This window comes from Protomyctophum parallelum, assembly GCF_964188405.1.
Source record: "Protomyctophum parallelum genome assembly, chromosome: 23".
Lineage (NCBI taxonomy): Eukaryota > Metazoa > Chordata > Actinopteri > Myctophiformes > Myctophidae > Protomyctophum > Protomyctophum parallelum.
This window is the reverse complement of record NC_139715.1, coordinates 17,581,222-17,725,400: the sequence shown is the minus strand read 5'-3', so window position 1 is coordinate 17,725,400 and position 144,179 is coordinate 17,581,222. Positions and strand designations below refer to the sequence as shown.

Here is a 144,179-nt window from a genome sequence, read left to right as displayed (position 1 = left end):
TGTTAAACGTCTTTAAAGTTTTCAACTCAAACAGTGCTGTTATGACCACAGCTCATCTTAGAATAGCTTATTTAATTTAAAAAGAAATACCACTTTATACACTCATGGCATGCAGCATGTCAATCAAATCAATTATAGGCTGAGCTCCATACTTGTGAACTGCATTCTGTTTTGAGCTAGTGACTCAAGGATACCTTTTTTTAATTGAATCCAACAAATTCCATTTAATGTATTTATTGCAACAAACACCAAACAATTAAATACAAAAACAAACAACAATTTGGGGTAAGAACAGGACTATGGAAATTGTATACATGTGACCATGGCAGAGTAAGAACAGCTCAGTAAATTCAACTTGATGGTATTCCATCTTGGGAATCCATTAAAAGTGCTAAGGTGACCACACTGTTGATGTGTTCCACAATGGCAAGAGTAGACAAGCCTATAAGTAGAACTCTGTTAGAACCACAATGGCTAGAGTAGACAAGTCTATAAGTAGAACTCTGTTAGAACCACAATATGAAGGTACAGATAAGGCAACATTTCTGCACATTTGGTCATCAACACTGATGTGTAGAGAAGGGAGGCCTGCGAAACATAAATTAGGACCACCAAGTCCAAAAAGAATCAATGGCCTAAACTCAAAAAGTGCTAAAGCAATTACAAGCAGTTTCCTACTTTGCTCAGTCAGTGCAAACAATGAAAGACCAAACAGGAAAGCTAGCATGGCCAGTAGGCTTTATAGGGGAGGGGCTAATCAGTGACTACTTACACCTGGGTAATTGGGGGAAAGGTTAAGTGTATGGTTATCAGAGGCATCTTCCATGCCTTTGTGGCATAAGTATAAAAACAAAGGTATATAAACCAAAAGTGATAGGTTCAAAACTCAAACATGACTCAATATTAAAACTAAAAGAAACAATACCATTGAAGATGTCAAACAACTCCAATTTATGAGTAAAATAATTTTCAACAAAAACGTACTGACTCAAAATGTATGTAATGTTCTCAACTGCATTTCTCATGCTTATGTGGCTGAAGAGTAAAATCCAGAGTTCATTTCTGCGACAGAACATTTTCACTGTCCATCTAAATTCTAAAAGGTGGGTTAAATATAAGTCCCAGATTGTACCTTACAGCCCAGCGTGGCTCAAAAGATAAGTCTGAGGTTTACAACCCAAAGGTTCCTGGTTCAATACTCAAACAAAACTAATAATCAACAAAAAACTCAAACAAAACAAAAAGAAACTCAAACAAAACTAATAATCAACAAAAAACTCAAACAAAACAAAAAGAAACTCAAACAAAACTAATAATCAAAAAACTCAATCAAAAAACTCAAACAAAACTAAAAGATACTCAAACAAAACTAAAAGAAACTCAAACAAAACTAACAATCAACAAAAAACTCAAAAAATATTCAATATAAAAACTGAAACAACAAATCAAACAATTAGAGGTTCAAGCCTCTTGAATAATATTTTCACTGTCCTTCTGAAAGGTGCAGTGTTTGAACCTCCTAAAGTGTGCATTGTTTTTTAACCTCCTAATGGAACTCCTAAAGAACCTCTATATTCTGAAAGGTGGGTTAAGTCAGACATTCTCAACTGCATCACTTATGCCTGTGTGGCTCATGAGTAAAATCCAGTGTTTGTACACCAAAGGTTGCGAGTTCAAACCTGCCACAGGACATTTTCACTGTCCATTCTTTATTCTGACAGGCTGGTTAAATATAAGTTCCCGATTGTACCTTACATGCCACTGTGGCGCAGGTGATAAGCCTGGGGTTTATAAACAGAACATTCTGGGTTCAAATCCCCTGAAGAACATTTTCACTGTCCATCTAAATTCTAAAAGGATGGTTAAATATAAGTTCCCGATTATACCTTACATGCCAGTGTGGCTCAATAGATAAAAACTAGGCTTCATAAACCAAACGTCATAGGTTCAAACCTCAAAGAAAACCAATACTCAACCAAAAGGTCAAACAAAAACAAAAACCAAAAGAAAAAAAATATCAAACAAAACAGCTGAAATAAAGTGTCATAAAAAAACTCAAATATCTCAATAAAAACTAAAAATAAACTGGTTCAATCAAATTAATGTGAAAAGTACAAAAATCACTTTGCTTAATATGTACATTTCTTAAGCTCCGCCCCCAGGAGGCAGGCTCATAAAGAAAATCCCGCCCCAGAGGCGGGTTCCCAAAAAAGATCCTCCCCCTCCCACCGGAGCCAAAAGAGGGCGTGAGGAGGGAGGCGGCCTGCCTCGGCACTTTGGCCTTAAAAAGCCAGAAAATGAAGGTTTGCTCTGAGCAAGATTCAAACCCACCACCTTCAGCTTGGGAGACCTATGCTTTCCTCTTGCGCCACTAGGCATTTCACACTAATAAGAATTTGGAGGTTGTATTTAAGGTTGAAGGCAGAGGTGACAGGTCAAGGGATGAAAATCCTTTTCAGACACCTCTACCCCTTGCCAGAATTATTGAATCTAAAGGTGATGATCAGGGTTCATGACGACTCAACTGAGATTTAGGTTATTGTTTAAAACCATCTGTGGGAACATTTTTACTCTGTTTCCCACATTTACTCTTTCATTGAGCAAACAAGATGTTTAGTTTGCCATAATGTAATTACATTGCATACCAGTTATTGTCATCTCTTACTCTTAGTCTTAGTTTTAGATGACCAAAACTTTTGCACTTTTAATCAACCAGAAATATAATTGTTTTGTTTAATACATTACTTTTGCTGTTCTCACTCCAGACTTTATTTAAACAATTAAGTTGGATATAAAGTTTTCAACTAGTTTCTCAAACAGTGCTGTGACCACAGCACTTCTTTGATAAGCTGAATAAAAAATAAAAAATAAACTACTTTAAAGTGAGAACAAATGCACTATAGCCTGTTTATCAAAACCTAATTTTTTTGTGATTAGTATATATATTTTTTACACTTACACATTTTTGTTAAAGAGCATTTGCTGTTCTCACTTTAGACTGTTAAACGTCTTTAAAGTTTTCAACTCAAACAGTGCTGTTATGACCACAGCTCATCTTAGAATAGCTTATTTAATTTAAAAAGAAATACCACTTTATACACTCATGGCATGCAGCATGTCAATCAAATCAATTATAGGCTGAGCTCCATACTTGTGAACTGCATTCTGTTTTGAGCTAGTGACTCAAGGATACCTTTTTTTAATTGAATCCAACAAATTCCATTTAATGTATTTATTGCAACAAACACCAAACAATTAAATACAAAAACAAACAACAATTTGGGGTAAGAACAGGACTATGGAAATTGTATACATGTGACCATGGCAGAGTAAGAACAGCTCAGTAAATTCAACTTGATGGTATTCCATCTTGGGAATCCATTAAAAGTGCTAAGGTGACCACACTGTTGATGTGTTCCACAATGGCAAGAGTAGACAAGCCTATAAGTAGAACTCTGTTAGAACCACAATGGCTAGAGTAGACAAGTCTATAAGTAGAACTCTGTTAGAACCACAATATGAAGGTACAGATAAGGCAACATTTCTGCACATTTGGTCATCAACACTGATGTGTAGAGAAGGGAGGCCTGCGAAACATAAATTAGGACCACCAAGTCCAAAAAGAATCAATGGCCTAAACTCAAAAAGTGCTAAAGCAATTACAAGCAGTTTCCTACTTTGCTCAGTCAGTGCAAACAATGAAAGACCAAACAGGAAAGCTAGCATGGCCAGTAGGCTTTATAGGGGAGGGGCTAATCAGTGACTACTTACACCTGGGTAATTGGGGGAAAGGTTAAGTGTATGGTTATCAGAGGCATCTTCCATGCCTTTGTGGCATAAGTATAAAAACAAAGGTATATAAACCAAAAGTGATAGGTTCAAAACTCAAACATGACTCAATATTAAAACTAAAAGAAACAATACCATTGAAGATGTCAAACAACTCCAATTTATGAGTAAAATAATTTTCAACAAAAACGTACTGACTCAAAATGTATGTAATGTTCTCAACTGCATTTCTCATGCTTATGTGGCTGAAGAGTAAAATCCAGAGTTCATTTCTGCGACAGAACATTTTCACTGTCCATCTAAATTCTAAAAGGTGGGTTAAATATAAGTCCCAGATTGTACCTTACAGCCCAGCGTGGCTCAAAAGATAAGTCTGAGGTTTACAACCCAAAGGTTCCTGGTTCAATACTCAAACAAAACTAATAATCAACAAAAAACTCAAACAAAACAAAAAGAAACTCAAACAAAACTAATAATCAACAAAAAACTCAAACAAAACAAAAAGAAACTCAAACAAAACTAATAATCAAAAAACTCAATCAAAAAACTCAAACAAAACTAAAAGATACTCAAACAAAACTAAAAGAAACTCAAACAAAACTAACAATCAACAAAAAACTCAAAAAATATTCAATATAAAAACTGAAACAACAAATCAAACAATTAGAGGTTCAAGCCTCTTGAATAATATTTTCACTGTCCTTCTGAAAGGTGCAGTGTTTGAACCTCCTAAAGTGTGCATTGTTTTTTAACCTCCTAATGGAACTCCTAAAGAACCTCTATATTCTGAAAGGTGGGTTAAGTCAGACATTCTCAACTGCATCACTTATGCCTGTGTGGCTCATGAGTAAAATCCAGTGTTTGTACACCAAAGGTTGCGAGTTCAAACCTGCCACAGGACATTTTCACTGTCCATTCTTTATTCTGACAGGCTGGTTAAATATAAGTTCCCGATTGTACCTTACATGCCACTGTGGCGCAGGTGATAAGCCTGGGGTTTATAAACAGAACATTCTGGGTTCAAATCCCCTGAAGAACATTTTCACTGTCCATCTAAATTCTAAAAGGATGGTTAAATATAAGTTCCCGATTATACCTTACATGCCAGTGTGGCTCAATAGATAAAAACTAGGCTTCATAAACCAAACGTCATAGGTTCAAACCTCAAAGAAAACCAATACTCAACCAAAAGGTCAAACAAAAACAAAAACCAAAAGAAAAAAAATATCAAACAAAACAGCTGAAATAAAGTGTCATAAAAAAACTCAAATATCTCAATAAAAACTAAAAATAAACTGGTTCAATCAAATTAATGTGAAAAGTACAAAAATCACTTTGCTTAATATGTACATTTCTTAAGCTCCGCCCCCAGGAGGCAGGCTCATAAAGAAAATCCCGCCCCAGAGGCGGGTTCCCAAAAAAGATCCTCCCCCTCCCACCGGAGCCAAAAGAGGGCGTGAGGAGGGAGGCGGCCTGCCTCGGCACTTTGGCCTTAAAAAGCCAGAAAATGAAGGTTTGCTCTGAGCAAGATTCAAACCCACCACCTTCAGCTTGGGAGACCTATGCTTTCCTCTTGCGCCACTAGGCATTTCACACTAATAAGAATTTGGAGGTTGTATTTAAGGTTGAAGGCAGAGGTGACAGGTCAAGGGATGAAAATCCTTTTCAGACACCTCTACCCCTTGCCAGAATTATTGAATCTAAAGGTGATGATCAGGGTTCATGACGACTCAACTGAGATTTAGGTTATTGTTTAAAACCATCTGTGGGAACATTTTTACTCTGTTTCCCACATTTACTCTTTCATTGAGCAAACAAGATGTTTAGTTTGCCATAATGTAATTACATTGCATACCAGTTATTGTCATCTCTTACTCTTAGTCTTAGTTTTAGATGACCAAAACTTTTGCACTTTTAATCAACCAGAAATATAATTGTTTTGTTTAATACATTACTTTTGCTGTTCTCACTCCAGACTTTATTTAAACAATTAAGTTGGATATAAAGTTTTCAACTAGTTTCTCAAACAGTGCTGTGACCACAGCACTTCTTTGATAAGCTGAATAAAAAATAAAAAATAAACTACTTTAAAGTGAGAACAAATGCACTATAGCCTGTTTATCAAAACCTAATTTTTTTGTGATTAGTATATATATTTTTTACACTTACACATTTTTGTTAAAGAGCATTTGCTGTTCTCACTTTAGACTGTTAAACGTCTTTAAAGTTTTCAACTCAAACAGTGCTGTTATGACCACAGCTCATCTTAGAATAGCTTATTTAATTTAAAAAGAAATACCACTTTATACACTCATGGCATGCAGCATGTCAATCAAATCAATTATAGGCTGAGCTCCATACTTGTGAACTGCATTCTGTTTTGAGCTAGTGACTCAAGGATACCTTTTTTTAATTGAATCCAACAAATTCCATTTAATGTATTTATTGCAACAAACACCAAACAATTAAATACAAAAACAAACAACAATTTGGGGTAAGAACAGGACTATGGAAATTGTATACATGTGACCATGGCAGAGTAAGAACAGCTCAGTAAATTCAACTTGATGGTATTCCATCTTGGGAATCCATTAAAAGTGCTAAGGTGACCACACTGTTGATGTGTTCCACAATGGCAAGAGTAGACAAGCCTATAAGTAGAACTCTGTTAGAACCACAATGGCTAGAGTAGACAAGTCTATAAGTAGAACTCTGTTAGAACCACAATATGAAGGTACAGATAAGGCAACATTTCTGCACATTTGGTCATCAACACTGATGTGTAGAGAAGGGAGGCCTGCGAAACATAAATTAGGACCACCAAGTCCAAAAAGAATCAATGGCCTAAACTCAAAAAGTGCTAAAGCAATTACAAGCAGTTTCCTACTTTGCTCAGTCAGTGCAAACAATGAAAGACCAAACAGGAAAGCTAGCATGGCCAGTAGGCTTTATAGGGGAGGGGCTAATCAGTGACTACTTACACCTGGGTAATTGGGGGAAAGGTTAAGTGTATGGTTATCAGAGGCATCTTCCATGCCTTTGTGGCATAAGTATAAAAACAAAGGTATATAAACCAAAAGTGATAGGTTCAAAACTCAAACATGACTCAATATTAAAACTAAAAGAAACAATACCATTGAAGATGTCAAACAACTCCAATTTATGAGTAAAATAATTTTCAACAAAAACGTACTGACTCAAAATGTATGTAATGTTCTCAACTGCATTTCTCATGCTTATGTGGCTGAAGAGTAAAATCCAGAGTTCATTTCTGCGACAGAACATTTTCACTGTCCATCTAAATTCTAAAAGGTGGGTTAAATATAAGTCCCAGATTGTACCTTACAGCCCAGCGTGGCTCAAAAGATAAGTCTGAGGTTTACAACCCAAAGGTTCCTGGTTCAATACTCAAACAAAACTAATAATCAACAAAAAACTCAAACAAAACAAAAAGAAACTCAAACAAAACTAATAATCAACAAAAAACTCAAACAAAACAAAAAGAAACTCAAACAAAACTAATAATCAAAAAACTCAATCAAAAAACTCAAACAAAACTAAAAGATACTCAAACAAAACTAAAAGAAACTCAAACAAAACTAACAATCAACAAAAAACTCAAAAAATATTCAATATAAAAACTGAAACAACAAATCAAACAATTAGAGGTTCAAGCCTCTTGAATAATATTTTCACTGTCCTTCTGAAAGGTGCAGTGTTTGAACCTCCTAAAGTGTGCATTGTTTTTTAACCTCCTAATGGAACTCCTAAAGAACCTCTATATTCTGAAAGGTGGGTTAAGTCAGACATTCTCAACTGCATCACTTATGCCTGTGTGGCTCATGAGTAAAATCCAGTGTTTGTACACCAAAGGTTGCGAGTTCAAACCTGCCACAGGACATTTTCACTGTCCATTCTTTATTCTGACAGGCTGGTTAAATATAAGTTCCCGATTGTACCTTACATGCCACTGTGGCGCAGGTGATAAGCCTGGGGTTTATAAACAGAACATTCTGGGTTCAAATCCCCTGAAGAACATTTTCACTGTCCATCTAAATTCTAAAAGGATGGTTAAATATAAGTTCCCGATTATACCTTACATGCCAGTGTGGCTCAATAGATAAAAACTAGGCTTCATAAACCAAACGTCATAGGTTCAAACCTCAAAGAAAACCAATACTCAACCAAAAGGTCAAACAAAAACAAAAACCAAAAGAAAAAAAATATCAAACAAAACAGCTGAAATAAAGTGTCATAAAAAAACTCAAATATCTCAATAAAAACTAAAAATAAACTGGTTCAATCAAATTAATGTGAAAAGTACAAAAATCACTTTGCTTAATATGTACATTTCTTAAGCTCCGCCCCCAGGAGGCAGGCTCATAAAGAAAATCCCGCCCCAGAGGCGGGTTCCCAAAAAAGATCCTCCCCCTCCCACCGGAGCCAAAAGAGGGCGTGAGGAGGGAGGCGGCCTGCCTCGGCACTTTGGCCTTAAAAAGCCAGAAAATGAAGGTTTGCTCTGAGCAAGATTCAAACCCACCACCTTCAGCTTGGGAGACCTATGCTTTCCTCTTGCGCCACTAGGCATTTCACACTAATAAGAATTTGGAGGTTGTATTTAAGGTTGAAGGCAGAGGTGACAGGTCAAGGGATGAAAATCCTTTTCAGACACCTCTACCCCTTGCCAGAATTATTGAATCTAAAGGTGATGATCAGGGTTCATGACGACTCAACTGAGATTTAGGTTATTGTTTAAAACCATCTGTGGGAACATTTTTACTCTGTTTCCCACATTTACTCTTTCATTGAGCAAACAAGATGTTTAGTTTGCCATAATGTAATTACATTGCATACCAGTTATTGTCATCTCTTACTCTTAGTCTTAGTTTTAGATGACCAAAACTTTTGCACTTTTAATCAACCAGAAATATAATTGTTTTGTTTAATACATTACTTTTGCTGTTCTCACTCCAGACTTTATTTAAACAATTAAGTTGGATATAAAGTTTTCAACTAGTTTCTCAAACAGTGCTGTGACCACAGCACTTCTTTGATAAGCTGAATAAAAAATAAAAAATAAACTACTTTAAAGTGAGAACAAATGCACTATAGCCTGTTTATCAAAACCTAATTTTTTTGTGATTAGTATATATTTTTTTTACACTTACACATTTTTGTTAAAGAACATTTGCTGTTCTCACTTTAGACTGTTAAACGTCTTTAAAGTTTTCAACTCAAACAGTGCTGTTATGACCACAGCTCATCTTAGAATAGCTTATTTAATTTAAAAAGAAACACCACTTTATACACTCATGGCATGCAGCATGTCAATCAAATCAATTATAGGCTGAGCTCCATACTTGTGAACTGCATTCTGTTTTGAGCTAGTGACTCAAGGATACCTTTTTTTAATTGAATCCAACAAATTCCATTTAATGTATTTATTGCAACAAACACCAAACAATTAAATACAAAAACAAACAACAATTTGGGGTAAGAACAGGACTATGGAAATTGTATACATGTGACCATGGCAGAGTAAGAACAGCTCAGTAAATTCAACTTGATGGTATTCCATCTTGGGAATCCATTAAAAGTGCTAAGGTGACCACACTGTTGATGTGTTCCACAATGGCAAGAGTAGACAAGCCTATAAGTAGAACTCTGTTAGAACCACAATGGCTAGAGTAGACAAGTCTATAAGTAGAACTCTGTTAGAACCACAATATGAAGGTACAGATAAGGCAACATTTCTGCACATTTGGTCATCAACACTGATGTGTAGAGAAGGGAGGCCTGCGAAACATAAATTAGGACCACCAAGTCCAAAAAGAATCAATGGCCTAAACTCAAAAAGTGCTAAAGCAATTACAAGCAGTTTCCTACTTTGCTCAGTCAGTGCAAACAATGAAAGACCAAACAGGAAAGCTAGCATGGCCAGTAGGCTTTATAGGGGAGGGGCTAATCAGTGACTACTTACACCTGGGTAATTGGGGGAAAGGTTAAGTGTATGGTTATCAGAGGCATCTTCCATGCCTTTGTGGCATAAGTATAAAAACAAAGGTATATAAACCAAAAGTGATAGGTTCAAAACTCAAACATGACTCAATATTAAAACTAAAAGAAACAATACCATTGAAGATGTCAAACAACTCCAATTTATGAGTAAAATAATTTTCAACAAAAACGTACTGACTCAAAATGTATGTAATGTTCTCAACTGCATTTCTCATGCTTATGTGGCTGAAGAGTAAAATCCAGAGTTCATTTCTGCGACAGAACATTTTCACTGTCCATCTAAATTCTAAAAGGTGGGTTAAATATAAGTCCCAGATTGTACCTTACAGCCCAGCGTGGCTCAAAAGATAAGTCTGAGGTTTACAACCCAAAGGTTCCTGGTTCAATACTCAAACAAAACTAATAATCAACAAAAAACTCAAACAAAACAAAAAGAAACTCAAACAAAACTAATAATCAACAAAAAACTCAAACAAAACAAAAAGAAACTCAAACAAAACTAATAATCAAAAAACTCAATCAAAAAACTCAAACAAAACTAAAAGATACTCAAACAAAACTAAAAGAAACTCAAACAAAACTAACAATCAACAAAAAACTCAAAAAATATTCAATATAAAAACTGAAACAACAAATCAAACAATTAGAGGTTCAAGCCTCTTGAATAATATTTTCACTGTCCTTCTGAAAGGTGCAGTGTTTGAACCTCCTAAAGTGTGCATTGTTTTTTAACCTCCTAATGGAACTCCTAAAGAACCTCTATATTCTGAAAGGTGGGTTAAGTCAGACATTCTCAACTGCATCACTTATGCCTGTGTGGCTCATGAGTAAAATCCAGTGTTTGTACACCAAAGGTTGCGAGTTCAAACCTGCCACAGGACATTTTCACTGTCCATTCTTTATTCTGACAGGCTGGTTAAATATAAGTTCCCGATTGTACCTTACATGCCACTGTGGCGCAGGTGATAAGCCTGGGGTTTATAAACAGAACATTCTGGGTTCAAATCCCCTGAAGAACATTTTCACTGTCCATCTAAATTCTAAAAGGCTGGTTAAATATAAGTTCCCGATTATACCTTACATGCCAGTGTGGCTCAATAGATAAAAACTAGGCTTCATAAACCAAACGTCATAGGTTCAAACCTCAAAGAAAACCAATACTCAACCAAAAGGTCAAACAAAAACAAAAACCAAAAGAAAAAAAAAATCAAACAAAACAGCTGAAATAAAGTGTCATAAAAAAACTCAAATATCTCAATAAAAACTAAAAATAAACTGGTTCAATCAAATTAATGTGAAAAGTACAAAAATCACTTTGCTTAATATGTACATTTCTTAAGCTCCGCCCCCAGGAGGCAGGCTCATAAAGAAAATCCCGCCCCAGAGGCGGGTTCCCAAAAAAGATCCTCCCCCTCCCACCGGAGCCAAAAGAGGGCGTGAGGAGGGAGGCGGCCTGCCTCGGCACTTTGGCCTTAAAAAGCCAGAAAATGAAGGTTTGCTCTGAGCAAGATTCAAACCCACCACCTTCAGCTTGGGAGACCTATGCTTTCCTCTTGCGCCACTAGGCATTTCACACTAATAAGAATTTGGAGGTTGTATTTAAGGTTGAAGGCAGAGGTGACAGGTCAAGGGATGAAAATCCTTTTCAGACACCTCTACCCCTTGCCAGAATTATTGAATCTAAAGGTGATGATCAGGGTTCATGACGACTCAACTGAGATTTAGGTTATTGTTTAAAACCATCTGTGGGAACATTTTTACTCTGTTTCCCACATTTACTCTTTCATTGAGCAAACAAGATGTTTAGTTTGCCATAATGTAATTACATTGCATACCAGTTATTGTCATCTCTTACTCTTAGTCTTAGTTTTAGATGACCAAAACTTTTGCACTTTTAATCAACCAGAAATATAATTGTTTTGTTTAATACATTACTTTTGCTGTTCTCACTCCAGACTTTATTTAAACAATTAAGTTGGATATAAAGTTTTCAACTAGTTTCTCAAACATTGCTGTGACCACAGCACTTCTTTGATAAGCTGAATAAAAAATAAAAAATAAACTACTTTAAAGTGAGAACAAATGCACTATAGCCTGTTTATCAAAACCTAAATTTTTTGTGATTAGTATATATATTTTTTACACTTACACATTTTTGTTAAAGAACATTTGCTGTTCTCACTTTAGACTGTTAAACGTCTTTAAAGTTTTCAACTCAAACAGTGCTGTTATGACCACAGCTCATCTTAGAATAGCTTATTTAATTTAAAAAGAAATACCACTTTATACACTCATGGCATGCAGCATGTCAATCAAATCAATTATAGGCTGAGCTCCATACTTGTGAACTGCATTCTGTTTTGAGCTAGTGACTCAAGGATACCCTTTTTAAATTGAATCCAACAAATTCCATTTAATGTATTTATTGCAACAAACACCAAACAATTAAATACAAAAACAAACAACAATTTGGGGTAAGAACAGGACTATGGAAATTGTATACATGTGACCATGGCAGAGTAAGAACAGCTCAGTAAATTCAACTTGATGGTATTCCATCTTGGGAATCCATTAAAAGTGCTAAGGTGACCACACTGTTGATGTGTTCCACAATGGCACGAGTAGACAAGCCTATAAGTAGAACTCTGTTAGAACCACAATGGCTAGAGTAGACAAGTCTATAAGTAGAACTCTGTTAGAACCACAATATGAAGGTACAGATAAGGCAACATTTCTGCACATTTGGTCATCAACACTGATGTGTAGAGAAGGGAGGCCTGCGAAACATAAATTAGGACCACCAAGTCCAAAAAGAATCAATGGCCTAAACTCAAAAAGTGCTAAAGCAATTACAAGCAGTTTCCTACTTTGCTCAGTCAGTGCAAACAATGAAAGACCAAACAGGAAAGCTAGCATGGCCAGTAGGCTTTATAGGGGAGGGGCTAATCAGTGACTACTTACACCTGGGTAATTGGGGGAAAGGTTAAGTGTATAGTTATCAGAGGCATCTTCCATGCCTTTGTGGCATAAGTATAAAAACAAAGGTATATAAACCAAAAGTGATAGGTTCAAAACTCAAACATGACTCAATATTAAAACTAAAAGAAACAATACCATTGAAGATGTCAAACAACTCCAATTTATGAGTAAAATAATTTTCAACAAAAACGTACTGACTCAAAATGTATGTAATGTTCTCAACTGCATTTCTCATGCTTATGTGGCTGAAGAGTAAAATCCAGAGTTCATTTCTGCGACAGAACATTTTCACTGTCCATCTAAATTCTAAAAGGTGGGTTAAATATAAGTCCCAGATTGTACCTTACAGCCCAGCGTGGCTCAAAAGATAAGTCTGAGGTTTACAACCCAAAGGTTCCTGGTTCAATACTCAAACAAAACTAATAATCAACAAAAAACTCAAACAAAACAAAAAGAAACTCAAACAAAACTAATAATCAACAAAAAACTCAAACAAAACAAAAAGAAACTCAAACAAAACTAATAATCAAAAAACTCAATCAAAAAACTCAAACAAAACTAAAAGATACTCAAACAAAACTAAAAGAAACTCAAACAAAACTAACAATCAACAAAAAACTCAAAAAATATTCAATATAAAAACTGAAACAACAAATCAAACAATTAGAGGTTCAAGCCTCTTGAATAATATTTTCACTGTCCTTCTGAAAGGTGCAGTGTTTGAACCTCCTAAAGTGTGCATTGTTTTTTAACCTCCTAATGGAACTCCTAAAGAACCTCTATATTCTGAAAGGTGGGTTAAGTCAGACATTCTCAACAGCATCACTTATGCCTGTGTGGCTCATGAGTAAAATCCAGTGTTTGTACACCAAAGGTTGCGAGTTCAAACCTGCCACAGGACATTTTCACTGTCCATTCTTTATTCTGACAGGCTGGTTAAATATAAGTTCCCGATTGTACCTTACATGCCACTGTGGCGCAGGTGATAAGCCTGGGGTTTATAAACAGAACATTCTGGGTTCAAATCCCCTGAAGAACATTTTCACTGTCCATCTAAATTCTAAAAGGCTGGTTAAATATAAGTTCCCGATTATACCTTACATGCCAGTGTGGCTCAATAGATAAAAACTAGGCTTCATAAACCAAACGTCATAGGTTCAAACCTCAAAGAAAACCAATACTCAACCAAAAGGTCAAACAAAAACAAAAACCAAAAGAAAAAAAAAATCAAACAAAACAGCTGAAATAAAGTGTCATAAAAAAACTCAAATATCTCAATAAAAAATAAAAAATAAACTGGTTCAATCAAATTAATGTGAAAAGTACAAAAATCACTTTGCTTAATATGTACATTTCTTAAGCTCCGCCCCCAGGAGGCAGGCTCATAAAGAAAATCCCGCCCCAGAGGCGGGTTCCCAAAAAAGATCCTCCCCCTTCCACCGGAGCCAAAAGAGGGCGTGAGGAGGGAGGCGGCCTGCCTCGGCACTTTGGCCTTAAAAAGCCAGAAAATGAAGGTTTGCTCTGAGCAAGATTCAAACCCACCACCTTCAGCTTGGGAGACCTATGCTTTCCTCTTGCACCACTAGGCATTTCACACTAATAAGAATTTGGAGGTTGTATTTAAGGTTGAAGGCAGAGGTGACAGGTCAAGGGATGAAAATCCTTTTCAGACACCTCTACCCCTTGCCAGAATTATTGAATCTAAAGGTGATGATCAGGGTTCATGACGACTCAACTGAGATTTAGGTTATTGTTTAAAACCATCTGTGGGAACATTTTTACTCTGTTTCCCACATTTACTCTTTCATTGAGCAAACAAGATGTTTAGTTTGCCATAATGTAATTACATTGCATACCAGTTATTGTCATCTCTTACTCTTAGTCTTAGTTTTAGATGACCAAAACTTTTGCACTTTTAATCAACCAGAAATATAATTGTTTTGTTTAATACATTACTTTTGCTGTTCTCACTCCAGACTTTATTTAAACAATTAAGTTGGATATAAAGTTTTCAACTAGTTTCTCAAACAGTGCTGTGACCACAGCACTTCTTTGATAAGCTGAATAAAAAATAAAAAATAAACTACTTTAAAGTGAGAACAAATGCACTATAGCCTGTTTATCAAAACCTAAATTTTTTGTGATTAGTATATATATTTTTTACACTTACACATTTTTGTTAAAGAACATTTGCTGTTCTCACTTTAGACTGTTAAACGTCTTTAAAGTTTTCAACTCAAACAGTGCTGTTATGACCACAGCTCATCTTAGAATAGCTTATTTAATTTAAAAAGAAATACCACTTTATACACTCATGGCATGCAGCATGTCAATCAAATCAATTATAGGCTGAGCTCCATACTTGTGAACTGCATTCTGTTTTGAGCTAGTGACTCAAGGATACCTTTTTTAAATTGAATCCAACAAATTCCATTTAATGTATTTATTGCAACAAACACCAAACAATTAAATACAAAAACAAACAACAATTTGGGGTAAGAACAGGACTATGGAAATTGTATACATGTGACCATGGCAGAGTAAGAACAGCTCAGTAAATTCAACTTGATGGTATTCCATCTTGGGAATCCATTAAAAGTGCTAAGGTGACCACACTGTTGATGTGTTCCACAATGGCAAGAGTAGACAAGCCTATAAGTAGAACTCTGTTAGAACCACAATGGCTAGAGTAGACAAGTCTATAAGTAGAACTCTGTTAGAACCACAATATGAAGGTACAGATAAGGCAACATTTCTGCACATTTGGTCATCAACACTGATGTGTAGAGAAGGGAGGCCTGCGAAACATAAATTAGGACCACCAAGTCCAAAAAGAATCAATGGCCTAAACTCAAAAAGTGCTAAAGCAATTACAAGCAGTTTCCTACTTTGCTCAGTCAGTGCAAACAATGAAAGACCAAACAGGAAAGCTAGCATGGCCAGTAGGCTTTATAGGGGAGGGGCTAATCAGTGACTACTTACACCTGGGTAATTGGGGGAAAGGTTAAGTGTATGGTTATCAGAGGCATCTTCCATGCCTTTGTGGCATAAGTATAAAAACAAAGGTATATAAACCAAAAGTGATAGGTTCAAAACTCAAACATGACTCAATATTAAAACTAAAAGAAACAATACCATTGAAGATGTCAAACAACTCCAATTTATGAGTAAAATAATTTTCAACAAAAACGTACTGACTCAAAATGTATGTAATGTTCTCAACTGCATTTCTCATGCTTATGTGGCTGAAGAGTAAAATCCAGAGTTCATTTCTGCGACAGAACATTTTCACTGTCCATCTAAATTCTAAAAGGTGGGTTAAATATAAGTCCCAGATTGTACCTTACAGCCCAGCGTGGCTCAAAAGATAAGTCTGAGGTTTACAACCCAAAGGTTCCTGGTTCAATACTCAAACAAAACTAATAATCAACAAAAAACTCAAACAAAACAAAAAGAAACTCAAACAAAACTAATAATCAACAAAAAACTCAAACAAAACAAAAAGAAACTCAAACAAAACTAATAATCAAAAAACTCAATCAAAAAACTCAAACAAAACTAAAAGATACTCAAACAAAACTAAAAGAAACTCAAACAAAACTAACAATCAACAAAAAACTCAAAAAATATTCAATATAAAAACTGAAACAACAAATCAAACAATTAGAGGTTCAAGCCTCTTGAATAATATTTTCACTGTCCTTCTGAAAGGTGCAGTGTTTGAACCTCCTAAAGTGTGCATTGTTTTTTAACCTCCTAATGGAACTCCTAAAGAACCTCTATATTCTGAAAGGTGGGTTAAGTCAGACATTCTCAACAGCATCACTTATGCCTGTGTGGCTCATGAGTAAAATCCAGTGTTTGTACACCAAAGGTTGCGAGTTCAAACCTGCCACAGGACATTTTCACTGTCCATTCTTTATTCTGACAGGCTGGTTAAATATAAGTTCCCGATTGTACCTTACATGCCACTGTGGCGCAGGTGATAAGCCTGGGGTTTATAAACAGAACATTCTGGGTTCAAATCCCCTGAAGAACATTTTCACTGTCCATCTAAATTCTAAAAGGCTGGTTAAATATAAGTTCCCGATTATACCTTACATGCCAGTGTGGCTCAATAGATAAAAACTAGGCTTCATAAACCAAACGTCATAGGTTCAAACCTCAAAGAAAACCAATACTCAACCAAAAGGTCAAACAAAAACAAAAACCAAAAGAAAAAAAAAATCAAACAAAACAGCTGAAATAAAGTGTCATAAAAAAACTCAAATATCTCAATAAAAAATAAAAAATAAACTGGTTCAATCAAATTAATGTGAAAAGTACAAAAATCACTTTGCTTAATATGTACATTTCTTAAGCTCCGCCCCCAGGAGGCAGGCTCATAAAGAAAATCCCGCCCCAGAGGCGGGTTCCCAAAAAAGATCCTCCCCCTTCCACCGGAGCCAAAAGAGGGCGTGAGGAGGGAGGCAGCCTGCCTCGGCACTTTGGCCTTAAAAAGCCAGAAAATGAAGGTTTGCTCTGAGCAAGATTCAAACCCACCACCTTCAGCTTGGGAGACCTATGCTTTCCTCTTGCGCCACTAGGCATTTCACACTAATAAGAATTTGGAGGTTGTATTTAAGGTTGAAGGCAGAGGTGACAGGTCAAGGGATGAAAATCCTTTTCAGACACCTCTACCCCTTGCCAGAATTATTGAATCTAAAGGTGATGATCAGGGTTCATGACGACTCAACTGAGATTTAGGTTATTGTTTAAAACCATCTGTGGGAACATTTTTACTCTGTTTCCCACATTTACTCTTTCATTGAGCAAACAAGATGTTTAGTTTGCCATAATGTAATTACATTGCATACCAGTTATTGTCATCTCTTACTCTTAGTCTTAGTTTTAGATGACCAAAACTTTTGCACTTTTAATCAACCAGAAATATAATTGTTTTGTTTAATACATTACTTTTGCTGTTCTCACTCCAGACTTTATTTAAACAATTAAGTTGGATATAAAGTTTTCAACTAGTTTCTCAAACAGTGCTGTGACCACAGCACTTCTTTGATAAGCTGAATAAAAAATAAAAAATAAACTACTTTAAAGTGAGAACAAATGCACTATAGCCTGTTTATCAAAACCTAAATTTTTTGTGATTAGTATATATATTTTTTACACTTACACATTTTTGTTAAAGAACATTTGCTGTTCTCACTTTAGACTGTTAAACGTCTTTAAAGTTTTCAACTCAAACAGTGCTGTTATGACCACAGCTCATCTTAGAATAGCTTATTTAATTTAAAAAGAAATACCACTTTATACACTCATGGCATGCAGCATGTCAATCAAATCAATTATAGGCTGAGCTCCATACTTGTGAACTGCATTCTGTTTTGAGCTAGTGACTCAAGGATACCTTTTTTAAATTGAATCCAACAAATTCCATTTAATGTATTTATTGCAACAAACACCAAACAATTAAATACAAAAACAAACAACAATTTGGGGTAAGAACAGGACTATGGAAATTGTATACATGTGACCATGGCAGAGTAAGAACAGCTCAGTAAATTCAACTTGATGGTATTCCATCTTGGGAATCCATTAAAAGTGCTAAGGTGACCACACTGTTGATGTGTTCCACAATGGCAAGAGTAGACAAGCCTATAAGTAGAACTCTGTTAGAACCACAATGGCTAGAGTAGACAAGTCTATAAGTAGAACTCTGTTAGAACCACAATATGAAGGTACAGATAAGGCAACATTTCTGCACATTTGGTCATCAACACTGATGTGTAGAGAAGGGAGGCCTGCGAAACATAAATTAGGACCACCAAGTCCAAAAAGAATCAATGGCCTAAACTCAAAAAGTGCTAAAGCAATTACAAGCAGTTTCCTACTTTGCTCAGTCAGTGCAAACAATGAAAGACCAAACAGGAAAGCTAGCATGGCCAGTAGGCTTTATAGGGGAGGGGCTAATCAGTGACTACTTACACCTGGGTAATTGGGGGAAAGGTTAAGTGTATGGTTATCAGAGGCATCTTCCATGCCTTTGTGGCATAAGTATAAAAACAAAGGTATATAAACCAAAAGTGATAGGTTCAAAACTCAAACATGACTCAATATTAAAACTAAAAGAAACAATACCATTGAAGATGTCAAACAACTCCAATTTATGAGTAAAATAATTTTCAACAAAAACGTACTGACTCAAAATGTATGTAATGTTCTCAACTGCATTTCTCATGCTTATGTGGCTGAAGAGTAAAATCCAGAGTTCATTTCTGCGACAGAACATTTTCACTGTCCATCTAAATTCTAAAAGGTGGGTTAAATATAAGTCCCAGATTGTACCTTACAGCCCAGCGTGGCTCAAAAGATAAGTCTGAGGTTTACAACCCAAAGGTTCCTGGTTCAATACTCAAACAAAACTAATAATCAACAAAAAACTCAAACAAAACAAAAAGAAACTCAAACAAAACTAATAATCAACAAAAAACTCAAACAAAACAAAAAGAAACTCAAACAAAACTAATAATCAAAAAACTCAATCAAAAAACTCAAACAAAACTAAAAGATACTCAAACAAAACTAACAATCAACAAAAAACTCAAAAAATATTCAATATAAAAACTGAAACAACAAATCAAACAATTAGAGGTTCAAGCCTCTTGAATAATATTTTCACTGTCCTTCTGAAAGGTGCAGTGTTTGAACCTCCTAAAGTGTGCATTGTTTTTTAACCTCCTAATGGAACTCCTAAAGAACCTCTATATTCTGAAAGGTGGGTTAAGTCAGACATTCTCAACAGCATCACTTATGCCTGTGTGGCTCATGAGTAAAATCCAGTGTTTGTACACCAAAGGTTGCGAGTTCAAACCTGCCACAGGACATTTTCACTGTCCATTCTTTATTCTGACAGGCTGGTTAAATATAAGTTCCCGATTGTACCTTACATGCCACTGTGGCGCAGGTGATAAGCCTGGGGTTTATAAACAGAACATTCTGGGTTCAAATCCCCTGAAGAACATTTTCACTGTCCATCTAAATTCTAAAAGGCTGGTTAAATATAAGTTCCCGATTATACCTTACATGCCAGTGTGGCTCAATAGATAAAAACTAGGCTTCATAAACCAAACGTCATAGGTTCAAACCTCAAAGAAAACCAATACTCAACCAAAAGGTCAAACAAAAACAAAAACCAAAAGAAAAAAAAAATCAAACAAAACAGCTGAAATAAAGTGTCATAAAAAAACTCAAATATCTCAATAAAAAATAAAAAATAAACTGGTTCAATCAAATTAATGTGAAAAGTACAAAAATCACTTTGCTTAATATGTACATTTCTTAAGCTCCGCCCCCAGGAGGCAGGCTCATAAAGAAAATCCCGCCCCAGAGGCGGGTTCCCAAAAAAGATCCTCCCCCTTCCACCGGAGCCAAAAGAGGGCGTGAGGAGGGAGGCGGCCTGCCTCGGCACTTTGGCCTTAAAAAGCCAGAAAATGAAGGTTTGCTCTGAGCAAGATTCAAACCCACCACCTTCAGCTTGGGAGACCTATGCTTTCCTCTTGCGCCACTAGGCATTTCACACTAATAAGAATTTGGAGGTTGTATTTAAGGTTGAAGGCAGAGGTGACAGGTCAAGGGATGAAAATCCTTTTCAGACACCTCTACCCCTTGCCAGAATTATTGAATCTAAAGGTGATGATCAGGGTTCATGACGACTCAACTGAGATTTAGGTTATTGTTTAAAACCATCTGTGGGAACATTTTTACTCTGTTTCCCACATTTACTCTTTCATTGAGCAAACAAGATGTTTAGTTTGCCATAATGTAATTACATTGCATACCAGTTATTGTCATCTCTTACTCTTAGTCTTAGTTTTAGATGACCAAAACTTTTGCACTTTTAATCAACCAGAAATATAATTGTTTTGTTTAATACATTACTTTTGCTGTTCTCACTCCAGACTTTATTTAAACAATTAAGTTGGATATAAAGTTTTCAACTAGTTTCTCAAACAGTGCTGTGACCACAGCACTTCTTTGATAAGCTGAATAAAAAATAAAAAATAAACTACTTTAAAGTGAGAACAAATGCACTATAGCCTGTTTATCAAAACCTAAATTTTTTGTGATTAGTATATATATTTTTTACACTTACACATTTTTGTTAAAGAACATTTGCTGTTCTCACTTTAGACTGTTAAACGTCTTTAAAGTTTTCAACTCAAACAGTGCTGTTATGACCACAGCTCATCTTAGAATAGCTTATTTAATTTAAAAAGAAATACCACTTTATACACTCATGGCATGCAGCATGTCAATCAAATCAATTATAGGCTGAGCTCCATACTTGTGAACTGCATTCTGTTTTGAGCTAGTGACTCAAGGATACCTTTTTTAAATTGAATCCAACAAATTCCATTTAATGTATTTATTGCAACAAACACCAAACAATTAAATACAAAAACAAACAACAATTTGGGGTAAGAACAGGACTATGGAAATTGTATACATGTGACCATGGCAGAGTAAGAACAGCTCAGTAAATTCAACTTGATGGTATTCCATCTTGGGAATCCATTAAAAGTGCTAAGGTGACCACACTGTTGATGTGTTCCACAATGGCAAGAGTAGACAAGCCTATAAGTAGAACTCTGTTAGAACCACAATGGCTAGAGTAGACAAGTCTATAAGTAGAACTCTGTTAGAACCACAATATGAAGGTACAGATAAGGCAACATTTCTGCACATTTGGTCATCAACACTGATGTGTAGAGAAGGGAGGCCTGCGAAACATAAATTAGGACCACCAAGTCCAAAAAGAATCAATGGCCTAAACTCAAAAAGTGCTAAAGCAATTACAAGCAGTTTCCTACTTTGCTCAGTCAGTGCAAACAATGAAAGACCAAACAGGAAAGCTAGCATGGCCAGTAGGCTTTATAGGGGAGGGGCTAATCAGTGACTACTTACACCTGGGTAATTGGGGGAAAGGTTAAGTGTATGGTTATCAGAGGCATCTTCCATGCCTTTGTGGCATAAGTATAAAAACAAAGGTATATAAACCAAAAGTGATAGGTTCAAAACTCAAACATGACTCAATATTAAAACTAAAAGAAACAATACCATTGAAGATGTCAAACAACTCCAATTTATGAGTAAAATAATTTTCAACAAAAACGTACTGACTCAAAATGTATGTAATGTTCTCAACTGCATTTCTCATGCTTATGTGGCTGAAGAGTAAAATCCAGAGTTCATTTCTGCGACAGAACATTTTCACTGTCCATCTAAATTCTAAAAGGTGGGTTAAATATAAGTCCCAGATTGTACCTTACAGCCCAGCGTGGCTCAAAAGATAAGTCTGAGGTTTACAACCCAAAGGTTCCTGGTTCAATACTCAAACAAAACTAATAATCAACAAAAAACTCAAACAAAACAAAAAGAAACTCAAACAAAACTAATAATCAACAAAAAACTCAAACAAAACAAAAAGAAACTCAAACAAAACTAATAATCAAAAAACTCAATCAAAAAACTCAAACAAAACTAAAAGATACTCAAACAAAACTAACAATCAACAAAAAACTCAAAAAATATTCAATATAAAAACTGAAACAACAAATCAAACAATTAGAGGTTCAAGCCTCTTGAATAATATTTTCACTGTCCTTCTGAAAGGTGCAGTGTTTGAACCTCCTAAAGTGTGCATTGTTTTTTAACCTCCTAATGGAACTCCTAAAGAACCTCTATATTCTGAAAGGTGGGTTAAGTCAGACATTCTCAACAGCATCACTTATGCCTGTGTGGCTCATGAGTAAAATCCAGTGTTTGTACACCAAAGGTTGCGAGTTCAAACCTGCCACAGGACATTTTCACTGTCCATTCTTTATTCTGACAGGCTGGTTAAATATAAGTTCCCGATTGTACCTTACATGCCACTGTGGCGCAGGTGATAAGCCTGGGGTTTATAAACAGAACATTCTGGGTTCAAATCCCCTGAAGAACATTTTCACTGTCCATCTAAATTCTAAAAGGCTGGTTAAATATAAGTTCCCGATTATACCTTACATGCCAGTGTGGCTCAATAGATAAAAACTAGGCTTCATAAACCAAACGTCATAGGTTCAAACCTCAAAGAAAACCAATACTCAACCAAAAGGTCAAACAAAAACAAAAACCAAAAGAAAAAAAAAAATCAAACAAAACAGCTGAAATAAAGTGTCATAAAAAACCTCAAATATCTCAATAAAAACTAAAAATAAACTGGTTCAATCAAATTAATGTGAAAAGTACAAAAATCACTTTGCTTAATATGTACATTTCTTAAGCTCCGCCCCCAGGAGGCAGGCTCATAAAGAAAATCCCGCCCCAGAGGCGGGTTCCCAAAAAAGATCCTCCCCCTCCCACCGGAGCCAAAAGAGGGCGTGAGGAGGGAGGCGGCCTGCCTCGGCACTTTGGCCTTAAAAAGCCAGAAAATGAAGGATTGCTCTGAGCAAGATTCAAACCCACCACCTTCAGCTTGGGAGACCTATGCTTTCCTCTTGCGCCACTAGGCATTTCACACTAATAAGAATTTGGAGGTTGTATTTAAGGTTGAAGGCAGAGGTGACAGGTCAAGGGATGAAAATCCTTTTCAGACACCTCTACCCCTTGCCAGAATGATTGAATCTAAAGGTGATGATCAGGGTTCATGACGACTCAACTGAGATTTAGGTTATTGTTTAAAACCATCTGTGGGAACATTTTTACTGTTTCCCACATTTACTCTTTCATTGAGCAAACAAGATGTTTAGTTTGCCATAATGTAATTACATTGCATACCAGTTATTGTCATCTCTTACTCTCAGTCTTAGTTTTAGATGACCAAAACTTTTGCACTTTTAATCAACCAGAAATATAATTGTTTTGTTTAATACATTACTTTTGCTGTTCTCACTCCAGACTTTATTTAAACAATTAAGTTGGATATAAAGTTTTCAACTAGTTTCTCAAACAGTGCTGTGACCACAGCACTTCTTTGATAAGCTGAATAAAAAATAAAAAATAAACTACTTTAAAGTGAGAACAAATGCACTATAGCCTGTTTATCAAAACCTAAATTTTTTGTGATTAGTATATATATTTTTTACACTTACACATTTTTGTTAAAGAACATTTGCTGTTCTCACTTTAGACTGTTAAACGTCTTTAAAGTTTTCAACTCAAACAGTGCTGTTATGACCACAGCTCATCTTAGAATAGCTTATTTAATTTAAAAAGAAATACCACTTTATACACTCATGGCATGCAGCATGTCAATCAAATCAATTATAGGCTGAGCTCCATACTTGTGAACTGCATTCTGTTTTGAGCTAGTGACTCAAGGATACCTTTTTTAAATTGAATCCAACAAATTCCATTTAATGTATTTATTGCAACAAACACCAAACAATTAAATACAAAAACAAACAACAATTTGGGGTAAGAACAGGACTATGGAAATTGTATACATGTGACCATGGCAGAGTAAGAACAGCTCAGTAAATTCAACTTGATGGTATTCCATCTTGGGAATCCATTAAAAGTGCTAAGGTGACCACACTGTTGATGTGTTCCACAATGGCAAGAGTAGACAAGCCTATAAGTAGAACTCTGTTAGAACCACAATGGCTAGAGTAGACAAGTCTATAAGTAGAACTCTGTTAGAACCACAATATGAAGGTACAGATAAGGCAACATTTCTGCACATTTGGTCATCAACACTGATGTGTAGAGAAGGGAGGCCTGCGAAACATAAATTAGGACCACCAAGTCCAAAAAGAATCAATGGCCTAAACTCAAAAAGTGCTAAAGCAATTACAAGCAGTTTCCTACTTTGCTCAGTCAGTGCAAACAATGAAAGACCAAACAGGAAAGCTAGCATGGCCAGTAGGCTTTATAGGGGAGGGGCTAATCAGTGACTACTTACACCTGGGTAATTGGGGGAAAGGTTAAGTGTATGGTTATCAGAGGCATCTTCCATGCCTTTGTGGCATAAGTATAAAAACAAAGGTATATAAACCAAAAGTGATAGGTTCAAAACTCAAACATGACTCAATATTAAAACTAAAAGAAACAATACCATTGAAGATGTCAAACAACTCCAATTTATGAGTAAAATAATTTTCAACAAAAACGTACTGACTCAAAATGTATGTAATGTTCTCAACTGCATTTCTCATGCTTATGTGGCTGAAGAGTAAAATCCAGAGTTCATTTCTGCGACAGAACATTTTCACTGTCCATCTAAATTCTAAAAGGTGGGTTAAATATAAGTCCCAGATTGTACCTTACAGCCCAGCGTGGCTCAAAAGATAAGTCTGAGGTTTACAACCCAAAGGTTCCTGGTTCAATACTCAAACAAAACTAATAATCAACAAAAAACTCAAACAAAACAAAAAGAAACTCAAACAAAACTAATAATCAACAAAAAACTCAAACAAAACAAAAAGAAACTCAAACAAAACTAATAATCAAAAAACTCAATCAAAAAACTCAAACAAAACTAAAAGATACTCAAACAAAACTAACAATCAACAAAAAACTCAAAAAATATTCAATATAAAAACTGAAACAACAAATCAAACAATTAGAGGTTCAAGCCTCTTGAATAATATTTTCACTGTCCTTCTGAAAGGTGCAGTGTTTGAACCTCCTAAAGTGTGCATTGTTTTTTAACCTCCTAATGGAACTCCTAAAGAACCTCTATATTCTGAAAGGTGGGTTAAGTCAGACATTCTCAACAGCATCACTTATGCCTGTGTGGCTCATGAGTAAAATCCAGTGTTTGTACACCAAAGGTTGCGAGTTCAAACCTGCCACAGGACATTTTCACTGTCCATTCTTTATTCTGACAGGCTGGTTAAATATAAGTTCCCGATTGTACCTTACATGCCACTGTGGCGCAGGTGATAAGCCTGGGGTTTATAAACAGAACATTCTGGGTTCAAATCCCCTGAAGAACATTTTCACTGTCCATCTAAATTCTAAAAGGCTGGTTAAATATAAGTTCCCGATTATACCTTACATGCCAGTGTGGCTCAATAGATAAAAACTAGGCTTCATAAACCAAACGTCATAGGTTCAAACCTCAAAGAAAACCAATACTCAACCAAAAGGTCAAACAAAAACAAAAACCAAAAGAAAAAAAAAAATCAAACAAAACAGCTGAAATAAAGTGTCATAAAAAACCTCAAATATCTCAATAAAAACTAAAAATAAACTGGTTCAATCAAATTAATGTGAAAAGTACAAAAATCACTTTGCTTAATATGTACATTTCTTAAGCTCCGCCCCCAGGAGGCAGGCTCATAAAGAAAATCCCGCCCCAGAGGCGGGTTCCCAAAAAAGATCCTCCCCCTCCCACCGGAGCCAAAAGAGGGCGTGAGGAGGGAGGCGGCCTGCCTCGGCACTTTGGCCTTAAAAAGCCAGAAAATGAAGGATTGCTCTGAGCAAGATTCAAACCCACCACCTTCAGCTTGGGAGACCTATGCTTTCCTCTTGCGCCACTAGGCATTTCACACTAATAAGAATTTGGAGGTTGTATTTAAGGTTGAAGGCAGAGGTGACAGGTCAAGGGATGAAAATCCTTTTCAGACACCTCTACCCCTTGCCAGAATGATTGAATCTAAAGGTGATGATCAGGGTTCATGACGACTCAACTGAGATTTAGGTTATTGTTTAAAACCATCTGTGGGAACATTTTTACTGTTTCCCACATTTACTCTTTCATTGAGCAAACAAGATGTTTAGTTTGCCATAATGTAATTACATTGCATACCAGTTATTGTCATCTCTTACTCTCAGTCTTAGTTTTAGATGACCAAAACTTTTGCACTTTTAATCAACCAGAAATATAATTGTTTTGTTTAATACATTACTTTTGCTGTTCTCACTCCAGACTTTATTTAAACAATTAAGTTGGATATAAAGTTTTCAACTAGTTTCTCAAACAGTGCTGTGACCACAGCACTTCTTTGATAAGCTGAATAAAAAATAAAAAATAAACTACTTTAAAGTGAGAACAAATGCACTATAGCCTGTTTATCAAAACCTAAAGTGTTTTTTTGTTAAAGAACATTTGCTGTTCTCACTTTAGACTGTTAAACGTCTTTAAAGTTTTCAACTCAAACAGTGCTGTTATGACCACAGCTCATCTTAGAATAGCTTATTTAATTTAAAAAGAAATACCACTTTATACACTCATGGCATGCAGCATGTCAATCAAATCAATTATAGGCTGAGCTCCATACTTGTGAACTGCATTCTGTTTTGAGCTAGTGACTCAAGGATACCTTTTTTAAATTGAATCCAACAAATTCCATTTCATGTATTTATTGCAACAAACACCAAACAATTAAATACAAAAACAAACAACAATTTGGGGTAAGAACAGGACTATGGAAATTGTATACATGTGACCATGGCAGAGTAAGAACAGCTCAGTAAATTCAACTTGATGGTATTCCATCTTGGGAATCCATTAAAAGTGGTAAGGTAACCACACTGTTGATGTGTTCCACAATGGCAAGAGTAGACAAGCCTATAAGTAGAACACTGTTAGAACCACAATGGCGAGAGTAGACAAGCCTATAAGTAGAACTCTGTTAGAACCACAATATGAAGGTACAGATCACAAAGGCAACATTTCTGCACATTTGGTCATCAACACTGATGTGTAGAGAAGGGAGGCCTGCGAAACATACATTAGGACCACCAAGTCCAAAAAGAATCAATGGCCTAAACTCAAAAAGTGCTAAAGCAATTACAAGCAGTTTCCTACTTTGCTCAGTCAGTGCAAACAAAGAAAGACCAAACAGGAAAGCTAGCATGGCCAGTAGGCTTTATAGGGGAGGGGCTAATCAGTGACTACTTACACCTGGGTAATTGGGGGAAAGGTTAAGTGTATGGTTATCAGAGGCATCTTCCATGCCTTTGTGGCATAAGTATAAAAACAAAGGTATATAAACCAAAAGTGATAGGTTCAAAACTCAAACATGACTCAATATTAAAACTAAAAGAAACAATACCATTGAAGATGTCAAACAACTCCAATTTATGAGTAAAATAATTTTCAACAAAAACGTACTGACTCAAAATTTATGTAATGTTCTCAACTGCATTTCTCATGCATATGTAGCTCCAACTCATCCCCTCATCCTCACTCCCCCTCCCCACCCCCTCCTTGCACTCATTCACCCGGCTCCTGTACATGGCCTACGGCCTACATCCCAACATCCTCTCACCCCCTACCCTTCCCTACATCCTCACACCCCCTCCCCCCTTCCCAACCCGACATCCTCCTCCCTTCCCCCCTTCCCAAACGGGACTCATCCTCACGAACAGTCAAGGCCATCCAATGCATCTCACCCCATGCATCATTCCACTCAATGCATCATTCCAATGCATCATTCATTCAATGCATCTCATTCCTATGCATCATTCCTTCCCATGTTCCACCTTTCTAAATAAATGCTAAACCATGTTAAACGATGTTTGATTGAATGCGTGGTCTGTACTAGTGAACATGTATTTATTGCAACAAACACCAAACAATTAAATACAAAAACAAACAACTATTTGGGGTAAGAACAGGACTATGGAAATTGTATACATGTGACCATGGCAGAGTAAGAACAGCTCAGTAAATTAAACTTGATGGTATTCCATCTTGGGAATCCATTAAAAGTGGTAAGGTAACCACACTGTTGATGTGTTCCACAATGGCAAGAGTAGACAAGCCTATAAGTAGAACTCTGTTAGAACCACAATGGCGAGAGTAGACAAGCCTATAAGTAGAACTCTGTTAGAACCACAATATGAAGGTACAGATCACAAAGGCAACATTTCTGCACATTTGGTCATCAACACTGATGTGTAGAGAAGGGATGCCTGCGAAACATACATTAGGACCACCAAGTCCAAAAAAAAATCAATGGCCTAAACTCAAAAAGTGCTAAAGCAATTACAAGCAGTTTCCTACTTTGCTCAGTCAGTGCAAACAAAGAAAGACCAAACAGGTACGCTAGCATGGCCACCACACTTTATAGGGGAGGGGCTAATCAGTGACTACTTACACCTGGGTAATTGGGGGCATGGAGACAGAACTCTGCACCATGCATCTCACATGCCTTTGTGGCATAAACATAAGAAACATCAACATCTTGGTTCATAAACATTCATTTAACACAAGCAACGGCACCATAGACATTTTTTTAGTTTTTTGTTATTTTTGTTCCCAAAACATTTAAACTATCTTTATGTATTTTGTGCATATAGTTGTTCGTTCAAGAACAAGGAGAACTACAACACAGCAGCCAGCATGGTGGCTCAGTGTGATAGGACACTGTCTACATGATCCTAAGGTTGTGGATTCAAGTCTTCCTGGGTCGTTTTACCCTGAACCTAGTTTTGAAGACTTTGCTCCAGAAACCACACTTAATTATTTATTTTTATAAATATGAAATGTCTATGGGAAAATTGCACTGGGATTCATTTCCTGGGGCTCATGAAAGGGGGCAGGACTGCTACGCTCTATATACCTTCACACATTCACACACATTTCTTTAGGGCTTTTAAGGTAAGCCCAACATCTTGCCAAATTTTGGATACTTTACAAGTTTTAAATGTAAAGCCGGCACTACACATTTTCACATGGGGGTCCGCGACCCAATACATATCAATTTGGAGGTCCTTCACATGAAAATGTTTGATAACTACAACAAGTAGATGGACAACCATATTTAATAGGTGACTGGATTGTTGCCTGGTGAGCAGAAGTTCACAAGTTCAAGACTCTGGTGGTGTGTTTGGGTGTAAACTTAAACTAAATATCCTTCTATCTTTTTTTCAGTTTTAATTATATTAATTGCTGATTTAATTTAAAAAAATATTTATTGAGCTCAATTTTCAAATTAACGAAAAATATACTGTATAGGCCTGAAGTGGGGTGTGTGTGTGTGTGTGTGTGTGTGTGTGTGTGTGTGTGTGTGACTGTGTGTGTGTGTGTGTGTGTGTGTGTGTGTGTGTGTGTGTGTGTGTGTGTGTGTGTGTGTGTGTGTGTGTGTGTGTGTGTGTGTGTGTGTGTGTGTGTGTGTGTGTGTTTTGTAACAATAATCTAAATCTACAAAGTAATTTGTTTAATCGAGGGTGCTACAGTATGGGATACATAGAAAGTATAACAATATTTGCCTTTGAGATGTTTTGGAATAGATGTAAAAGTACTGAAATTTGGAGATACTTCAGTAAAGTAAAAGTACCTCCGAATTGTACTTATTTACTGTACCTAAGTAAATGTACTTACTTTACACCACTGGTATTGGCCCACATAACATCACAACACAACACTGTTGAATCGGCCCCTATAGAGCAGAAATCACACCTGCTGTGGCATGCAGCTTTCAGACCCTGCTAAGTTGACTATTGTTGATTGACACTTGACTGCCCAATGAACATGCTTCCATGAGCTTGGTATAAATGTGACATAGGAGCTCAACTGATTAGTGCAACTGTCAACTGGCATAAGAAACCTGGGTTCAACTGGGTGGCTTAGTATGTGCACCAGAATTGAAATGGACATTTATGGACCACAATGGAAACAAACCTCTGGCTTTTGTGTCACTATATATTTTGCTTTAAACAAAAGATCAAACAAAACCTCAGTGGCTTCACTGGAATAAGAGCCTATGAGACAAGGGGTTGCAGGTTCTATTCAGGCTCTGACCATGTGTCGAGATTAATCCATTTGGCTTTTTATTGAAGTACAATAGCTCACTTCATGTGTTGAATGGTTACAGATCCCAGCTGGATAACACAAGGTTCCAGGTTTGAGTCCCTGCCCTGGAAATGTGGCACCATGTGCAAGATACTTTTCCAGGGATATGGCCGTTTTTAGCCCAGTGCAAAACAAATGCTTGCAAAGGATTCTGACTCGTGAAAAAAAACATAGTTTGACCCCTCACATGCTACAAGGCATAATTAAACATAGACTTAAGACTAGTAGCCTACATTTTTGCCTGCATAAGGTTATTCCCTGACTATCTGTCTACTTACCCTGGCCTACAAGATCTCCCTCCACAGCTGATTCAAATGAATGATCAATGGCTCACTTGTACCCTTGTTCCTCTGGGTTTCATTCTCACTGGCTGTATTTTTTTTTATTATAGTCTGTGTCGCCCCCAAGTGGACAAAAGCTGGGCAACCTGCATACAATTATACAGTTTAGAAAGTCATTTAAATAGTTATATTTTAAACTTTAAAATGGCTATACAATGTCACGATTACAGCCCACTAAATGTAATGGGGTTTTTTTTAAGATTAATTTATTATGTTGCTCTTAAAGGTATATTCAGTGATTTCACTCAAAAACCCTTAGGTTTCTAAGGTTTTTTGACACGCAGGGGTTAACTGGGGACAGGGAGGAACTCCTTATATGGCCAGCACACTCTATAGTAGGGAGGATTATCACAACAAAACAAAAAAATAAGTGATATTTGAATTAAGTGAAATCACTGAATATACCTTTAACAGTATCCTAAGGGCCGATTCATACTCCTATTTTACCGCTGTTACAATACAATGTCACGATTACAGCCCACTAAATGTAATGGGGTTTTTTTTAGATTAATTTATTATGTTGCTCTTAACAGTATCCTAACTCCTGTCCTCATGTTTCATTCTTCTGACTGGCTGCGGTTGCTGTAACACGTACTGCATGGAGATTAAATGGTTTTTAATAAGAGACTTCAGCTCTTGATAACAAGCACTGATGATTCATTTGAAGTGGAAGGAGATCTTGTATGGTATGTAGGCTATAGACAGACCTTTAATTTCTGTGAAGTTGTGTTCTCACATCTTATAGTTGACTGCATGAGCAAGTTGATTGTCTACTTTCACAATGGAAGAAGGTTAAATGTAATGCCTCAACTCCAACTACAATACCAAATGCTCGCCAAGGTGGGGGGTCCTTATTAGTTCAAATATGATAATTGTGGGGGGTAGAACACACACACACGCCAGGGAGGAGAGCTTGTAGGCCTACAGTACAGTAGCCTACAGCACAACACAAGTACAGTACAGCACCACTCAGTTCAGACCGGTCAGATTTTGTTGTATATTATTTAGCATACCCAGTAACATAATCCATTGGATCCATCTTCCATGAATTATATTTGCGGTGGTTGTTGAAAACCACCATGCCAACAATCAAAGTAGTCACAAAGAGTGCACAATATTTACGAATTCCCTACCAGCTAGGACACATAAAATAATGTTGAACATTGAACATTGAGTCAAAATCAGCAAAAATCTGATGTGATTACAAATCACAGTTAAAAATATAAATAACGGACAGGTATGATTCTCAAGTTAGTTGAAGTTAATGAAACAAGTTGAAGTTTATTGTCATAACAATGTACAGTACATAATTAGCAGTCATGAAATTCGTGTCCAACTCAACTTGTCATAGTAATACAAAGATGAGTGACATCAAAACAATATTTAATCAATAAATCATGACATTTTGTAGGCCACTGTCCTCGAGGCTCGACCAAGATGTCCAAAACCAAGACTCCCACATGAATGAAGAGAATCAGAGCAGCTTTATATCAAACATCATGGACCTTATATATGACAAGTAAGACGCGCAAACGCGGGAAGCGAACGCAGCTCGTAAATGGCAATAACAACAATTAGAATAAATTACATACTTTAAGGTTTTTTTAAAGTTCTCTTTTTTGTGTTTTTTTAAGATTTTATTTTTAAGTTAAGTTTTTTGAAGTTAAGTGTATTTACTTGTTTATCGATTTTACTGTACAAATGGAACTACAAATAGGGTAGTCTACAAATGGAACCAAATGGACCCTGACCCCATGAGGATTTAACTTTTATGACCTCAGCGTGATCGCGCTCGTTCTTTAAGGCTGTCCCCGAACATTCAGGGTTCGAACCTTCACTCATTAGGGTTGGCACTTAAATCTTAATTAATGGGCTTGAACCATTGTTTTTTTTTAATTATTTTCTTTCCCCTTTTATTTACTTGAAAATATATTTCGGCGAGAATGCGATATGCATAATAAGAGTACTATGTTCATGTTGTGTTTACATGTTACATGTTTAGATGTTATTAATAATCGGGGGGGCACACAACTGGTGCGCCAATGTGCACCAACAGCTGAGACAGTTATGTACTGTAGATAAATCTGACAGGTATTCAAAAGGAACTCAAATGTTAATGTCCTGTAAGTAGACTTAGAAATAAAACTAGTGTTGACTAATCATATGTGGCTCTTATTTTGAAGAGGAAGTTAGTGCACAAGAAGTCTGTTTCAGTTGTAAACAAGCTACTGTACTATGACACTTTCCCAAAGTTACGTGCTCGAAGGTTATTTTTTAAATTAATTAGAAACTAATGGTTTGAAGGTTCGCTCGAAAAGTCCTGCCGAAGTTCGAGTCCTAAAAACAGGGCTAGGGTACTGTACCTCCTCTCTCTCTCACACACACACACTGATGATTCATTCCACCACACCCTGAACCCAACATAGAGCGGTTCAGTGAATTTGCAGGCCTTGAAGGTGTGCAGGAGAGTGGGAATGTCAGAGGACACCGTGAAGAAGGACACAGTGCCAACACAATAGTCAACACACACTTCTACTCTACCGGAGGAAGAGGAGGGACGGTCAGGGAGCTCGGTTTTCTTCTTATTGTGACACACGGTGTAGGCAGTGTTAAAAATGCCGTCGCATTTCAGACTCCAGGACTTCTTGTTGAGTCCAAACTCGCCGTCGACACCCTTTCTGTGGAGGCCTCTGTATGCCACTGCTATCTGAACGCCTCCACTCCACTCGACCACCCAGAAACAGCATTTAGTCACGGTCAGCCTCTGTTTACACATCACCTGTCTCAAGTCTTTAAATCTGTCCGGGTTATCAGTGTACTTCTGATCTGCACTCGTCCATGTCACTTTCCTGTTGTTCTCAGACAGTAAGGTCTTTGTGTGTGCCGTGTTTGGATCCAGTGTGAGTTCACACACATCTGATGAGAGAACAAGACGGTGAACATTAAAAACATCATCTCACACACACACACACACACACACACACACACACACAAGCTATGCCCTTGTCGGAGTCAACCAATCCCCTTTCCTTTGAGTAGTATTTTAAACACCATGCCACCACCAACGCTGCTACTCCTCTAAAAATAATAATAATAATAGAGTTGCACAAGGACAATAAAATCTCACCTCTGTGTGGATCCTTGCCACGATCCTGTTGAACACAGTCGTGTTATTTCATTTCAACAACATGTACAGTATGGTATTGCATTGTATGAACTCTATTGAACAAGTCATTCTGATTGAACAACATCATGTCTTGAAAGAGGGAGGAGATATGACAAAGAAAGCCATGACAGACAGACAGACAGACATCAGTGATTGAAAGAGTTTATAATGCGTTATGTATTCTTTACCAGCTCCTTTTGCACTTGGAAGACGGCATCCCAAATCCCATCCCTGTGCTTCTTATACAGGCCTTCTGCCACATATTTGCAGTCTGGGAACAACACACGCACACAGTTGAGTAACAGTTGAGTGCAGTAACACACAACTTTTTTTTTGTTGACACACCAACTTATTTGGAGCCCAAAGGTCAAATTAGACTTGTGATTTTGAGGGATAAATAATTACCTTAAGAACATAATTACAATTTGTGTAATATAACTTATTGTACATTTACCCCACTACATTTATTTGAAAACTTTAGTTACTACGGTAGTTACTTTGATTATTATTACAAAACATACAATGCGTTGCGTTGTTAATAGCTTACACATTTGAAAACTTTAAATAGGACATTCTGCATAATGAGTACTTTTACTTTTGGTACATTTTGATGCCAATACTTTTGTACTTTTACTCGAGTATATATATAATACTGCAGTATTGATACTTTTAAAGTAAACAAAAAAGTAGTACTTTTTCCACCGCTGCAGTATCTCTACAGGTGGGAGGTATAAAACTACTTTCCACGTGATGGTTGTTGCAGGTCAGTCTCCTCACCTTTAAAACTGGGTCTGTCTTCCTTCTTTTGGCTCCAGCAGCTCTTCATGAGTTGTAGCAGCTCCTCCAGCCCTTCGGCCTGCATTCCATCAGTATCCTCTAGGGGGGGCCTTTCTCCCATGTCGGCATCAAACTTCAAATAGTAGTGCCCAGAATCTGAGAGAGCGGAGGGAAGATAGAGGAATTATTATTATTATACATATGAGATCGGTTACTTAATTGTCAACTAATGTGTTTTTGTTCTTATTGTCGAATTAACATTAAGTAAAAAAATCTAATCTAATCTGTGTGGCCAAGACAATTAGTGATTATAAGCAATAATATAAGCTATAAGCAATAATATGTCAACATTTTAATGACTTTTTTTGGTATTCAGACAGCCAGCAATGGGTAGAACGCTTTGTCTCTGTGACACATCTAGGGGCCGCAATCTGAATTCAAAGATCTTCCTAGAAGCTTTGTCATTGGTCGATTTGCCTGTCTGCTTCCTGATTGATTAGTCATTGCGACCAGGGTTTTTTTCAACCATTGACAAAGCTTCTAGGAACATCTTTGAATGCAGATTGCTGGCTGTCTGAATACAAAAAAATGAGTCATTAAAAATGTTACATATTATTGCCATCTTTAAGGAGCTGTGTCCACCAACACTTTAGTTAAATGTTGGGTCTATAATGCATTCCTAAAACATTAAAACATTCATTATAAATGTTTATAATCATGTATGACAAGTTACAACTCAAAATATTTATAAAGTATTATAAGTGCTTATAACACATGGCCATAACTGTGCTCATAACGCATGGTAAAATGCATTATAAATTGATTAAATAATGCATTACAGACAGACAGTTAATGCATTACAAATAAATGTTACCTGGTAGTTATAATGTGCTGTTCGATTAAGTTTATAATGCCAGGACTTATACATCATATTGGTATAACTTATAAATACTTCCTAAACTGCATGTTATAAGTTCTTATGCATAATTATACACACAAGTATTTTAATGCCTTATCAGTGCATTATAGACCTGACTTTAAATGACAACTCCAGATAAAATAACAGGCTCATTTTCATACATATATTGATCCCAAATGACTTGCCTTGGGGGTTTATTTAGCAGAAATGCCCCTGTCGTCCAGTTTCCTCAGCAGCCCTCATACATGTAGCATAGAGTGGAACACATAAGCATATATTGCTTTTACACTATTTGTGGGGTTCAAAAGTGGTTTTGAAAAAGTGAAAAGTCATTACAAACACATGCAGGTTGTCCCACACGAGCCACCACAGTCTGCTAAACAGATGTTATGTTGTTATTTGTTTTGCCAAGTCTTGGAAAAGACGCGCTGTGATTGTAGTCAGTACAGTCACTTTGATTGGCAGTTGGCACTTGGGACAACCAAGACATGGATGTGTTTGTAATGACAACTAATAACAGATTGATGAAAACATAAATCACTTTTGAACACAAATAGCGTAAAAGCGATATGCTTATGGGCTCCACTCTATGCTATGAGGGCTGCTGGGGAAGCTGAACAACACAGCTAGGACCTCATGCACGGAAGTAGAAAATGTTATTTTGTAGTTTTCTTCTGCGGGGGAAAAAGTATTGGTGGGCACAGAGATTGATGAAGAGAGAACTTACTGTTCTCTGGAAGACAACGAAGGAGTAAGAAATAAAAAAATACAAAAGACAAGAAAGATAATTACTCACTTAAAATGCTCCACACCAGTATCCCGTAACAAAAAAAAAGAGACATTGATCAGCATTTAGCATACAAGACCACTTATCACACATGGGACACACTGGTTGAATCTCGGTCCCACAGAAAATGGCAAAGGGAATGATAAATACCTGTAGACATCAAAGGCTAGGGTGGCCCCCTCTGTCCTCGAGGCCTCTGGAGGTGCGAAGAAGATTGTCTTCGCCCCACGCAATTTAGTCAATGTCAATGAGTCTTCAACCTGGCGAGGCCAAAGTCAGTGATCTGGATGAATAACGAAGAGAAACATTAACAGAGGGAGAGACAGAGAGAGAGGGAGGGGGGGGGGGGGGGGGAGGAATTGACAGAGGGTAAAGGCTAAAGTCTCTGAAATGTTTATGTTGTACGATTACTACGAAACAATCTAAAATACAGGGATTTAAGATCATTAAAGCTGGGCTGTTGCCTGGGTCCAATGCATTTCTGCCTACTTCCGGTCCAGGACTTGTCCCCATTCTCAATAGAAGTCTATGTAGGAGAGCCGCCATTGGACTGGCCCCATGAAGTGAAAGGAGTTTTCGTAACTCTGCTGTCTTACTCTATGGCTCTGTCTGCGACAACAGCCCGGCAAGCTCTATCACATTATCAAGTGGCTGCTTGAACACGCATCTTTTGAAGAGTTTCTATCCGGCTACCATCAGACAGTTGAACCAGGCCTGGACACTGCCTTGTTCAACTGTGCGTCGTGTCTCACTACACCTCTCAGCCATTATAAAATACAAGGTAACCTCACAATTCTTGTGGCTTATTGCTTTAGTCAATTGTGTCTATAAATTCGACCGTTTACACACACACACACACACACACACAGTCACACAGTCTCAGCCCCGCTCCCTTGTACAAAACTCCCAAAGTGCCTGGGGCTCACCATGACATTTAGGCCTGCGTCCAGCAGTACGTTTTGAGGCTTCAGGTCCTTGTGGATGAGAGCAGGTGTGAGACTGTGAAGGAAGTTCATGCCCAGAGCCACTTGGTGAACCAGTCGAAATACCAGGGGCCAGGGTGGCATGCGGTATAGCTTCTCCTGGTAAGGGAGGGTTGGGGTAAAACAGAAACATTTAATTCATAAATCACAGACACAAATGCAAACTGGGCAAAACATGTGCCTCCTGGTGGGCAATGTTAAAAGGCTGGCATTATTGTTCCTCAACATAGTGGAAATGTGTGTGCTAAGTTCCACAGAAATTGAACACTGTTCATGACTTTTGCCTTTTGTTCAAAATGGACCACCTGCCAAATTAGATGTCAATCATAGCCAATCAGTATGGAATATAAAAAATCAAACAGATCTGTGTTGATCACATGACTATAGAGATAGTGTATACTGATTTGCATGATGTATGGATAAAATCTGTACGAGTAATATAAAGAGTGTGATGTGTTTTGAAATCATCCTCATTTTTCCTTGGCCTCTAGGGAGTGTGCATACAAAGTTTTAAACAGATTGGTGCAGTTATAGGTAAAAACACGAATCGGCCTGTTGGGAATATGCATGCAGAAATCGGACATTTGGATATAGTGTTTATGGATAATATAAAGCAATGTTGGGCCTCATGGTGGTGCTATAACAGGTCGTAGAGCACTTGAAGTTCACATATCTCGAGAAGCGTGGGACCGACTTCAAATTCGGCAGCCATCTCTGGCAGTTGTGGACAACCGCCTGTACAAACTAGCGTGCATTCAACTCCCATAGGAGTTGCATTTGACGTTGGTTGGTCTAACAGTTAAAGATTAAAGACATACGTATGTAGGTACGTACACTAGATTATATGCATTTATTGTACGATAATTATAATATTTTTATATAAATAATTGATACGGTGAAAAGTAAAAAAAAGCTGACCTGCAAGGAGGCGAGGGATCCTCTCTCCATAAGCTCCATGACGATACCCACATGTTCGTCTTTGGAATTGGGGACACGGCCGCTATATAACCCCGTTACCCTCATGACATAGGGGTTCTCTGCACGTCGCATCAGTCGGGCCTCATGTTCCAAATCTTCTCTTGAGAACGAGCTGAAGATGACACATGAGACCTCGTGGCCACAGTTTCGCTTATGGGCTAAATAGCCTATCATGCCTTATCATGCAACATTTGTTTCCGTGTCTGAAAGAGTGAAAACCCACCTCTTCAGACTCCATCTTAGCCATACCACTTGCCCTAGCCTCAATTACCTTACAGGCGTATATGCAAAGGCTCAACTTAGATAGCATTTTATGTAGATATAGCACACTATAGGGTATATGCATAGTTTCATTATATAGATATTCTGTTAGGTGCTTAGCTTACATATGATTCATGATGACTAATTTAATGGTTTAATAATAATATAAACTGTATCCTATACATCAGCACTCACTAACTTTTCCACTCACCGGTTTTTGAGACATAATAATTTAATGGCCACATTCCATCCCCACTCATGATGTCTGGCCTTGAAGACTTCACCAAATCCACCTTCACCGATCTTCGTCCAGCTCGTGCTCAAACTCTCTGCACCAATCAGTACTAGATCTGACATATTCTTCACTGAAGAGAAACACAAACACTGAAATAGAATGAGTGAATGAATTAAACTAAATAAGGTTTCATGGGGTGAGTCATTGATATTATGACTCCAATGATCTGCAGGGGTAAATAGGTCATGCTAAAAAACTCAAAATTAAACAGATACAGACCTTCACACAAAACCCATTATTGTGTGAAGAGAACCAATGAGACATCCCAAGAACCAAAGATACTATTTTACTTACATTTCTTTTTTAATACTTTGTGCTTCTACAATTACAACTCAGAGGCGGGAGGGGGGTACTTTTGTACCATCAATATATGTAATTGTTTGTACCCTTACTCAAGTAAAACTTTACAGCCCTTTCACTTGCAACAGTATTGTAACAAGTATTGATGCTTGTGCTTGAGTAGACTACATCTGATGAATTCTTCCACCAAATACATGTATTGTACAATGTACCTCCATCAGTGTTGGCAAATGTATGATAATTATTATCACATTCGTTTGATAGGTTTACCCTCTCTATGATGTATGATCAACAATACAGAAAATGCCCAAATGTGCAATAATTTCACCATTTCGCAAAAAGTTGTAAAAGCTTACAAAAGTATCTGCATCAAAAAGTACTCATATTTATTGCAGAATGTCCCATTTCACAAAATGTGTACAAAATATTTTAGCTCACAACGCGTCGCATTATGAGCTTGTATAGATCTGCTATTTTCAAATGGCCGAAATGTATATAAGGTTGAAGTATAAGTTAATGTATGTTTTCTAATCAAAATTGAAATCCCCAAAGTAACTAGTAACTATAGTTTGAAAATAGTTGTGGTGGAGTAGAAGTAAGCTACTGAAAATTTGACATACTCAAGTATTGTCTATTTCTCGTGTGTGTGTGTGTGTTAGTTTTCGTTTAAGTACCCTAGCCTCCAGTATATAGGCTAAGATCATTTAACATGTCCCACAAATGAAATTACTGAACACCATGACTGATGAATGATTTATTTTGTTGAATTTCCTGCCCATTCAATTCAGTTAATTTAAATTCAATGTCATCGTGTCTACATCTACAGCCCTTACCTGTCACAAGTCCTGATGAATCCAACTTCCTCGTCTGTAGAAATGTAAATCAATGTGTCGTAGTTGCAGTCAGTCACACAGTGTCGGGCAGGCTTGATGCTGAAATGCAGGCTTGATACAAAAATCTCCTTTAATATAGCTCAGCTGGGAGGAGGAACAAACTAACAAAGCTCCTCCCACCAGGCAAATGCCACCCCCGCCTAGGCCCTATAGTCTTAACATTTAACATCGATTTGAGTTATTTTATGCATATTGAAATTATTCACTTGTCCCAGACTCTGAAAAGTATTTAGATCATACATGTTTTATTGTATGCAACCATTCATTTATAAATTATGGATTATGCAATAGATTCTTTCATCACAATTTCCATTTTGACTGTATTAGGTTTGGACTCAGATTTTGAATGTAACCCGTTGCAAATCAATAATAACCAATTAAGTGACAATTAAGCATCCAACACAGCTCCTGGCTAGCTCGCCAATTGTAATACCAACTTGTGCCAAACGGGGGCGAGTGACACTTCTGTGAGTAACTTGTAGCACCTATAAGGCACTATAGCAAAATCTGAACTAGTTGTGTAGGTTCGACTGCTGGAGCTATGGGGAGTGCTTAAATGAGACTCAGACACAAGGAGGTTAAATGTTAAATGATTGCCGGCAGTTATATTGAAAAAACAATTAACAAACAAACAATATGAAAAAAGAAATAAATTGGTACCAACTCTTAATTAGCAATTGCTTGGCCACTTTCAATTCTCACAGTTCACTGTGTCTTTCTAATTTGGGTGCACCCTTCTAACTTTCCAGTTCAATCAAACAATCAAAATAGGACAATACAATTTACAAATATCCACCCTTTCAATGCGTAATGAATTGACCACTCAGTCACTGTTCTCCCAATTATGAACAAGGTAAGGTAAGGTATGTATGCAATATCAGTATACGTGTTATGGTTCAGAGTTCCAAGGATAAACCATCCAGGTATGTATCAGTGTATACATGTGTCAAAGTTCCATATGGTTTCCAAAACTGTAAGTAGCAGAGTTCCAATTCCAGGGGAATGTATGTGCATGCGTGTGCGTGAAGGGAGAATTGGGATAACTGCAGCTGAGAGTGGGGGAGTCTGCAGATTTAGGCCTACTGTACCACACCGTAGAGTGCAGTAGTCTGTCCAGTGGTCACCAGAGTATGGGGGAATACTCGCTGTCGCTCAATCTCTAGATCCTGGTGGGAAGCTCGCCATCTATTGAAATGGTCAACTGGAAAACGATCCAATCCAACAAAAAAAACCTGACCTGTCATCAGACAGGGTCAGAGAAATCTAATCAGTATCAAAGTATCAACTGTCTGTTGATTAGTTTTTAACCATGAAATATGCATTACATGAACTTTTTTAAATGAAAACAAATGAAATACTGTATGCAACACTGAGCATTTTTAACCTTTGTACATACTGTTTCACATTATGTATTTTAAACAACACACATCTTCACATGAACATCAGTACACTTGTAGGAAGTGCATCATGAAATGGATTACATCCATTTTAGTAAACAAAACTTAAACTTCTTCTTAGTAGTATTAATTACACTCTCAAAGTGTTCACTTGCAAAGTGCAAAAATAACAACAATATCCCTTCATTGAAATTAAATGAACTGTCTCGCCGATTCTGTGTGAAACAGGCTGGGCACAAACAATGCAATGGCTGCCCCAGTGAATCCACAATGGTTTCTAGAAATAAACAATACCACTCATCAAAAACCAAAGTAATTTCCAATTATGTGTTACTCTTAAAATAACTCATAAGATGTGGTGAGTTACCTTGCTTCGCTGTGGTTTGTGCTCATAAAACTCTTCTAGTATCACACTTTTTCTCTCTCTGTTCTGTGCTCTTCTCATGTGCTGTGCACTGCTGTTTGGCTGTCTTTCTGTCTCTAACCTCAACAGCTGAACTGACTCAGTTCAATTGGGCTTGATTAGTGCAGCACTGCAGGTAGATGGTAATCACTGCTTCAACAGGTTGCTGTGTGGCTGGAACAGCATATCAGCCAGGCCTAAACTGACTGCTGATTGGTGGAACCACACGTCACTCTGTCTCTGATATCTAGTGATTTTTAGATAGCTTAACAAATCTCTGCACCACTCAGTGGTTAGGTTTTAGGCAGGGTCACTAAACATAGTAACTTTAGATTTAGTTCTTAGGCAAAAGCACACATAAGAGGCAACTGTAGCTTGTCTCTATATGTTAGGGTTATACTGTAATCCACTAAATCATGTGTGTTACATACTGTACTGTTTTTTTTATTCTAGTTTATTTTGCTAGCTTTAGTTATAATAATAATTTCTTCTGTTTTCTACATGAATATAACCATATAAAATGAAATGGGAGTTAAATGCTGCAATTTGGGACTCATCAAATGTCCCTGGAACTCATCTAAAAGACCACCCCTGCATCCTGGGACTCATTACATTGAAAACCTATTTACATCACTGATGAACCAAGAAAATCATAGATTTGGCTTTTGATGACCGATAAACGAAAGCTCAATGGCTCACTGAGATAATAGTCTGCCAATAAAACAAGAGGTTGCATGTAGTTTAGTTTAGTTTAGTTTAGTTTAGTTTATTTGCACATGTAAAATAATAACAACAATATGGTAAAATAAAATAAAAATACAGAAAGCAAATATTTCAAATAGGAAACAAGATTTGTTACATGCATGATGTGCTGGAAGTGCCAAAAAAACCCAAAGGGGCTTATCGAGTGGCCTTCCCATATGGAAGCTACACAGTTGAGCTTAAATAACAGAAATTAAGGTATGAATAATATTGGTAAACCTAAGGATTGTAAATAATAATGAAATATATTCTAAAAATAAAATATAAAATAATAACATGACTAGGGCATGTTGCCCAAGCTTGTAGATTCCTTGCTCTGACCATGTATGAAGGTAACCTCAACATCTTGCCAAGTTTTGGATACTACACCAAAAAGTTTTACACTACACCTTTTCACATGGGGGTCCGTAACCAAATACATATAAAGTCGGGGGTCCTTCACATGAAAGTGTTTGTGAACCACAGTGAATAAGTAACACTACACACACTAAATGCATATCAACTAGTTTTAATGTTTTTGGAGAAAGAAAAAAATATATCTATGGTTGCTTGTCTTAAATGAATGTTTATGAATCAATGGAAATTATAGATTTGGCTTTTAATAAACATTAAACAAAAGCTTAATGACTCACTGGGATAATAGCCTACCTACGAAACAAATGGTGGTTTGATTCATGGCTCTGACCATGTATGATTAAGGTAAGCCCAACATCTTGCCAAATTTTGGATACTTTACAAGTTTTAAATGTAAAGCTGGCACTACACATTTCCACATCAATTTGGAGGTCCTTCACATGAAAATGTTTGATAACTACAACAAGTAGATGGACAACCATATTAGGTGACTGGATTGTTGCCTGGTGAGCAGAAGTTCACAAGTTCAAGACTCTGGTGGTATGTTTGGGTGTAAACTTAAACTAAATATCCTTCTATATTTTTTTCAGTTTTAATTATATTAATTGCTGATTTAATTTTAAAAATATTTATTGAGCTCAACCGAGCGGGGACCTAGGCTGACGGCGTGCCGCGGGTTCAACTCCTAATCCCGACGGCCTTTTCCACGTGTCTTCCCCCCCATTTCCTGTCAGTCTGTGTGTGTGTTACTGTGCATATATATTAGGGCTGTCAATCGATTAAAATATTTAATCTGATTAATCGCATGATTGTCCATAGTTAACTGTGATTAATCGCAAATGAATCGCATATTTTTTATCCGTTCTAAATATACCTTAAATCAGTGGTTTTCAAGATTTTTCATATCAAGGTCCATTATTTATTCTTCATTTGAGCCACGGACCACCATTTGATGACATTTAGCCTTCCAGACCCAAACTAAAGAACTGTATTGATGTTGGCCAATGGTACCATTACGAGAGATAACAGGCCATGTTGATCAAAATAACATGTTTTCTAAGTTTTCTAATTGTGTAGACTTAAATTAACTTAAGTAATGCAGCTGTTTAACAATTATTCAACTCTTCAGTGTAAAATTGCCATGCGTCTCTCAACCATTCTGTCAAACTTCACCGTGCGTTAATCGCGCGTCAAAAAAAATAGTGCCGTTAAAAGGATTGTGAGTTAACTAGTTAATAGTGCGTTAACTTTGACAGCCCTAATATATAAACATATATATTCGCTATTCTGCCTTTATTGATAGATCAGATGCTTTTTTTTTTTGTAGATGTGGTGGGGAACAGTCAGTGCCCGTCATGTAAAACATATTTTCAAAATAGCTGATTGCAACGCATTGTGAACTTGTAGATCTGCTATTTTCAAATTAACGAAAAATATACTGTATAGGCCTGAAGTGGGGTGTGTGTGTGTGTGTGTGTGTGTGTGTGTGTGTGTGTGTGTGTGTGTGTGTGTGTGTGTGTGTGTGTGTGTGTGTGTGTGTGTGTGTGTGTGTGTGTGTGTGTGTGTGTGTGTGTTTGTAACAATAATCTAAATCTACAAAGTAATTTGTTTAATCGAGGGTGCTACAGTATGGGATACATAGAAAGTATAACAATATTTGCCTTTGAGATGTTTTGGAATAGATGTAAAAGTACTGAAATTTGGAGATACTTCAGTAAAGTAAAAGTACCTCCAAATTGTACTTATTTACTGTACCTACATAAATGTACTTAGTTACTTTACACCACTGGTATTGGCCCACATAACATCACAACACAACACTGTTGAATCGGCCCCTATAGAGCAGAAATCACACCTGCTGTGGCATGCAGCTTTCAGACCCTGCTAAGTTGACTAGAGTTGATTGACACTTGACTGCCCAATGAACATGCTTCCATGAGCTTGGTATAAATGTGACATAGGAGCTCAACTGATTAGTGCAACTGTCAACTGGCATAAGAAACCTGGGTTCAACTGGGTGGCTTAGTATGTGCACCAGAATTGAAATGGACATTTATGGACCACAATGGAAACAAACCTCTGGCTTGTGTGTCACTATATATTTTGCTTTAAACAAAAGATCAAACAAAACCTCAGTGGCTTCACTGGAATAAGAGCCTGCCTATGAGACAAGGGGTTGCAGGTTCTATTCAGGCTCTGACCATGTGTCGAGATTAATCCATTTGGCTTTTTATTGAAGTACAATAGCTCACTTCATGTGTTGAATGGTTACAGATCCCAGCTGGATAACACAAGGTTCCAGGTTTGAGTCCCTGCCCTGGAAATGTGGCACCATGTGCAAGATACTTTTCCAGGGATATGGCCGTTTTTAGCCCAGTGCAAAACAAATGCTTGCAAAGGATTCTGACTCGTGAAAAAAACCATAGTTTGACCCCTCACATGCTACAAGGCATAATTAAACATAGACTTAAGACTAGTAGCCTACATTTTTGCCTGCATAAGGTTATTCCCTGACTATCTGTCTACTTACCCTACAAGATCTCCCTCCACAGCTGATTCAAATGAATGATCAATGGCTCACTTGTATCCTTGTTCCTCTGGGTTTCATTCTCACTGGCTGTATTCTTTTTTATTATAGTCTGTGTCGCCCCCAAGTGGACAAAAGCTGGGCAACCTGCATACAATTATACAGTTTAGAAAGTCATTTAAATAAAGTTATATTTTAAACTTTAAAATGGCTATACAATGTCACGATTACAGCCCACTAAATGTAATGGGGTTTTTTTTTATTTTTTTTTATTATGTTGCTCTTAACAGTATCCTAAGAGCCGATTCATACTCCTATTTTACCGCTGTTTCGGCGCTGTAGTGCCGAAATGATTTCGGCTCGTCAGAAATTTTCAGTGGCACCGACTTTAGGACGGTACCCGCCCCCCCCGAACCTCAAATGACGTCAAATTGTAGGCTCTACAGCGCCGAACCGACTTTTATTCGGCTCTAAAATAGGAGTAGGCTATGAATCGGCCCTAACTCCTGTCCTCATGTTTCATTCTTCTGACTGGCTGCGGTTGCTGCTGTAACACGTACTGCATGGAGAATAAATGGTTGTTAAGAGACTTCAGCTCTTGATAACAAGCACTGATGATTCATTTGAAGTGGAAGAAGATCTTGTATGGTATGTAGGCTATAGATAGACCTTTTTTAATTTCTGTGAAGTTGTGTTCTCACATCTTATAGTTGACTGAATGAGCAAGTTGATTGTCTACTTTCACAATGGAAGAGGGTTAAATGTAATGCCTCAACTCCAACTACAATACCAAATGCTCGCCAAGGTGGGGGGTCCTTATTAGTTCAAATATGATAATTGTGGGGGGTAGAACACACACACGCCAGGGAGGAGAGCTTGTAGGCCTACAGTACAGTAGCCTACAGCACAAGACAAGTACAGTAGGCTACAGCACCACTCAGTTCAGACCGGTCAGATTTTGTTGTATATTATTTAGCATACCCAGTAACATAATCCATTGGATCTATCTTCTATGAATTATATTTGCGGTGGTTGTTGAAAACCACCATGCCAACAATCAAAGTAGTCACTCACAAAGAGTGCACAATATTTACGAATTCCCTACCAGCTAGGACACATAAAATAATGTTGAACATTGACATTGAGTCAAAATCAGCAAAAATCTGATGTGATTACAAATCAGTTAAAAATATAAATAACGGACAGGTATGATTCTCAAGTTAGTTGAAGTTAATGAAACAAGTTCAAGTTTATTGTCATAACAATGTACAGTACATAATTAGCAGTCATGAAATTCGTGTCCAACTCAACTTGTCATAGTAATACAAAGTTGAGTGACATCAAAACAATATTTAATCAATAAATCATGACATTTTGTAGGCCACTGTCCTCGAGGCTCGACCAAGACGTCCAAAACCAAGACTCCCACATGAATGAAGAGAATCAGAGCAGCTTTATATCAAACATCATGGACCTTATATATGACAAGTAAGACGCGCAAACGCGGGAAGCGAACGCAGCTCGTAAATGGCAATAACAACAATTAGAATAAATTACATACTTTTTTAAGGTTTTTTTAAAGTTCTCTTTTTTGTGTTTAAGATTTTATTTTAAAGTTAAGTTTTTTGAAGTTAAGTGTATTTACTTGTTTATCGATTTTACTGTACAAATGGAACTACAAATAGGGTAGTCTACAAATGGAACCAAATGAATTTCAACCCATTTTTAACTGACAGAGGGTACAACTGGAACCAAATGGACCCTGACCCCATGAGGATTTAACTTTTATGACCTCAGCGTGATCGCGCTCGTTCTTTAAGGCTGTCCCCGAACATTCAGGGTTCGAACCTTCACTCATTAGGGTTGGCACTTAAATCTTAATTAATGGGCTTGAACCATTGTTTTTTTTTTATTATTTTCTTTCCCCTTTTATTTACTTGAAAATATATTTCGGCGAGAATGCGATATGCATAATAAGAGTACTATGTTCATGTTGTGTTTACATGTTACATGTTTAGATGTTATTAATAATCGGGGGGGCACACAACTGGTGCGCCAATGTGCACCAACAGCTGAGACAGTTATGTACTGTAGATAAATCTGACAGGCATTCAAAAGGAACTCAAATGTTAATGTCCTGTAAGTAGACTTAGAAATAAAACTAGTGTTGACTAATCATATGTGGCTCTTATTTTGAAGAGGAAGTTAGTGCACAAGAAGTCTGTTTCAGTTGTAAACAAGCTACTGTACTATGACACTTTCCCAAAGTTACGTGCTCGAAGGTTATTTTTTAAATTAATTAGAAACTAATGGTTTGAAGGTTCGCTCGAAAAGTCCTGCCGAAGTTCGAGTCCTAAAAACAGGGCTAGGGTACTGTACCTCCTCTCTCTCACACACACACTGAGGATTCATTCCACCACACCCTGAACCCAACATAGAGCGGTTCAGTGAATTTGCAGGCCTTGAAGGTGTGCAGGAGAGTGGGAATGTCAGAGGACACCGTGAAGAAGGACACAGTGCCAACACAATAGTCAACACGCACTTCTACTCTACCGGAGGAAGAGGAGGGACGGTCAGGGAGCTCGGTTTTCTTCTTATTGTGACACACGGTGTAGGCAGTGTTAAAAATGCCGTCGCATTTCAGACTCCAGGACTTCTTGTTGAGTCCAAACTCGCCGTCGACACCCTTTCTGTGGAGGCCTCTGTATGCCACTGCTATCTGAACGCCTCCACTCCACTCGACCACCCAGGAACAGCGTTTAGTCACGGTCAGCCTCTGTTTACACATCACCTGTCTCAAGTCTTTAAATCTGTCCGGGTTATCAGTGTACTTCTGATCTGCACTCGTCCATGTCACTTTCCTGTTGTTCTCAGACAGTATGGTCTTTGTGTGTGCCGTGTTTGGATCCAGTGTGAGTTCACACACATCTGATGAGAGAACAAGACGGTTTAAAAACAACAATTAAAAACATCATCACACACACACACACACACACACACACAAGCTATGCCCTTGTCGGAGTCAACCAATCCCCTTTCCTTTGAGTAGTATTTTAAACACCATGCCACCACCAACGCTGCTACTCCTCTAAAAATAATAATAATAATAGAGTTGCACAAGGACAATAAAATCTCACCTCTGTGTGGATCCTTGCCACGATCCTGTTGAACACAGTCGTGTTATTTCATTTCAACAACATGTACAGTATGGTATTGCATTGTATGATCTCTATTGAACAAGTCATTCTGATTGAACATCATGTCTTGAAAGAGGGAGGAGATATGACAAAGAAAGCCATGACAGACAGACAGACAGACATCAGTGATTGAAAGAGTTTATAATGCGTTATGTATTCTTTACCAGCTCATTTTGCACTCGGAAGACGGCATCCCAAATCCCATCCCTGTGCTTCTTATACAGGCCTTCTGCCACAACTTTGCAGTCTGGGAACAACACAGGCACACAGTTGAGTAACAGTTGAGTGCAGTAACACACGACTTTTCTTTTGTTGACACACCAACTTATTTGGAGCCCAAAGGTCAAATTAGACTTGTGATTTTGAGGGATAAATAATTACCTCAAGAACATAATTACAATTTGTGTAATATAACTTATTGTACATTTACCCCACTACATTTATTTGAAAACTTTAGTTACTAGTTACTTTGATTATTATTACAAAACATACAATGCGTTGCGTTGTTAATAGCTTACACATTTGAAAACTTTAAATAGGACATTCTGCATAATGAGTACTTTTACTTTTGGTACATTTTGATGCCAATACTTTTACTCGAGTGTATATATATATATATATATATAATACTGCAGTATTGATACTTTTAAAGTAAACAAAAAAGTAGTACTTTTTCCACCGCTGCAGTATCTCTACAGGTGGGAGGTATAAAACTACTTTCCACGTGATGGTTGTTGCAGGTCAGTCTCCTCACCTTTAAAACTGGGTCTGTCTTCCTTCTTTTGGCTCCAGCAGCTCTTCATGAGTTGTAGCAGCTCCTCCAGCCCTTCGGCCTGCATTCCATCAGTATCCTCTAGGGGGGGCCTTTCTCCCATGTCGGCATCAAACTTCAAATAGTAGTGCCCAGAATCTGAGAGAGCGGAGGGAAGATAGAGGAATTATTATTATACATATGAGATCGGTTACTTGTCAACTAATGTGTTTTTGTTCTTATTGTCGAATTAACATTAAGTAAAAAATCTAATCTGTGTGGCCAAGACAGTTAGTGATTATAAGCAATAATATAAGCAATAAGCTATAAGCAATAATATGTCAACATTTTAATGACTTTTTTTGGTATTCAGACAGCCAGCAATGGGTAGAACGCTCCCAAAATAAATGTGTCTCTGTGACACATCTAGGGGCCGCAATCTGAATTCAAAGATCTTCCTAGAAGCTTTGTCATTGGTCGATTTGCCTGTCTGCTTCCTGATTGGTTAGTCATTGCGACCAGGGTTTTTTTCAACCATTGACAAAGCTTCTAGGAACATCTTTGAATGCAGATTGCTGGCTGTCTGAATACAAAAAAATGAGTCATTAAAAATGTTACATATTATTGCCATCTTTAAGGAGCTGTGTCCACCAACACTTTAGTTAAATGTTGGGTCTATAATGCATTCCTAAAACATTATAACATTCATTATAAATGTTTATAATCATGTATGACAAGTTACAACTCAAAATATTATACTCAAAGTATTATAAGTGCTTATAACACATGGCCATAACTGTGCTCATAACACATGGTACCATTTAAAATGCATTATAAATTGATTAAATAATGCATTACAGACAGACAGTTCTTATGCATAATTATAAACACATAAGTATTTTAATGCCTTATCAGTGCATTATAGACCTGATTTAAATGACAACTCCAGATAAAATAACATAGGCTCATTTTCATACATATATTGATCCCAAATGACTTGCCTTGGGGGTTTATTTAGCAGAAATGCCCCTGTCGTCCAGTTTCCTCAGCAGCCCTCATACATGTAGCATAGAGTGGAACACATGAGCATATATTGCTTTTACACCATTTGTTGGGTTCAAAAGTGGTTTTGAAAAAGTGAAAAGTCATTACAAACACATGCAGGTTGTCCCACACGAGCCACCACAGTCTGCTAAACAGATGTTATGTTGTTATTTGTTTTGCCAAGTCTTGGAAAAGACGCGCTGTGATTGTAGTCAGTACAGTCACTTTGATTGGCAGTTGGCACTTGGGACAACCAAGACATGGATGTGTTTGTAATGACAACTAATAACAGATTGATGAAAACATAAATCACTTTTGAACACAAATAGCGTAAAAGCGATATGCTTATGGGCTCCACTCTATGCTATGAGGGCTGCTGGGGAAGCTGAACAACACAGGACCTCATGCACGGAAGTAGAAAATGTTATTTAGTAGTTTTCTTCTGCGGGGGAAAAAGTCTTGGTGGGCACAGAGATTGATGAAGAGAGAACTTACTGCTCTCTGGAAGACAACGAAGGAGTAAGAAATAAAAAAATACAAAAGACAAGAAAGATAATTACTCACTTAAAATGCTCCACACCAGTATCCCGTAACTAAAAAAAAGAGACATTGATCAGCATTTAGCATACAAGACCACTTATCACACATGGGACACACTGGTTGAATCTCGGTCCCACAGAAAATGGCAAAGGGAATAATAAATACCTGTAGACATCAAAGGCTAGGGTGGCCCCCTCTGTCTCTGGAGGTGCGAAGAAGATTGTCTTCGCCCCACGCAATTTAGTCAATGTCAATGCGTCTTCAAACCTGGCGAGGCCAAAGTCAGTGATCTGGATGAATAACGAAGAGAAACATGAACAGAGGGAGAGACAGAGAGGGAGGGAGGGGGGGGGGGGGGGGGGGAGGAATTGACAGAAGGTAAAGGCTAAAGTCTCTGAAATGTTTATGTTGTACGATTACTACGAAACAATCTAAAATACAGGGATTTAAGATCATTAAAGCTGGGCTGTTGCCTGGGTCCAATGCATTTCTGCCTACTTCCGGTCCAGGACTTGTCCCCATTCTCAATAGAAGTCTTTCAGTCAGACAACTCAAGGAGGATGTAATATATATATTTATTGAATATGAGATAATCAATGCAATATGTTTATTATGGTTTGGCGATGTATTGGATCTGCTTTTTAGGTACTCAGGTCAAGCGCATCAGTCCCAACCATAGGGACTCTGAATCCCCCGTACCTAAACAGTAGATCCAAAACGACAGGTGGTAGCTGGGGTGGAGGTGGGTGAGCACTTGTATACAGCAGCACGAGTATACAGTATAGCAGCAGCAGCAGAATTGAGTGCAGGATGTATGACAGCAGCACGCTGATACAACAGCAGTATAAGCAAGCAGAATGAGCGCAGGTTGTATGACAGCAGCACGCTGATACAACAGCAGTAAAGCAAGCAGAGTTGAGCGCAGGTTGTATGACAGCAGCACGCTGATACAACAGCAGTAAGGCAAGCAAGAAGGCAGAGGAATGCAAACCTCTGGTTCAAGTAGCCGGTATGAGATGGGGTGAGCGTGTGATTGGCTGAGTGAATCATGTGGATGAGAGCTTGATGCTGCGGTGGCCCAATTAACGGCCGGCGCGCTGACTGAGGTTCCCTGACTGAACTTGCTCTGCGCATGTCTACGACAGGTGCAAATGCTCATATGTAGGAGAGCCGCCATTGGACTGGCCCCATGAAGTGAAAGGAGTTTTCGTAACTCTGCTGTCTTACTCTATGGCTCTGTCTGCGACAACAGCCCGGCAAGCTCTATCACATTATCAAGTGGCTGCTTGAACACGCATCTTTTGAAGAGTTTCTATCCGGCTACCATCAGACAGTTGAACCAGGCCTGGACACTGCCTTGTTCAACTGTGCGTCGTGTCTCACTACACCTCTCAGCCATTATAAAATACAAGGTAACCTCACAATTCTTGTGGCTTATTGCTTTAGTCAAATGTGTCTATAAATTCGACCGTTTTCACACACACACACACACACACACACACACACACACACACACACACACACACACACACACACACACACACACACACACAGAGACAGTCTCAGCCCCGCTCCCTTGTACAAAACTCCCAAAGTGCCTGGGGCTCACCTTGACATTTAGGCCTGCGTCCAGCAGTACGTTTTGAGGCTTCAGGTCCTTGTGGATGAGAGCAGGTGTGAGACTGTGAAGGAAGTTCATGCCCAGAGCCACTTGGTGAACCAGTCGAAATACCAGGGGCCAGGGTGGCATGCGGTATAGCTTCTCCTGGTAAGGGAGGGTTGGGGTAAAACAGAAACATTTAATTCATAAATCACAGACACAAATGCAAGTTCCACAGAAATTGAACACTGTTCATGACTTTTGCCTTTTGTTCAAAATGGACCACCTGCCAAATTAGATGTCAATCATAGCCAATCAGTATGGAATATAAAAAATCAAACAGATCTGTGTTGATCACATGACTATAGAGATAGTGTATACTGATTTGCATGATGTATGGATAAAATCTGTACGAGTAATATAAAGAGTGTGATGTGTTTTGAAATCATCCTCATTTTTCCTTGGCCTCTAGGGAGTGTGCATACAAAGTTTTAAACAGATTGGTGCAGTTATAGGTAAAAACACGAATCGGCCTGTTGGGAATATGCATGCAGAAATCGGATATAGTGTTTATGGATAATATAAAGCAATGTTGGGCCTCATGGTGGTGCTATAACAGGTCGTAGAGCACTTGAAGTTCACATATCTCGAGAAGCGTGGGACCGACTTCAAATTCGGCAGCCATCTCTTGCAGTTGTGGACAACCGCCTGTACAAACTAGCGTGCATTCAACTCCCATAGGAGTTGCATTTGACGTTGGTTGGTCTAACAGTTAAAGATTAAAGACATACGTATGTAGGTACGTACACTAGATTATATGCATTTATTGTACGATAATTATAATATTTTTATATAAATAATTGATACGGTGAAAAGTAAAAAAAGCTGACCTGCAAGGAGGCGAGGGATCCTCTCTCCATAAGCTCCATGACGATACCCACATGTTCGTCTTTGGAATTGGGGACACGGCCGCTATATAACCCCGTTACCCTCATGACATAGGGGTTCTCTGCACGTCGCATCAGTCGGGCCTCATGTTCCAAATCTTCTCTTGAGAACGAGCTGAAGATGACACATGATGAGACCTCGTGGCCACAGTTTCGCTTATGGGCTAAATAGCCTATCATGCCTTATCATGCAACATTTGTTTCCGTGTCTGAAAGAGTGAAAACCCACCTCTTCAGACTCCATCTTAGCCATACCACTTGCCCTAGCCTCAATGACCTTACAGGCGTATATGCAAAGGCTCAAATTAGATAGCATTTTATGTAGATATAGCACACTATAGTGTATATGCATAGTTTCATTATATAGATATTCTGTTAGGTGCTTAGCTTACATATGATTCATGATGACTAATTTAATGGTTTAATAATAATATAAACTGTATCCTATACATCAGCACTCACTAACTTTTCCACTCACCGGTTTTTGAGACATAATAATTTAATGGCCACATTCCATCCCCACTCATGATGTCTGGCCTTGAAGACTTCACCAAATCCACCTTCACCGATCTTCGTCCAGCTCGTGCTCAAACTCTCTGCACCAATCAGTACTAGATCTGACATATTCTTCACTGAAGAGAAACACAAACACTGAAATAGAATGAGTGAATGAATTAAAGAACTAAATAAGGTTTCATGGGGTGAGTCATTGATATTATGACTCCAATGATCTGCAGGGGTAAATAGGTCATGCTAAAACACACTCAAACAATTAAACAGATAGACAGACCTTCACACAAAACCCATTATTGTGTGAAGAGAACCAATGAGACATCCCAAGAACCAAAGATACTATTTTACTTACATTTCTTTTTTAATACTTTGTGCTTCTACAATTACAACTCAGAGGCGGGAGGGGGGTACTTTTGTACCATAAATATATGTAATTGTTTGTACCCTTACTCAAGTAAAACTTTACAGCCCTTTCACTTGCAACAGTATTGATGCTTGTGCTTGAGTAAACTACATCTGATGAATTCTTCCACCAAATACATGTATTGTACAATGTACCTCCATCAGTGTTGGCAAATGTATGATAATTATTATCACATTCGTTTGATAGGTTTACCCTCTCTATGATGTATGATCAACAATACAGAAAATGACCAAATGTGCAATAATTTCACCATTTCGCAAAAAGTTGTAAAAGCTTACAAAAGTATCTGCATCAAAAAGTACTCATATTGCAGAATGTCCCATTTCACAAAATGTGTACAAAATATTTGAGCTCACAACGCGTCGCATTATGAGCTTGTATAGATCTGCTATTTTCAAATGGCCGAAATGTATATAAGGTTGAAGTATAAGTTAATGTATGTTTTCTAAAATCCCCAAAGTAACTAGTAACTATAGTTTGAAAATAGTTGTGGTGGAGTAGAAGTAAAAGTAGGCTACTGAAAATTTGACATACTCAAGTATTGTCTATTTCTCGTGTGTGTGTGTGTGTGTGTGTGTGTGTGTGTGTGTGTGTGTGTGTGTGTGTGTGTGTGTGTGTGTGTGTGTGTGTGTGTGTGTGTGTGTGTGTGTGTGTGTGTGTGTGTTAGTTTTCTTTTAAGTACCCTAGCCTCCAGTATATAGGCTAAGATCATTTAACATGTCCCACAAATGAAATGACTGAACACCATGACTGATGAATGATTTCTTTTGTTGAATTTCCTGCCCATTCAATTCAGTTAATTTCAATTCAATGTCATCGTGTCTACATCTACAGCCCTTACCTGTCACAAGTCCTGATGAATCCAACTTCCTCGTCTGTAGAAATGTAAATCAATGTGTCGTAGTTGCAGTCAGTCACACAGTGTGTCGGGCAGGCTTGATGCTGAAATGCAGGCGTGATACAAAAATCTCCTTTAATATAGCTCAGCTGGGAGGAGGAACAAACTAACAAAGCTCCTCCCACCAGGCAAATGCTACCCCCGCCTAGGCCCTATAGTCTTAACATTTAACATCGATTTGAGTTATTTTATGCATATTCAAATTATTCACTTGTCCCAGACTCTGAAAAGTATTTAGATTATACATGTTTTATTGTATGCAACCATTCATTTATAAACCGCTTTGTTTCAATGTTTCATCCCAATTTTGGGAATGACATTATCAGTGTTATAGTTACTAGTAATATATTACTGTCTGTAATATTATTACTTTACCCAGTCCCAGTGTAACGAGAAAAGTGAGGTATTACTCTGACAAAACAGTACTTTGTAAAAAAAATAGCACATATTATATACCTGGCTTGTTGGTATTTGTGTCATTGTCTGTCATAGAGTGATTGATGCTCAGGTCATTGGTGGGTGATCATTGTAACCTGATTGAGATTTGTCTGTCTATTATGTGTGATTAGATCACACAGATCACATTGTTGTATTAATACTTAGAGAGAGAGAGACCCCACTTTCACTATTATTTTATGTTACACGATTCAGCAAGGGAGTTTTTCGAGTGCTATGGGTGAAAAAATTGTTTTATAACATATACGTTTTTTTTTTTTTTTACAGTATGCAAAGTCTGCATCTGTGCACACTTGGCATCCTCTGTCCCACAACTTACTGTAGGACAATGAATAGTTGTTCAGTTGGGGCCCACTAAGACTCATTGTGACAGTGTCCCTGCCCCCTGAGGCCTCATTCACACGTACCAAACACCAATCAGGCAAATGTTTGGTCGTTTTTTAGTTTTTTTGGGCCACCACAATGCTTTTCCAATGGGACTCACATGGTTTGACCAAACATTTTTGTTTGATGAGGGGGGAGAGGCAGAACACCACCAGCAATCAAACACAAATGTTTGATCAAACCATGTGACTCCCATTGGAAAAGCATTGTGGTGGCCCAAAAAAACAAAAAAACGACCAAACATTTGCTTGATTGGTGTTTGGTACGTGTGAATGAGGCCTGAGCGAAACACACAATTAATCATAGCAATTCAATGGAGAACTGATTAACTGGGCAAGAGCAATCATGTCCCTTGTCATCAGTTCTTCCCACTCACTCAGGAGGATTATGCAACACACACACACGTACACACACACAGTTTTTTCTGATTTAATTTTATAGTTGTATTATTTAAAAACAAGAAATGATGACAGTCATATTATAACAGCTGCTTTTATATTTGCGGCGGTGGTGGTCCACGGTAAAAATTTGAAAAAGTGCCCCAGTTCTTCACCAGGGCAGGTCAGGTTGTGGCCTCCTGGTGGTGCTATAATAGGCCAATGTGAAAAGGGTGACATTTCTTCTCATGCCTTGGATGGCAATTGGATGATTTGATGCATTCTGTTCCAAATACTGTATGTGTTTTGCAAAAATCCACCTGTATATATCCCACCCTTTGTGAAAAGGGGGGGATATATTCCTCAGCCTAGTAGGAAAGTCCAGGAAAGATTTAACGTAAATTGCACGCTGCGTTCATGATTTCAGGCTTTTTGTTCAAAACGGGCCAATCCTACGAACTTTGAAAGACAATGTTAGCCAATTAGGATGGAATCTGAAATATCGGACAGATCTGTCTTGAACAGACACGGACTCACGCACACACAGACAGAGTGCAAAACATACTCTCTCCCCATGCCTCCGGCCTGGTGGAGACAAATTATAATAATAATTAAATAGCAGATGTACAAGCTCCCAACCCAGCGTGTCGATATATGAATATGATGCATTGTGAGCATGTGAGCATACATTCCTTATGTAAAGGAATGGTTTTGGTCATACAAGGTTTCCATCTGACAGCATGGAGAGAGGTTGGAGCTGTGTTTGAGCTGAGGAGAGCAGCTGACCATATAGCTCCCACGGGCTGGGGCCAGACGGGGGGTCGGGACACTCCAGCTGGTGGCCAGTGGTAGCCGTGAGCAGGTTGACATTAGATGCAGAGAGAACCAGCCAGCCAGGCCTTCAACAAGCTCTGTAAGTGCCACGACCACGTCCCCCGGCTGCTGTGTACCCGGCCCTGCCCGGCCCGTGGGGGGATCGAGAGGAAAGAGAGACGGGGGGATTCAGATTTTACGGGGGCCAGTTTTGAATTGCAGCAGTCCGTAGGTGCCCTTTGAGAGTGGTTTTGAAGGAGTCAAGGGATTCGCATGTCTTAATGACTGTTGGTAGGGCGTTCCACATTTTGGTGGCATAGGAGCGAAAATAATTTAGTCCCTTGTTTGTGCCGAATCTGGGCTGTACATGGTTCGTTGCACTCCCTCTGGTGTTGTGGGTGTGGACTTCGTTAACATTAAGGAAGTATCTGGGATACGGAGGAGCTAGCGCCCCTCAAAAAAAGAAAAAAGCCAATTTACTTATACCTATAAATGACATGCCGAAAATGGTGATGCCAGGGTTAAAGATATTACCTATTCTGAAGATGAAGAAAACCTTAAGGCAGCCAGGTGGCTAAAACAGGCATGAAATGTGGCGTGCGTGGTGAAAGTCTATTCCATATTTGGGGTTTCAATAATTGGGTCTTATCAGTACAGTTAGTGCTTCCATCGAATGAGCAAAGGGCCATTTAGGTGCAGAGGTGAGGTTACGTGAGGTTGCCTGCTTTCTTTTCAGAGGTCATTGTTGAGGTCAGGAGGAGATCAAGTTCTACCAAACCGAAACTATTTTATTGTTTATAGCTTTGAGAGAGAGATCATGTTCTACCTTATCAAAACAAAACTATTTTGTTGTTTGTCGCTTTGATAGAGGTCAAGTTCTACCAGTGCTACCTTACAAAACCAAAACTATTCTGTTGGGGTATAGCTTTGATAGTTGGTGACATTTGATGAGACATCTTCTATTATGAGACCCTGGTGCGAATTTTATACGCCCGCAGATTCATACCTGAATTGTATTATTCAGGTATGGGACATTTATACGAATTTCCCAGAGTATAATTTGTCAGTGTTCCTTGTATTTATTTTTTTAATTTTTTGTTTTGTCTGATACACTTTTTGTTCACAGCACACACCTGAAAATAGATCTTTGATATTAAATAATGATGATATTTAGAATCGTAAATATTGATGATGATAGTTAATGTAGCGGATTAAAAGTACAATTTTTTTACTTGTAAATGTAAAAATAAAAAGAGTAAATAAAAGTACAAATTCTCAAAACGTGTACTCAAGTACAGAAGTAATTGTACTTTGTTACTTTACACCAGGGGTTTTCAACTGATTGTGAACCAGGGACCACCACCTTGACTAAGGATCAACCTGGGGACCACTGTTGTGTTGTAATGGGATATGGGCTAAGATTAGTGCTTTCGTAACACAATGCATCCCATGTCTTATACTGTTTCTCAAACGATGGTCCATGGACTTAACTGATATACAGTACTGACACATGTGGCCCTATATCTTGGGCGTGCCTTAACCTTTATCCCTAAACCTTTTATTCCATATTTTACTATCTTGAAAAATACTAGCAGATCTACATCCATACATTATGGCTATTATCGGCTATTTGAACTATTTTAATAACAGTAATAATAGTAATAGTAATATATATATATATATATATATATATATAGTAAAAATTGCAAATACGTGCAAGATATAGCACATGATGACATGATTATATGGGCACATTAACAATTCCTAATAATAGGCAAGCTGGTACAGTGGTACACCCTTCTTGAGATTCTAATTAACTGCCTGTGGAAATTCTTAACCTTCAGATTTTACAGAGGCCAGTTTCGAATTGCAGCCATCCGTAGGTGCCCTTTGAGATCAAACAAGTAGAACTTGTTTCTTGTCACTATAGCTGCATGATTTTCACCTGGACAAGGATGTTTGTCATGTTGTCTGTCATGATGCTCAATGACAATGCCAGTCACAGCAGTCACAGCACTTGCCATTTACACACAGGAATTGCAGCATTACAAAGGTGAGCTAGAGTGCTATTGAAACGATTCAGTACTGCTGAAAAAAATATGGAATTACTACTTAAATGAACACAATGATTCATTATAATTCCAGGTTTCTGAAATTGTATATTTAAATATGCAACTTAAGCATTATATTAGGAAAATATACCTACATTTGCTAATCTTTCTAGAATCAAAATCGGAAAATTGGATGAAGCCAGAGTACATTTTCTTATTTAATTTTGTTTACATCTTAAAGTCAAACGTTTTAAATGAGGGAATATTTTCACTCCAAATAAGACAATAATGTGAGCAGACATAAAAGAGTTTTGGTGGTCAAATTCTATTTTATTTTACCTTTTAATATACACCTCAAGTCAACATTAAATAATGAGTTTGTTTCACATATAGGAGTATTTCATATAGAGGAGTTTGAAGGACCATCATTTTATAAAAGTAAGATGAGTCAGCTATGTGGAAATGTATACGGAATGTGGCAGTTTACCATAGTTATCATAATTGATCAATTTTGATAAGTAAACATTATCAAAATCCTGCTGATTATGTATGTTTTCTCTGTATAGCCTACCATCCAAGGCTTTTTCAGATCCAGATGTCACAATTGTTTGTATTATACACACTGATGAAGGCTTATAATTGATGCCTTGTTTGTCCGTGCTGCTTGATGAATTAAAAGTACGAGAAGGACTTCGGAGTGCTGGCTATTTCTTTATTAACGCAAGTCTGAGCCGTGCACCCGGTAAACTGCATATTCAGACTGAGAGTGCTTGTTTTCGCATACAAGCACGCATGTGCGTGCGTGTGTAGTGTATACTCAGATGTGCTGAATCAAGTCCATTGTTGTCTATTGTTTACATTTCAGGCCCAATATACAAGCTTCCTCAAGCTCACATAGACGGTGTGTGTGTGTGTGTGTGTGTGTGTGTGTGTGTGTGTGTGTGTGTGTGTGTGTGTGTGTGTGTGTGTGTGTGTGTGTGTGTGTGTGTGTGTGTGTGTGTGCTCTCATAATACTGCTGTTTGACAGACGGCTATAGCCGCAGGCAAAGCCCAGGACATGTAGCCTGGTTAATAAACCAGACTTATTATTAATCCGCCGGCAGGCAATTAATTTTTTGCCAACGGCTGATTCGGTCTGGTTTATTAACCAGGCTAGTCCCTATTGGGCGCCCCATTTCTCTGGTGTAGGAAATGGGCATACAATTGAGCCTCTCCAGACCGTAACCCGCCGGCAGGCTTTTTTTTTTGCCAACGGCTGATTCGGTCTGGTTTATTAACCAGGCTACAGGACATGCACAGGCACACACACCTGTGTGTTCCTAACACATTAAAACAAATGGAAATTAATTAATACGTTTTCACCAGCTGATTTTAAAACGAGCTCATATCCATATCCAGATTCCAGATTATGATTTGATGTGTGTAAATGTCTTACATTTTGGAGGAGTAAAAAAAAAGAAGTACAGTACCCACTGTACACATTGTACAGTGCTTCTCAAAACATTTTAAGTTTCAAGGATATCCATGAGGCATTGGTTCTCAAAGTCTTTTGGGGGTACTGGTCAAAGTGACAGATGTGTTCCGCATGAGTCATGGCACATGTGTAAACAAGATCCATGGCCTTTGGCCAAACAAGGCATGACTTATGCCTGTTCAAAGTTTTATTTTTTAAACAATTTATAGCCAACTGGTTTCAGTGCTATTTGGCATGATCCTCTACCGTACTGCAAAGTTTCATAAACATGTGCCTCTGCATGCATGTTGTTAAGATATGCTCTTAATTGTAACCTATATAGAGGCAAACTTATTATTATTTTGGTGCTTGTTAATGAGGAATTGAACACTGATCAGTGCCACCTGCGAGTGGGTGTGGTGTGATTATGGGTGTGTCTAATATTCAATAAAAAGCCTCACTTGCTGTGAGGACAGTGTCCTGTGTGGAGCTGTGAAACATGAGCTGTCTGTGTCCGTCTCATCTATTTGATTTCCCTCGTATGGTGCTATTACAGTGATGGTCTACATGCTGGGGCTGTGATATACTTTGTTTATCACATGTATTAGAAGAATAATTTTCATAAAACTGCAATATTCATTGTCTCATTTTTCCCGTCAAAAAAGTGCTCCTGATTTTCTTTGTCCGTATAGGTCCAAAGTTCACATGTAGAAATGTTTGCATTTTGAATGTTCATGCTGTTTGATCAGACAGACAGACGAGGCATGAGTTATTCCCGTTCAAAGTGCCTGCTAACGCTGCTTGCAGCTATATTTTCTGTTAAAAAAAATCACATACAAGCTTCTCTTCAACTGGGATTTCAGAAAATGTAGGCCTATTTAAAAGTATATTTGTCATTGAGTCCGATGTTAAGGCCCCATTATCACTCGCTGACGACTGTCACATACATTAGTAGTCTACATCTGAAAGTATCCACATCAAAGCCAGATATTAACAATCTTTAACTAAGTATAGAGAATGGTAATGAATATAGTGGCATCATGCTTCTTCATTCAATCAAATGGTTTTGCATCCAGAGTGTTTGTAAATATTGATCAAGTTATTTTCTGCCCCATCAAGGATGAGAATGAAACTGTCTTGCACGGTGAAGCGGACGTTCTTCATTCTGGTTGGAGTCGTGGTGTTGAGCCTCGTCATACTTCTTAGGCAAAGCCATCGTACCAGCGATGTGGTATTGGTAGAAGAGACAGCAGGTCGGATTAAGGCAGCCAAACAAAGCACCTCCTCTCCACCGTCATGGCCGCCCTGCCAGAGGAACACGTCCATGGCCCACAACGTGACAGGCTTCTCCTCTCTTCCCGCTCAAATCCAAGACCACCTGTACTACCGCCACTGCCGTCACTTCCGACTGATGCTGGATGTCCCTGGAAAATGTGGGGGGGCGGAACGATCCAAAGACGTCTTCCTCCTGCTTGTCATTAAGAGCTCTCCAGATAACTACGAGCGACGAGAGGCCCTGCGTAAGACCTGGGGAGAGGAGAGGTTAGAGAGTGGCAAGCAGATCCGTAGGGTGTTCCTCGTGGCGACAACGGGCAGTGGGTTTAAGCGACAGAGGCTGAACGGGCTGCTAGGACTGGAACAAGACGAGCATGGAGACATCTTGCAGTGGGACTTCAACGACTCCTTCTTCAACCTCACTCTGAAGCAGGTCCTCTTCCTGGAGTGGATGGACAGGAACTGTCCACACGTCCAATTCCTCCTCAATGGGGATGACGACATTTTTGCCAACACAGACAACATGGTGGAGTACCTCCTGAGCACCGTGAATGCCAAGGAGGGAAACAGCGAGCACCTCTTTGTAGGCAACCTGAATATTGGCATGGGAGTCGTCCGTGATCCGCCATGGTCCAAATACTTTGTCCCTGTTCAGGTGCAGGAGTCAGACACGTATTCTCCGTACTGTGGTGGTGGGGGGTTCCTCCTGTCAGGATATACAGCCTCGGTCATATATAACATGTCCAAGAACATCCCTCTTCACCCCATTGATGATGTGTACATGGGGATATGTTTGGCCAAAGCAGGTCTCAAGCCTGCTAACCATGTGGGTGTTATGACTTTGGGGCTATCGGTCTCATCAAAAAAGATAGATCCCTATCACCCCTGCTTATATAGGGAGATTCTGTTGGTACACAGATTCATGCCGCTTCAGAATTATGTCATGTGGCACGGGGTAAGAGACCCTAACATAAAATGTGGGCCTTCTGATTTAACTGCCCTATGACTGCCCAAAAATACAGACCCATTGGAAAAAGGTAAAAACTGAATTAGACAAAATCTTTAAAAGAGATATTCCACTGAACTCAAGGTCATCGTTATTGGACATATATGAACAAGTGTTCACGAGTGACCAGTGCTATATACTGCATATTCTGTTGACAGTTTCAAGAAAGATTGTGACACTTGGATGAAACCCAAACCCTCTACTATTGATCAGTGGCTACACAAAGTTGCAGATATACTAAGATGGAATATATGATAATGTTACAAATTAAGCTCTCGAACTTCAAAAGGAGATGGGAGTTAGTGGTAGAATATCTGGAAGCAGATTCTACAAATAGGTAGAGCTTCCGCCCAGATACCCTAACTTAAAACCTCCCATATCACAGTGAAAAGTTCAAGTTCACCCCCAAGGCATTCGCAAGGCAAATCATATTATTACTATGTATTTTTGTGTATGTAGGTGTGTGTGTGTGTGTGCATGTAGGCCTATGTTTCTCTAGAGTGTAATGTCACTTATTTTGCTTTTACACTTAAAAAAATGAACTGAGAGAAAATGAACATGCCTTATAATATGAAACAAATTGCCTGTAAATTATATTATAATGGCAATAAAAAAGTTCAAATATATACAGTGTGCCTGCTATCGCTGCTTGCAGCTATATGTTTCGTACACATTTTCATGTATAAATGCTATAACAATACTGCAATGTAGAAATACTGTAAAAGTGTGGAATTTAAAAAATACTTGAGTAAAAGTACTTTGTCGGTATCAAAATGTACTTAACCCATTCCCTGCCTAGATGAATTAATCTGACTCAGCACCAGCGTAGATCTACACCAATTGGTCTTTTATAGTACTTATGATGGATTGAGTCATGATGGTACTTATTAGCATGAATACTGGACAACTCACCCCGGTGAGTTGTTCACGTTCGGGGTGAGTTGTCCGGAAAACTCACCAAAAAGAGTAAAAAGGGTGAGTTGTCTTGTTACCCCAATAAGGACCCAGGCCAGATGCCATTACGCAGTAGCCTACACCAACAAGTCTATGCTATGCGTGGTGTGTGCATAGCCGCATGTGAAACTATATCGTGCTGTATTTTGCTCTCCATTTCATGGTCATGCGAGGAGAGAGAGAGAGAGAGAGAGAGAGAGAGAGAGAGAGAGAGAGAGAGAGAGAGAGAGAGAGGGTGCAGAGAGAAAGAGAGAGAGGTGTGAATGGAATCGCATCGTGTGCGCATATGATATATGTATGCTTGTATGGCACATCTCTCTCATGTTTAGGTAATTAAGGGTGCACCATTGACTGCATGTCACTGCCATGCTTATTACCAGCAGATGGCAGCATTAATTCCTGTCCCATATTGTCCCGAGGAGGCTGCTCACGTATGTTATGAAGCATGTCTGTGGTGTTTGTTTTAAATGCGTCACTAGAAGTGGACTAATGGTGGTTATTTTTATTAATGCGTCACAAAAGAAGTGGGCTAATGGTGATTTATTTTATTATGGATTATGAGACGATTTAGCATCTATTTCCACTAGGACAAAACTGTCATCATGGCATGTGGTATCAGTCTGTCTCCAGAGATTTATAAATCACATAGGGCAGGCGGCAGGCCATATTACCTGAATTTTCAGCATTAATTAAGCATAGGCTACTTCTGTTTTTAACTTTAAATAACATATTAGACTACTTAGACTACTTAATTAAGCATATAGGCTACTTCTGTTTTTAACTTTAAATAACATATTAGACTACTTAGACTACTTAATTAAGCATAGGCTACTTCTGTTTTTAACTTTAAATAACATATTAGACTATACTTACCATAATTGCGTATAGGTGCTGCTGGGCAACTTAAACTAGAATACACAATTTAGTAAATACATATATTCTGTAAATATGAAAAGTAACTGTAAAGCTGTTAATGTTAGAGTATAAAGTTCATTTAGGTGTAGCCCCCAGCCAAGACCCAGCCCGCAACAGTCCTGCCAATCGGACTAAGGTTGCCCCTTGGACTAATGGTCTGGCGAGTAGGAGCCTGGGAGTCCCGGGTCTATGGTTCAAACCCGCTTCCGCGCAATGCTACATATACGCATAATAGTTTCTGAAATGTGGAGTAAAAAGGGCAAGGCTATCAAAATAACTGAAATGCTCAAGTAAAGTAGTAGGCCTACTTAGGCCCGACTAATTAAACAAATGCCTTTTGAAAAACAGTCAAAAATCTCCTTTATTTAGGACGGTCTACTCTAACTCTGGGTTTATACAATTCCGTCTGACGTCTGGTCTGACAAGCCTATACATAATTAATTTTCATTCGCAGATTCGGTTGAAACTAAGAAATCCGGATGTGGATTAGGAGCGGCGGAGCCACCATAAATAAACTAGGCCTATGAACCTATAAACTGTATGTTTGACGAAGCCGTTTCCTATGGCAAGCCGTTTTAACATTTAATCGCTATACTGGATATGTATTCCAGATAGGTTTTGGATAACTAAAACATATATTACAGATAGGAGGGTGGTTTGATTAAATGTTAAAACGGCTTGCCATAGTTTCCCTCAAGTGAATCCACGCCGGGATTTGTCCTTCTCTGAAGTTGAGTGGAGGGGACCACCAGTGGTGTAATGGTACTCAAGTAGCCTACTGTATGGCTACTTAACTTGAGTAAAAATCTGGTTTCTTTTCTTTTCTTTTCTTTTCTTTTCTTTTCTTTTCTTTTCTTTTCTTTTCCTGGATTATTTCCCATTTTTTAATAGGCTACTTTTAAATAAATTCTACTTCACTCCAATAGATCCTCACAGAGACACATTTGTAGGCTAATATATTTTACTCCACCTACAGTTATTTTAAAACCTTAGTTTTAGTTACTTTGAAGATTTTAATTAGCCTATTACAAAACATACAAACCACTACAATTCGGCCAATACATTACATACAAATACTTTACATTACAAATACTTTAAGGAAAAGAAGTGAGTGGTTTTTCCACCACTGGGGGACCACACATCCTTTCCTCTTCCTTTGTGTAATGTGTATACAGTACAGTACAGCCTACAGTAACCGATGATTCAACTACACCACAACTAGGCACAGCACGACGGGAAGTGGCTTAATTTAGCCTTCAAAATACAGGCACAGAACTCAAATGTTGTATTAAATCTCTACACTCACACTGAACTAGCCATGGTTCATGACTCTCGTATTCATCATGGCAGTCATGTTTCAGGGCTAACACTGAACCGATCATACTGTGGAAATGTTTTCTGGCTGAAAACAACATATTCTGTTTTCTTATTGCTCGAAAAACCTTCTGCAAAGTGCAAACTGTTAATACATATTTTAATAGGGTTAATTTTGAAGTCGGCAAGCGGAAACCTCCTTCGCCTCGGGCCTCTTAACTTGGCGGACATGACACACAACAACGGTCGGTGTGCGTCTTTCTTTCATTTCAGAGCAGGAGACAGACTAGAGCAGCAGAGCACGCCGCCGGTGAAGCTGAAGCCAGTCACCATCACTCTGGCCGGGGGGGAAGAGAGAGTGAGAGAGAGAGAGACACAGAGACCAGCCACACACACAAAGAAGCTGAGAGAGAGAGAGAGAGTCGTTATCATTTTGTTTTCGTGTACATTCTTTCTTTTGTATTCGTCATGTCCGTCGTCGGACTGGAGTCTGCGGGTTTCTCCAACGAGGAGATCCTGAACGTGCGTTTCCCTCTCCACCGCGCGTGCAGGGACGGGGACGTGGGCGCCCTGTGCGCGCTGCTGCAGCGCTGCACGGACACCGCGCACCTCAACGCCGAGGACTCCGTCTACGGATGGAGCCCCATCCACTGGGCCGCGCATTTTGGAAAGGTAGGGCTATTTATTAGTATTTATTACTAGCCTATTATTTATTATAATAAAGGCTGCTAGTGCTACATGTAGATGTTAGCAAAAAATAATACAAAAATGAACAGATCTACAAGCTATCAGCGCGTCTCTCGACGCGACTAGTTGATAGCTTTGTAGATCACACCAGTTATTTATTTATTTATTACAAAAGAGACAATGAACGTGTTTTGTTGACGCAAAAGACAGCTTTTTTGGCGCAGCTTTTCATTGAGTTGGGCGCCAACTAACTAACAGCTCTTTGGGTCTATTTATTTATGATGGTTTAATGATTTACAGCAGGGTTTTTCCCCCTTTCCTCCTTCCTTCTCCTTGTTTTATGATGATGTTTCAGAGCTTTTGGTTGGCTGTTGGCTGTAACCAATGAGCGCCCAGGCGCCAAAACAAACGCAAGTCAAATATAAAAACAACCCAGGAGGCCCAGCCTCCTCCTCCTCCTGTCCTGACAGAATCGGAGCCATAAAAAACACAAACAGTCCAGTTTGCCTTGGCACAGTGCCTGCCCCGTGCTGTGTTACTTAACCCCTTCTGTTCTCTCACTAGACTAGGCTAGTGCACAGTGATCTGGACTTTGAAAATATGTGTGTGTGTGTGAGGCTGGCTGGCTGGGCAGCATTAGTTTTGGCCAGTGTGGCAGAGGATGGAGAGGGTAGACCTACATACAGTAGGCCTATATCACAATTTCTGAATGCTTATAGAGTTAAACCACATTTTGAGATTCTTCTTTGTCATTACTGAATTGAGTACTACAGACAAATAACAGTTTAAGTCCACACTATCAATAATGTATAAATGATGGATAAGGGGGTCAGGACAACAAGGCCTTTTCGGGTTAGAATGGGTTAGAAGGGGTTAGAATAAAATTTGGACTTAAACTGTTATTCGTCTACTATAGTACTTACTACTCAATTATTGAAAGGAAATTTAGTTTTTTTTTTACTATTTAGTATTTACTGGTCTCAGCATTCGCTCAGCAGATGACTGCTCAGATGGCTCTTAGAATGATGGACACCTTGGGCAGCTGTTAGGGGTTTAAGGTTCTTGCTCAGTCAGGGTTACTTTGCCATGTAGATTTGGCGACCCGAGAGTTGAATGTGAGACCTTTCCGATTCCCAGACAGCCTCTGCCTACCCACTCAGCTACAGCCACTCGTAGCTATATATTATCCATGATTGCTCGGCCATAAATTCCACTCCTAAATGCATGTTGTGACTGGGATTATGTTATAAAGGGCATATATTGTTTGAGGGAGAAACAAATAAACACACCAAAAAAGAATCTTCCTGCCAAGTCACTCAAGTCGAGTCCCAAGAATACATTTACATTTCAAATCCTTAATCAACAACACAATGTTAGCGTTTTGCATTATTTATAGATCTAACATTCACTAAATCATTTTATTTAGGGCCTCTGTTGTTTATTTTCAAGTCCCGACTCCCCACATTTAGAGGCATGAAGGAATACACAATGTCAATACAGGCCTACTATGCAGTAAAATAAAGGGCAAGGCTTAACCCATTTTGGGCGGGAACCCCATTTGGTGTTTTAAACATTATGTTATAATTTAGCTATTGAAAAATAGCAGATCTACAAGCTCATAGCGCGCCACCGAGTGGTCTGCTATTTTTGAAAAATCGTGAAAATCTGGAGGATTTAGAAGATTTTTTTTTTAATTTCGAGGTCAGGCCTAAATGGATTAACTTAATAACTAATGATTAGTTATTAATTAGTTACTCCAAATCTCTCGGCTGACAGATCTACAAGCTCACACAACACGCCACATTCATTGCATTGTAAGCTTGTAGAGCTGAACATTTCGGCGAATGCACCCCCCCCCCCCCAGACATGCTGCTTCAAAAGTTAACAGATCCAGCAATGCTTGTGACTGACATTGGCAATTTTGGCATTGACCTGTGGTGCACTGCATGTGCAAGACTGTCCGACTAGGTTTTTTTCCATAAGAAAGAAGGAAAAAAGTGAAGTGAGATGAAAGCTAACACTAGTAGTTTTCACAAGTCCACTTGAATCAGCATGCATGTTAGCCGTGTCACAGTGGCGAGGGTAGAGAAGACAGGGTGTGTAGCGTGTGTCTACTCTGTACCTGTGTGCACATGCCCATCATGTCCACAGACACTGAAAAAGACCGCAAGGTCGAAAGGTCGCACATTGCTGCTGTGCTGTGAATACAATTTGAGCATTTTAAAGTGAGCTAGTGTCAGCCCCCCATCTCGTTTTTCATGATTCTGTTTTGGCAGTTTGGCTCATCAGCAATTCAGCACCAAGAAGAAACGGAGGATGCTCGTTATTTTGTGTTTGAAAGTTATTTCTTTTGCTGAACTTATCTGTATGTGTTGCACGTTTCACGCGATGGTCACTTTTACTGAGTGAAAACCAGGCAGAATATGGAGAGACGGGAGAGAGTTATAGGTGTGACAACCTCCATGCACTGTCGCACAAGAGACCAGCACAAAGGACATTTTGTTCGAGAGTGTACATTTCAGTCTCATATACAGTTAAGTACACTATTGATAGTCTGTATATCCATTGTCAATTCGATTGGCAAAGTGAGTTTAGCGTTGTTTAACGGTGTTTAATGCAATCGGAAAGGACTTTTCTGTTACTACGTATGGCGGGCTGTCGAGGCCAGAAAGTAGTTCTTTGCCACTCAGTAGGCGTTCCTGGTTTCCCGCATAACCTCCGGGTATGATGATGATGTCACGCGCATACCCTCTATAAATGTATTCATGCATAGTGCAGATTTGTAAGTGTTAATATGTATTTTATTCTGATCTCTCTATTCTTACCTGTACCGCTCCTGTGTTTCACCCTTACAGCTTTAAAATGCCATTGCCCTTGTTTGGGGGCAAATGTTTTCTTTTATAGCACTATATATGCCTAAAACCCACATCGGAAAAGAAAGGTAGTCAGTCGGCCTGGTTTAAAAAAGATACGGTGTGAATGTTTGCGTGGGAAGTGGTAGGCCCGGCCAGATGACTTGGGGAGTGGCAGTGTCTAGGACTGTACCTTGGGCGGGAACCCATTGGAAAAATGATTCATGGGTATTTGAACTCTGTCAACAACGGTGGCAACTTGCAAGTGGTCGCTGGATGGCCTCTGTAATACAATAACCTTATTGTAGATTACCTTGGTGATACTGAAGTGTATTAGCCCCGAATTACACACATTCTGCTTCAGCTATTGTTATACAGTCACGCATACAGTAGTTCCTGTGACCGACTGCAGCACGGATTATATGAAATGTCACTGGCAGCGGTTTGCTGAATAGACTGTGCTGCCGTGTGACACAATCTATGACCAAAATCAATAACGGATGCATGCTGCTGTGCTCTCTTCTCTCAACACGCAGTGAAGCCTTTTAATTGATTTTGAGCCGTGCTGCAGAATTCTGCATTCGCCCCGCCATCAGCTTCTTCCATCGTCTCACTGTTTTCCACTTGTTTTGTTTCTCAAACATATTGTTCCACTGCAGCTGGAGTGTGTCATGCGCCTGGTGCAGGTGGGCTGCGAGGTGAACGCAGTCACCACCAAGTTTGCACAGACGCCGGCGCACATCGCTGCCTTCGGTGGTCACCCAGAGTGCGTGCTTTGGCTGCTGCAGGCCGGGGCTGACGTCAACAGACAGGTGGGTCTCTCCGTCTCCCTGTCTCTTGTGTACACATACTGTCATAAAACGACACAGTAGTTCTGGATACTGAATGGATTTATTCAAGCTCTTGTCAAAGCTCAAAACCAACCGTCGAACTACATAAAATAAAGCATAAACAAACAAACACTCGTTGACTCGTATTAACATCAAATCAAGTCATAACATTGACTTGTTGTTACAAGTCATAACATTGTACAATACAAGTAAATGAATGCGAAACAAAAGAAAATACAAATAACACACCTTGCTGGCTGCATATAGACTCAAGGGGGGGAATGAATCCAAGTGCCCACGACAGACTCACAGCAACACAAACTCAGTGCAATAAAGCAATACAATGAACCCACTATTCAAGCCGTATAATGTTGACTTGGATACCATGATTCAGAAACACTTCAAGAACATACCTGTCTGTCTTACTGCACGTTCAAACGCTTGCTTGTGTGTCGTACGATAAAACTACACTATTTAAAATTTAAAGGTTCCGGAACAAATCACACAATTACTACTTACGGTACTCAAATAACATGTAAAGGTAGTTTCAGGGGCAAATAAATAATATACCAAATAAAGAACAAAAAAAATACACACAAAATTAAACCTTATGGCAGTCATAGTATACATATAGGCACATGCACACATACGCAGTCACACGAGAAACACACACACACACACACACACACACACACACACACACACACACACACACACACACACACACACACACACACACACACACACACACACCCACACACACACACCCACACACACACACACACACACACACACACACACACACACACACACACACACACACACACACACACACAAAACAACTGATAATAATAATAACACATGGACACGCTCACTCGTACAGTCATACACATTCATTGTTGTGTTTCATTTTTAACTAAGGGACTGCAATGGAAATAAGCCGTTGGCTTTCTTGCATTTATCCTTTTGATGGGGATGTATAACTATGTGCATTTTTCTGTACATGTAAACATTGTCAATAAACATATCAATCAATCAATCAAAAAACCTCCATTCAGAAATATCGTATAAAAATACAAAATAAAAGTGGAGGGGGGGGGGGGGGGGAGTTCATTATTGCGCCCGATTTCCAATAAAGCATTAACATTTAAACATAGTTAGCAAAGACTCCATTTTGCCCTTGACCTGAAATCTAAAATAAAATATCAGATCCCATATGGCCATTTTGGGCGGGATTCGGGAACCCCTTTTGGTGTTTTAAGCATTATGTTACACTTTAGCTATTGAAAAATAGCAGATCTACAAGCTCATAGCGCGCCACCGAGTGTCGCTCGGTGTCCTTGACATGAACTTGACTTGACATATACGACTGACGTATAGAAACATGGGACTTTTCAGAAAACTGTCAGTCTAAATGGGTTAAACATAGTTAGCATTTAGCAAAGACTCTTTTAGCTCCCTTTAGCTAACTATACTGAAATTTAAAATAAAAGATCAGATCCCATATGGACATGGTTAAGCCTTTTCTTACAGTAGCTAGCTATTACCAAGTTGGCAGCAGTGATTCTGGCGGTTTTACAGTATTTATGACCAAGAAACAGACAAACTCAGGAATGGTTTGTGGTACTGGAAGTTAAATAAGCTGACTAGACTACATACGGCTGCTGTTGACTTCATGAAACATTTCAGTTTACAAGTGCATGCCAGACTAGAATGCAGGGTTCACATTGCAATATTTACTTTGCAATATGTAGCATTAATTTCACAAGATAATATGCAGATGTCTAAACTTCAATAGTGCCATTTGGAAAGAACTCATCACTAGTAGCAATGATGTAGACTGTGCATGCAAGACCAGTTACCAAGAAGTCATTAAACGTTACATAATATAATTATTTAATGACAGTCCCTGTGATGCAAACCTTGCTAGTTTTCATTTTCTATCCACAAGTGAAACTGTTTTGGTACAATGTATGTGACTGTGGGCCCGGTCTGTGTCAGTGTGAACCGTGTCCAACAAAATGTAATGCAACTCCTACAATTCTTATCAGGCGCTTATCAGGGTGGCGGTATCGCCAGTATTGTTTTTGGCATTAAGTTTAGATTTTAGTTTTATTCATAGTCTCTTGAATAGTTTTCATTTAGTCTTAGTAACTTTTTAGTCACCTGGAATGTTTTAGTGTTAGTCTAGTTTTAGTCGACTAAATATCATAAGATTTAAAGGTATATTCAGTGATTTCACTCAAAAAAACCTTAGGTTTCGTTTTTGGCTGTGGGACCCAGCCTTTCGTCCAATAAGGATAGAGAGTCAAAAACGAAACCTAAGGTTTTTTGACCCCCAGGGGTTAACTGGGGACAGGGAGGAACTCCTTATATGGTCAGCACACTCTATAGTAGGGAGGATTATCACAACAAAACAAAAAAATAAGTGATATTTGAATTAAGTGAAATCACTGAATATACCTTTAAGTCGACTAAATCTACAGTTGATTTAGACGACTCAAATGTTTTTGGCAGGCATTGATGCCGTTCTAATGACTGATTTTACACTTGCTGAAAATAGCCGATCTGCAAGCTCACAACGCGTCGTGCTGTGACGCGTTGTAGATCTGCTATTTTCAGCATGCAACCAAGTGTAAAATGACTTTTCTAAAACGGGTAGTCCCAATACTTGATTCTGATTGGCTGGTTACCGTCACGTGACCCGTGTAAATTCCACCGATAACCCACTCCTTCAATCACTGGGGCTACTTGCCGAGCAAAACAAGGAAGTGATGCGGCTCGCTCTGGTGGCGCAAAGCGTAGCTACTTTTGTGAATTCAATCGTTTTATTAGGTTAATATTGCTATATGTTTGTAACCGTTTTAGAAAAGCAATAAGCCACTCGAGGCTACGCCCCCAGCCAGTGTAAAATACCCGGTAACCTGAGACCTCTCGTGGCTTATTGCTTAAATACTGGATCCCTTGTCCACTAGTCCCTTCCTAACATTTTAGTCTAGTTTTTATTTGTTGACAAAATTGTCAGTATATTTAGTCTTAGTTTTAGTCATCATAGCTTAGTTTTCACCAACACTGTGAGCGTTGTCAGCTGTCAGACACAGTCCACATCAGCTCAGCGGGACGTCCGGCGGCAAGTCTGTGACCTCTCGTTGGAAATGGATGTAGAGAGGAAGCTCTTTAAATGGAAATCGGATTAGTAGGTCACAGCTGCGTAACCTTCTACTTAAGCCTGTCCCACTAACTTCTAACGACATATTTCATGTCGTAATTATGCAGGGGCAACATGCGCAACTGCTCTTCCCCGAGGTTGGTTTAACCTCGATTGATTATTAATTATATGCCAATAATGATCCCAGTGGGGCGGTAGAGAGCCAGATGAGAGGTTTATTTACTGTTGATCCGGGGGAGTGATGTGTGAGGTGAAGCGAAGCCACACAGACGTCATTTGTATTGGAGGGACATTTTGAAATGTATGTAATATGTATTTATTTTCTCTCAAATTAGCGTAAATGGACTGCAAAGTCCCAATAGGTCTGTAACAATTTGCCACTTTGTGACCCTATTATGAGCGTGAAAATGTAAAAAAATTTTTTTAGCGGAACGACAAATATAAAGTAGGACTTGGGTGATTAATCAGACAAATCGATTTTAGTCAATTATTAAAAGGACATTTGATGTGTTGACTTGGTAAATAAATGGTGCATTTATATAGCGCCTTTATCCAAGGCGCTTTACAGAGATTGTGCATTACATTCACCCATTCACACACACATTCATACACCGATGGCAGCGGAAACCATGCAAGGCACCAACTAGCACATCGGGAGCAATTAGGGGTTCAGTGTCTTGCTCAAGGACACTTCGACAGTAACTCTGGGGGAGCCCGGGTTCGAACTGGCAACCTTACGGTTACCATCCAGGCACTCTACCCCTGAGCCACCGCCGCCCCCGACTTGCCAATAAATAAATACAAATAAGGTTAAATGATATAAAAAAAAAACGAATTCTCGATTATTATTCGATGGATTGGAAAGGTAATCGATAGAATTATCGCCAAGAAAATAATTGATAGTTGCAGCATTACGGTGGCCGCATCTCAGATTTCTCAGAGATTTGGTTTTCAGTAGAAGTGTGCAGGCTGACCTACATTCCAGCTTCCAACAGCGCAGCAGAATGGTGGCTCCGGGGCAGATAAGCCAAGTGAACGTCCCAACTAATATGTGTTGAGTTCTGGTATGAATGGAGGGGAGCTCATCGCGGAGCGGGGCTGAAGAGTCCAGGGCGTCCTTATCACGGGTCGAGCTGTTTCCTCTGACCCTTCCAGACAGAGATGTAAACGGAAACATCACTCATAGGACATAGAATTTAATTGATGTGACTCTCATGGTCAAGGACAGTCTCGTTCGCCTATTTAGACCTGAGGACGGTTCTACAAATGTCTTCTAAATCCTGACAGTTTTCTGAAAAACCTGTGGTTCTCAAACATTTTCATGTCAAGGACCCCCAAAAATATATGTATTTGGCCACCCCCACCCCCCCCGGAACTACATATTTTCAGATGGGGGGTCAATTACATATAATTTTTGGGGTCCTTGACATGAAATATTGAGCACCACTGATACAGAAACATAGGTATTTCAGAAAACTGTCGGAATTTAGAAGATTCTTTATTTTTATTTTGACGTCGGGTCTAAATGGGTTAATGCCACTTTTTGTTTCACCAGCAAACGCTGCACAGCTTCAGCATTGTAGACCCAAGCAGCGGAGAGTAGACGTTGTTGTTGTCGCACCCCAGAGCTCATCAAAGGGCGACTGAGTTATTTATTGTAGACATGTTTGTCATCGTCACCTGTCGCTTACTTTATCAAATTACTACTACAACATGTCGTCTTCTGGCTTCTAGGCTCTGGAATATTCTCCGCAGAATCATCTACTAAGATCAACCCATTTAGGCCTGACGTCGAAATTAAAAAAATGTCTTCAAAATCCTGACAGTTTTCTGAAATACCTATGTTTCTATATCAGCGGTGCTCAATATTTCTTGTCAAGGACCCCAGAAATTATATTTAATTGGCCACCATCCCCCATCTGAAAATATGTTGTTCCAGGGACCCTGGCTCTGAAAGAATATATATTTTCAAAGATTTGCGCCACATTTTCAAAAATAGCAGACCTACAAGTTCATAGCGCGGCACTCGGTGCCGCACTATGAGCTTGTAGATCTGCTATTTTTCAATAGCTAAAGTATAACATAATGTTTAAACACCAAAAGGGGTGCTTTCTTCTCTCTGAGCGGCAGTTGACACTGGCTACCGACTCTAAATTAATGCTTCCCCATCTGTTAATAGTTGCAGTGATATGTTTTTACCGACCATCTGGTCCCCCGACAACCGAGAGTTTTAGTGAGTGTTTTTTTTATTCCAGGTATACCTAATAAAGTATATGGAGCTGTGTGTATCATTTGAGACGGGATCTGTAAGACATTCAGAAGCAATCTGTTTATGCTCTGAGATGAGATTTCCACAGTTGGGATTCATAAACTGTAAATGTTTAGCGATACGTTCAGTATTTAGTATTTAGTAGGAGCTAGCAGAGTCGAGCAGACACACTTTCTTGTCCTTCGCTTTGCAATTCAAATCCATGTCTCCCAGTCCTTGTCTTCATGTTAGCATTTCACATCCCTAATTTACACAATTAGGTGCTGTTAGAAAGGCCAAACGGAGCAGTGGGTGCTGAAAAGAGAGTAACGCGAGTTAATTAAGCGAATAATTTTGCATTATTAACATTTAGCGCTGAGAGCCATTCTTAAGCAAACCTTTACATTTAATTGGTTGCTATGGATGCAACTATTTATTTTATTGCAATATTCATTCAATGTTTTAAAATTAGATCTTTGCTCGAGACCCAAACTAGTGAAATCAGCAGATCTAAAAGCTCACAATGTGTCGCTTCGCACCTCGTTGTGAACTTGTAGATCGGCTATTTTCTTCTTAAGCATTTGTTTTCTAATTTATGGAATTTCTTTGATTTTTTTTTTTTTTTTTTTTTAATTCATGTTTTGCTTTTTTGGGGGGGAATGTGCCAAAAGAAATTGGTCCGTGGGACCCACAAATGGGTTCCACAAACCCGGTGCACAATCTATGTAAAGCGCCTTGGATAAAGGCGCTATATAAATGCACCATTTACCATTCACCAGTGGATTCAGTGCTCTAAAGCACACCTCTACTTTGTTTTTGCATTGTCTGTCTTCAGGATTATGTGGGTGAGACCCCCATCCACAAGGCAGCCCGGGCAGGTAGCATGGAGTGTATCAAGGCCCTCTTGTTGCAGGGCGCTAAGCCGCAGTAAGTACCCCCCAGAGTCTGTCTGTCTTTCTGTCCCTATACACCATGTTATGGCCTGACTCTGACTCCACAGCAACAATGGTATTGTGATATAGAGGGAATCTCGTACACGGGTCAGTCCTGTACTACTTTCCAGTCTTTAGTGTCGATATATATATATATATACAGTATATATGAAATTCTAATATTTATTAACCCATTTAGGCCTGACGTCGAAATACAAAAAAAAGTTCGCTCTGAAAGAATATATATTCAAAGATTTGTGCTGCATAAACAAACAAGCAGTATTTAAGAATCTCTATAAGAATGGCAGAAAACGGCTCACACACACACACACGTCACCTATTGTTTGCATAGCGAATTTGATCCAAATCAATACAGTATATTAATTATGATGTATTAATTATGAGGAGGACAGCTGGCCTAGGCTGTCAATGTTCCTATCTTTCAGAGAAACACTCGATACAAACGATAGTATTTGCAACCGTCGTCGCTGTAGTCGTAGTGTTGTTGACCAAGCCATCCATTTCAGTTACGAATGACTTTTAAGACGCGGCATATTTTAAAATTATCATTCTAGTTATCATGCTTGGTGTGAAAGCCACTTTACCGCCCCTTACAGTTAATCTGTGCTTAGTTGCCACTTTGGATCAAGCTACTGTAGATGACTTTGTAGTACAAATCTGGCCTGGGGCCTTTCCACCAAATTGAGGTCTGTAAGGATTTGGCCGGGCTGTGACTAGTCCTTAAGCTCATTTATATATTTTGTGTGTGGGGGGGGCGGGGGGCTACAGATCTTAACATGCAGAGCTCATCAGGCTCCTCCTTGAGAGCGAGTGAGGATGATCAGAAATGCTTTCACAGGCTTTTGCTATAGTCTTCCAAAGCACTGCACAGACGTCCCTCTCATCAATACAATTGTTGCTGTGGTGTGGTTGTCATTTCTAAACGTAGCTTGTTTGTTTCTAAAGTTTGTTGGTTTATTGTCTCTGTTTTAGTTCAATATATCGGTGTTGCTGTTTGACAGGACATGGGTCAAATGCAAGATTTCTTCTCCTTTCAGTGTTGTGGCCATTTCAGAAATGTAAAAAGTAAAAGTATCTGACTGCTAAACACAGTTTCTGCACGTCCGTCATTGTACAGCACATTTGGTCCCTGGAAATTTGCTAATTATTCCATTACCACAAATGAGTCAAACTACTTGTTTTCAATGTATTGTTGAGAGCCTATAAGCCATCATTACATTGCCTATAGGAATTTGTGAGACATCAAGAATAAAAAATAATGTGAGTAAATGAGTAAAATGTAAAGTTACAAAAAGTTTGGAAATCTCTACTTTGACCTGCTTATTCAGATATCATTCAAACTGGAGACACTTGTGAAAAAGAGGTGTGGAATTCATTAATTTAACTTACATATAAGTTATAATGACTTAATATAGTCATCAAGGATATTCCCACAAGAAATATGCATTTGAACCATGCTCCTTTCCAAACGTGCTCACCTTAAATTAATTGTAATAAGCGAGTTGTGTTTGTAGTTTAGTTAGTTAGTATAAATAATTTGTGTGTATAATTCAGTTTTCTTTAACAGCTTTAAAATAAATAATTAGTTCTCACCTGCCGCATGTAATAAGGAGGTAGCATTGACGCTAAGGCAGAGAAGCTCATGTTTTTTTTCTTTTTGTTGTTAAATGGCAGTCAATTAAAGAAATCTAATCCCAGGGCTGTTTTGGAGATTCACAAATGGGACTCGGAACTCTTATGTCTTTGTCTGTAAGAGTTCCATACCTCTCCATGGCTAAGAAAAACCTTTAGGGTGCTAAATGTAGACCAAGGTGAAATCTACAACAAAGTTTAAAGGAGCATTCCATACTAGAAGGCGTTCTTATCTTTATTTGTAGTTGTTACGTCCCCACCAAAGAGGTCCAGGTGTTATATTGTGCAAAAGTGCATTATTGGCTATTTTCCCTAATATAAGCCCTCAATGGGGGTTGGGTTTTTGTGCTAATTCACTTATTTCCATCAAAAATAAGTAGTAAAGTGTGCCGCTTGGGATACTATTTACATTAAGAAGAGTGGATATATACAAAAACTATAGATTTTTGAGCGATGGAAATAAGCCAAATTAGCACAACACCCTATAGCCCCATTCAATTCAATGCAATTCATTGAGGGCTTATGGTAGGGGAAATTTGCACAAAATATCACCTGGACCTCTTTGGTGGGGACGTAACAACTACAAATAAAGGTAAGAAAGCCTTCTAGTTTGGAACACCCTCTGTTGTTTAACTATGGGGGAGTGGATACAGCAATGTCCCTGGGGGTAAAATCTACCTAAAAAAGGATGGACATGCACAGCTGCAGAATGTAATTAAATTGATTAACCTTGGGGGTAAAGGTGTAGTTTAAAATCTTCAAACCGCTTTAAAAGGTGTGGTTTAAGGACATTTTGTAATGCCAGTATGCGGAAACGGCAAAGGACGACTAATATAAATGTAAATGTTGCATCCAGCAACTTTGTGCAGGCAGTCGGGGTCTACTACTGTACTTCTTTGTAGTCAGTACAAGGAATGTGTAGTTAGTAGTTACCGTTTTATAAAATAAATTCTCACTCCAGGCCATTAAACATTACTGTACGTATATATCATAACATCTAAAGGTGAACAGCGACAGTGGGCTTGTTCAATGTTTTGATCATCCCGGTGAAGATCAGGCGTGATCGAAACACTTCATAAAAACAATGAGAGCAAATTAGCAGTGTGCATACTTTCTGCTGATTTTCAGTTTGTCCTGTACCTGGTTTTCTAGAGTGGATGCTCTATTACAGTAGCCTGTTATGATTTACTGCTTAAATATGACATTTATTTAAGCCAAGTCATAATCATAAAGCTTTGAGTGATCATTAATTCGGCTTTCAAATACATATGCTAAGCGTTCTCAACTGACAATAGTTTAATAGCAGACTCTCAGAAAACAGTACAAAATTAAAAACTCAAAGACAATGTATTTTGTGAGTGCAGACGGTTACTTGAGATTCCGTAATTCTGTTCCCAAACAACCATAATATCATAATCATGCCTTGTCTTTTGTTGTTTGGTAACATTCATTATATAAGTAGATAAATACTACGCAATGATAGAATGAGAAAACACCAGGTCTAGTTAATAACTAGCTATTAACCTACAGTACTGATTTACATATTTCAATTGCACTTGCTTTTTAACACAGCATTATAATCAAGGCAGCTTTTTTTTTACATTTTTATCTCACCAAATTCTGACACCATGAGTGTCAATACTTAAAGAACAAACTAAAATGATCTATCTAGATTCTAGAAACTTAAATGAACCACTTCCCTTACAACCTTACTGAGCCATAACACTGTTTTATACTTACAATTATAGCATATAGACATTCACAAGGCTCTTAATAATTATTGTATTGATATTAATACTTTTATTTCTAGCTCTCATTTTAATCCAAATTACCATGACACGTTTCATGTAATAAAAATGTATTCCAAAGTCAGGGAAAACATTGTAAATGACTACTGTATTTTATCTTATTTGATTAGATTTTTTTCCATGAGCTTTTCGGCCTTAGCTAACCTCAGATATAACAAAGGTTCCACTTGACAGTCAGGGATGAGTGAACAGCACTTTGTTTTTGTTCTACTATTGTTTTCACATTTCCATTGTTTACATAGGACTGAAACTGTTCTGAATGTATCAATGCTTTATTTTGCAGAACTGTTTTGAGGTTATATATATTTAGCATTTTCTGAGCAAAGAAATGGCAGTTTATGAAGAATCCAACTGAAAAAAACATTGTCCTGGCTCAGAAAAAAATACAGAAAACAAACAAACAAACAAATCCCCTCCACGTTTTGATGTTTTTTACAGCTACTTGAATTTGAACATGACTTGATTTTCTCGAGTAATCCCAGAAAAGAGGGGAGCAATCCAAATAGGCACTGCAGAATCTGCCGCAAGTGCGTCATCGAACATCTTGCAGTGTTGCCATTGAGTGTTCTCACTATCGCTTCCTACAGTTCCTACACTCTGGCAAACTGGCGAGGTATTTTCCTGCAGTGATTTGGTTTTAATGCTAGGAGAGCAGCCATGATAGCCAATGTCTAGATCTGCATGCTTTGCTTAGACATGCTGTAACTGTTAATCTTGTCCTAATTCAGATACTGTGCAAGCTAACTAACAATGGGGATTAGCAGCGCCCACACTCTGGCCTTTAGATTATAAGTCTTAGGCTGAATAATTGCTAGGCTTTAGAAGGAGAAATAGAAGGGAGTGGATGAGTGCAAGCTTTGTTTTACACCGAGAAGCACAATGATATGCATCAAATTAAATGCTTCCTTTTAAACGGGTTCTGTGACAACTTGAATGACTGGATTCAAGCCTACCGTGAGATTCCATTTCAGTTCAACCACTCTAACCTTTTTTATTGGGCATGTCATTATAGGCACACACAAAAAGCAGATCTACAAACGCACAAAGTTCTGCACTGCGGCGTGTTGTTAGCTTGTAGATATTCACTGAATCATTTAGAAAACCTTTGTTATTAATATCACATACCAGACAAGACATCTATGCATACTTGCAACATTCCACATGTGGAATAGGGGAATATATATATATATATTTATACACACACACACACACACACTTCAAGAAAAAAAAACATTTCTCCAGTTTTAGATACTGTACTGTACTGAATCATTATTTATTATTATATTATGCACTATCGTGAATATTATGTATTGCCAGTTAAACCTGCTCTGGTTGTGGTCACTTACAATAATGTCTTTATTGAGAAAGACTATAAAGTGATTATATTAATAAGTCAATGTCTCACTTCAACAGAACAATTTCAGAACCTGTTGGGGAAACATTTAATTTTGTGTTGGTGTAAATTGGGATTATGTTTAAATAAAGTATTTCTATATTTGATTTGTTGTTAAGTAGCTAACTTGTGGTGATTTTGTTTCATTTTCTAAAAGTCTGTCGATGCATTTTATGTTTAATATTTTTTTGTACAGATGTTTTGTCTTAAACTTGCGTCTTATCCATGAAGGACAAATCTCTCACATCGTGTGCGTCTTTTTGGTATACAATGAAATTAACGTTACCAAAAATAGAATAAAGATATTGTAATATTCATCAATCAGCCATTTGATCAGTTTGGAGTCCTATGACACCCAAGTAGTAGAACTTTACCTTAGAACCAGATGTTTAACAGTATAGCTGGTCTGTTTGGCCTTAAACCCAGGCGGGAACCTCTTTTGGTGTTGTACCATGTATTGGTATTGAAACGAATCAATATTATATACAATTTATTTTTCTATGATTACATTTTTAATCTACAATCATTTCTACTGAATATTCATTGAAAACACAGATGGAACCATTTTTGTCACCGCTAAACCCCTTATCCCTAAACTTCTTTGCCTTTTTTTTACTATTTTGAAAAACACTTTTGAATTGTTCAACTAGCCAATCTAGTTGAACTTGAGCTTGTAGACTGCAGAAGTTTAGGGATAAGTGGTTTAGCGGTGACGAAAATGGAGCCCAAAGGCTTTGAACTCGAGTGACATTTCTACATAAAAAGAAAAACTAGTGAGCCGTGGACGGCATCATATTGGGCTTGGCACATGGTGATGAAGAGTTTGTCCATTCATGGATTTTGAGCAGAGCAGTGGGAGATGGTCAACAGTCATGAATATGTTAACGCCACAAGAAGCATTTATTTAATGTCCCCCGAGATGTGAATCATGGTCCCTGTTCAACTCTAGTATCCCTATTCTTCTGGACATGTCATCGGCCATAATAGGAACATATTTGGTGAAAATGGCAGATATCACTCACAGCAGAGTTTGTATGCGGTACCAAAGATTGTTGGTATACTATAGAAGGGAAAAATGGAGGAGAGCAAATATACACACCTGCTCAACAAAATCGATAATAGGGTTTTTTAATTTGGCTGTTCAATAGAATAACTGCACAACTTTGACATATTGGTGTACTTGACAACAGAGTAAAAAAGTCCGCACACGAGATAATTCTGCTGCACCGTCCTTTTTATTTCAACCTAAATACAACAACGTTTCGCCCCTCCGTGCTTTCTCAAGTTCAAGGCGAAACGTTGTTGTATTTAGGTTGAAATAAAAAGGACGGGGAGTGGAATTATATCGTGTGCAGACGTTCCATTTTTTTCCCATTTTTTTGATCACTTTTTGGGTCCAGCACCGTATTCGGAAACTGGGATGTGCATATCGTTTTCCTTCTTTACATGTACTTCACAGCAGAACATCTTGTTGAGTAAGAAGAAGATAAGAACAGACTGTAGTAACATTAAGAAAGCTAGTGGCATTATAATGATCTCATCCGGAACATTAAGAAGCTAGTGGCATTAGAGTGATCGCATCCGGAACTGGACTGAAGCCAAGATCTTAATGGCAGTTTGACCACTGTGTGCTGCTGCGTACATTAATGTGGGGGTGGTACTGTGTACAGAATATCATGACAATGTAACTCTCGGTCAAGCCCGTAATGCTAATGCTAAGAGCAAGAAGGGCATTATGCTGTTTTTAATGCTATCTGTGAGTTATGTCCTAATAAGTCAAATGTAAAGATATGGAAATTACTACATGGATTGGCTTGTCAGTTGTTTAGGTACAGTGTAGCAAGTGAAATTGAACAAGTTATAGAACAATTCACTACAATTTCTCAGTGCATTTAATGTGTCTTTCAATGTTATATTATAAACTGGAAGATATGTTTGGAAACTGTTGCTATTTTCATTAATTTCTTTCTGAGAGGCCTTTGTTTGTATGTAGAATACAACAGATTCTTTCCTTTTTTGGCCTTTATTGATAGAACGGGAAACATGGGGGGGGGGGGGGGGGGGGGGGGAGACACGCAGCAACGGTCTTCGGGATCGGGACTTGAACCCGCAACACGCTGCCAGCCTAGGTGCCTGGACCGTTAGGCCAGCCCAGGCCAGCACACATCGGTTTCAAACAATTCAAGGTGCTTTACAGAAAAGTATTAGATTTTCATTATCGTGAGAACGATGGCTTCCATTTTTGCATTGCAACTTTTCAGGACTAGAAAGCCTGCAGTTTCTAATAGCTTGTATTCCCCATCGATGATGTCACTGGAGGACGGTTTCTGAACTGCCCACAGCCCTCCTATGAGACACAGACTGAGTAGAAAAGGATTGCGCAATTTTTTCATGATCATTAGTGAGGACCTATTGTATGAAGATGAGGAAAAGAGGCGAAGTGGTCCTTTAAGGTAGAACATTAATAGAGTGCAACAACATTAAATAAATATATATATTTCAGTGGAATAAAAAACAAAATATAGTTGCTTGGTCAGAAGAAAAGCCGTTACGACCATTGTATTCAATTGCTTCTGTGTTGGCATATTCATTGATGCTAGATCCTCTCCCATTGCATTATTTAGGGCTGGTGTGCCACCCTAATGCCTTTTACGTTCTTATTTCAGGGATGTATGTTATCAGTATAAGCCCTTATACACAGCCTGAGGACAGTAAACCAATAGAGATTTTGTCAAACAGAATAGACAGATATAAAGAGTCATATAGAGAGACTGGTTGTGCAAGTCATGTTAAGAGCTAGCTAACAACGGTCCACGGCGAGACGGTTAAGATCCTCTTCTTCCATTGCACAGCTTGAGGAACGCCAGTGGGCTGACAGCTGCAGACCTAGCCCATGCCCAGGGCTTCCACGAGTGCTCTCAGCTCCTCACCAACGCCCAAAACCATCTCATTCAACTCAATGGATTCCATGCCAATGGAACCCTGAATGGGAACACTAACCACCTCTGCCAGGGCCAGAGCCTCCTCGCCAACGGCGCGGCCAGCAGAAAGAGGCTGCTGAACGACATGGAGACGGTCCACGTGAAGAAAGCCAGAACCGACGGTAAGGAATTCAGTCAGGCTGACTGATGACTTCCCATGAAAGTGCCACCCACAAAACACCCCACCCCTATTTTCGCTACTCGCCGTACACCAAAGTATATAGTATATACAGCATAGTGGTTAACTGAAGTAGACAAACGTGCAGAAAGTTAGGACAATAGATAGTAGATTCAATTCTAGTCATCGTTAGGAGAACGGGGAAAACGATCAAGACAGAAAATGTATGGTAGAACGCCTGTCAAAGTAAAAATTTAACTTTAGACCACAGCAGTCTCCATCAGGGCATGATGAAGGTTGCTGTGATCAAAACATTTTGGCTTTTAACTTTGACAAGCCATGCTTTGTATCATAGTATTATATTTATTTACTCAACTTTATTTCCTGTTGATCCAGACTAGTGGCCTATTTCATGCTCCACTGAGCACCCCCGTCTTGTTTTTAATCGTTAGGAGTGTTCACATGATAAACTCTCGTCTTGTCAAAATGATTATGAAAGGTTTATAACACAGCTGCTGTGATTCACCTCAAATGAGGTATCCGTCCTTGAACCCATTTAGAGCTGAGGCCGCATCGGTGTCGCCTTATATAGCCTTTAACCATTATTTTAAACTTTAGCTGTTGAAAAATAGCAGATCTACCCAGTGCAATCGTGAAAACGTGTGCAAATCTTTGAATATAATTATATTCTTTCGCAGCAAATGTTTATAACTCAAATCTTTGCTTCTGGGAGGTCCCTGAAAGAAACAACATATTTTGAGATTGGGGTCCGTGGCCAATTTACATATACTTTTTGGGGTCCTTGACAAATGACAATGTTTACATCGAATGGTTTGAGAACCACTGGCAGAAAACTGTCATGATTTCGAGGATATTTGTAGAATCTGGTCTCAGTCCTAAATGGGTTAAATCCAAGTTCACCGTGCCTCCTTCCTTCCAGGCGTAGACCTGTCCATGAGGATGCTGCAGAACGGAGCCGGCGAGGACCAGGAGAGCATGCACGTGGAGTCCGCACAGGACGTGCACTCAGGTGGGACTCGTCTGGTAACATGTGGGCCTATGGGTTCGGAGGAGGACTGGGGGCCAACGGAGAGCCCCCCTCATGGCCCCAAAGGAACGGAGAACTCTGCCATGGCCTCCATACAGATCCCTTATAGCTGCACTAATTCCTACGCTTATCTGTAATGGGCTCTGTCCCACGCCGAACATGCTAGAATTTTTCTAGAAGTATGTGTATACGCTGGGTTCAATATGTTCTTGTGTTAAGGTTTATGGCAAGAAGTAAGCTTGTTTTATAATGTTTAAGACGTGTTGCTATTAGGGTTGGGCGATTGATGATATTAAGGTGATACTGATAATATATTGTGACAATATCTTACATTTTTTTGTTCAAAAATAGTTAAATAGGACATTTATAAGCTCACGGCTTATACAGCAGTATAACATTAGGCATGAGTGATTAAAAGTAATAAAAGACAACACTTATGCCATATCACCATATTACGATATGCAACACCCAAGTCTCATATCACAATGTCAGTATATCATGAATATATTGCCCAGCCCTAATTGCTATACAATGTTATGTGTTGATCTCTAAAGTTGTTTTCTAAGCAACTTTTTCTAAGCCATCCAAACTGAAAGATATGCATCTGGCATGTTCATGTTCAACGATCAGTTATCTTGACATGCATATTAATGCATGGAAGACTCGTGCATTTTCCTCATTTAACACTGAAAACAATTAGACCTTAACAGGCATCTTGGAATTTGTTTTTGCACTACGGTCTTTGTCCATTTTATTATTTACTGTCGGCTTGGGCCACAGTAGCTCAAGTGAAATGTAACACGTTGAGTGGACCACATTCCTTCTTGTTTTTTTCTCCATTTGATTGGTTTCATAAACCACATGGCATGAAGCGTGTCTCATACGTCTTACAACATTCCATCTTCAAATTGATTTATAGGCCTTCTTTTATATAAAACCAACCTACCATTTGTAGTGTATGTAGTGAAATGTAATCTGTGCTTGAATGATTCTTTAAAAGAATATCGTACTTAGGGGCGTCTGGGTGATGATTGAAGGGGTAAGGTTCCGTCCCACCACCGCCGCCGCGGAGGAGACCGGGGTTTGATTTCCTCCACGGTGAACGTGCTCCTCCCCACGTGTTACTGCATGTCCTTCAGGTGACACCTCCTCGCCGCCGAGCGAAAAGAGGCGCTCGCCGACTCCACGTGTATCGGAGGAGACATGTGGTTGTTTTGCACCTTTCCCAAGTGACCGTGACTGGGACAAGAGCGCATTACAGGTAGCCCTGGGTTCCAGCTTGATTCGCCGCGCTCCGTGGATTTTAAATTACAAATCCACGGACGGAACGCAGCGAATCAGCCTGGAACCCAGGGCTACATTACAGTATAGCAGACATGTTGCGGTTTCACAGATAGAAAACCCATTACATTTTCTTATACAGATTTTGGAAAATATTTTAAACTCATTTTAAACCTGCAACAACCTATCTGTGGAACCACAAAATGGCCGCCACTGCTATCGCGCAGTGGGGAATTGACGTAATGGCAAAGTGGGGGACTTACTTAAGCTGTAATGTCAAAAGGGAAGCATTTATAAGTGAGCCCATTTTGCACTGTGAAGTTGATTGTAGAAATAATTAAATGTAGCTTGGTGATTAAGTGCTTTTTCTAATGTATGGCAGTACAAATTTCAATATAAAATACAGCGTTTTATATGCAACCTTTAAGCAAATCTTTGGGCTTGTGCAATGCTAAAAGAGTTATGCATTGTTAATGACTAGTTTTAAACCTCATGGTGTAATGTTGAATCAAAATTAGCAATGAAAAGGCCTACTCTGTTTAAGAAATAAAGCAAATTATTATACCATATGATTCAGTTTAATTCTTAATACCAACATTCACTTATGTTCGGCCTGTAGTGGTTACCGTTTCTGTGTGTGTGTGTGTGTGTGTGTGTGTGTGTGTGTGTGTGTGTGCGCGTGTGCGTGCTCGTGCGCCTAGTGCCCTGCTGTGAGACACTGCAGGAATGTTCTACTTTTGCTAACACTGCCCTCTAGTGGTTATACAGATCAGGGACTGGTGACCATGTATAGACTGTTACAAGACACAATTATATGTCTCTGTTTGATCGTATCACTTGACAAATGACACCAGTGGCGTCTTGTGAAGATACAGATACCGTTCTTTAGAGACAACAAACCTACAATGGCAACTTGCCCCCAATGTTTATCTGGACATGGACTATTATGTGCAAAAACAAATTTGTACCTGTATTGATATAGTCTCCAAAAAACAATGCCTTATGTTTATGAGGAGACTTGCTTAAATGCAATCCCTGGATGGACTTTTCACTGCATCTCTTCTTCACCACTGAATCTGACCCTGTGACCCATGTCTTCTTTTGAAAATGGCAGAGGAGGACCCCAAAGCCATGTCCAACGGTCATAGTGTCCCCAACTCTGGCTCCACCAATGGACATTATGACGCGCTGCCTCACGTCAACGGAGTCAACGGCTCGGCCTCCGGCGACAGCGTCTCTGCGCGGTGGAGATCGGCGACGGCGCCACCTTGGTCGGCGAAGATCGAGCTCTCCCCGGCGCTGACCGGTCAGGAGTCGTCGGGGCAGACCGCGACGGCGGCGGCCCCCGGCGGTGGTCGCTGCCCCACCGACATGTGCGGCTCGTTGCATCTGACGGAGAGCCCGAGCAGCTGCGTGGCCTACCGGCCTGCCTGGGGCATGATGGGGTCCGACGCGGGGGACTCGCTGCACTACGGCCACTACCACGGTTTTGGGGACACGGCGGAGGACCTGACCGAGACCAGCAGCCACCTGGAGCACAGCTTCAGCGTGTACGCCGAGCAGCATTACAACCAGGTCATGGTCAACACCATGCAGCTTTTCCACGGTTCATAAAGTGGAGACCCTTACTGTCCCGATTCTGCGGCCAAACGTTTGGCGAAAATAGCCGATCTTCAAGCTCACAAGGCGTCACAAATAATGCAACGCCTTGTGAGTTTGTAGATGCAATGACATTTGGTGTAGGTGGAGAAAATATAGTATAGACCCCCTGGGGGCACCCCAGTCAACAGGTTTAAGTGGTTAGTCAGATCAATGGCTACAGTTGCGTCCCAGTTTCGGCTTTAAGTTGTTTGACTTTGTTTGCACTGTTTATGGCAATGAGGTGCGATGTGTTGTGGCAGACGAGATGAGTCCCTCCCAGAAGGTAACCTTTTCAAATGACCTCAGTCCAACTCCCATGTTTTCTGTGCCCAGGGACTGTTCGCCTTAAACTTAACAGTTTGTAATGACATTGAAAGGACCATATTGTCCAATATCTACCAAAGGAAAGAGATAAGTTAGTATTTTTCCCCCCTTCTTTGTGAAAGGTTGTTTGTTTTACAATATTTACGTTGAGTTCCTTAGATTGTGGTTGGGGTTATCCAATTCTAGTTGATATTGGTTGGTGCGTAATGTAGGCCTTTGACAAAAAATGTATGGAAGATGTGCAAGACATTCTATCAGCACTATTAGAACCGAAGGGGAATGTTCCGTAGACTTACTGATGTATGTAATGGTAATGTGTGTAATTTGCTAGGGTGGAACAGTTGTGTTCAATAAAACTGTCCCATCTGGTATGCCATGCTTGTTTTGGATTGCATACCGTATGTGAGTGGGATGAGTTTTGGTTTAATTCTGGTGAATTTAATAGCAGTAGTAGCTAATCTGCCTGGCGAGATGTATGAGACCCTAAGGTTTCAATACCGTTGGGCACAGTGAGTTTTCACAGTTTGAATGTAGAGCTATATGCTAAATGTGCACAATTCTGCCAGAAAATTGAGACATTCCATCTTTTTTTTTTTATGTAAACGGCTACCAAAACAACTGTAGGAATTCAAAGAACTGTTCAAATGAACAAGTGTATTGTGCCGTCACTTCGGCTATGCTCAAATATTTTTTACCTTTATTTTTTTTTAATTACTTAATTTTTTTAGAATAGGGCTTAAAGTGGTAAATAAGCAGTGGTGTTTGTTAATCTCAGTGGGGTAATAGTTTAAGCAGCATGTAAACTGCTATACTGTCATCTTCAGGAATGCCTCTCGGGTCATCCTGTTTGTTTGGCAATTATGTTATGTTCACATAGTTCACCAAGAACAACAAAAGACACTTGCTGCTCCATGGTGGTTTTGTTATAATTATTTTATGTTCCACCCCTATAGTTTTACAGTATTTACAGAAAGTATTTTATAGAAAGTGGTTTTTTATACTGAACTCTAAATGACTAGTGACGTCATTGTTTTTTGTTTTGTTTTTCCTCTCAAAACAAAACACTGACTGTAAACCCCATGTATTTTGACATGAAATGTTATTAAATGGTTGCAGTCTCACGGATAGTTATTTGTGTGTGTGTGTGTGTGTGTGTGTGTGTGTGTGTGTGTGTGTGTGTGTGTGTGTGTGTGTGTGTGTGTGTGTGTGTGTGTAAAAAATGGAAGTAAAGTGCTGACAAATAATTGTGCAGACAAAATTGGTACTGGTATAATCTGTACTATTTCCTTACTCTTTTCCGCAGATTGAAGGTGAAATAGGGTAAACTAAGGAGTCACACTTTTGAATGGCTCTTTCTTGGTAGGGAATTCCACCTTTTGGTGGCATAACAGTAGAATTAATTCACCCTACCTTTAATTCATAATATTGAGTTGTATGTTATGTTGAGTTTGTGTCCCTTCCTAGAAATGTAGTGGAGAGCACTGGTCGTCAAAAGTACTACCGTTAGGCTATTTATATTTGTTGTTAGTTACACTGTTTACTGTCCAGTCTGTCCACCACTGTGCACTGGCAATGACAACATATCTCTGCATCATCACCTCACCAGAGTGTACTATAGTGTTATAAAGGCCCATTTGGACCTATGCCTACTATTCAGGGTCATCCCTATGTACCCCAGGTTCTATGTTCCCCACATACCTTAGGGTTAGCATTATAGGTTTCTGGTTTTAAAGGACTTCAGTGTTTTGTACTATACAATTGTATTATATAGCCTAAGTAGTACAGAACAAATAATGTTTGTTTTTGCCATATCTTTGTTCAATTAAGTTTTAGTTTATTTTATGCCAGTGATATTTTTTAGTTGGCTAAGACTAGATAGATAGCCTAGGCAGGCCTAAAGTTGGATTGTTGAAAGACAATCATTTGAATTTGCTACTAAAAGTAGGCTCGCTACACTACTATAAAAAAATACTTTTAGTCTTACTAGAATTACTAGGTTAGGTTTCTGGTTTAGGTTTATTCTAAGTGGGGAACAAAGAACCTTTTTTGCATGGTGGTGGGGAACATAGAACCTGAGGAACATAGGTACCCCCCCCCCCCCCCTCCCCTGAGAATAACGTCACTGTGGTGTGGACTCTCTGTGGAGTCTGGAAAACACATCCCCGACCCCGTCACGTTACCAGCGCTCCGCCCCGGGACTCTTCCATTACGACGCAGGGGTGGTGGCTATTGTACCGTAAATGTCAATAAGTAACTTTAGTGTTATAAAAGAACACAGGCCTCGAATGTTCCGCCTCTTCACAGCGGTAAATCATTAACATGAATTAACAAAGCATAGGGCCAACCCCACCCCATCGTGACATACATTATGGAGTTCTTCAATGACAATACTCCCTTCCTTTTTAGAGAATATAGTATGGCCCTTAATTCCTGTTGGTTGGGTGACGGGTCAGAGGAAGAGAGAATCTTGTTGTGGGGTAAACTCTACAACAACATATTAACGAAATTAGACACGTACACTTTGTACGTACCTAAAAAAACACCAGATAATTTGTAAAATAATAAATCCTATATACGATGTCCACCCCTTCGAGAAGGCGGCTTATGAGAGACTTCAAAAGGTGCAGTAGCCGTAACGTAATGTTGTTTAGCAGGGTTTGTTTTCTACATGGGGGCTTTTCGCACTACTAGGAGCTTCAGTTCCTAGTAGTAACATAGTGACTTTAATCTAATTCTAATTTTAATACCACTGTGTGTGGCCACCTCCCCTGCACATTTGGTATAGGTTGCAAGAGGACCCACCAGCTGGCGTGAGCGGCGCCCCGTCTGAAAACAATATCATGGTTTGGAATGCTGTCATATTTGGGTAAGCCCCTGACACAATACAAATGAGTCTGATCCCAGGCTAAAAATATACCAATATAGCCCTCATGAAACTGTGAGCAACATGTAATAATATATAGTTGGGGTGATTATTGATTAACATGTATTTGCATTGCAGGCCAGAAGGAACACCATTTGAAGATGGTGAGTTGACCTTTCTTTTATTATGACTCCTGAAATAGGCCCTAGAGATATTGTTGGTCTCTACTCAATGTGCATGCCTGTGTACGTGTGAGAGGGTGAGGGACACTGGATGGATGTGGTGCCTTGCAACTCAATCACAATATTCATCATATAGTGAGAGACAGTGTGTGGCACATTCATAAGGCTGCTGTAATACTGTTGTGCATCCATTCATGGTAGGCTATATAATGACTTAATAGGTTTGGTATCAGAGATTCAGGAAATTGTTTAGTTTTTTTGTTACGGTAAAAGGCATGCCGAGCAGGTGTGTGCCTTTTAAACATTCTGGCTTTCTGAGACTTGTCCTCTTGAGGCATGAAACAAGGCTAATTTCCATGCCAACAACATAATTCAAATTCTCTGGTAGCCTACAGCTAAAAGGAAGCCTGGGAAGGTCCAAGGTTCCGTTTATTTGTCACCCTATAAAGATACACGTAGACTCAGATAAATCTTCTCAGCCTCACTGTACAATATACATGCATACATTACATACATAACACACAATAAAATATTTAATACCAGTGTCCTATACTAATACAAATCACACTTATGTGAAGTGAGGGGCACTTTTATCATGATGACATGTATGATGATGAAGTCACCCTTTTACGTCAACTCATTTGCCATCGACTTTGATGTATGGAAGACATTTCATCATAAAAAGTCCATAGACTTGGCCACATACATGACATCACGGTTGGAAAACACACGAAGCCAGAAATGCAATTTGTGACAGAGTTAAATCATTTAGAATAAAAATATGTGTGTATATACAGTATAGTCTAGTATAATTAAAAATATAACAAATATAGTGATATGCAATAAGTAAGACTCAAAAAGGAAAATAAATGACAATGATGACAACACAACATGTCTACACTGTGGGCTTTATTTTTATGTCATGCACTGTTGTTTGTCCATGCCCTATCCTGGGCGGCTGTGGCTCAGGAGGTAGAGCAGGTGGTCCAATGATCCCTGGGTCAGCGGCTCGAATCCCGGCTCCTCCTCCTGTCCACATGTCTTAAGTGTCCTTGGGCACACTGACTGAACCCTACATTGCCTCCAATGAGTCGGTCGGTGCTAGCTTGCCATTGGTGTGTGAATGTGGAAAGTGAGGACGCTGGCGTCGACTGTTCGCCGCTTCACCTCCCAATGTATGAATGAATGAACCATTGTAAAGCGCTTTGAGCACTTGGAAAAAGCGCTATAAAATGCAATTCATTATTAAAAATGCAATTCATTATCCTTTCTACAATGACAACACCGCCCTCAATTCAAGCCCCTTCTGCATGTTCATGTGGGCAGATTTGGCCATCAAATGAACTGAGTTGAGACACTAGTCCTTCATTTATTGTCTGTGGGTTCCTAATATCTTTTATTCTCCATCATAGGTACATTTAAACTAACAGTGGAGTTCACAGAGGAATATCCCAATAAGCCCCCCACTGTACGATTTGCCTCAAAGATGTTTCATCCAAACGGTATGCACCTTCCCTTTGTTGCGTTTTGCCAAATGTTTACGCCTTTCTCTCACGGCAGTCTCTTACTTAACACTATAAACTTGTCCCCACACAGTATATGCAGATGGAAGCATATGCTTAGACATTTTGCAGAATCGCTGGAGTCCTACCTATGACGTGTCGTCTATTCTTACCTCTATCCAGGTACGTTTTCACTGAATCAGGCAAAGAGAGATTCATTACTCATCATGCCGAGGCCAGATATTAAAAGTGCACTACTGAACCCCGGTATACTCTGTCGTTCAGCAAATAGAGAAAATTGCCGACCTACAAACTCACAACCCACCCCCACCCCCCCATATTTTGTATCTATGATAATGTTCACAAAATAGGGACGGCAAGTATAATCACTTAAACCCTCCATTCTTAGTAAAACTGACTTGAGTTGCAACTGTACATGGTGTGCTCTTTTTCCCCCCTCTACACCAAATCTCTGCTGAAAATAGCCAATCTACAAGCCCAAGGTGTCACAACACGATGCATCGTGCATCACTTGTAGATCGGCTATTTACATCTGACGTTCCCTCCAGAATGTGGATGCTGCGGCTCAAGCGATTAAGCTAAAGGGTTCCCGTGGGTCCTTGAAAAGTCTTACATTTCACTTTCAAAATGGTGCTAGAACCCTGGTCTCGATTGTCTGTTTACACATACACTCTTTGCATGATACTCTCACTGAACATGGATGATCCTGTTAACCACTTAAACCCCAGCATCCATATTGTGGGGGAATCCTTCTCAGAAAATACCATATCTACAACAAGCTCACAGTACATCGCGTTGCGACAGAATTGTGTATCGAGCCCTGAATAGAGCTTAGAGCCCCTGAGGCACTACGGTCAACCAAGTGTCAGGTTTAAGTGGTTAAGCGATGGTGGTCAGTTTTCCAGGTAGTAGTAACCGCTCACTGAGAGAGAGCATGAGTGAGTGGAATTTGATCTGAGGCCAGCATGCAAGGGAGAACGTGATCCCATAGACGAGAGGTTCTTGACCACTATGTACACTCTCCACCAGGCAGAATATAGCCTATCCATTACCTGCCCCTGTGCCTCCAGTAATGCAGAATTTACACTGAGAGTGTTGGGTCTCACACAGAGTCCAGGATCAATTTACCGTCTATGTGTAGTACTGTGTGTAGTAGTGAAGATGGGCAGAATGCAAGTTCCGGAATGGAAGGTATAACAACAAATGGGTATTCCAGATCTTAATGGCTTAAACGTATGACCATTTCTATCTCTCGAAAAATCTGTTATTTTTTGGTGAACGAAATGGTTGTACAACAATAACAATATGCAAAACAATGGCAGGTACAGTAATTTAATAGTCGGGCTGCGGGCAAGTTGTAAATGTTTTTTAGACTCTGAAGAGAAATGTTGCTGATGAAAAGCTCCTTAAGTTCTACGACCGTTAACTACAATGGCGTCAGCATTACAATACAGCCTGTTAAAGGCTCATTCATAGTCTGGATGTACTAGTTTTATTATTGTATTAACATACTCTACCATACAGATGGGATCAAATATTGTATTCATTCAAATAAATCCTGGATTGTAGCTTTGTGATTAGGGACTCTTTAGCATTTAGTAGACACTCTTATCCAGAGTAATTTACAACAAGCAAGGCAAATACTGTACTTACGGTTAGTAACGGTACATCAAATGGCTTCAGTAAACTAGGATCACAAGTAAACTCATCAGTCTAAACTCTAAGCAATAAATCAAAATACTAATCGGTACATTAAAAGGTAGTCTACATCAGGGGTATTCAACTGGCGGACCGCGGTCCGCGACCGGACCGCGGACCACCTCTTTGCGGACCACCCAAAAAAAAAAAAAAAAAAAAAAAAGCTTTTTTTTTTTTTTTTTTTCTTAAGTTAATAATATAAATAACATCAGATGGTACATTTCTCATGTGAAATTGCTGCAAAGGCCCCCAAAATGTCCCCCAAGGGCCCCCAAAATTCTGGCGCGAGCTACGCGCGCGCGCAGTGTGATTTGGATTTGGAGTTCCACTCCGGGCCTGCACTCTGCACCCCATTATTGGTTGGTTGGAAGGGGATCTGATTTGTATAAGCTTGGCTTGACCATACTAAACGGGCATAGAGCCCCGCTCTCCGATGGACGCCGCGCATGGGACCGGACCTCGGTCTTATTCAAAAAAATTTTTGTGGACCTTCATCATTTCTAGTTGAGGACCCCTGGTCTACATGGTTGTCAAAACTAGGTCATGTGTTGTAGAAGTATGCATTTTGGAGACCTTAGACTTCAGCTTTTATTATTGTTTTATTCTGTGCATTTGATTCGAGTACCGTAGTTCAAAATGGGTCTCAAACTGCTTTCAGGTTTAGGGTTAGGGTTAGCACACAGAAAGACCAATCAGAGCTCTGAACAATGACCCAACCACACTTCAGTGCCGGTCAAGGAACCCACAGAGGCAAAGATTTGAGTTAAAATGTTGAAATGAAATGAAAAATATATATTCAAAGATTTGCACAAATTGTCACAATAAAAAAAGATCTATTGCATCCCTTGCATAGATTGCGTGATTTAGAAGTTTTTCTTCTTATCATGACTTACTTTGCATTTAGACATAACTTGTAATGATTGTGTCTGCCACACCAACATTTCACTGCTCATAAGCTTAATGTGACAATACAAAAGTCTTTCAATCCTGAGTCATGGCGTTAGCCCGTTGAACGCCGCTCCTCCTCTTCCACAGTCTCTGCTGGACGAGCCCAATCCCAACAGCCCGGCGAACAGCCAGGCAGCACAGCTGTACCAGGAGAATAAACGAGAGTACGAGAAAAGAGTTTCGGCCATCGTGGAGCAAAGCTGGAGGGACAGCTGACCGCCCGACCGTGCGACAAATTGAACGACCGCCACAGAGACCTCGGAACAGTGGTTCTCAACCTGTGGGTCGGGTCCGCAGATGACAGTGAAGTGACAATTTAAGGACTTTTAAGTCCTTAAATTGTAATACCTTTTTTTTTTTTTTTTAAGAAAGAAAATAATCTACCAGTTCACGTTGTGAGCTTGTAGATGAGCTATCTTCCACAATATTAATCCGTGGAAAGGACCGAGTCAAAACAAAATTGAATGCCTCAAGTGCGTATAAAGTTGGGCGGGGGGGAGGGGGGGGGGGGGGGGGGGGGTTCGGTCATTGGTGCTCACTGCTCAAGCAGTCTTGAATGTCAGGAATGGTGTGACTTGTCTTCTACTGGGGGGTTTATGTCTCTGTGGTGCCGCCTGTCCACAAGAACACAGAATGTCATTTAGACCTCTTAGCTGCGTGTCTGATAATGAATGCTTTTTTGTTTTTAGTTTGTTTTTATGACACTTGTATGCACTTTAATGGTATGCCTGACAGGACTATGAAGGGTATTTTGTGCTTTCTTTTATTATCATCGCATTCTTGACTTGTTAACCAAATTATAGACACAATCAATGCCCAAATATTTTCCGAGTAAGATTTGAGAACACAGAGGTCCATGGGCTTGAGTTCTAAAATTCATGTTCTTAGAGTTCTTTTTTTTTGCGGTGTAATAACTAAGTAATAATGACAAAACATGTTAAAATGTATCATGAAATTTATACATTGAATTGATAATTAATAATTGGTTTAGCTTTTGGCCTGTGAAAGTCTGCTGTTCGTTTTTTTTTCTCCTAATCTCCTATCGCATGGAACAGACTGGATGCTAGAAGTCTCTTGAGACAGACTGTTGACTCATGGCAAGAGGGTGCTGTTTTTCCTTTGTCTTGCCAATGGGTTCCCAGATTGTAAAGACCAAGCCACACCAGTTGCAACTCCTTGCAACAAAACCATTTTAAGGTCAACCAGTGAACCACACCAATGCAAATCATTGAGTTGCATTGGTGTGGTTAACCTTAAAACGGTGTTGTTGCAAGGAGTTGCAACTGGTGTGGTTTGTGAAACGCATCCAAACTATTGACTCTATTCTAGAAGCATGGCTGTATGAAACATCTCCCTCTGTGTGTCTCTGTATCACATTTGTATAAGAAGCCATGTTATTCATGCATATTCTGCACAGGTTTATCCAAAGGTGTCATTTATTCCACACTTGTAATTAAAAGCCTACATTTGTTACAAAATCATTGATTTTTCTTTTGCTTTTAATTGTAAAAAAACAAACAAATTGCATGCAATTAGACTTGCATGCTGACCAATCCAATGTATTAATATTTCAGAAACAGCCATTTTTGATTGATTGATTTGATTGATTGATTTCAGTTTGCAAAAAAGCTATAGTGGTAGGGAATTTATATAAAAGGTGCTAAAATGATAACATAAAAAGCCCTATTAATTAAAGGGGTTATTTGTGGTTCTGTAAAATTCAAGACATTAAAAGACAAACAATAGTATAATACTAATCTCTACCGGTGTGCGTTGGGCCAACGCACACCAGTAACAGTTACTGTACAATACTGATGGTGATAGTTCATAGTTGTAACTTATAGTTGATTCAAATATGATTTTGGGTGTCACGGCCTGAAATGGTTGAGAAGCCCTCCCCATGCTACTTCAGTCTGGGTGGCACATCGGAAGTGAAATGTGGAACAGCGCCACAGCGCATTGACACCCACGTTGTGGCCAGAAATGTCATTACATCCGTAGTGGTTCAGCACACTACCGTAGAGAATGAACGGGAAATGCAGCAGGTCCTGTCAACGTTGTATGGATGTCGTATGGACGTCTGGCTGGGACGACGACCTGGACGTACGTTTTGGGGTTGGCGTTTACAGAGAGGTCTGTTTGACGTCGTATGGACGTTGTATGGACGACCCGTTGGTTATGCTCATTGAGGCAGAAAATATGTCAGTATTGTATATTTTTGTTTTTATTGAAAATGTAAGTTTGTGATTCCAAAAATCAGGCACAGCTAGGCGGTGACAACCTAGGCCTGGAAAGTTAAATCAATGATTATTTATGATACACTGACTGAATGGGATTTGAACATGGAACCTTAATTACAAATTATTAACTGGGCTATTTATTTATTATTATTTATTTACTTTACAGTTAAGTTGCTCACAGACGAGAGAATGAATGGATAATATTTTATCCATGGATATTTTGGATATGGATATTTTATCCATGTACTTAAGACCCACCTTTTTAAGAAAGCTTTTCCCTAAACTTGTTTTACTGCTAATGATGTTGCTTATGCTTCTTTTATTGTATTGTATTGTATTTTTTTTGCCATGCTTTTAATCTCTGTAGCACTTTGCGATTCGTAAAACGGTAAGAATGTAAAGCGCTTTATAAATAAAATGCATTATTATTATTATTTTATTTTGAAGGACGAAAGACGCATCACAGGAAGCTCTGCGCAAGCGTGGTTGGTCTCCACTCCAGGAAGTAACGAACGAGTGAGAAAGAATGGAAGTAAGGTTGCTACAGGAGGAGTAAAGTGTCTTTAGATGTCGACGTCAAAAACAGTAGAATTGTCGCGTTGATAATACACACGAACGATGTGGCCCAGTAGAAGCAGGTCATCGTTGTGCACGTTGCAGACAGTCTGCCGGTTGTCACGTCTCAGACTGGTCAGCTGCTACAGATCGGGATGCACAGCAGGTGCTGGAGGAGGTCAACGGTGGAGTCCACCCACCGATGGCTTCGACACGGGTCTGAAGACCTACAACAGCCTCACCAAGCAGAAAGAGCCACTCATACTGGCACGGGAACGAGTGGCTACCTGGTAGGACAAGTTATGATGAATTGAATAAGGTGGACCCTAATTGTGAACAAGTGTAGTAGTGCTTTATTGGGTCGTCCTGCCGTCCACTCACAGTTAACAGTTTTTTATGTGCTTGAAATGTACTGTAATTCTGCAAACTGTTAATACATAGGCCTACTTCAATCAATTACATTACACTGAGACTGTATGATTAATATTAGTTTTTTAACTAAATAAAATAAAATAACATGATTCCCAACATTCTTCTTTCATAAGACTGTCAGATTTATTTTAAGAATTGATATAAGACAAGACAGTCCAAGGCTCTCATTATAGTAAACACACACACACACACACACACACACACACACACACACACACACACACACACACACACACACACACACACACACACACACACACACACACACACTTTTGTTTGTTTACCTTTTATAATAGTAATAATACACACACACACACACACACACACACACACACACACATTGCATTACAATCATGTAGGTTACACGTTGCATTAATAATACAGTTTACAGTTTTTGTATTGAGTTGCACTTGAAATGCACTGTAATTCTGCAAACTGTTAATAAATCAATCAATCAAGGTTTCCCATTGCATTGCACTTTTTGAGTGGTGCAACCACTCCAAGGAACAGCAATGTCCGTGTTCACCTACCTATATTGTGTTGGTTCATACACTGTTGTGCCAGAAACAGAGAGAGAGAGAGAGTGCTACACTGTTGCCTGCTAATGAGAGAGAGAGAGAGGCGGGGGGGTGTTGCACCACTCAGTTCACACAGGTGTGATTTTTTCATAATGTCAAGGATCTGGTAATTGATTACTCATTACCAAGGAGGGCTGGTGGGGTAAAGTAGACCCTTCAAGCAGTTACCATTACTTTCAGAGTGTGCCGCCTGAGCGGTGCGCATGCAAGGTCACTTCAGTGAGTGAGAGATAGCGACTGTATATATTGTCAGGACAGAGAGTGACGTGTCAGAATTCTCCAGGATAGACCAGCTCTCTGTCCTGTGCTTCGCGGGGCCCCCAAATCTGTGGACTGATAATGATCGAATCCGAATTCGTGACGTAACAGGTCGTATTTGCTTTCATATATGTCTTTGCTGTTCACATGTATATATCACATGACCATTCAATTTGGGATAATTGTGGGCAATCAATAAATGCCAGATCTTGTGAATCCATAATTTTAAGTGTACAGCCTGTTTATTGGACTATTAGATAACCCTCTCAACAGGATGGCGCATCAACAGTCACAATTCATCGTCATAGTCAGCTGACCAAATGTACTTGTTTGTTTTCAGGTACAGCTGTGGACCCACGGTTTACGACCACGCACATCTTGGTCATGCATGGTAACCCCTCATTATATTTAGTAGCAGTGGTGGAAAGTAACTAAGTACTATCTATCTATCTGATCTAAGTACAATTTTGAGGTATTTGTACTTTACTTGAGTATTTCCAATTTCCAGTAGGCTACTTTTACTTCTACACCACTACATCTCAGAGCCAAAATGTATACTTTTACTCCACTACAATCATTTGTAAACTTTTGTTATACTAGTTACTTTGGTGATTTTAATTTTGATTAGAAAACATACCGGTACATTAACCACTTCAACCCTATACATTTAGGCCATTTGAAAATAGCAGATCTACAAGCTCACAATGCATTGCGTTGCTTGTAGATCTTCTATTTTCAATAGATTTTGTCCACATTTTGAACTTATAATATGGGACATTCTGCAATATGAGTACTTTTAGTACTTTAAGTACATTTTGATGCCGATACCTTTGTACTTTTACTCAAGTACGTTTTCAATTCCGTACTTGTAATGAAGTAGTTGTAAATAGCAGTATTGGTACTTTTACTTAAGTAAAACAACTGAGTACTTTTTCCACCACTGTTTAGTAGTATGGCGTCGGTATTAACGATACGTTTCCCCGGTCCCAACTTCGTCAGCACATATGTTTGTCTTGTCGTCATCATAGCTCCTACGTCCGATTTGACATCCTGCAGAGGATACTATCCAGGCTGTTTGGCATCACTGTGATCCACGCCATGGTCATCACGGATATAGACGATAAAATCATCATCAGAAGTTCTGAGGTAAGAAGTAAGATCCTAATGTGGTTTATAATCATGGCTGTCTGATATTATGATCATGCATGATGATTGGACGGCGGTGGCTCAGGGGTAGAGTGGCTGGTTGGTAACCGCAAGGTTGCCAGTTAGAACCCGGGCTCCCCCAGAGTTAGTGTCGAAGTGTCCCTGAGAAAGACACTGAACCCCTAATTGCTCCTAATGGGCTGGTTGGTGCCTTGCATGGTTTCCGCTGCCGTCGGTGTATGAGTGTGTGTGTGAATGGCTGAATGTAATGCACAATGTAATGCACAATCTACAGTATGTAAAGCGCCTTGGATAAAGGTGCTATATAAATGCACCATTTACCATGAAGCTGCATGTTCCACAGTGTTGGTGTATTTTGGATTCAGTTATCTTCCATGACAGTTCTCTGGTCCCTTTTCTTATTTAACTACTAGAAAGATATATCCCCAACAACCCTGGCACGGATGTATGAGGAGGACTTCAAAAAAGATATGTTGTCATTAAAGGTAAGTAGATAACGAAGTGTTATTAGTATTGTTTTTGGCAGCAAATATTTATTTTAGTTTTAGTCATAGTCTTCATTTAGTTTTCATTTAGTTTTAGTCACCTGGAATGTCTTAGTGTTAATCTAGTTTAATCGACTGAATGTCATTCGTTTTTTGTCGACTAAATCTACTGTTGAGTGTAAAATTACTGTCAGTATATTTTAATAGTCTTAGTTTTAGTCATCATAGCTTAGTTTTCATTTAGTTTCTGTTTAGTTTTCGTCAGTGGAAAAAATAGTAGTCGACAAACAGTTTTCGTCTTAGTTTTAGTCGACGAAATCAACACTGGTCAAGGCTAGACACTTAGTTATAGACTGGACTGACGTTTACTGGAATAGTATTGTGGATGGAGTACGTGCAACACATGTATATGTCTAGGGTACATGGTGCACATTATATAGTTTCTAGTGCATTGATTGATTGATTGATTGATTAACAGTTTGCAGAATTACAGTACATTTCAAGCACAACTCAATACAAAAACTGTTAACTGTGAGTGGACGACACCATAAAGCATTACACTTACACACCACTACAAGAGGGTCTACCGTTTTCAATTCATCATAACATTTAGAGACAAATATACACTACTATATAGCCAAAAACAGGAAATCACCATAAAGGAGGGAAAAAAGGGGGAAAAACATACAGTGAGGGGGGGGGGAAGGGGTGAGTGGGGGAGTTTAGAATTGCAACCGTCCGTATGTGCCCTTTGAGAGCGGTTTTGAAGGAGTCAAGGGATACACATGACGTCTTGATTCACATGTTTTAATGACAGATGGTAGGTTGTTCCACATGTTTGTGGCATAGGAGCAAAATGAATTTAGTCCCTTGTCTGGGTTGCACATGGTTTGTTGAACTCCCACTGGTGTTGTGGGTGTGGACTTAATTGACATTAGGAATATATCACTACAGATAATTAATAAAACAATCTATCTGTATAGGTACATTGACTCAGACCTGATTTACGGGTGAGTTAACCACATACCCTATTTACTTTGTTGACTTTGTCTTCCAGGGGTCTATACTTGATTCCCTCTTTTTTGCCCTCTAAATCACTCTGCCAAAAATTGCTGATCCTGATCTACAAGCTCGCAATGCGTCATGTTGTGAGCGCTTTATGCTATGTATGGCCAAAATAATGTTCGCATACTTTCAACGAATATTGACATGAGTTGAGCAATGCTCTAGAATTGGCTGTAGTGTATGCTCAACAGTTCACAAAAACTAGAATTGAAATAAATGCAGACCTATTGATCTCTGCACAGTCTGAAGTGTTTACAAAGGTGTGTGTGGGGTCAGGGGTGTGCATACAGTACATACAACATAATTTGTAATGATACCTTGATGTTTTTCAGGTGCATCCTCCTGCAGTGTACCTCAGAGTCACGGACAACGTGCCTCGGATTGTGGCGTTTATTGAGCGCATCATCAACAATGGACATGCCTATGCCGTTACAAATGGTATCATCATCATCATCATCACTCTTTGGATGCAAATAAAATAAATCTAGATATAACTGTGGTGGCAACTTAGTATCAAAATCAGGTGTCCGTGTTCTGATATCAGCTTTATTAATGACTAGTGGACATAAGATTTACACTAAATTAGCCTGTCTGTCTCAACTGTGAAATGGAATGTTTCTCATCAAATAATACAGACACAGACAATACAGAGATCATACTGATTAATTTGTCATTATTATTATCCTTTTCTTTTTTTATAGGGGATGTGTATTTTGACATCCAGTCCATTGGAGATCGTTATGGTAAATTAGTGACTGCTGTTGAACCGCAGGGAGAGCCAGGTAGGACTTCTGAATTTGTCTTGTGGTTGGTGATAAATATGGACAGAATCTTCTGTAGGCTCAACCCTTATTCATGGTGTTACACAGTCAAATCCTAAGGGTTTTAATTTATCAATTTGTAACTCTGAGATTGCACAAAAGTAACAGGTCCATCTGGTAAAAAATATTCGTACAATCTCAGCCTTACAGTAATGCTGAGTATTTTATGCTTTAAGGGCCTTGCAAACGGGGAGCGATAAAACGCGCCTACAGTTCATTCTCAATGAGACCTGCATTTTTGCTCGGAACAGTCGCGGTGCGACAATGCAAGTGTATTTACGTGAGCGCGGTCCCGTGCGCCTGTGACTCACCAGACCTGGATTCTGTTTAGCTTTTTTTTTTTAGCTTGCGTTGTCGCGCCCCTCTTCAACAGACCTGGAGGAGACCTGTGTTGATCCAGGCGACAATGCCTGCGTTCCTCGCTTCACGTTTGCAAGGCCCTTAATAGCCTCATATTTTGGCTGGCCTACTGTTGAAATGACTAATTCCAAAACCATACTGAAAACAACTGTGACCCAGGGGACACGGATAAACGTGACGTGCGGGACTTTGCTCTGTGGAAGAGCTCCAAGCCACAGGAACCCTCCTGGGAGTCTCCCTGGGGCAAAGGACGACCCGGGTGGCACATTGAATGCTCCACCATTGCCAGGTTTGACCACTTCCTATACTGTCATTTAGAACACAAAACTTTCAAGAGAACCAGGGTCACACGTGCTTTGGCGGCTGCAGAGCCCCCAGGCTGTGGAACCCTGCCTTTCCATATTGGATCTGCTCAAGTCCATCAATGTTTTTAAATCTCTGCTAAAGACTTACTTCTTTTCTCTGGCTTTTAATCTCATCTGAGCTCATCCAATGTTTGTTTCATTTTGTGCCCATTATGTGTGTTTTTGTGGTCATGTTTGTACTCTGTTTCTGTTCTTGTTCTTCCTCTGTATGGCACTTTGGTCAATTGTTTAAATAAATGTGCTCTAAAATATAAAGATTGATTTGATTTGATAGCTCTGTGTTCGGGAGCCAGCTGGACATCCATTCAGGAGGCATCGACCTGGCCTTCCCCCACCACGAGAATGAGATCGCCCAGAGCGAGGCCTACCATGGGTGTGGGCAGTGGGGGAATTACTTCCTGCACTCAGGTAAAAAGAGACATGGGGCTATATCTTGCGCCACCCCTTAATCCTTATTCTTAAACTTATTTGCAATTCTTTACTATTTAAAAAAAACGTTTTAACCCATTTAGACCTGAGCTCAATTCTACAAATGTCTTCGAAATCATGACAGTTTTCTGAAAACCCCATGTTTATGTGTCTGTGGTTCTCAAACATTTTCATGTCAAGGACCTAAAAAACTATATGTAATTGGCCGCCGACCACCATCTGAAAATATGTTGTTCCAGGGACCCTCCCAGTAGCAAAGATTTGAGTTAAAAAGTCGCTTTGTAACACTATATATTCAAAAATAGCAGATCTACAAGCTATGAGCTTGTAGATCTGCTAAAATGGATTAAAATGGTTCAAATAGCTGATCTACAAGCTCACAACATGTAGATGTAGATCGGCTAGTGAAAAACTATTTTCAAAATAGTAGAAAATGGCAAATAAGTTTAGGCGTAAGGGATAAGGGTGGTGCAAGATGGAGCCCTATAGACTATACTGATGGTTAGCTGTTTAGTTCAGCAGATCGTGATAACCCTGTCAACCTATTTGCTTCAGTTGATCCTGGCTAATGTTGGTTAACTTGGTTATGATCTCAGATTTCCATATTTGTACAGATATAAACCGGCAATTCAATCGTTTGTGATCAACGAGGGAATATAATTCAGTGTATCATCTTTGTTTGTTGTTGCAACAGGACACCTGCATCTTAAAGGCAGTGCCGAGAAAATGTCGAAATCCTTAAAGAACTACATCACCATAAAGGTAAAAAAATTATGATGCATTCATTTTGGTAAACGCTTAATTGAATCATATTATTTTTTTGCATTGAACGTGAAGTGCATTTCATGCTGAATTCGTCATTGATTAGCACATGTTTTGATTTGATCTCTCCGTTTCTTGTTCACTTTCTCTCACGTCAGGATTTCCTCGAGTCCTATTCTGCCAATGAGTTCAGGATGTTTTGCCTCATGACAAAATACAGAGCAGGTACACATAAATGTCACGTGTTTTCATTAACATCTGATTATATACATTATAATTCAGTTTCACGGTTGTTAATGCTTTCCTTTCATGTTGAATAGTCGTGAAAGAGCAGCATATGCCCTATAACTATGGTAACTGATGTATAAAAGCAAAGTTGAAGCTGTCTTTGTACTGAATGCCTGGTATGCCGTTTTATTTAACCCATTTTGGGGCGGGAACCCCTTTTGGTGTTTGAAGCATTTACAGTATGTTATGCTTTAGCTGTCGAAAAATAGCAGCTCTACAAGCTCATAGCGCGGCACCGAGTGCTGCACTACGAGCTTGTAGGTCTGCTATTTTTGAGAAATCGTGAAAATGGCGACACCAATCTTTGAATATGTATTCTTTCAGAGTGAACATTTCAACTAAAATCTTTGAGTCCCTGGAACAACATATTTTCAGATGGGGAGGTCGGCGGCCAATTACATATAATCTTGGGTGTCCTTGACATGAAAATGTTTGAGAACCACTGATATATAGAAACATAGGTTTATTCAGAAAACTGTCATGATTTCGAAGACATTTTGTAGAACCACAACCACAAATATGTTAACAGGAAACATGAGTTTCTATGCCATGAGTAAAAAAAAAAACCTTTTGTGTTTCCACAGCCATAGATTACAGCGATGCCAGTATGAATGAGGCTCAATGCTCCTTGGAGACGGTGGTCAATTTCATTCACAGTGCTCAGGCCTACATGAGGGCCGAGCTTCAGTGTTTGCCAATACAAGAGGGACTTCTGTGGGAGAGGTAGGTCCCGTGTGAATAAGTGAGTGAACATCTGGTTTCGCCCGTGCACAATCCCCTCATTTTGTAGTATTCATGAGAAGAGAGAGGACAGAGCAGAGGTAGTGAGAGCAAAGGGAAATGTTTGAATTAATAATCAACCCATTTTGGGGCGGGAACCCCTTTTGGTGTTTTAAGCATTGTTATACTTAAGCTATTGAAAAATAGCAGATCTACAAGCTCATATCGCTATGAACTTGTAGGTCTGCTATTTTTGAAAAATTGTGAAGGTTGTACGATTAAAAAAAAAAAGAAAAGAGAGAAAAGAAACTATCTCACATGGTTAAAAACCACCTCAGTTGAAGGAAGCATGAACATAATCTACGTGAGGGGAGGTAAAACAACATGGTGGGATTAGACCGACATGAGGGAAGCTGTCCAGCCTATTCGACAACCACCGTCGAATTGTGTTAACGATTAGCGAAAATAGCCCATCCAACGCTTTGCGCCCAATGAGATTGCGGATCGGCTTTATTTTTGGCTTATAAAATAGGAGCACCAAATGCTTTTATTGGCATCAGCTGAGATATAAAACGGGGGGGGGGATTCTTCTGAATTCTGTCTCTCTCTAGGTTGGCTGAAACCAAAACGGGCGTCCTAGCAGCCTTGGCTGATGACTTCGACACACCGAGAGCCATTAATGCCGTCATGGACCTGGTCTACCATGGCAACTGCCAACTTCAACCCGTCACAACGGTAACCTGTTCAGGAATGATAGCCAGCACTCACCTTCTCATTTATTGTTATTAACCCATTTTGGGGGCGGGAACCCCTTTTGGAGTTTTAAGCATTATGTTGTAGGTCTGCTATTTTTGAAAAATCGTGAAAATGTGGCACAAATCTTTGAATATATATTCTTTCAGAGCGAACGTTTTTACTCAAATTGTTGCTTCTGCTGGCGTCCCTGGAATAACATATTTTCAGATAGGGGTTGGACTGGAGTTGTTCTCTCACGAATATATAGTTGTGTATATTCGTACGTCTCTAAATGTTTTGATGAATTGAAAATGGTGGGCCCTGTTGTAAACAAGTGTAATGCTTTATGGTGTCGTCCACTCACAGTTTTACTGTCCTTTTTTGGCAACTGTATACTGCGATGAGAACTGAATGTCCCCGCGGACATGTCAATCTACCTGCATCCATCTTTGTTTTCATGGAACAAATGCACCACTGGGCCCTACATAGATTCATTACTGTCCCGGAGGAAAGGAGTTACTAATATCGAAGTACTAGTTCCATAATTCTGTCTCTATGGTCGTGACTCAACAGGGGAAGGCAGATGATTCTAGATTTTCTGCCTCGTTGACTGTGAAGACGTTCAATGACTTCCTTGGTAGATTTATTTTCATATTTATAATTGTATGACTCAATTTGAACGATCAAAACTCAGGAATATCTATTTTGACAGGATATCTATAACATTGCATAATGTATTAAAGGAGAATTCCATACTAGAAAGTGTTCTTACCTTTATGTGTAGTTGTTACGTCCCCACCAAAGAGGTCCAGGTATTATTTTGTGCAAAAGTGCATTATTGGCTATTTCCCCTGCCATAAGCCCTCAATGGGGTTGGGTTTTTGTGCTAATTCACTTATTTCCATTGAAATAAGTAGTAAAGTGTGCCGCTTGAGATACTATTTAAATTATGAAGAGAGGATATACTCTATAATTTTATTTTTGAGCAATGGAAATAAGAAAATTTGTATAACACCCCATAGCCCCATTCAATTCAATGCAATTCATTGAGGCCTTATGGTAGGGGAAATAGCCAATAGTGCGCTTTTGCACAAAATAACACCTGGACCTCTTTGGTCGGGACGTAACAACTACAAATAAAGGTAAGAAAGCCTTCTAGTTTGGAATTCTCCTTAAAACATATACTACTAATTAAATATATGTCCAGTGTTGTACCGTTCTAATGTTCTGTGTTCAGCCAGAGGGACAGGCTCGCAGCCCGGCGGTGTTCGGAGCCATCACCTCCTACATCCAAGAGCTCTTTGAGCAGCTTGGCCTTGATCTGCTGGACAGAAAGGTCAGAGGAATTGCATGATAATATTGCCAAAATAATGTACCCACAGTATGGATTCAAACTGTATCCACTTTGACCCATTTACACCTGAGACCAGATTCTGAAAAATGTCATGACATGTTTCATGTTTCTATGTCAGTGGTGATGTTCCAGGGAACCCCCCCCCCCCCCCAGAAGCAAAGATTTGAGCTAAAAAAATGAACGCTCTGAAAGAATATATATTCAAACATTTGGGCCACATTTTCACGATCTTTAAAAAATAGCAGACCTACAAGCTCGTAGCGTGGCACTCGTGCTGGATCTACAGTACATTTGACGTATTGTGAGATTTGTAGATATTGTAGCTATCTTTGCGGTGTAACACCTTAACCCATTCAGACGGATGACATCTGTGTCATTTTAGATTTGAAGCACTTTAACCATTATTTTATACTTTGGCTATTCAAATACAGATATAGAGGCTCATATTGCGTCACTTCGTGCCACAGCATGAGCTTGTAGATCTGCAAAAAAAAAGTTTAACTCAAATCTTTGCTTCTGGGGGGTTACTGGAACAAAATATTTTTTAGACCAAATGCATATCATTTTGGGGGTCCTTGACATGGAAAAGTTTGAGCCCCACTGATATAGCAACATATGTTTTTCAGAAAACTGTTAGGATTTAGAAGAATGTTTTTTACTTTTAGAATCGGCCTATACCCATCTCACTGCTAGCCTGGCTTGGCCAGCCTCATAGCGTGGATTCACTGAAGATTCCTCCCGGAAATCTTCAGTGAATCCAAGCCAGGCTATCTCACTGCAGCTGGCTGGCTGCTCTACCTGTCATCCCTCCCCTCGTCCACAGGAGGGCAGCGCCGTGGACGCCTCCGGAACCCTGAATAACGTGGTGGAGCAGCTCACCCATTTCCGGAGCCACGTGCGAGCCTTCGCCCTGGCCTCAGCCCCCCAGGAGAGCAGCTCCGCCGGAGGCACCAAACCCAAACCCAGACCCTACCCTGACAGGATTCCACTGCTGAAAGCCTGTGATACGCTGAGGAAGGACCTGGCACCTCTTGGCATCATTATACAGGTGACTGTTGATCTGATCAATAGAGGGTATGCGCATGCATAAATCCTAAAGGTTTTCTGAAAACTATGTTTCTATGTCAGGTCCTCAACCATTTTCATGTCAAGGACCCCCAGAATTATCTGTATTTGACCGGGGACCCCCATCTGAAAATATGTAGTTCCAGGGATACCCCCAGTAGCAAAGAGTTAAAAACGTTCGCTCTGAAAGAGCGAATATTTTCACGATTTTTCAAAAATAGCTAATAGCTAACCCTGAATGGGTTAAACAATTACACAATTAATAAATTAGGATATGAATTGGTTTGCGGAAGTGAGTGAAGGGTGGTTTTAACGAGCAGCATTCTCGTGTTTGTGAGGAAATAATGATGAAATATTTTAGTAGGTAGGGAGAATTTTTGACCTTCAGTGTATAAAAAGTGTTGACATTTTGTGTGTTATAAAGAAATAATCCTTCTGATTATGGCTTTGTTGATTGTGTTTTGCAGGACCGAGGACCCAAGTCTACTTGGGAAATATCCCAGACGAGACAGAGCACCATAGACAAAAAAGAAGTAGAATCCTAGATGGAACAAACTTCTACCTCTCAGACTGATGTTTCAGGCTTCAAGTGTTTGGTCAAGTGTTTGACCCCCTCCCCCCCAATCAAACACAAGTGTGTGGTCAAACCATGTGACTTCCATTGGAAAAGCCCCAGAGTCGGAGACACTGTTGTGACTACAGGAACTAGTCCATTCAGTATGAACATTGTTTTCCCAGTGAGTCGCCTGCCAGTGAGGAGCCCCCACCAGGAGGACGTGTCACGTGGAGCCTTCGTCCTACTCCTCCCGCCCAACACTCCCTGATGACCGGTGAAAAAGATTGTGTTTGTCGTCATGATTTGTCACGACTTGAGTTGGCTTCGTACGACGCTTAAAAGGTCTTTAACACTCCCAGACCGTTGGGAGTACATGCAATGACCAATATCCCCCTCCCCTGAACACGGGAGGATGGATTCGAACCCACAACCTCTGTGGTGGTGGGCAGCGATCACTATTTGACATTACTGTAAGCTTATTTGCATTGGTGTTTTAGGGGTTGGCTATGATAAAACAATATCCAGGTGACATTAACCTTTACACAAACCTTTGCAAATATAACCGGTCTATTCAGACGGGAAATATTGGGTGCCAAATATAGAAGATTACATTCTGTATCTTTGTTTTGTTTTCAAATTAATTTACCACTATCTCAGTGAACTTGGCTAAGATTAAGATTTCCTTTGCCTGATGTAAAAGTGCAAAGTCCAATATCTACAGTTTGCTCTGAAATTGGTAATTCCTAGTAACACAATGTCACAAAACTATTCAAACTGAACTTTATTACATTTAAAATACAAACATACAGTATTCGTAATTCTTATGTCACAAGAACGTGGTTACATTATACTGTGTCACATTTTTTCAAGATCCACTTAAATTGAATGACTCAAATTACATTTCAGAAATCTGCAAGGTGCCATCCATGTAGGACTTGAGAGCTGGGACAAAGTCCCGCTCTCTAAAGACACGAGAAATCAAAGTGTAAGTCATTCCAGCATTTAAATAAAGATTAGGCTCGTTGAAAACGGTGGGTGAATATTGAAACGTCGAAAAGTAAACGGCTGAGTGTCCGGGTGTCTCAGTCCTTCAGGCTGCGTTGCGGTTCACGGGTGTGAGGTTGATGAGAGAGTTGCTGGCCTGGGCCAGCTCCGTTATGGACACTCTCCCTCTCTGTTTGATGAACTGGGCGACTGCGTTGAGCTCGTCCGGAGTGATGGAGATGAATTTCCCTCTGTCGTCAATCACGCCTGCAGAGACAGGTTAGTTGGTTAACTATTAACACCTGAGGACGAGCACCCGATTCTACAAAATAATGTCCTCCAAATCCCAAACTTTTGTGGATGGAAGAAAACAAAGTTGCTATAGCCTATCGAGTGGTTCCCAAAGCTTTTCATGTCAAGGTCCCCCCTAGCCTGAGCTAACTGAGGGTTTCTGGTCTAGAGGGGGCAGGTCGCGGCTGAGATTTGCGCACGCCCTGATTGGATCTCCCCTCCTCTCTTTCCCTAGTGCAGCGCTACATCACATCATTTGGAGCGACGCCTACCCGGAAGGGTTCACTCCCACTTCTAGACCAGAGCGGCCACGTTCCTCCAGGCTTTCAATGTTTGCGCCGACGAAAATGAAAGCCTGGATACCGAGGCGAGGCTATGGTCCCCCAAGATTATATGCATTTGACCGCAGAGCTTCTGGGGACCCCCAGAAGCAAAGATTTGACTTGGGCTTTAATTTGCACATTTCAAGATTTTACAAATGTATTATTTTTAAATAGCCAAAGTATAAAATAATGGTTAAAGTGGTTAAAATCTGAAATGGCAGATACTTTCCCAGTCTTCATGGGTTAAGTTAAAGCTTTGACGAGGTACAGACATGGTATTGGGCCTAAAGTATAGCATCGGTAGACAGATCTATCCAACATGGATGCACTTGTTATTGTGAGTGGAAACCCTGTACCGGTTTCACACATGGAATCAACCTGTCGTAAAAGTCTCTGTTCCACAAGCGGGCATCTTGTGTAGTGTCATGTATACCATACTGTGAGTGCAACTAGTTTACGGTTAAAAGCATCCGAACAGACAGAATAATTACAATCCGTGTTTGAGTGTGTGCTGTTCCGTTTCAAATTGAAAGCCAAAACAGTTAATCAATTTAGATTATAGCAAACGGGGAGAGAGAGAAAGGTGAGCAACCAGTTCAGCTGCTGGCACACGGTATGAACGGTATATATGTACAAACCTGTGATGGAGCCGTCGGCTAACAGGTCCTGTAGTCTAGAGATGGCGTCTTGAGTCCGCATCCCAAAGTGTGAGGCCAGGTCTTCCAGCAGTACCACCTTGGAGTCCTGTGGGGGAGGGGGCCAAACATGGATTTATTAGATATAGAGCATATACAGTGCATCCGGAAAGTATTCACACTCTTGACTTAGTGCTAAGTTGAGGCACCTTTCGCAGCAATTACAGCCTTAAGACTTTTTGGGAATGATCCTACAAGCTTAACCTCCCACGGGGCAGCACACCTAAACCTAACCTTAACCCATGTCTAACCAATGACTAGTCTAAACTAAGTATGCACCCCGGTTAGGTATTTTCCCCCTTTTTCTCTGCAGATCCTCTCAAGCTCTGTCAGGTTAGACGGGGAGCGTCGCTGCACAGCTATTTTCAGGTCTTTCCAGAGATGCTCAATGGGGTTCAAGCTGTGCCACTCAAGGACTTTTTTCACTTCATCATTATGGGGTATTGTGTGTAGATTGATGAGGGAAAAAACGAATTTTATCCATTTTGAAATGAGGCTGTAACAAAACAAAATGTGGTAAAAGTGAAGGGGTGTGAATACTTTCCGGATGCACTGTATATAGAGATATAGTCCCGCCCCCTCGAGAGACCCGGAAAATAAATCCCCGTTCATTTTCAGAAAGTATTTACATTTAAAGAGTTTACGTCGCGGACAAAGCAAACTCTTGTCGTGACAAATCATGACAATAAACACAATGTTTTGGGCCAAACAAAGAATTAGAAAGTAGAAAATCAACAAGGTTACAACACTTTTTTTGTTGTTTTTCTTCTTTGTAATTATTTGTTTGGTCCAAAATATTGTGTTTGTTGTCATGATTTGTCACGACTTGAGTTGGCTTCGTACGACGCTTAAAAGTTCTTTAAATAAAAAGGTTTTGAAATGTCTATGGGAAAAATGCATTGGGAATTATTTCCTGGGCCTGGCGTCGTTCTATACAGACATATTGCAGTACGAGTGTGGGGGGTATGTGGCGTCTGCCAATGCTCACCTCAATATACTGGATGAATTCCTGCAGGAGGTTGCGTGACTGAAAGCAAAGAACACAAACGTGACTTTATTACCACCGTTCATGGTTGGCATGGAGTTCTACTGTCCATTCTGTCAAGTTTGATTGGACATCAAGTCTCACAATACACTGTTGAAATGAGATATGTGAATATTGCTTAGATTGCGTTTATCAGATCTACAATGGGGACCGGGTGCTGGGCGGTTTTCATCAGACAATGGCTTGATTTTGTTACAATCTGTGCTATTGTTACACAATTACACATTAAGGTACTGGGAAAGCGGTATGAAACTGTATTTTATAGGTGTTTTTCCAACACCTATAGACAATGAGCTGTCGAGTCCAAAATGTATTTGTACATTATGTGATCATCCCATCCACTTTGTGGCACTACAGCCACACGATCGTACAGCAGTAGACCTGAGCTGACCTCGTCCTCGTCCAGAATCTCCGCCTCGCCTTGGTCCTCGATGACAAACGCCGCTTTCAGCTTCAGGTATTCCTCTTCCTCCCTCTTCTCCAGCTCCTCCTTAGCGCGACGCTCCTCCTCCTCCTGCAGAGGAAGAAAAGGACGTGAGGGAGTTTGTTTTGGTCGCGACTCCACCTCGTCTTCAGAAGAGAGTTCAGAGTGTTTTGTTTTACCTGTTTCTGCTCCAGGAGCTTCTCCTTCTCGTCTTCCTTACGTTGCTCTTGGTCTCTCAACTCCTGCATCTTCTTTCTCTCCTCTCTTTCCTCCAGCTCGGCCTATTGGAAGGACAAAGCAGACAAACATGATGGGACATTTTACCAAATTAAATGCACCACAATTGGATCAAACCTCCATTACGAATCTCCAGCTGACCAAATTTAAAATGGATCGCAAGCCAAAAATACAAATCGGGCCGCATCCGGCGTGTGATGCTTGGAATTGGAATTTCAAGCATTAGACTTGCACAAACGGACAAAAAATAGACACATTGATTAGACAGAATGGGATTCTTTTTCCAGTATGTACGATTGTGTGCTTGTCAATCTATCTTCAGCGTCACAGAAACACAAGCCTTACTTTATGCATTTGCAGTGCTGCCATGTGGCTAGATTATAAGTAGATCAGTGCTTGTGAATAATATGGGTAAGTCTGTGGTTAACAGCTATAAGGGTGGCAATTGGAGTGGACATGGGTTAGTGTGTGGTCAACAGGCGGCAACACTCGTATGTGGACACGTGTCAAAATGGGAGAAACATTGGCATCTCCCTCACCTCTCTCTGGGCCTTTTTGGCTTGTTTCTCTTCGATCTTCCTCTGCTTCTTGGCTCCGACTTTCCCTGACGTGGCCTGGGACTGCTGAGGCTCCTCGTCATCGTCCTCCTCCTCCGCTGCTGCTGCTGCTGGAGCCAATACCTCCGCAGCATCGTCCTCTGCAAGAACCACACAAACCACCACCTTTAACTCTACAGCAGAGAAGTACTGATACAAAAATAAATCCGATACCAATAACTTGCGTATTGGTCGATACCGAGTACATATCTGAAACCAGTGTGTAATAATAAAAAAATGTTATTCCCTGAGGGAATTGTGCTTGAAATTACAACATTTGAGAAGCAATGATGAATGACAAAATACGTTAAGTTAAATTGCAGATACAAGTTGGTATGACAATGTAAACGGTACAGTAAGAGTGCAAATGTCTGAAACATTCAAAATGTTACCGTGATAAACGGTGTGGTATCAGAACGCATAGACTGGCATTCCAGCATTTTTGGCAGTATCGGAAACAACTATTCAAGTATAAAGTTATATATATATATATAACTATATGGCATCCATTTCTTTGTCATATCTGCCCTGTGCAGCCTTTGTTTATGAAGTGTTAAAATGTGCTGTTGTTCATGCGCAAAAACACGATAATTATTGCAGTTTGTTGTGTGACAAACGTAAAAAATATCACGAGCGTGACAGCCCTACACTTTTATGGCGTGTGTGTGTGTGTGTGTGTGTGTGTGTGTGTGTGTGTGTGTGTTTTCTCCTCCAAGCAGTACCGTTGTCAGGAGCGTCTCGGGCTCGTCTGACCCTGGTGTTCAGGTTCCTCCGGCGTGGCATGCCCGCTCCTCGCTCCTGCACCGCCTGCTGCGGGCGCGGTGCCACCGCCCGCGCCACATCCTGCCCCTGTTCCCCGTCGGCTGAAAATGGACACCGAAAAGACCAGGTACGTACGGTTGTTGTCAGTTTGTCACAATGATACATTTTATCCCATTAACCGGGCGGGAAGCCCCCTTTTGGTGTTTTAAGCATTATGTTATGCTTTAGCTATTTTTTGGGGGAAAAAACTAAATGTTTTTAACTCAAATCTTTGCTTCTGGGGGTCCCTGGAACAACATATTTTCAGATGGGGGTCGGCGTATAGAAAAAGGGATTTCAGAAAAGTGTCAGGATTTTGAAGACTTTTTTTTTATTTCGACATCAGGCCTAAATGGGTTTAAGACCTGAGGTCGATTCTACGAATGCCTTCCAAAACAGTACTTCTCTTCTCACATTTAAAATTGTTTTCAAAAATAGCAGATGTACAAGCTCTCAGTGTGGCACCAATGGACCTGGTCCAGTCGAGAGATTCGCTGACACACTGGACCAGGGCTATTGCACCAAGTGACGTGCTGTGAGCCAGTGAGCTTGTGAAAAATAATACCTAGGCTGTGTTATAATTTCGCTTTCTCATAAACAAATATAAATATGTTATATTGTGAATCAGTGTTTGAACAGCTAATCCCCATACTCAAGGCTGTGGTGTCAGGAGTTGAAGAAGTCCAACCGGGTAAACTCACCCAAGCTCCCTATAAACAAGTACAAGGATACTTATCAACATAATGTACGTTTAGTGTGATGTTTAACAGTGGAAAGGCTTCCAGAACATTGCAAATAGAGATAGTTTTGAATGCTAGACAATATCACACAGAAATACAGTCAATGCACTTGAATGCAGTATAAAGAGCTACTTCCAGCACTCATGTCACCACCTTGCACTTCCATTCTTCTAAAACCTGCAAAGATGGTGTAAACTTACCTGTATTATAGTATATAATATAAACGGTAACCTTGGATCAAGAGTCAAGACTAGCCTAAGATTTAGACACAAGACAGATCGTAGATGTATTTAATCGATTCTGACATTTTCAAGTTTGAAATGGTCGGAATCGATCAAATAGCTAGGCTACATCTGCGAGAATCTCTATAATATTATTGTAGATCAAAACCATCATAGTCTTAGATGTATTTTATAGATTTGTATATTTTCATTATCGTTAATGATATGCAAATGTCGAAATCGATCAAATACGTCTATGGTCGTCTTGATCCAATACTAGCATAAAAGGTATTGGTGTTTATGAAGTCTGAGCAGCTGTCAGATCATCTCACCATCTTCAGTGTGACCGCGCAGCTTCACAGCGAACACGATCAGCACGATGAGGACCGCAGCAGCGATCAGATACAGCGCGATGTCCATGATGATCCAAGCAACAATGTGCCCTTTTAAAGCGATTTAATTCACATTTGAGACGCGCATGCAATGCATATGGGACCGACACGTCTGTGTTTACTGTTCAACTTCTTCTTCCTTTGGCACGGAACTGATGAGATGCAACACCTTCCGTGTCAGGCTGTCAGCTGCAGTGTCTTGAAAAATCCAGCACTACCACCTTGTGGATAGATGTGACATTACACCGTTATGGCTAAAAGAGACTCATTCATGCCAAAACATGAAGCTGCTGAGTGCTGGGCATTCCATAAATAATAATAATAGTAATTATTATTATTATTATAATTATTATAATAACTTGAGTGAGACTGAAAGTAATTTCAAAGCGGGGAAAAGAGAAGAAAACAGTTTTAATATGTTTCTGGGTAAGCTGGGCTGACAGGCGAATGTAAAACGTTTGCATATCTACCATAAATGTTTAATTGTCTCCAATACGTCCAACTAGATTTACAGTAGTGCATTTATTTATATATTTTGAATTTTAGTCATTTTTTAATTTTTTTGCAGTGGTGAGGCGAGGGGGGGACAGCATCTTTCATGTAGCTGTTCTGTAAACTATATTTAAACCACTTTGAGGTGCGATAACCTGGAATGCTATGATTTCCAAATAAACAATGTAGAACAAGAGGTCAAGGATACCATAGAATCTAGAGTGACGAGATGGTTGTCAAAGTTCTTTTTTTAATAGATTTTTCTATAACAAACTTCACTTAACTCTGAGAGTGTACAAATGGGTCCATTTGGTTCCAAACTATAATTTAGCTGGGGACCCCCTGGAACTCCATCAAGGACCCCTGGGGGTCCCCGGACCCCACTTTGGGAACCACTGCTTTAAAGTAGTCCCATACTAAATGGAACTTTCCTTTGGCATTATTGTTCTTTCTGGCAATTGAATACTGCAGTTTCAGTCATAAGTTGGGTCCAATCTGTGAGCCCTGGTGTACACCAACTCTTCCAGTTCCAGTCATAAATTGGGTCCAATCTGTGAGCCCTGGTGTACACCAACGCTTCCAGTTTCAGTCATAAGTTCATGGGTCCAGTCTGTGAGCCCTGGTGTACACCAACGCTTCCAGTTTCAGTCATAAGTTCATGGGTCCAGTCTGTGAGCCCTGGTGTACACCAACGCTTCCAGTTTCAGTCATAAGTTCATGGTCCCAGTCTGTGAGCCCTGGTGTACACCAACTCTTCCAGGTTCTCAATATCAGCCTGCAGTCACTAATGCATGTTGTGCCTTGGTGACCCCTTGTGGCAAAAGTGTGCTATCTCCCAAGAGACAGAACGTTGGTCATTTTGGTAATCTTTAGTCCCAACCATTCTCCAAGAGTTTCCTCAGCATGCAGTACCTCTTTCCAGAAGAGTAAAACACTTCGGACACTCCCAAAAAGCATGTAAAAATGTTATCTCCCTTACATTTCCAACACGTTTTGTCATCTGAGTGACAAGATGGTTAATACATTCTAATCTATTATGGACCCCCTATCATGTATGGATCTTTATATTAAAGGCCCATATGGGTATTGTATACTCTTGCTCCCTCTCATCAAAGGACTTTTCTCTCTCCTCCTTCTTGAACAGGAAAATGGATGATCACATTCCTCTAGGAATGTGTGATCATCATCATCATCTCTCTCTCTCTCTCTCGCTCTCTCCCCCTTCATCTTTCCAATAGCAGCACTATTTTTACACCACACATTAAGCGCAGAGAGCACGGCCGTTACATAAATATGTAAATGTATCAATGTGTGGAAATATGCTTCATGTCAAGCACAGGGTTCACTGTGTACCACTTGCCATGTAGGGAGAGAGAGATGGATCCAAGGAGAAAAGAGAATAAATACAGATGCATTAATATGGTTAGAAATGTTAAATGCTGTTTTAAAAAGTAATAACACGTGAGACACAACAGTAATCTATCAGAATTATTTTCACTTTAAACGGCTTTCCTCTAATTAAATCTCTCTCTCTCTCTCTCTCTCTGGGTAAATGATGTAACTTGTGCTGCTTTATGTCGGTGGAAGACAAAATGTACCCATGCTTTCTGACCCTAAAGCATCAGCTATTGTTTGTCTGCAGCTCACTTGTCAAGTAAAGTTAACCTACTTAATTAAAGTCCTATATCTATAGCATTGCAAATTGATTTGACATCCAGTGGTGGAAGAAGTACTCGGATATTTTACGTCTACTATACCACAATATAAAAAATATGTATACTCTGTTTAGTCTGTTACAAGTAAATAGGCTGTGTTCAAAATGTTACTTGAGTAAATGTACAAAGGTATTGGCCTAAAAATATACTTAACGTAACAAAACTACTAGGCCTACTTGAGAATAGCAGATCTACAACGGGTTGTGAGCTTGTAGATAAAGTAGCCTATTTATAAAATTGGGCTAACGTGGTTACTGGGTAATGTGTTAACTTATATCTGCAAAGTAAGGTTTTCAAATATTTGCAGTGAAGTAAAAGTACAATAATATGTGCCTCTGAGATGCAGTGGAGTTGAACATTGGAAATACTAAAGTAAAAAAGGAAGATTCCTCAAATTTGTACTTAGTAAATGCACTTATAGTTACTTTAGTTTACACCATTGTTGACATTGCTGTCTGTTGCACACATTGTCTGTCTGTCTGTCTGTCTGTCTGTCTGTCTGAGTGTGTCAATTCAATTACATTACATTTGTTTGTTGTCCCTGAGCCAATGATTTGATGGACACTGGAGCATTAAAATCTCCATGAATTCAATGCTTCATGGGGTGTGTATGGAAATAAATAAGTAATTGCTTGGGTGAACTACTCAGTGGTTAAGACTCGGTAGGTTCCATTTGTTCAGCAGTGACCTGACGTTCCACCTTTGAATGACGAAACATTTCCCTTAACTGTAAGGGCAAAAGGAACGAGGCGTGTGAGCATATCCTACTAAGTTTGTATTTGTATCTGAAAGGGAGAAGAGAGGGTGGCTGTGGGCTTTGTCTCCATCTCTCTCTCTGAAAATCACTGAAGCATCTCAAATGGAGAATCCAGGCTTTTTGCGCTCAGCTCTCCCACCTCTCTCTCTCTTTGTATTCTCTACCCCTGTAGGCGAGAAGACAGATGTGACATGTACTCTGTGTGTGTGTGTGTGTGTGTGTGTGTGTGTGTGTGTGTGTGTGTGTGTGTGTGTGTGACCTCACCAGGCTATGACTTTCTATTGCACAAAATGCAGCTGTCTGTCTGTCTGTCTGTCTGTCTCATTGTCTGTCTCACTCTTTCTCTTTCTCCCCAGTCTCCTTTTTTATTTTACAGTCAGGAAAATCTTGGACTGCTTGCTTCCTAACGTCTTCTGTTTCGACTCACAATCCAGTCATGTGTTGTGTTCCACGTACGCACCAATGCATCTCCAGTGCAGCTGATTTATTGTTGTGAGAGTTAAACAACAGTTCCAAAGCCAGAAGGGCCTATAGTCGACACTGATGGTAGAACCGTTAGGTCTTATATGATATGTCTCATATAAAGTTAGGGTCACTGTGTGTCTGCCTGCCTGCCTGCCTGCCTGCCTGCCTGCCTGCCTGACTGACTGACTGCCTGCCTGCCTGACTGTCTGACTGCCTAACTGCCTGCGAGTTTGATTCTCCCTGGTGACTGGTGCATCTGACAGCCCGTCAACACCTTGACAACCGTTACCGTGGCGATGCCTAGTGCTCATACCTCCAGGGAAAACAGGAAGCTACCCAGCTGTTGTCAGGAAGTATGTTTCCCTCTCTTTTCCTTGCCTTCTGTTTTGTCTGCTCTCTCTCTCTCTCTCTCTCTCTCTCTCTCTGTGTCTGTCTATCTCTCTCTCTCTCTCTCTCTCTCTGTGTGTCTGTCCCTCTCTCTTTCTCCATCTGTGTCCCCTTTTCAATCTTTCCCTCTTTTGTTATGACTTCCCTTTCCCCTCTTTTCGGTTTGACAGAATTAGATTACCTTGGATCGAGTTTGTGTGCGTGCGTGCGTGCGTGTGTGAGTGAGTGTGTGAGACAGCATATGGTGCTTTTCCCTCGGATGATTCTCGACTTTACCATCCAGATATGAACTTGACTGAGAACTTAAGGGAACTTCCTGTACTGCACACAATGAGGCAGACAGTGCCAAAACTAAAGTCACAAAGAATAAAAGGTCTCAATTAATATGCTGTAAAGTGCAGTGAGTGTGTGACTAAACTTGCTTTGGCATAGACTCAACAAGCCTCTGGAGACTGTTGGTGGATGCATAATCAGATGATAGAAATGTATTGCCAGGCAGTTGGTAGAACCTAGAGTACAAGCAATTTCCTTGGCACAGCCAAGACAGAGTTACGACAACTCCGTTCACTTCATAGGGAAAGTCCAAATGGCGGCTCTTCTAACATAGACTTCTATTGGCGAATACTAGTAGGGACACATGGAGTCCATGGGCTCACGCGAGTACATGAACCACGTGACCTGGTCTGTTTTCTGCCCCCTCAATGTCGCAACTCTGACTATAACTCTGCCAACTCTGGGCACAGCCACACATACATATTATGTTGCAGTGGCAAGCATGCATAAAACAATTAACACTTCTGGACTATTGAGAGTTAGGGCACATGTCTAGATGTCTGCATGGATGGATAGATACAGTAGATAGAGATAGCTAGATACCAGTATGTGGGAGTTACAAGCAATGTTACTAGAGTTACACAAATATTACATTTTGTAAGTCTACCTTCCCCGGCAGCATTCATTCCTGTCACTGCAGCGATTATTATAGTAGCTGTTCTTAGTTCTTAGTAGTTTGTTCATATTTTATTAATTTAGTCTATACTTTCAGATAGCGCCAGAAGGTTTGTGTCAACACAATCACCTCATCCAGAACGCTGTGCATCCCAACCAGTCAGTGTGACAGCTGGCCTGCAGGGGGAAAGAGAATTACAGTGTGCTGTCACTGCAGTTACTTAGCAGTCAGTCAGGTTTATGACATATCATTATGTGCGTGTGTGACTGTGTGTGTGACTGTGTGTGTGTGTGTGTGTGTGTGTGTGTGTGTGTGTGTGTGTGTGTCTTTGTCTGTGTCTAATATTGAAATCACAAAACAGATTTATACTATATGGAAGTAGGCCTAAGTAAGTTGAGTACTATAATAGTGATAGTAATATAATATACTATAATAGTGATATTAAACTAACACATTAGGCTAGTTGAATGGCACTTGAATAGTGAAAATATAGACTTCAGGCCTAAACCTTTGGAACTATTCGGCTCCACGCCATTGGACTGGAGTAAATCAGAGTAAGATAGTAAGTGGCGACACTAGCATTGACTCCCATTATTTATAACAATGGAAAGCAGAAGTGCTCACTGCTCATTCTATCTCAATGGGATAGTTCCAGGCATAGTAGTTCCAGGCTCCAGCCATAGGAGCAATGTTTGGAACTATAGCCCATAGCACCCGCTTTCCAGCGAGATCAAAGTGCGTGTTTTATGATGAATTCCTGTTTCTGTTCTTTGTCTATATAGAAGTGTCTACTTGTACGTCTCTAAATGTTTTGATGAATTGAACATGGTGGACCCTCTTGTAAACAAGTGTAATGCTTAATTGGGTCGTCCACTCACAGTTAACAGTCTTTGTTGAGTTTGTGCTTAAAATGTACTGTAATTCTGCAAACTGTTAATAAATATTTCAATCAATCAATCGTCCACACTCTGAAGTAAATGAGCTGGCTCCAGGTTCAACACGTCTGGTCTGGAATGAACCTTCATTGCTCTGATGGCCAATCAGGCCACTATAGCAAGGTCACCTGTGAACAATGTATTCCTTCTTGTGTGTAGGCTACAAACTCTCTCTCTCTCTCTACACATCTCTGCAGCAGCACCAATATTGCACCATTTCTTCTCTACCGTGTGAACTTTGTGAAGGTGTTCGCGCAGAGAAGCAACAGCACACTCTCACCTCCACGACGGCATGTGAAGTTTTATGTCGGCTGACGGCTGTTCTCGGCGGGGGTGAAGAAGTATAATATTCACTAGGTGCGTGACCGTGCGTCTCACACGCACACACGGCGGTTGAGATAGGGAATTGATTAGGCTACAATATGAACCGGCGGCACCTGCGCGTCACTTTGTAAACAAGAAACCCAGACCCCAAAGAAAAATAAGGACGGGCAAACTCATAAGTCTTTCTGAGTGAGGATACAGCAAATTAAATTCGACATTTTGCTAACAAGAGAATGAAACTGAAGCAGTTTCCTGGACCTGCATAACAGCCTTAACAGGTATCAATTTAAGATTCAATAATGCAAGCAAACGCTGGATTTATGTCGTGGTCACTGCATGGTCACTCACAATAACAACCACAACCAGCAAACTGAAATTCTGACATGACGTGACAGATAAACATTAGGCATAGCCTACATGTTGTCTAGCCAGAGCAGTCTCTTTGTTCTGTCGCTATCTCTTTTTCATTCTCTTTCATGTTCAGTTCTCCTCTACCGTCTTCCGGGGACCCCCAGGGGTACAGGGGGTTCCAGGGGGACCCAGCTAGATGAGTTTGGAACCAAATGGACCCTTATGGGTCTTTAACTCAGAGAGTGTACAGTAGGCCTCTCAGAGTTAAATTAGCATTGAGTTTACAATATAAATTGGGGTCTCAGAGATAGAAATGTCATTAAATGGGGGGGTCCGTAGAGTAATGCATGTCAAACTGGGGGTCCTTGAAATTAAACTGGTTGAAAATCACTGCTCGAGACATAAAAATCTTCTTATGGGGGTCCCTGGCATATCTTTTCAAATGGGGGTCCACGGGCTAATTTATTTTTTTCAAAAACAATTTACATATATCCCCCCCCCCCCCACATCCCCATGGCAGCACAAATTCCACGGGCTAATTTGACTTGAGAGCTACTTTCAATTATCCCATTGCTTAAAATGTGTTTACAAATGTACCTGCAGGCCTTTGGGGCTTTGGCTGCATAGGGACACAAAGGCACAAACACTTGGAATGGGAAATGGAGGGAATATATAAATAAATTAAATATACTTTTAGGATCGTGCCATGATGTACCATACTGTACCATACTGTACCTACCTGCCTTTCACCCCTGCTATACATTGTCTGTGTGAATAATAGATTTTTGTGTCCCTTAAGTAAGTTTTACCTTTCTCGGGGTCATTATATTAATTTTGTCTCAAACATGATTACTTCTCTGCATGGCCAGCAGAGTGCACTAACGCAGTGGCCCTAAGATCTGTTCTGGGACCCCCTAGCCTAGAAAAATACTTGTCTGTTAATTATACCAGGTAGATGAAATGCATTTTAGGATTTGGGCCCTGGGTTCCCAGGACTGAAGTTTCCGTTGTCTTAAAGCAATTATTTTTTATTCCAAACCACCCAAAAGTTATAGTTAAAAGGCCTTAATTAGAAATTAGAATACCGGTAGGTAAAAACAACAGTAAAACAACATAGGCTACAGGTCCCCAGCATTTGATCGTTGTCTTGGGGACCCCTTACCTATCCCCCCCCCCTCCTCCAAATAGCAATGCAGGATACATTTTTATGGCATTTCTGCTTTGTTTTGATAAAGAACATGAACAGAGAGACAGAGGGAGGATGACATGCAGCAAAGAGTCGGATTCAAACCCTGGCCAGCTGTGGGAAGGACTTCGCCGCAATTTGCAACTCTAGATGTTTTTTATAATGGGATGAATCTAGAGTTGCAATACCCTCCTTTGACTATTTGCTTTTGTAATCGGCTTGTATTAAACAACGTTAAACTCGCCAACATTGCAGCTGTAGGGCAAGCTTCAATTATCCTCTTTCAATCTGCCAAGCGTTTGTTTCATAAAGATCCACCGTAGACATGTTATGAGCTACTTTCTGTCAAGAAATTCTCTGCGGGTGATTCTTTTGCTGTCGTCGAAGTCACTGAACGGCCCTGCGTACTACCTGTTTCGCATTTGCACATAATGCAGGAGGCAGCAGCTGCACGACCCGTTAATAAAAACGAGTGCTTCCAAACTCCAACACTCCAAATAATCACCTGCAGAGAACAAAAGCTTGGCAGATTGAAAGAGGATAATTCAAGCTTGGCCTAGAGCTGCAATGTTGGTGAGTTTAACGTCGTTTAATACAAGCATATCGCAAAAGCAAATTGGATTAATGGGGAGTCAATGGAGGGTATTACAACTCTAGATTCATCCCATTATAAAATAAATCTAGATTTGCAAATTGCAGCTAGGAAGGACGAGTCTTGTTATTTATGTGGTATATGGCAATGCAACATACAGTAATGTGTTCTCACCAGGCGAGAGCACGTACTGGTCCCGCAACAGCAAGTGCAGAATTCCTGAATAATGTCATGAATAAAGCTTTATTCATTTTCACAGGAGCGGCTGAACAGAGAAGCAACACTGCAGCATGGCAACTCATTGACCAGTCCTCTTGCTTGACCACGTGGATTGGTGGAAGGTGAGGACAGATCTGTCTCTGTCTTTGTACACCACACAGACTCATTTATCCTGGCTCCCCCTGCTCATGACTTCTCTTTTTAATGTGTCTCTCTCTGTCGTGGCCCATCTCTTTATCTGTGTCTGTCTGTCTCCCCGTGTAATTAACTTAGAAGTTGCCCGTAGCCGGGGATTGCAACATCTGCTAGGGAGGAGAGGAGAGACGACAGGAGTGGGGAGGTAGGACTGTGTGTGTGTGTGTGTGTGTGTGTGTGTGTGTGTGTGTGTGTGTGTGTGTGTGTGTGTGTGTGTGTGTGTGTGTGTGTGTGTGTGTGTGTGTGTGTGTGTGTGTGTGTGTGTGTGTGTGTGTGTGTGTGTGTGTGTGTGTGTGTGTGTGTGTGCGTGTGGAGCACACTACGGTATATCCAGTATATTATAAGAATCAGTCCCCGAATGAATTAATGTGTGTGTCAGTTGGCAATTGCTGTACATTTTGGTTTACCAAAATATATTAACGTTTTATGAAGATTTAAAGGCTCCCGTGTTACTGACCGGCTGCAATCCGGTCGGTAAACTGCTTGTATTTACTGGGATGTAGTAAATGTTGTGCCCAATTTGTCTCGTTGCAAGCGATGATTTGGTGTTCCGGAACGGGTATTAAATTCGCTGCATGTCTGCACACTTTCACCGGATACATTATTCTGCCCGGTCGTAGGCTACAGTTGATAAGGCCTTCTCCATCTCTGCTCCAGGGTTTGGGTTAATGGTCACACGCCACCTTTTGCAAGAGCAAACACAATATGTGAAGGTGACGAGATATTCTAGCCTGGCCCATACCTGAGGCGACATGATGGGAATGTGGACACTCCCTAACCTGTATGCATTTGCCTCACTTAGAAAGCTTTTGGAAATTGGTTATTTTATACTGTGCATGGAGTCTGGCCTTTTTCAAAGGTTATGTTTTTACTGTAACAAAACACCATATAATACACAAACACAAACAGACACTCTGACACCGCAATGTCTTGCCAGCCAAGGTGTTTCCGAAAGAGTTATCTGGATAGTTGATGTGCTATCACAGGATATCGACTATACTGCGAGGATAGAGAGGCTATGAAGGAGACTAGAGAGTATACTACTCTGTCTGCGGATAGGCTAGAATTCTGAGAGTAGGAGCTGTTTGTTTATTAAGCTATACTTTTCATGCCATGATTTAGGTCATCAGAATGTGAAGACTCCACTTCAGAGCACTTAACCAAGATATGACAACCATGCAGGCATATACCGTGGTCATTTGTTATCATGTTTTTGTTATTTATAGGCTTGTTTATTCTTAATCTTGACAATAATGTTAACTAGCTAGGATCACTGTCTACCTGCAGGTATCTACCTGGCCGTGCTTCGGCCAAATTCCAGCACTTCCGAGTCCAGTCCTATTTTTCGTTTACTTTTAAAGCCCACCCCACACACAAACCACACTGACTAACACATAGGAAATGGAAGTGCAATACACACACACACACACACACACACACACACACACACACACACACACACACACACACACACAGCACTTTGTCGACTGTGTGGGTGGTAGCTCAACAAGAGGGCATGAGTGGGTTGGTCAAGTATGTGCACTTGTTTGAGAGAGAGAGAGTGTTTGCGACCTGTGTTCATATTCAGCCATGCATGTTTGTCTACTTATCCATCTAAAACTACACTCCATTTCTGTCTCCTTTATCTTCCTGCTATGGACCCTTCCTGTTTTTAGCTATCTTTATTTTGTATGCTTTATTGAGAAAGTAGTGAAGAGAGACACGAAACCAAGGGCATAGAGAGAGGGGAGACATGATTATCCACAATTACAAAAGTGTATGAACACGTTTCGGTTGCAAATTAATCTGGCTAAAGACCTTACTGGCCATATGGTCCTAAGACAGTGGTTCCCAAAGTGGGGTCCGGGGACCCCCAGGGGTCCTTGAGTGTGTTCCAGTGCGTCCCCAGCTAAATTATTCACCTTTTTCCTAGGCTGTGTGTGCTCCACTTCCTGTCGATTTGATCCAATGAAACTGGTCAGATGACCAATGATATCCAATGAAATCGACAGGAAGTGGAGCACACACAGCCTAGGAAAAAGGTGAATAGTTTGGAACCAAATGGACCCATCTGGGTTTGTAACTCTGAGAGTGTACAAATTGGATAAGGTTCCATTTTGTACACTCTCAGAGTTAAATTAACATTAGCCTCGGTACCAGGCTTTCATTTTTGTTGGTGCAAAAATTGAAAGCCTGGAGGAACGCATTGGCCGCTCTGTTCTAAAAGTGGGAGTCAACCCTTCCGGGTGGGCGTCGCTCCAAATGATGTGACGTAGCGCTGCACTAGGGGGGAGAGGAGGGGCCGGGGGTGACGGACAGATCGATGAGATCTGCCCTCTAGACCAGAAACCTAACACGTTAGCTCAGGCTAAATTAACATTGATTTTGCAATATTAATTGGGGGTCCCAGAGATAGAAATGCCATTAAATGGGGGTCTGTATAGACTAATGCACATCAAACTGGGAGGTTCCTTGACATTAAACGGGTTGAGAATCACTGCTAGATCCGTAAAAAAATATCCTCTTATGGGGGTCCCTGGCACATCTTTTCAATTGGGGGTCTGTGGGCTAATTGGTGTCAATTTGGGGGTCCTTGACATGATAACGTCTGGGAACCACTGTCCTAAGCGACGTTGGGGAAGCGCAGAGGGAGAGTTTGAAAATGTTACGAGAGAGAGAGAGAGAGAGGGGGGGGGGGGGGACTTGAGAAGCAGGCTGTCATGTCTTATCTTCCCAATGATGTAATACCGTCTTTTGCCTGCTGAATACCTTCTTTTTTTTTCAATTTGCTGGATCAATTTAAATCTCTGGCTCCCAGCCCAGAAGAGAGGAAGAAAAGGAGCACAATCTCTACAGAAACACAAGCGAGCGCCGCCGCAGCCCTGCTGCACGCATGAGGCTCGTTCCACTTCGGTCAGCAGTGAGGTGGAGGAATAAGTTATTACGCGTGTAATCAGATTACAGTAATCTAATCGGTGGAGAAAATGTTTCAGCAATCCATTATAGGTTTCTATAAAATATAAGCAAATTGTTCGAATCATTTTGAAGAAAATGACTATTGGATTGGATTATAGTGATTTAATTGTATCAAGGGGGGAAAAAACATATTTGAGATGTTGTTATAGATACATGTTGAAATAATGGTGTATGGTGGTAGATGATGACGACGATGAAAGCACTATTCAGAATGACACAAACCTAGAAATAGTTTGATTACTTTCACATTACGCCCCCCCGCTCCTCAGACCTTGTATAGTGCCACTGATAAGGCTCCAGCTGTGACCTGACAGCTGGCGGGAATGATGTTCAAAGTCAATCTTTCCGGGCATTTCATCATTGTTGGAAGTTTAGTGCAACGGCGGGCCTAATATGTGGTTAGGTTCTAAGGGGCTGGGTTGCACTGCCACGTGGTACAATATAGCTGGACTTATTAACTCATTTCGGCCTGAAGACGATTCTACAAATGCCTTCTAAATCCTGACAGTTTTCTGAAAAACCTATGTTTCTATGTCAGTGGTGCCTTTCTGTGTGGAGTTTGCATGTTCTCCCCATGTCCTTGTCCCCTAGGGTAGGTAGTGGTACCCTACCCTCACAAAAAACATGTATTAATCCTGGTCTGGAACATATTACTCCAGTTTTGGCATCACTGCACTGGCTTCCGGTTGTTTTTAGGATTGATTTTAAAATTATTTTACTTGTCTATAAAGCTCTCAATGGTCTCGCACCTTCCTACCTACATGACTGCCTGCCTAAATATGTCCCAAACCGCCCCCTAAGGTCTTCCACTGCTGGCCTGCTCGCTTTGCCTAAAAAAATGGCAACTAAAAAATACGGGGAAGCAGCTTTTTGCTTCTACGGGCCGTCGGTATGGAACAAGCTCCCACTGTACCTTCGTCAGGCAGCCTCTGTAGACATTTTTAAAGCTCAGCTCAAGACCCACTTCTACAACATTGCTTTTAATTGATCTTTTATTTTTTTGTTATTCATGTCCTCACTGTATTGCATTACTGCTTGTTTTTTAATGTCGTTTATTTTATTCTCCATTGTTCTGTAAAGCACTTTGAGCTGCATTTCATGTCATGAAAGGTGCTATACAAATAAAGTTTATTATTATTATTATTATTATATATGGACGCTGGGCAGGGGCCCTGTCCAGAGCCTGGGCAGAGGCCTTTTGTGGCGGTTCTGGACAACCGTGGGTCCGACCGACTCGACACCGGGCACTGCACTCCCTGTGGGGGTGTAGTACACGTGAAGACGGTGGAGCTAACGGTTCTCGAATTACGTGCATTACACAGAGACAGAGATACATACATACATACAGACAGAGACTTGGTTCATTTATAGATGGATAGAAGATGGATATGAACCTATCAAAAGATTCTTTATAATCCTTATGTTGGCAGCCTAGACGGGAAAAAGAGCAGACCAAGTACAGAGCTACAGGTCAAGCTTACAAAATACTGAGGGTTTAAAGGAGAATTCCATACTAGAATTCAAGGCTTTCTTACCTTTTATTTGTAGTTGTTGTTGTTAAGAGGTCCATGTGTTATTTTGTGCAAAAGCTATCTCTACCATAAGCCCTCAATGAATTGAATGGGGCTATGGAGTGTTGTGCTAATTCGCTTATTTCAATAGCTCAAAAAAAATAAAAAATAAAGAAAAGCTATATATCCTCTTCATAATGTAAATAGTATCCCAAGCAACACACTTTACTATACTTATTTTGATGGAAATAAGCGAATTAGCACAAAAACCCAACCCCCATTGAGGGCTTATGGGAAATAGCCAATAATGCACTTTTGCACAAAATAACACCTGGACCTCTTTGTTGGGGACGTAACAACTACAAATAAAAAAGCCTTCTAGCATGGAATTCTCCTTTAAGTGGCAAAATGTCTGAATTAACACACAAAACAAAACAAGAATTTATCCAACACTGATGATAGTGCTGTCAACATAGGGTTCTTGGCCTGAAAAACGTGGATAAGTCATGCCTTACTCTACTGTGTTTGAAAGCTGTACATGGGCCAAACGCAGCAGGCTGGGTCACCTCAACCAGTGTTTTTTGATTAGACGTAAAAATGGCTTTGAGAGGAATTTGCTGCCTCCGTGGCAGATAATACTGGTTATCGCCATAGAAACCAAACCAGCGCAGGCCCCCGCCCGCATGCAGCCACATCATTTTAATACTTTCACCTCATATGTTTCCAGTAGGGTTTTTTTTTGCATTTAGAGGCGTAGAGGTACAGTAATCTGTCACTGTAACCATGTAACAATCGGCCTTTTGTTTAGAAAGGAAAACTATTAACTAAAGGAAAAAGACGGGATCGGCAGGTTTTTAGCTCAATGAAACTCACATATTTAATAACAAAATAAATCAATCAGGTAAGACAATACACTTGCTTCTGTCCCTATACCAAAATAATAAACATACAAACAAACCAACACTCAATTCCCCAATCCCCTTTCAACCCAACAAAGTCCCAACGACAGTTGTAAACAACAAACAAAACAAGTTCGTCACGCGAGGCAGGCGCTCTGAATCACGAACGGTCCCGCGACCGTCCTCCTCTCAGTACGCTCGCACAGTATAGTTCCACAGATCCATAAGAAGCGCACGTTAATCCATTGATATCCAACAGAGCACGGATTTCTCTCACCCGCGATGCTCCTCGTTGACCGGCAGTTCATGCATGGACCCAGCTCCGATGACGCAGTCTCCCCAGCGTCCCAACACGGCCGCTTACTCCGTGCTCGGCTGAGCTCGACAGTTTGTTTGTTTAGGCTGCAGGTTGCTAGTAGTTAGTTACGTTAACTTCAACACTAAACACAGACCCTGGCGCCTCTGAGATCTCCTCCTCACACCCGTTCACACTAGTACACAGGTTTTTTACTTCCTGCACCACACCCTCTATTTGTCAAGTGGCGTGTGGCAGCAATCACTGTCATGCTAATCAGGCCCATTACCTCCGACATGAATTGGAAGTGCACATATCACAGGGTTTCGCATGTATTCATATCACACGTATACAATAACACACATTGGAAAAAGCAGATAATAATAATATAATGTGCATTTTGTCACAGTCCCCCCCCCCCCAGCTGGAAGCTAATTCTCCAAGTCCTCCCAAAGGAGGGGTTGAGGTTGACCACATTAAAACATTTCTACTTTCTGGTTCCTTCCAATTCAAAAGGTATAACTAAAGGCCCAATCTGTCTCGTCATCTAGCTGAACCTGACCACTTCGGGGGCACTAGCTTTGACGAGCATGCTTCAAAAGGGTTGGAGAGTGGATGTGCTCTCGGCCCGACCAAAGCGTCTGGCTGGGACTGCGCTCGTCTCTGCCAGGCTCTAACATATTTGGCTTCTCTGGCCTGGGAGACACCCCCCCTCCCCCACCTTCGTCCAACTTTTTTGACCATGGCCCACTCGTTGTTGTAGCCAATGGTGACCAGCAGCATGGCGCTTCCTTCCCCACCTCTCAAGATCGGCCCCGTCGGGTCGACCCCAAGACCTCGCCCTGCCCGGTCTCCCTGAGTAGACTGTAACATCACGGACGGCTTACAGTCACCTGGCCTGCCCTGCTGACAAACGTGGCACCTCGTAACGTACTCCCACACGTCTCTGCGGACTGACGACCACCAGGCCACCTCGAGGATCCTAAGGAGAGTCTTTAGTCTACCTGGATGACCCCTCGTCCGGCGGTCGTGGAAGTGTTCCAGGAAACAGCGGATCAGGCTTTCTGGCACCACCACCTGAAGCTTCCGGCCAGAGTCTCTGGTCGGCCGCCTCCGATATAGGATTCCCTGGACCTCCTCATACCCACCGCGACGGGTTCGTGGGTCGGACTGGACTAGACCTCCCAGTAGACATCCGAGCTTAGGATCTGCATGCTGAGCCTCGTTTAGGCCACGCAGAGTTACCTCTGCCGGCCACTTCTGGGACAGGTATTCCACCTCAGGTGGGTCACCTTGGCCCCGCGGCCCTAGGGTGGCACCACCACCGACTCTCGATGGTGGCAACTTCCCGTTGACATGCTGCACCAGTTTGACACACGTTGGTGCGACCCGAGCTCCTCTCCCTGGCACGTTCTTGGGCCCCTTGTCCCTACATTGCGATTCAGCCTTCTTGGTGCTGGAGGGTAGGCCATTGGAGGCCTGACAACAGGGAGTAGGCCTGCTGAGGGTCCGACCGTGAGGGTTAGGTTGAGTATCGGTACCGGCCATTTTTATTTCCGACACCTTCCCGTTCCATCTCTCATCTACCCTCATGAAACACTTTTTCTGTGACTGTTCAATAGAGCTGTCGATGAGAGTTTCCATCTCCCTCATTCTGTGATCTACGTACCCCCTTAGGCTCTCTTCCCTGTTTGCAATACTCTCCATTGCTTTTTCAAACTGCCCCTGTCTGTACTGCACCAGATCTTCGAGGGTTTGCAGCTTGCTCTTAATCAAGGCCAACTCAACTGTAATGTTAATGCCCTCACATCGCTCCATTGTTTTTTCACAGCTTTTTTTTTTTTTTACAGTGTATAATAGTTGTATGGTCTTAGCCGTTTTTTTACAGTGTATTGTTCTTTTGTACCTTTTTAACAACAATCATCAAATGGTGGTTTCACTAATTAAACTTACGCCTGCGATCCCCGTATGGGCCACCACCTGTAACAATCAGCCTTTTGTTTAGAAAGGAAAACTATTAACTAAAGGAAAAAGACGGGATCGGCAGGTTTTTAGCTCAATGAAACTCACATATTTAATAACAAAATAAATCAATCAGGTAAGACAATACACTTGCTTCTGTCCCTATACCAAAATAATAAACATACAAACAAACCAACACTCAATTCCCCAATCCCCTTTCAACCCAACAAAGTCCCAACGTCAGTTGTAAACAACAAACAAAACAAGTTCGTCACGCGAGGCAGGCGCTCTGAATCACGAACGGTCCCGCGACCGTCCTCCTCTCAGTACGCTCGCACAGTATAGTTCCACAGATCCATAAGAAGCGCACGTTAATCCATTGATATCCAACAGAGCACGGATTTCTCTCACCCGCGATGCTCCTCGTTGACCGGCAGTTCATGCATGGACCCAGCTCCGATGACGCAGTCTCCCCAGCGTCCCAACACGGCCGCTTACTCCGTGCTCGGCTGAGCTCGACAGTTTGTTTGTTTAGGCTGCAGGTTGCTAGTAGTTAGTTACGTTAACTTCAACACTAAACACAGACCCTGGCGCCTCTGAGATCTCCTCCTCACACCCGTTCACACTAGTACACAGGTTTTTTACTTCCTGCACCACACCCTCTATTTGTCAAGTGGCGTGTGGCAGCAATCACTGTCATGCTAATCAGGCCCATTACCTCCGACATGAATTGGAAGTGCACATATCACAGGGTTTCGCATGTATTCATATCACACGTATACAATAACACACATTGGAAAAAGCAGATAATAATAATATAATGTGCATTTTGTCACAACCAGATTTTCTTTAGTGGTGCAACCACTCCTATAGACAGCTATGTGTGTCCCTGGGTCTGTCCCTGGGTCTGTCTGTCCAAGCACGAAAAAAGCATTATAGCGTTTGTTCACTGTGTCACTGTTGCACAGCCTAACACACAGGCCAGGGAGGAGGGCTAGTACTGTACTGTACTGTACTGTACTGTACTGTACTGCACCACCACTTGGTAGCCTACTTCATCGTACAGTGGTGTTGCCCAGTGAAAGTCGCTGACACACAGGTTCACAACGTGGCCATCTTTACCTGCAAACAAGTGTTTGTTCCATTAGTACATGAGATGAGAAACGGTGAAGGAGAGAAGTGAAAGGAGCAGGACAGGGTCATGTGTTTAAGCTCTGACGCGATGACGGTGACTCCGTTTTATGAAGAGTTTTTGGCATCAGTGTCCTGTGGTCGTGTATTAAAACCACTTATCCAAGACACAGGCACTCCAACGATACCCTAAAAACTAATATGATGGAACGGTCAAATAAGTCCCAAATGGTATCCGCCATGCATTGGGCATGAAACCGTCACATCTCCAGTGTTTTGTTTTATGGCCATTCCAATATGATTTGTAACGGCAATTCATTCATTCATTGTCCAATGTTCTGTTGCAGTTACTTCACAGGGGGAGTGAGCCTACAAAAAAAGGGTAAAAAAAAGAAAAGAGATCATTAAAATTTTGACAGTATTGCTTATAGCACCTTTAAATGGCTGCTTGTCTCAGCGGCACAAAGGGTTTTTTTTTTGGTCTGAACAGGGCGTATAGGGCTTAGTCTCCCATTGGCTTTGGGGCAGATTCACACTATGGTCCCGGGTGTGGCACTCGGGACCACTTGGCAAATGTCGTGGTAGTGTGAATGCTGCCCAACCATTCCCCGGGACCGGACCGCATGAAAGTAGTCTCGGGAACCGATTGTACGAAGTGTACTCGAAAACGGACTGCTGTGAAATGTGAAAGCATTGAATACAGTTGAATTTAGTGTACTCGGTTTGCGGAATAATCAAGGCCAATGTGAACCATGTCCAGCGGGGACCAGGCAATCGTATTCGGGCACAGTTTGAATCAAACGGACTCTGTGTGAATCTGCCCATAGATACAAACAGATGGATATCCAGTTTATATTTCCGTTTTAGTACAAATTGCAATTTAGGCACTTCATCCAGAGCGATTTACAGTAAGCAAGGACAACACAAGATAATATATAAAATGCATAGAAATAGTCATCTAGGATCATAAGAGCAAGGACCTATCATCAGTCTAACAGTAGAATATCCAAGAAAAATCTAAAATCTGTACTTTTATCCTTTCCTGAAAAGTTAATATTTTAGACATACCGGTTAGCTGGTTTCTGCCAGACAGTTATACTTTAGCTATTGAAAAATAGTGCTGCTATTCTTTTTTTAATCGTGAAAATGTGTTGCAAATCTTTGATATTTTCAGATGGTGGTCAGTGACCAATTACATATAGTTTCTGGGCGTCCTTGACATAAAATATTGAGCACCACTGATACAGAAACGTAGGTATTTCAGAAAACTGTCAGGATTTAGAATACATTTAAAAAAAATTGAAGGCAGGTCCAAATGGGTTAAATACACACAGAATTGTTGCGCAGTAATGCAAATGAATACAAAAATGGATGACTCAACAGTCAACATCATGGTGCCCCTATTTATACTTCCAGAGGCAGGAAGGTCAACAAGCACTTGGTGTGTGAGTGGTTTTGTCCCCTCTTTTTAGATTGGATACTTCCGTCAAATAATCGCCTCAGAATTAGGGACGGTGGTTCATGGAAGGAAGGAAGGAGGAAAGGAAAGCAAGGGTGGATAATGAAGAGTCGGACAGAGAAAGATGGACAAATCTGAAGATGTGTGTGTGTTTCTATCTAAAGGTCACAGTCAGGAGATCAACTCTGAGGAGAACAGGAGATGGAGAGGATAATGAGACGTGAGGCCTTTGCCTCGTGGTTTTGACATTTTCTGAGGCAGTGTGACAAGATCCCGACGATGTCTTGGCTCATTAAAACCTGCCGTTCCACACAAATGATTTGTAACAGCTGCCTATCACAGACTTTGAAATAATTTTCTATAATATGACAATCTATCTATGTAGTATAGTACAGTACAGTGGTTCCCAAAGTGGGGTCCGGGGACCCCCAAGGGGTCCTTGACGGAGTTCCAGGGGGTCCCCAGCTAAATGATAGAGATAGAGAGAAGCCAGGAATGACAGCGGCAGTTTAATCCATTCTGGGCGGGAACCCCCTTTGGTGTTTTAAGCATATTATGTTATGCTTTAGCTATTGGAAAATTGCAGCTCTACAAGCTCATAGCGAGCTTGTAGGTCTGCTATTTATTTATTATTTAAAGTCGTGAAAATGTGGCGCAAATCTTTGAATATATATTTCAGAGCAATTTTTTTTTTAAATATTGGCTTCAAAAACTACATATTTTGAGATGGTGGTCCATGGCCCAATAGAGATAATTCTGGGGGTCCTTGACATGAAAAAGGTTGAGCACCACTGACACAGGGTTTTTCAGAAAAATGTTTTTTTTTTTAATCGACCTCAGTCCAAAATGGTTTAAATGAGCCGCCCTGATCAGGTAGAGAGTGCACAAGACTAGTCACCTGATCAGGTAGGACGCGTTCACAAGTTGCCTGCCTGAACTAGCTCTGCAAGCTTTGCATCATTTATACGCCTCATACTGTTGACGGATTTGAGATAGATTTCCTTTTGAACCAGGCTTGGTGGACTGATGCAACGGAACAATATTGATTGATCACACTGTACACTATATGATTCACATAATATACTGTGACAATATGGGGCACTTTCGCCATTAAAATAAAGCATGAACAATCTAAACTCGATGCATAGATGAGGACAATGCAATAAACCATTGATGTATGACTAAACACACTTTGTCTTGTTAAAACAAGTCCATTAGCTGTATGTTCCGATTATGTAGATAGACTAGTTTAGTAATAATAAAAAATCACACCTGTGTGAAGTGAGGGGCGCTCTTATCATTATACATCATCATACATCATCTCATGATCTCATTTATGTGATTGGTTGGTTAAATTCACGTCATATTTGGCGGACATTTGACCTAATTTCTCCTTTCATTGTCAATGGCAAATATTGAGACGTGTGGGGACAATCACACTTGTGTGAAGTGAGGGGCGCCCACTGTTTTTTAATCGGCCACATGACGTCTTACGTTGTCATTTAGTGCCCAAAACAAACATTAAAGTCCATAGACTAGGCTGCCATATGACGTAATCTTTAAAAGCATTGCATTGGAGGGGCTAGCCCCCCCCCCCCCCCCATTTATTCTGGGTGCCTGCCATGCAATGGCAGAAACACAGGTTGAAATCCTCAACACATACTTATTTTCTCTATTTTTAACAAATCGAACTCTGCACTTTACGCTGCCCTTTTCCCAGTCCCCATTTACAGCCATATTGTCAGTCCTTCAGTGCTTTCATTCTTCTTTGTTTTCCCCTGTCCAATAAAGTGTCCTATAGCGGGTAGCGTTTTCAGCACCTGGGGTCCATTTCCCTCCAAATGAGGGCGTTTATCTGTGACAGGCAGGTTCTCCCCCACTGCCCACCGGTGGACCCCGCACCGCTCATTTGTTTCAAGAAGAGACAAACAAAGGAAATGAGACATGGACAGTGGTGGAAAGTAACAAAGTACTTTTACTTAGGTACTGTACTTAAGTACAATTTTGAGGTATTTGTACTCTAATTGAGTATTTCCAATTGCCAGTACTTACATCTACTCCACTACATCTCAGAGCCAACATTTGTACTTTTACTCCACTGCAATTATTTGAAAACTTTAGTTAGTAGTTACTTTGGAGATTTTAATTTACCGGTAGATTAGAAAACATACATTAACCACTTCAACTGTATACATTTTGGCCATTTGAAAATAGCCAATCTACAAGCTCACAATGCGTCGCAACGCATTGTTCCAGACCCTGTGGGTCTGGAACTTCCGGGGACCCCCCCGGGACCCCCACATGGAGTTGTACCACTCACTTCACACAGGTGTGATTTTCGACTACTTTTGGTTTACAGCAGATCGTTTGAAACGTGAAAACGGTACAACACAGCAACAGACATGTGACAACATAGCACAGGACACGACATAGCATGGGCACATCTGTACAATTGATAAAAAAGGATAAGGAAATAAAAGAGTAGCCAACCAAGTACAGTACAAAGTGGAGCATCATAAAGTGACGTTATCATAAAGTGCCATCATCATAAAGTGCCAAGAGCAAAGTGAGCAAAGTGCTACAAAACATCATCGTCAGCATCGGCAACACCCTTCCTTTCCTTCTTTCGGCAGCACTAACTGCTGGGATCGAGGCAGGGACAAAGGAGTATTTGTACCAGTTTTTTTGTTGTCCTAGGGACACACAAGCCAAGGCCACATGGCAGCAGCATACAGTATACTCCGAACTGAGCGGGTGCAGGGCACTATTTGAGCGGATGGGCAGGCAGAGACGTATCTACAATAAGGCCAGGGCAGGCGTCCGCCTGTCCAAATCCATTTCTGGCCTGGCCAAAATCCATACAATGAGAAAAAAAGAGGACAAAAACAAGACCTGAGAACTATTAGTGGACAGCTGATTGGCCGTTGCGGTAGAGCGCGACCCTCAATCACCCATTGGAATGTAAATGCATGCCTTTCAGCCTTTGTATCCTACTCGTCTGGCAGGTATATCTCTTTGAAAACCTTTAGTGCTAAGATTGTGTGCGGGGAGACGACAATTAACGCATCTTGCCTGCCCAAAACGTAATTCCTGGATATGCCACTGTGGGGAGGGCTTTTTTGAGCAGCTGTCTATTATAGAAGAAATCAAGGCTCTCCAATTGGATGCCAGTAATTTTAGAAGCTAGAAGTTTTCACAATTCTCCCAAGGGGATTTCTATCTTTTGATAACGAGGTTACCGTACCGATTTCAGATACAGGAGAAAGAAATAACGAAATGTATGTATAGGCCCTATAGAACAGTTTAGGTCACAAGGCATTGTGTCCTATACAGGAAGATAAAAGGCCGCACACTCATAGCCACGATGCAACATTTTATTTAAAAAGAGGAATCCAAGAAACCAAGAAGGTCTTCTTCAGGGAACGAATTGTGTCTAAAGGAATGCATTAATTAATTCTCCATACTTTATTTTTTCTTTTCCGCATGATACATTTGTCATTTTCACGGAACATTGACGGCTATACATCAGTGGTGCTCGAAGTGGGGTCAGGGACCCTCGGGGGGGTTCATTGACGAGGTTCTAAATGGACCCTTACAGGACTGTAACTCTGAGAGTGTACAATGGAACCAAAGGGACCCTCAACGGGTCAATTTTGGTTCCATTTATTCCCTCTGAGTTATGGGAGTCCTCGAAATAAAATAAGACGTTTGAGAACCACTGGTATATGAGTATGTTTGTTTATCCATCCTATTGACTGCAGGGTTGAAGGGATCTATGCTAGGCCCTCTCCCGTTTTGCTCTACACTATATCTTCGCTGAAAATAGCAGATCGACAGTGCGAGCAAAGCACGTCACATTGAGCTTGTGTATTCACAGAATGTTTTCCCCCAGCAGAGAGATCCTTTTCAGGGCATTGGTGGTCCCCCAACCTTTTTATACTGAATCACCACCTCAGAAAATAAGAAAGTACCACTGCAATAACCGATGTTAAAATACAGGAGCGTAATACCTGCCCGGTTTGTTCCATTCCTATAAGCCAATAATGCTTCTTCTCTGACAAAACTCTGTCTAATAACTAATCGGCACAACTGATGATTTCAGATGTGATTTCATCCGTTCTCAAATCTTCTATGCACCAGGTAGGTGTTCCTGTCATGCTCATTTCAGCATGGTCAGATGAACTACCTGTAGTAATATTTCATTCCACTTCTGTCTTTTCCTCTGTGTACCACCATAGGGGGGGGGGCTCAAGTACCACCAGTGGTACACGTACCAGTGGTTGGGAACCTCTGCTTTAGGGTTCATGATTAATGTGGTTGGTGTATAATTTGACGAGATATCTCCTGAAATATAAACAATATTTATTTTAGGATATTATGCATGCACAGCATGTCCCCCGAACAAACAACCCTCAGCCAGGCGTCTTAAAACTATGGTTTAGGCTTGTTCTTAAGTACAGTAGCTTGTCCAAGCCAGCAGGGATTTAACACATTAAAACTTAACACAACCGGGCAAGCATCCTTGTAATTTTACATTTTAACCACTTTATCCACATTTTATACTTTGGCTCTTAAAAAGTAGCAGATATACAAGCTCATAGCGTGCCACTTAGTGCTGCGCTATGAGCTTGTATATCTGCTATTTTAGATTTTTTGCAAATCCTTGAGTGTGTGTGTGTGTGTGTGTGTGTGTGTGTATATTATGTATGTATATATATATATATATATATATATATATATATATAATTTATTTATTTATTTTTATAATATTTTATCCTACGATTTTGAAACCAATTGTTTCACCCAGTGTCAATTATGTAATGTAATCCGGTGTGCTACACTTCCTCTGCCAACCTGGGGGGGGGGGGGGGGGCAGCGGACTGACCTCATGCTTCTTTCTATGCATGAGGAGTCCAAGCTGCTTCTTTTCACCTGACAGTGAAAAGAAAGAGTTTCCCCGGGCCGGATGTAGCGCGTGGAAGGATGAGGGTGAGCAAAAGTATGAGAACCACTGATATAGCAACATAGGTTTTCTATTAGGATTCAGAACGAAGACTATCGTCCATGGGTCTTAATGGGTTAACCAACATGGAAGTGGTTTAATGGACATGGGGCAATCTAACGTGAGCAGGCATTAAGCCTCGCCTTGCTGTGTTGTTCTGCTCCTCACGGGATTTGCTGACATGTAGACGAGTTATTTAAGGCGGACAGGCTGATGGTGTCCATCCATTAGTGCAGGGGCACATCAGGTCGATGTGCCCACGTGTATATCAGTGCTGTCGGGAGGAAACCTCATAACTCCATCTTTGAGGTTTTTGATTTTTTTCTCTTTCAATAAATCAGTGCTATTGAACACTCTTTACGTCTGTGTGTTGTTTCGAAAATATTGAACCAATGGAATGTAGTAAAAAACAAATTGGACAAAACCTCTTAACTCCATTGGACCCTCAAACTGTCTGCTAAATCAGCTAGCTCCACCACCTCTCTCCTTCTCAGGCGCATACTTGAAGGGAGTGGCAAATCGAGTGGCAAAGTGAGTGACAATGTGAGATTAACTTTAACGTTTAATGCAATCACATAGGACTTTCTGTTTCTATGTATGGGCTGTCAAAGCCAGAAAGTAGTTTTTGTTTTTGCCACTTAAGGCGTTCCCGCATAACATCTGTTAATGATGATGATGTCACACGCATACACTTTTCTATGCATATATCATTTTGTAGTCTTTTTGGTGGTATTTATCTGACTGCTGCTATATGTTGAAAGAACTGCGATTCCCAGAAGTTCATTGCAAATTAAACCAAAACAAACGCAGCATGCGTGATCTCCTGGGCTCTGTCCTCCCGGCGGAGACGCCGCGCGCGCGCGCACACACACACACACACACACACACACACACACACACACACACACACACACACACACACACACACACACAGTGGTCTAACATGGGATTGGATTAGCTCTCCCTATATGACCCTCGATACTGGAATACGGCAGTGCGAGTTTGGCTTGGACATGGTTAACAAGAATAACATAATTAATAAAACATAAGAACACATTTACAAAATGGCCCACCTTTTGAGTTACTGTGAACAGCAGCATATACAACAAAATTACACATTGCATGCAAACACCAGCACATTAGGAAATCCTGAATTACGATGGGATATCTGTCGCTTTACAAATGCATGAATAAAGCTCTGTATAGTATAGTATAGTATAGTCGATGAAACTTGGATAACCCGATGGAGCTTGTTGGTTTGTGGTTTGATGCCTTCGGGTCGTAGAGTCTTGCATAGTTGACCTCGACAACATTGGCCCCAGAGAGCTTCATAGAGTGCGACCTTGGCTCCAGCACCGAAAAGCTGGCAAGGAATATGATATATCAATGTCTTCTAGGTTGACTGCAGATCAGGACATCTTCAATGTAAATATGGTTCCCTCGGGCATTAGTGTTGCATGGGCCATGTCTTATTTAATACGAATTCAATAGTAGTATACTCTTTCAGTCGATTTAATACACCACTGGTGTATGCGGTCTGTATAGGTCTAACCCACAGTGTACAAATGGGTTCATTTGACGTGTTTTAGCGATTTTGAAAGGAGACAGTTGGCTACAAGTGAAGTGGTGTTATTGGCCCGGTCTTATTGTAAGCTTGCATCACACAAGTGTTGAGGCCAAGTTTGGTGCAGATTGCAGCAGCGGTACGCGACCGTGCGCCTCACGTGTCCGCATGTTGACTTTGGTGACGTTCACCGTCGACCCGCCGTCTGTTAAACTTGACCCTCTCCAGTTGTTTTCCCTGTGTGGGTCTGTTGCGCGGAAAAGTGTGTCCCAGTATTAATCTGTGTCCGTCCCAACATGCATTTCACTGGTGACACTGGTGACACGTGACTTGCGGGGAGATTAGTTGTTTTTGACGCAAAATAATTTAATTGAGATGAATGTTAGAATGTTTGGCATGTGTAATGCAGGGCAGATTGAGGTCGGAGGACAGGGCTGTGCGGCGATAGGTTCCATGAGGCGGTCCGTGCGTCGTGGCGTTGTGAGGAGGCGCTGGAAGTGAGCAGCTGTCTTGCTCTATGCTAAGGAAGTATTCTGACTGAAAGACAGCGAACGAGCGAAATAGACAGCGAGCGAGTGACCGCTAGATTATTAGATAGATGTGAGGGGCTGTGTTTCTTTTCCAATTATTTTTAATTCAAAAAAAGGAAAAAAGTAATTTAAATGCAGAAAGAAAACATGGCCCCCTCGTGCATTAGAAGGACAATATCAGTCACCAGATGCCAATACAGCTCCCAGCAATCAATCTATGCTTGCCCAGAGAAGCTGCTTTGGGTTGAGTCCAATCTGAGGCTGTTTAGAAATGAGCTCTGTGATGTAAGATACAATCGATGCCTGCTATTTCACTAAAGCTCCAGGTTTGTCTCACTGGTTCTATTGTGGGCTCACAAAATGATGTTTGTAAATGAGAAAAATAATGGATCATTTTCATTGGAAGAAAAAAAAGTGGCCCATTTAACGACCACGTATATCTTGCGATCAATTCTCATTAAATTAAATTTATATACTCTGTTGTGTGGCTGCGTAAG

General features: G+C 40.1%; 5 protein-coding genes across 5 annotated transcripts; 4 read left to right on the top strand and 1 right to left on the bottom strand.

Moving 5' to 3' along the window:
• Positions 1 to 62,279: 62,279 nt before the first annotated feature.
• On the top strand, positions 62,280 to 63,628 carry LOC310853929 (N-acetyllactosaminide beta-1,3-N-acetylglucosaminyltransferase 3-like; the record flags this gene model as incomplete). Its single annotated transcript, XM_083758403.1, has 1 exon — positions 62,280 to 63,628. The coding sequence occupies one exon, from the start codon at positions 62,280 to 62,282 to the stop codon at positions 63,438 to 63,440; it is 1,161 nt and encodes a 386-aa protein (XP_083614529.1). The 3' UTR covers positions 63,441 to 63,628.
• A 3,293-nt stretch (positions 63,629 to 66,921) lies between these two features.
• ankrd10a (ankyrin repeat domain 10a) lies at positions 66,922 to 90,709 on the top strand. The gene is made up of 6 exons (XM_083758737.1): positions 66,922 to 67,295; positions 70,822 to 70,974; positions 77,245 to 77,336; positions 85,048 to 85,298; positions 86,235 to 86,324; positions 88,738 to 90,709. The coding sequence occupies exons 1-6, from the start codon at positions 67,092 to 67,094 to the stop codon at positions 89,235 to 89,237; spliced, it is 1,290 nt and encodes a 429-aa protein (XP_083614863.1). The 5' UTR covers positions 66,922 to 67,091; the 3' UTR covers positions 89,238 to 90,709.
• Positions 90,710 to 92,041: 1,332 nt separating this feature from the next.
• On the top strand, positions 92,042 to 97,286 carry LOC310854431 (ubiquitin-conjugating enzyme E2 A-like). The gene is made up of 6 exons (XM_083759077.1): positions 92,042 to 92,209; positions 92,374 to 92,454; positions 92,590 to 92,615; positions 94,046 to 94,135; positions 94,230 to 94,318; positions 96,890 to 97,286. Exons 1-6 carry the CDS (start codon positions 92,166 to 92,168, stop codon positions 97,016 to 97,018), a joined length of 459 nt encoding a protein of 152 aa, XP_083615203.1. The 5' UTR covers positions 92,042 to 92,165; the 3' UTR covers positions 97,019 to 97,286.
• A 2,253-nt stretch (positions 97,287 to 99,539) lies between these two features.
• LOC310854407 (cysteine--tRNA ligase, mitochondrial-like) lies at positions 99,540 to 111,716 on the top strand. The gene is made up of 15 exons (XM_083759036.1): positions 99,540 to 99,887; positions 101,206 to 101,256; positions 101,894 to 102,011; positions 102,446 to 102,517; positions 103,915 to 104,020; positions 104,284 to 104,364; positions 104,923 to 105,052; positions 105,403 to 105,536; positions 106,252 to 106,319; positions 106,478 to 106,544; positions 107,192 to 107,330; positions 107,939 to 108,062; positions 109,300 to 109,398; positions 110,240 to 110,464; positions 110,949 to 111,716. Exons 1-15 carry the CDS (start codon positions 99,661 to 99,663, stop codon positions 111,024 to 111,026), a joined length of 1,719 nt encoding a protein of 572 aa, XP_083615162.1. The 5' UTR covers positions 99,540 to 99,660; the 3' UTR covers positions 111,027 to 111,716.
• A 188-nt stretch (positions 111,717 to 111,904) lies between these two features.
• Positions 111,905 to 117,949, bottom strand: ddrgk1 (DDRGK domain containing 1). The gene is made up of 8 exons (XM_083759037.1): positions 117,727 to 117,949; positions 116,355 to 116,495; positions 115,576 to 115,733; positions 114,979 to 115,080; positions 114,767 to 114,889; positions 114,319 to 114,357; positions 113,274 to 113,379; positions 111,905 to 112,288 (listed from the first exon to the last, which is right to left on the bottom strand). The coding sequence occupies exons 1-8, from the start codon at positions 117,812 to 117,814 to the stop codon at positions 112,128 to 112,130; spliced, it is 918 nt and encodes a 305-aa protein (XP_083615163.1). The 5' UTR covers positions 117,815 to 117,949; the 3' UTR covers positions 111,905 to 112,127.
• Positions 117,950 to 144,179: the final 26,230 nt, after the last annotated feature.

Bases quoted from the DNA above. Each gene is read 5' to 3' on its own strand.
- ankrd10a (XM_083758737.1), top strand. From the start codon at position 67,092: ATGTCCGTCGTCGGACTGGAGTCTGCGGGTTTCTCCAACGAGGAGATC. The intron at 85,299-86,234 runs GTAAGGAATTCA...CCTTCCTTCCAG, and splicing joins GAAGAAAGCCAGAACCGACG to GCGTAGACCTGTCCATGAGG. The intron at 86,325-88,737 runs GTGGGACTCGTC...TGAAAATGGCAG, and splicing joins CGCACAGGACGTGCACTCAG to AGGAGGACCCCAAAGCCATG.
- LOC310854431 (XM_083759077.1), top strand. From the start codon at position 92,166: ATGTCCACCCCTTCGAGAAGGCGGCTTATGAGAGACTTCAAAAG. The intron at 92,210-92,373 runs GTGCAGTAGCCG...CATTTGGTATAG, and splicing joins CTTATGAGAGACTTCAAAAG to GTTGCAAGAGGACCCACCAG. The intron at 94,319-96,889 runs GTACGTTTTCAC...CCTCTTCCACAG, and splicing joins CTATTCTTACCTCTATCCAG to TCTCTGCTGGACGAGCCCAA.
- LOC310854407 (XM_083759036.1), top strand. From the start codon at position 99,661: ATGTGGCCCAGTAGAAGCAGGTCATCGTTGTGCACGTTGCAGACAGTC. The intron at 106,320-106,477 runs GTAAAAAAATTA...CTCTCACGTCAG, and splicing joins AGAACTACATCACCATAAAG to GATTTCCTCGAGTCCTATTC. The intron at 108,063-109,299 runs GTAACCTGTTCA...TTCTGTGTTCAG, and splicing joins AACTTCAACCCGTCACAACG to CCAGAGGGACAGGCTCGCAG.
- ddrgk1 (XM_083759037.1), bottom strand. From the start codon at position 117,814: ATGGACATCGCGCTGTATCTGATCGCTGCTGCGGTCCTCATCGTGCTG. The intron at 115,734-116,354 runs GTACTGCTTGGA...TGGTTCTTGCAG, and splicing joins CCGAGACGCTCCTGACAACG to AGGACGATGCTGCGGAGGTA. The intron at 113,380-114,318 runs GTGAGCATTGGC...CCTCCCCCACAG, and splicing joins AATTCATCCAGTATATTGAG to GACTCCAAGGTGGTACTGCT.